Raw genomic sequence first — 144179 nt, 5'->3', positions numbered from 1 at the left:
AGTCCATGTCAACCAAGACCACATTTTTAAAGAAACACAATTTTTTTCAATCTCTTGAGTAAAATAAGTAGTTTGTTCTGTTGACAAGATAATCCAGAAAATAGCGATAAACAGTGCCACACTCAGGCAGAAAATGGAATGTTCTATTCTCAGCCTGGATAATCTTTTCAAAGAAGACACAATTTAATCTCTATTCAAGCAATCTCTATTGAGCTCCAACTATTTAGCAAAAAAAACAAAGTTTTTATATATTTTCTGTTGCCTGTTTTGCACGTCATTCTGGCATTAATATGTGTCACACATCAGTTTGAGTTAATAAAGCCACATACAAACCATGGTCTCTTTTTTGCTTGAGTAAAGCAGCTCCAAAATGCAGGTGTTTCAGCCAATCCAGTGCTTTCTGTGGTGGTGGGGCAGCCAGCGGAAAATATGGAGTGTAGGGGTTGGTAACGTTCTCTAGTTGCGCCGTGATTGAATCTGTGATCTGTCACTCATGGAGACACTACTTCACCGCAAAATCTATGGGGAGAGCTCGAAAAATTCAAGCCCCTTCGGTGCTGCCATAGAGTTACATTAGAAGTGCCCATCCAAGAAGGCTCAAGATCATTGGCCACAGAAAAAATTACGTCAAATCACGTTATATCTACTTTCAAAATCTTAGCTAACAAGCTAGCAGTCATCATTATGAATCAAGTCGACAATCTACTGGCAAATCCTTTTCAATCATTGTCATATGAAGAGAAATTATGAAGAGAAATTATAGATTAAACGTATCGGTGCTCATTGGCCATTGGACATAAACATTACACAACAAGCTGGAAATCGCAAATTCAACAATGAGCGGTTTGGAAGGAATCAGTGGCTAACTGCAAGCGTTGCAAAGCAATCACTAACCTGCTATTCAGTGGAGTGAGTGTTTGCTCCAAATCTGGGTTTAAGGGTCTCTTTTCCAAGCCTAAAATAATAAATATTCAACATTGGCCATGCTGTCAATCCAGCATGATTTCTGCCTCTTTAAAAACTACTGGAAACTCGGAACTGGGAAATCTCTGACGTCAGTGAGTTCAAGACAACTGGGAACTCGGGAAAAAACGCACTCGGACCTCTTTCTAGAGCTCCAACCTGAAGATCACTGACATCATGATTCAACCTTGTTTTTTTCAGAGTTTGCAGGTGTCTTGAAAGCTCATAACTACTTTTCTGACTTGGTGGTGCACATGTAGCCTATAGCCTGTTTTAGAGAAATGTCATCATCGAATATTGCAAGGGCTCTCATTGTCTGTTTATATGCCCCATTTATTTATCATACGGTTCTGACTTGGTGTAGAGAGAGAACGGCCAATGTTCTGAATGCTGTCGCTGTACATTTTAAAAGTGCTGAACAGATAGCTATATTGACTACGTCGATCCTAGCTCGCTCTTTATTGTCTTAATCGTTGTCCCCTTATGCCATAGTTTGTACATCTCAATTGTCAGTAGAAAACACATTTGTTTAAGTAAGTCAGCCATATCAGCTCTGGCAGTAAATGACGCTGAATTAACTGTTTCGCTGCCAGACAAGGCTCAACTGATAGCCAGGTGTAGCAGTGGTAAGGTGTTGGGACTGCTGTTGGGACTCTGCTGTCGGGAAAGCTTTATGTAGGGCCTAACAGTTTGTGGGCACCATTTGTCACTGTTATAGTGCAATTAATGTATTGTTTAGTGTTGTGTAGTGGTTTTGTGGCATGCATTTAAAAAAATGTATTGTAGTTTGCCCCACCAAGATTTACATGCTAAAATTGCCACTGCCTATTCAAGAATGAGGTCTGTTATTTAGTATTTAGACATGTTATTTAGACATTTGTTGGGGCTGAGGGTTACAGAATGGATTGTCATGGAAATTCTTCCACAGGGACACTCAAAGTCAATATTAAATATGAATCATTATTTATTATTAGCGCGCTGGAGGGGTTCCAACCAACTCAATGCACCAAGTACACATGTCAATCAGGAGCTCTGCCTGGGCTGACCCAGCAGTTGTCTTATATACGGCTATACACAGACAAGTTATATTTGCATAATTAATTAATCATGACCATTTTGTTTCATTCATGTGTCAGACCATTACTGGTTCATAACATGTGACAGACCAATATCTCGCACGGCTTCTTCTCTCTAAGCTGAGACCTTAAAACGGAGATATCTTTTGTTTGTTCTCAAAACAACATCTGGGCGTACTGCCAAATTGCAGCTACTGATAGTGAGGATTTGTACAGTCAGCCACTTACATGAACACAGAAATTTGTTTATAGAGCAGCACACAAATAGAACACAGAAATGAGTTATAAGAAAAGCACAAACAGTACCATTTCCATTACAGGATGTTAAAGAAATTGCATCAGTGCAAGAACTGGTAAACAGGCCACAAACGTGAGCTAGCTAAGGAAACTACTGGGGTTTCTAGGGTACTACAGGGGTTATGAACTACAGAACTTCTCACAACATGCAAAATGTTTATGAGCTCTGTAAATGTTGTATGGAGTTGCAGGACTGATGGTGGGTTGACTTGTCTGGTTTGGCTAGCTAGCTAGCTGGCTAGCTAATGTTTGCATTTGAAAGATGCATCTCAGCACCAGCTGCTTCTTGATTAGTGAGACCTGACTGCATTATGGAAATGGAAAAGAGCTTGTAGTGAGGATGACTACTGCTCTGGACTGATGGGTGGTGAGCTTTTTTGCACTGTAGCAGCAGCAGAGACATCACCCAAGTGGGTGCTACACGTTTGTTGTGGAGGAGTACGAAGTCCAGGCTACAGAGAGGCTAAGCTGAGGATGATATCAGGGCCAGCAAGCCAACTCCATCACCATCACCTGGCATCACAGGCTACAGAGAGGCCCAGGATAACATCAGAGCCGGCAAGCCAACTGCATCACTATCATCCGGCATCAACTGCATCATCTTTATCTGGCATTACCTGTCATCACCATCATCAAACCATAATCTAACACGGGTTAGGAGCCTGAGATCACTGATCTACTGCTCTATGGCTATGACAACGTCGTCTTGTCCTTTGTTTTTTAATGTGTTATATGTGTAACTGTCACGCCCTGACCAGGTGAACTCTGCTATTTTGGTCAGGGTGTGGCATTTCTATGGTTTATTTTCTGTTTTGTTATAGCCTTTCTTTGTGGTTTATTTCTATGTTGGGCCCTGGGTGATTTCCAATCAGACAGCTGTCGCTAGTTATGTCTGATTGGGAATCACATTTAAGTTCCTTTTCCCCCACGATGTTTGTGGGTTGTTGTCTCTTTTTGTTTGAGCAGTAGCGATACGTTTATTCTCTGTTTTGACCGTGTTATTTCAGTCTGTAATAAATAACATGTGTTCGCTCCCAGCTGCACCTTGGTCCACTTCTTCCTTCCTGCACGACGATCGTTACAGAACAACCCACCAACCAGGACCAAGCAGCGGGAGGATAAGGAGCGCGAGAGATGGGCTCGCGAGGGGAAGGAGTTCTGGACCTGGGAGGAGATCATGTCGGGGAAAGGACCCTGGCGGAAGGATTCCCAGGTCGAGGAGGTGATGCCAGCCGGTGGAAGGAGTCGCAGGCGGCGGTCGAGGAGGCCCGGAAGACACCCCCAAGAATTTTTTTTGGGGGGGCTAATGGGGTGGTCCGGAAGGGCAGAGGAAGAGCCCAGACCACTGCTCTCGTGGGGGATAACGGCGAAGGAGGAGGCAGAGATGTGGCAGGTCCTGGAGGACCTGCGTAGGGACAGCGTGGAGGAAGAGCCTTGGGTGGCAGAAGTGCACACGGTATCGCCAGTGCGCCTGCACAGCCCAGTGCGCTCTGTGCCAGCGCCCCACATTTGCCGGGCTAGGGGGAGTGTTCAGCGAGGACGTGTTGTGCCGGCTCAGCGCTCCTGGCCTCCGGTGCCCCTTCTCGGTCCGATGTATCCTGAGCCGAGGACGCGCACTGTGTCTCCGGTACGGCTGCACAGCCCAGTGCGTTCTGTGCCAGCGCTCCACACTTGCCAGGCTAAGGTGGGAGTTGAGCCAGAACGGGTGATGTCAGCTGTGCACTCCAGACCTCCAGTGCGCCTCCTCGGTCCAGGATATCCGGCGCCGCTTATGCGCACTGTGTCGCCGGTGTGCGGTCACGGTCCAGCACGTCCTGTGCCAGCACCTCGCCCTTGCCGGGCGAATGTGGTGCGTGTCCACAGTCCAGTCCGGCCCGTCCCTGCTCCCCGCACCAAGCCAGTGGTGCGTGTCCCCAGTCCTGTCCGGCCCGTCCCTGCTCCCCGCACCAAGCCAGTGGTGCGTGTCCCCAGTCCAGTCCGGCCCGTCCCTGCTCCCCGCACCAGGTTAGTGGTGCATGTCCCCAGTCCTGTCCGGCCCATTCCTGCTCCCCGCACCAGGTTAGTGGTGCGTGTCCACAGTCCAGTCCGGCCCGTCCCTGCTCCCCGCACCAAGCCAGTGGTGCGTGTCCCCAGTCCAGTCCGGCCCGTCCCTGCTCCCCGCACCAGGTTAGTGGTGCGTGTCCCCAGTCCAGTCCGGCCCGTCCCTGCTCCCCGCACCAAGCCAGTGGTGCGTGTCCCCAGTCCAGTCCGGCCCGTCCCTGCTCCCCGCACCAGGTTAGTGGTGCATGTCCCCAGTCCTGTCCGGCCCATTCCTGCTCCCCGCACCAGGTTAGTGGTGCGTGTCCACAGTCCTGTCCGGCCCATCCCGGCTCCCCGCACCAAGCCGGTGGTGCGTGTCCCCAGGCCAGTCCGGCCCGTCCCTGCTCCCCGCACCAGGTTGGTGGTGCGTGTCCCCGGTCCTGTCCGGCCCGTCCCTGTTCCCCGCACCAGGCCCACGGCGCGTGTCCACAGTCCGGCACGGCCTGTGTCCGGTCCACCGATGACCAGTCCTGTTCCGGTCGGCGGCTCCGCTCCGGAGCCTGAGCATGCCGCTCCACCGTGGTCTAGTCCGGGCCAGAGGGGTAGGGCTAGGGTGGAGGCAGGGGGAGAAACACGCCCGGGGCCAGAGCCTCCACCGAGGGTGAGGCGCCCACCCGGGTCCCCCCCCTAATAGACTTTAGGTTGGTGCGCCGGGAGTACGCACCGTTGGAGGGGGGGCACTGTCACGCCCTGACCAGGTGAACTCTGCTATTTTGGTCAGGGTGTGGCATTTCTATGGTTTATTTTCTATGTTTTGTTATAGCCTTTCTTTGTGGTTTATTTCTATGTTGGGCTCGGGGGTGATTTCCAATCAGACAGCTGTCGCTAGTTATGTCTGATTGGGAATCACATTTAAGTTCCTTTTCCCCCACGATGTTTGTGGGTTGTTGTCTCTTTTTGTTTGAGCAGTAGCAATACGTTTATTCTCTGTTTTGACCGTGTTATTTCAGTCTGTAATAAATAACATGTGTTCGCTCCCAGCTCCGCCTTGGTCCAGTTCTTCCTTCTTGCACGACGATCGTTACAGTAACCAAAGTATGCCTAGTAGGCTGGGTCTACTGTGTAAGAGGTCCACATTTCTTAACTTTTTTGTGATTTGAAATGATCAAATAAATCTAAGATTTAAGATAACTAAGATAACTATTCAGTTGGGACAGGCTCCGTCCCACCAGATGGGTGGATGCTCACCAGAGAGCATTAAAACACTTGGGGAGTGTATTGACTAAACCATTTGTGCTTGCTTACCCAGATTTCCAGGACTCTATTATCTTGCACGTTGACGCCTCCAAAGAGGGATTGGGAGGTGTGTTATACCAACGACAAAGTGGCCAACTGAGAATCATTGGATATGTCTCCTCACCCTGACACAAGTAGAGAGAAACTATCACCTTCACTCTGGGAAACTGGAATTTTTGGCCCTCAAATGGACAGTGACTGAGCGGTTCCTCTTTCATGCACCCTCTGTGACAGTGTACAGTGATAATAACCCCTTGACATACTAACTACAGCGAGACTGAATGCCACCAGTCATCGGTGTGTGGCGGAGCTGTCTAACTTCAGTCTCACACTGAAGTATCATCCTGGAAAGGTAAACACTGATGCAGACTTTCTGTCACGTTCTCACCTGAGACAGTAAAATGTATGATGTTGGAGACGACTTATGGTAGAGCAATTAACATTAATTACAATACAATTAACATTTTTTTTTTTTATCCAAGATGGCGTAGCAGTTCAGACGTCCTGTCGTGTCCCGTGTATATATATATATATTTACATATTTTTTTCTTCACTTATCTTTTTACATTTTTTTTATTCTAAATACTCAACCTCAAAGCACTCTCCTGCAACCCGCCTCATCAATTTAAAAAAAAAAAAAGAAAGTATTATTTACCTCATCTGAATTCCACGACAGAAGCTAGCCAGAGGTTAGCCATTTTCACTGGCTAACGTTGAAGTTCAGCTAGCTACGGTTAGCTGTCCTCAGCTATCCATTAGCTCGAAAAGCTATCGCCAGTTTTTGTACAGCGCGACTCAGACCAGAGCATATCGGACCTATTCTCTCTCCTTTCCTCGATTTCTACCGCAGGCTCTGGACATTTACACCTGGATCTTGCAGCTAACTAGCTGCTACCTGAGTGACTATTGGCAACGTCGGTCACGGAATTAACACACACTATTACGGAGCTAGTTAGCTAGTCAGCTGAAGAGTTCCGTCAGCCACTCGTGGGCTATTCCTGAGCTAGCCAGCTGAAGTGTCTCCTGGGCTACAACTCACCTATCCTGACCCGTTTTACTGCCGATGCGGAGCCCCATTGGGTCTTCACGACTGATCACCGACGTTATCTGCCCGAGGGAGTTGTCCAACTGGCCCCTCCGTCGCGACGTAACCTGATCGCCCATCTGCGGCCAGCTAATCGTTAGCTGTCTTTTCGGCTGCGATCTTAATAGGTCTGTCGGACACTTTTCTTGGGCCACTATAACTAACTATTTTGCCAACTTGGACAGGTCCCCCCTTCCACACGGAACCCCACTAACCCACAGACGGAAACGCACGAGGCGGCTAAAAACAGACCTCCCTCCCATCTTCCACCAGCTTGCTACCTATGGCCCGGCTAGCTGTCTGAATCTCACTGGACCCTCTGATCACTCGGCTAAGCATGCCTCTCCTTAATGTCAATATGCCTTGTCCATTGCTGTTCTGGTTAGTGTTTATTGGCTTATTTCACTGTAGAGCCTCTAGCCCTGCTCATTATACCTTATCCAACCTCTCAGTTCCTCCACCCACACATGCTATGACATCCTCTGGTTTCAATGATGTTTCTAGAGACAATATCTCTCTCATAATCACTAAATGCCTAGGTTTACCTCCTCTGTACTCACATCCCACCATACCTTTGTCTGTACATTATACCTTGAAGCTATTTTATCGCCCCCAGATACCTGCTCCTTTTTCTCTCTATTCTGGACGTCACAGACGACCAATTCTTATAGCTTTTAGCCGTACCCTCATACTTATTCTTCTCTGCTCCGCTGGGGATGTAGAGGTGAATCCAGGCCCTGCAGTGCCTGGCTCCACACCTACTCCCCAGGCGCTCTCTTTTGATGACTTCTGTAACCGTAATAGCCTTGGTTTCATGCATGTTAACATTAGAAGCCTCCTCCCTAAGTTTGTTTTATTCACTGCTTTAGCACACTCTGCCAACCCGGATGTCCTAGCTGTGTCTGAATCTTGGCTTAGGAAGTCCACCAAAAACTGTGAAATCTTCATCCCTAACTACAACGTTTTCAGACAAGATAGAACGACCAAAGGGGGCGGTGTTGCAATCTACTGCAGAGATAGCTTGCAGAGTTCTGTCCTGCTATCCAGGTCTGTACCCAAACAATTTGAACTTCTACTTTTAAAAATCCACCTCTCCAAAAACAAGTCTCTCACCGTTGCCGCCTGCTATAGACCCCCCTCGGCCCCTAGCTGTGCTCTGGACACCATATGTGAACTGATTGCCCCCCATCTATCTTCAGAGCTCGTGCTACTAGGCGACCTAAACTGGGACATGCTTAACACCCCAGCCATTCTACAATCCAAGCTTGATGCCCTCAATCTCACACAAATTATTAATGAACCCACCAGGTACAACCCCAAAGCCGCAAACACTGGCACCCTCATAGATATCATCCTAACCAATGTGCCCTCTAATTACACCTCTGCTGTTTTCAACCAAGATCTCAGCGATGACTGCCTCATTGCCTGCACCCGTAATGGGTCAGCGGTCAAATGACCTCCACTCATCACTGTCAAACGCTCCCTGAAACATTTCAACGAGCAAGCCTTTCTAATCGACCTGGCCCTGGTATCCTGGAAGGATATTGACCTCATCCCGTCAGTAGAGGATGCCTGGTTATTTTTTTAAAATGCCTTCCTCTCCATCTTAAATAAGCATGCCCCTTTCAAGAAATTTAGAACCAGGAACAGATATAGCCCTTGGTTCTCCCCAGACCTGACTGCCCTTAACCAACACAAAAATATCCTGTGGCGTTCTGCATTAGCATCGAACTGCCCCCGCGATATGCAACTTTTTAGGGAAGTTAGAAACCAATACACACAGGCAGTTAGAAACGCCAAGGCTAGCTTTTTCAAACAGAAATTTGCTTCGTGCAACTCCAACTCTAAAAAGTTCTGGGACATTGTAAAGTCCATGGAGAATAAGAACACCTCCTCCCAACTGCCCACTGCACTGAGGATAAGAAACTCTGTCACCACCGATAAGCCCACTATAATTGAGAATTTCAATAAGCATTTTTCTACGGCTGGCCATGCTTTCCACCTAACTACCCCTACTGCATTCAACAGCACTGCACCCCCCACAGCTACTCGCCCAAGCCTCCCCCATTTCTCCTTCTCCCAAATCCATTCAGCTGATGTTCTGAAAGAGCTGCAAAATCTGGACCCCTACAAATCAGCTGGGCTTGACAATCTGGACCCTTTCTTTCTAAAATTATCTGCCGAAATTATTGCAACCCCTATTACTAGCCTGTTCAACCTCTCTTTCGTGTCGTCTGAGATTCCCATAGATTGGAAAGCAGCTGCTGTCATCCCCCTCTTCAAAGGAGGTGACACTCTTGACCCAAATTGCTACAGACCTATATCCATCCTACCCTGCCTTTCTAAGGTCTTCGAAAGCCAAGTCAACAAACAGATTACCGACTATTTTGAATCCCACCGCACCCTCTCCGCTATGCAATCTGGTTTCAGAGCTGGTCATGGGTGCACCTCAGCCACGCTCAAGGTCCTAAACGACATCGTAACCGCCATCGATAAGAAACATTACTGTGCTGCCGTATTCATTGACCTGGCCAAAGCTTTTGACTCTGTTAATCACCACATCCTCATCGGCAGACTTAGTAGCCTTGGTTTCTCAAACGATTGCGTCGCCTGGTTCACCAACTACTTCTCTGACAGAGTTCAGTGTGTCAAATCGGAGGGCCTACTGTCTGGACCTCTGGCAGTCTCTATGGGGGCACCACAGGGTTAAATTCTTGGGCCAACTCTTTTCTCTGTATACATAAATGATGTCGCTCTTGCTGCTGGTGAATCTCTGATCCACCTCTACGCAGACGACACCATTCTGTATACTTCTGGCCCTTCTTTGGACACTGTGTTAACAACCCTCCAGACGAGCTTCAATGCCATTCAACTCTCCTTCCGTGGTCTCCAACTGCTCCTAAACACAAGTAAAACTAAATGCATGCTCTTCAACCGATCGCTGCCTGCACCTGCCCGCCCATCCAGCAAAACTTCTCTGGACGGTTCTAACTTAGAATTTGTGGACAACTACAAATACCTAGGTGTCTGGTTAGACTATAAACTCTCCTTCCAGACTCACATCAATCATCTCCAATCCAAAGTGAAATCTAGAATTGGCTTCCTATTTCGCAACAAAGCATCCTTCACTCATGCTGCCAAACATACCCTCGTAAAACTGACCATCCTACCAATCCTCGACTTCGGCGATGTCATTTACAAAATAGCCTCCAATACCCTACTCAACAAGCTGGATGCAGTCTATCACAGTGCCATCCGTTTTGTCACCAAAGCCCCATATACAACCCACCACTGCGACCTGTATGCTCTCGTTGGCTGGCCTTCACTTCATAATCGTCGCCAAACACATTGGCTCCAGGTCATCTACAAGACCCTGCTAGGTAAAGTCCCCCCTTATCTCCGCTCACTGGTCACCATAGCAGCACCCACCTGTAGCACGCGCTCCAGCAGGTATATCTCTCTGGTCACCCCTAAAGCCAACTCCTCCTTTGGTCGTCTCTCCTTCCAGTTCTCAGCTGCCAATGACTGGAACGAACTACAAAAATCTCTAAAACTGGAAACACTTATCTCCCTCACTAGCTTTAAGCACCAGCTGTCAGAGCAGCTCACAGATCTCTGCACCTGTACATAGCCCATCTTTAATTGAGCCCAAACTACTACCTTTTCCCCTACTGTATTTATTTATTTTATTTATTTTGCTCCTTTGCACCATATTATTTATATTTTAACTTTTAACTTTCTTCAAACTACAAATCTACCATTCCAGTGTTTTTCTTGCCATACTTTATTTACTTTGCCACCATGGCATTTTTTTGCCTTTACCTCCATTATCTCACATCATTTGCTCACATTGTATATAGTCTTATTTTTTTCTACTGCATCATTGATTGTATGTTGTTTTACTCCATGTGTAACTCTGTGTTTTTGTATGTTGTCGAACTGCTTTGCTTTATCTTGGCCAGGTCGCAATTGTAAATGAGAACTTGTTCTCAACTTGCCTACCTGGTTAAATAAAGGTGAAATAAATAAAATAAATAAATAAATTTAACTATCTGCCAACAGCTTTGGTGGACATTCCTGCAGTCAGTATGCCAATTGAACGTTCAATCAAAACTTGAGACATCTGTGGTATTTTGTTGTGTGAGAAAACTGCACATTTTAGAGTGGCCTTTTATTGTCCCTAGCACAAGGTGTACCTGTGTAATGATCATGCTGTTTAATAAGCTTCTTGATTTGCCACACCTGTCAGGTGGATGGATTATCTTGGCAAAGGAGAAATGCTCACAAACAGGGATGTAAACAAATGTGAGCACAACATAGGAGAGAAATAAGCTTTTTGTGCATATGGAACATTTCTGGGATCTTTTATTTCAGGTCATGAAACATGGGACCAACACTTTACATGTTGCGATATATATTGTTGTTCAGTATAGTAGGAACTGCACCATCTAGTGGTCAGAACCTGGTAATATATGGATGTAGGATGGGACAGAAACCTAACAACTTCAATGACAAATTTCTCTGAACAGGGAGAAGAAAAACATCACCAACCAAATACACAAATACACGCACAAATACATTACATAGGATGAAGAAACATTTCTTCGAACTGCAGCTCCATACTACATGTTAGACATAGAGAACTGATACCATACTCTCGTTCTTGGGGTGGGATTGGCGTGAGGTGTGGGGGGTCCATGGGAGTGTGGAGGGTCCATGGGAGTGTGGGGGTTCCATTGGTGGCTTTTCACAATCTCTTTGGATTCCTCATTTCTTACTCATCCAAATCGGATGTTAGGTACTATATTTATTTAATATGATATTAATCTTTTAAATTATAATGTCAAATTTGGGTGCAATCAATTAGCTTAATTTCTCAGAGATCAAATGATATTTCAACAAAATAATGTTGCAGTAAAGGTTATCTTATCTGTTTCTAACTACAGAAATGATTTCAAAACAATCTGAGATGGTGGGTGTCATGGCTTGCTGAAATAACATGGAGCGACCCCATTGGCTCATGATCAGTGTAACTGAATAATGTGCAATACTAACATACAAAATATATATTTGTATGAAATAAACTGCAAAGGCCTTGTCATGCATAATCTATTATTGCATAATTTATTACAGTACAGCGATATGAAATGAAATGCATCTCTCAGGAGTGATCTGAAATGGACTGTAACGCCCTCTTTGTACCAGTAGGGGTAAGTGTTCTATAGCATTTTCATTTACGACTCCACTGTTATTTATGACGCCACATTGTTATTTCATTGTAGATATGGTGCTGTGATAGTTGTTGTGAATACATACAACAAAAATGTTTGTCTGTTTATGTTTGATCCTTTTTGAGTGTCATCGCCATAAAGCCAATTCCTTTGGTCAACGAATGAGAGAAACTGGTGAACTACAAAAATCAACACCCTTAATGGTAGGAAACACTTTGCTTCCAGACCAATGCCAAATGTGACCAGACCATTTAAAGAGGACTTATTCTAGAACTCATCAGACACAGTCAGATAAACAATAGCTGATCAATGATTATGCATAAATCCCAGCTACAACACATGGTTAATTGTTTTCACCTTATATCCAAAGCATGCCTGTCTGTTTGTTTCATACCAATACTGACAGACCAATTGAAGTATTTCTTAACACAGTAAATGTCTCATAACCCAAACAATACACAAATACGCAATTCAGCCTTTAAAACAGACTGAAACTCAGTAACTAATGAAAAGAATACTAAAAGAGCACAAAAAAGAACAGGTTCATCTCAAACAGAATGGCCAGCTGGTCTAGATTTCCAAAGGGAATAGGTATCTTTATCGGTCAGACCTGATAAGTTTAACCCCAGAGTCAGAGAGGGGCCTCTGGTCTGCTACCAGCTGACCCCTGGGTCCAGAGCACTAGATGAGAATGAACACTATCGGGTTTCTGTGGTTTCACAACAAATACCGGGGGAATTTTAATATATTGAATTATTCTGGAGAAGCGGAGCTGGGTGGAGGTGGAGTAGGGGTGGCTGCTACTGCAGATGGGGTCATGGTACAGTTATTCAGAGATCTTGTTGCTGTCTTGCTGGCAGCAGGGGAGCTCTGGTCCTGAGTTTCATACTCCTGACTGGGATTGCTGTCTATCTCCCCATGCCTCCCTTTCTACTTCCAAACCCTTACTTTAACGCTCATCGTTTCAGGGGAGATTCCTGACTGTTACCACTGGCATTACAGTTTTTCTCAATGGCTAAAACACTAAAACCCATTGGCTGAACAAAGTTCTCAGTTCCCTGGACTCATTTAGCTAATTATGCAGTCTGTTATCAATACCTTAAACCATTTCACATGGTAAAACACAATTTGCAGATCTCACTTAGACTTTTCAGCAAAACTCTAAACACATTCTCATTCTCAAAACACATTCTGCACTCTAATGCACATGTCATCCATACTGGTAAACACAAGTGGCAACAATCAAATACAGATAGAGAACACAAGTCATTGATTGAACACAACCACTCAAAATTGATTTAACCTGTTTCAAATGATGCAACACAATAAGCCAGTTCAGAGAGCAAACAGGTTGTTGAAGGTGGGAAGGAGAAAGTCTGAGAATGGATAGAAGAAACAATGTGAGAGGACGAGTGCGTATGCGAGGTGGGCGACGAGGAGGAAGAGGAGGAGGAGGGCAAGAAAGAGGAAGAGGAGGACGAAGAGGAAGACAAAGAGTGGAAATATCTGTTGAAATTCGAGCAACAGTTATAGACCATGTTCTTGTCCATGGACTGACAATGAGGGAAGCAGGACTTAGAGTGCAACCCAATTTGAGCCGATTTTCTGTGTCCACCATAGTAAGGACATTCAGAGAAGAGAACAGGTACAGTATGCTACTGTATTTTTGTAATTGCTAATTTACTGTACTACACTATATGCAGCTGTTTCAATAGACAGTTGTAAAGTTAATCACTGTATGTATTGTACTGCATGAATATGTTTTGTAACTGCACAACTACTTTTTGTAGAATTGCAAGGCTGCCACATGCAGGTGGAAGGACAGCTATATTCACTCAGGAGCAAGAGGCCGTTATAGTTGGCATGGTCCTTCAAGATAATGCAATACGACTCAGAGAAATCCAGGAACGAGTGATACAAGACAACACACACTTCCAGGGAATCGACAGTGTGAGCATTTCCACAATTGACCGTGTTCTCCATCGTAACAGGATGCGAATGAAACAAGTATACAGAGTACCTTTTGAGCGCAACTCACCAAGGGTGAAAGAACTGCGAGCTCAGTATGTGGAAGTAAGTGTACATTCAGAAACATTTACTGTAATCCAGATTGTCTACAGTACTAACACATACTATGTGAATGACATTACTCTTCAGTACATACAATGTATGTGAATCAGAAGTGCATACAGTAGGCCTAATTGTACTCTACAGTATAGCACTGTCTCTGTACGACTTACAAAATCCTACATACAGTATATTGTATTTCTACACAGACAATATTTGACTTGGAATCCTTGGACAGACCCCATGAGTTCATCTTTGTCGATGAAGCAGGCTTCAATCTAACAAAGAGGAGAAGGAGAGGCCGAAACATGATTGGACAGTGGGCCATTGTTGAAGTCCCTGGTCAACGATGGTGGCAATGTCACAATCTGTGCTGCTATCAGCAACCATGGTGTTCTACTCGGGCCATATAACACCCAGCACCTTCTAAGATTTATTGCCAATCTAAGAGATATTTTATTTGAGCAGCAGGTTCAAGAGCAGCAGGGTCAAGAGCTAAATGAGAATTCCATTCCCACCGATGTGATAGTATGGGACAATGTCAGTTTCCACCGAGCTGCTCAAGTAAGGGAATGGTTTAACATCAATGGGCAGTTTATGAACTTGTACCTCCCTCCATACTCGCCTTTCCTGAATCCGATTGAGGAGTTTTTCTCCTCTTGGAGATGGAAAGTGTATGATAGACAACCCTACACCAGAGTAAATATGCTGCAAGCCATGGATTTAGCCTGTGGTGATATAGGTGAGGAATCATGTCAGGGCTGGATACGGCACATGAGGCTTCTTCCCCCGTTGCCTCAGGAGGGACAATATTGCTTGTGATGTCGACGAAGTGCTCTGGCCTGACCCAGCCCAAAGACAAGAAGAAGCACATTGATCACATATTTACTCCTTAGATTTTTGTCCCTTTTAGTATTGTATACTGTAGTACAGTGAGTGCATTGTAGGCTGTATACTGTACAATGGACAAATTGTATGGCCCTGAACATTGTGCTTTCCATTTATTAACAGTACTGACTGCACAATAGATTTTGACTGGTTGCAGGTTCATATCAACAAAGAACAAGAATTACAGTATCACAGAGACAAAGGACAAGTTTGTGAGATGCAGGGTACGGTACTGTAAAAATAGGGGTACAAGGAGGAGGAAGAACAAAAAACAAAAGAGCAAAGAGCAAAGCAGAGTAGTAATTTCTGATCAATTTTAAGCTACTATGATAGAACATGTTTTCGTTCATCAAAAGACAATGACGGAAAAATATGAATATTTTTTTTATGTACTTCTCCCTGAGAATTGTATGTTTCGAACAATGTGTTCTCTATTTTTCGGTGTATTGTTTACTGACTGCTTGAGAGTGTATATCATTTTGATCACTTTGCTTTTGATTTGAGAGCAGTGTTTGATTTTGAACACAGGTAAAACTGTTTTGAGGCGAATGTTTCATTTTGAGAGAGGAGTCAGAGGTTATGTAAATAGTGTTTGAAGATGAGGTTTTGTGTTTAATGTTTTCAGGAAATGGAGCAAGGTTTCAGAAATTGTGTTTTAGCAATTGAGAAAAACTGTAACAGTTATTCATTCCCTCAAAGGCGACCCCTACGGGAGGAAGGACGGAGCCATCCATGAGGTTACAACACACTGACGTTCTCTAGTCAAAAAAGTAACATTTTCTAAAAATCTAATTCAAGACATAACAGCAGGGCTGCCCACAAAAGCCCTATGTCTCCCTTTTCTACATGAGTCCCCATTTTCTCCTCCACATCATGTGTTTGAGTCTCGTTGGAACCTAATGTTCTCCCAGACAGGGGCAATATTTGAGTTTCCCCTTTTATAGTTTGGTTCCAGTTTGGCTCTGCTGCTACTGGAGAGAGAGAGAGAGAGAGAGAGAGAGGGAGAGAGAGAGAGAGAGAGAGAGAGAGAGAGAGAGAGAGAGAGAGAGAGAGAGAGAGAGAGAGAGAGAGAGAGAGAGAGAGAGAGAGAGAGAGAGAGAGAGAGGGAGAGAGAGAGAGAGAGAGAGAGAGGGAGAGAGAGAGAGAGAGAGAGAGAGAGAGAGAGAGAGAGAGAGAGAGAGAGAGAGAGAGAGAGGGAGGGAGAGAGAGAGAGAGAGAGAGAGAGAGAGGGAGAGAGAGAGAGAGAGAGAGAGAGAGAGAGAGACTAAGAGAAAGAGAGTGATTGGGACACCTTCCAAAACAGTCCTTTATAACAGGTTGATTAGCATGCTGTCTTGTTTAAATTGCCTCCTGGAGGGCTCATGTGGAATCAAACAATATCCTCCGGCTTTAGACTCCATACCCCCATAGCTTCTCATTTATTTTAATGCAGCAGGGTTAGATAGAGAGGCCTGACTGGCACCACTCTACTCGAGAGGCTGGCTGGCTGGCTGAGCCCAAGGAGGCCAGATTAGGGTGGCTTATGATGAATCAATTAATATCAGTTCAATAAAAGTGGCTGTATGAATGCCTCTTTTTGTGCAACGGTTTACGGTGATAGAGCAAACTCTGTGCCCATGGTCATTATGTGAATGAATCATTTAGAGTGGCCGAGACGCCATAATGAAATAATGGATAAGACTCCTTTCCCATTATTGTCCCGGACCTCAATTAAGGCCTGATTTGTCTCCAGATCCAGTTTTTATGGGAATACCAGGAGTTAATAAGAGGGAATTGTTCAGCGAAGTTGTTATCACTTTGTATTGGCTGTGTCTGTCTTCCAGGATGCTGTGGAGGTTTATTACTGTATTTGGACCAGGCCCAAACAATATGCTCCATTCCGCTGCTAACATTTGGTCATCTTGCAACATTTAAGAGGGCCCAAGGCACACACACTTAAGTACCCAGGGCAGTTACAAACATTGCGTTCTTCTTTCCTGTCCACGAGGAGAGGAGAGTCTCAGATAGTGTTAGTGTTATCAAACTTCTTCACTTTCCTTTTACATTTGGGCCACTTCCTTAGGATGCAATAATACCTTCCTTGAAAACCATTTTGCTTCTTTGACAAAGACTTTCTTTAAAGACTGTGCTTTTTCTGAACCTTTAACACTGCCAGACATGGAAGGAGACAAACTAAATCAAATTCTAGAATCATTCTCAACACTTTCCTTTCAGTGACAAGTTTCTACGTACCTCTAAGGTCTCTCCTTCTAGAGATGTAGGATCTTAATTTGATCACCCTGTTGTTGCACAGCAGGAAATGCAAAATCGGTCGAGGTTTAAAAAGACTTCAAAAGTTAGTAATTTCCAATTTCAGACCTGATTTGCCATAACTAAAAACGCATCAACCCCAACAAAAATGTTAATTAATCCACACAATAATTCACATTTCTTGTGGCTGCAAGATTATTTTCCTGCTGTGATAAACTGGTCAAATTAAGATTTTACACACCTGTACTTTGCTAAACAGGTCCTTGTTGGGGCCGATTTCTCCTGCTGCCATGATTCTTTCATGACTCCTCTAATAGGAAACTTAACTTGAGGATGTTAACATAAGTCTGTTCGAATTAAACAATTAAACACAACTCTGTTGTCATTTTCGTATTTGGAGACATATTTTGGAGAACACATTTACATTTACATTTAAGTCATTTAGCAGACGCTCTTATCCAGAGCGACTTACAAATTGGTGCATTCACCTTAGGATATCCAGTGGAACAACCACTTTACAATAGTGCATCTAAATCTTTTAGGGGGGGGTTAGAAGGATTACTTTATCCTATCCCAGGTAAACACAATGTAAAAAGTGTGTATCAGACCTCCAGGTTGAACAATTGTGGCGGCGATGCGGTGGCATCCTAGGCTGATAAAGCCCCTTTGCGTGAGCCTCCTCCACATGGCAGATCCCTTACCATCCAGAGACCAGGTCTAACCATTGTAGCCCGTCTCAAAACATCCCTTTGTAGCTTTGGCTGGACTTTGATGTCATGGAGACTCATTTGTGTCGGTACTACTTTCTCTGTTAGACAAACTGGAAATATTTCTGCAAGAGGAGATGTTTACTGTAAACCCAATTTGAAAAGTAAATAATGGGGGGATCGACTTTGAGACCAGCAAAAGTCTCAAAGTCTTTGCGTGTTTTCATGTTGGTTTCATACAAGCATTCATTTAAATGAATTCTTTCCATGTGTGCCCTCTCTTTTTAATTAACTGCTGTACCAATAGGGACCTTGAGTGGTTCATAATTTGTCCAGTCCATTCAAACGGACAGAGCAGACAGACTTCGGAACCATGTAAAAGCACCACAGTCCTTAATAGCTAAGATGCATAACGGCTTTTGGCAACCGGTTTGAAACTCTTTTATGAGTTTGAATTCAATTAAGGTCCATATGAATTTATGTGATTTTAGTTTATCCTTGAGGGAAATCAGTGTCATTTAGAGCAAATGAAAACCTGCTCTGTACAGACGTCCTTCTGACTGAGAGACAATGGAGTTTTACTGAAAACATGTCTCTCATTTAAATATTCCCATGCTATCACAAGCCTTCCACAAACTCATCATCTGGTTTCACACTATTCTGTTGAAGACCATGAGGACCATCTGATTCTATTAGTCATAGATAAACTCTGTTCAAGTTGTTCAATTCCCTGGTGCCCAGTTATAAAAAGAGTTAAATTGTCACAGAGAGCTCATGTTTTCCATTTGCTCGCATTTTTAGACAACGGGCTAACCATTTGTAATGAACTTTTCAGAGGAAAATATGCGCTTTCCTTTTCAACAATTGATATGTATCCTCTCAACGCCCCATAGAGACAATATACTATGAAACAACAGAGGAAATGGTTCTGTTTTTGTTTTGTGTTGTCATGCGTGTGTATTCGTGTAAATAGATTTCGAGTTCAGAGCTTTGTGGGTCCTTTATTTGAACAAGCTGCCTGTCAATGTGCCATGCTGAAATATCTCTGCTTGTGCACTCGCAGACCTGACACAATTCTCATGTGACGAAATGGAAAACACTCTCGCTGCGTGCTGCCTCCTTCATAAGCCAATCCAAACAAAGTAGACTTTCTTCATCTCTGAGTTGGTAGATGGCGAGACCACCAAGGGAAACAGCTCACTTGTCTATGACATCAGTTAACATTATCATTGATCTGTCACTCTCTCTCTCCTCTCTCTCCTCTCTCTCCTCTCCCTCCTCTCCCTCCCTCCCTCACTCCCTCACTCCCTCACTCCCTCACTCCCTCACTCACTCACTCACTCACTCACTCACTCACTCACTCACTCACTCTCTCTCTCTCTCTCTCTCTCTCTCTCTCTCTCTCTCTCTCTCTCTCTCTTTCACCCACTCTCTCCCTGAGCCCTTCATCCTTTACTTCTCTCTCGCACACACTTCCCATTACTCACTCTTCCCCATCAAATCACTCGGTTAAGGAGACTCAGACTGGGTCTTGACTGTAGTAGTGGTAGCAGAGTCTCAGAGGATAGAACAACGGTGCCTGGTCTGCTTATTCCCATACCATTAACTGCACAACAATGAGGGTCTTTGTCCAAGACTGTGAAAAACCACACATCACCTTCACTTGACTTTAATACTTAGCAGGCATCCCTGCTGATAATCGCTGGAGAAAATGTGTTGGCATCCTCTCTCTGGGTAATTTAGCCAACCTGATGTATTTACAGCAGCTGTCCACACCAATAGGATGGCATGGCTCTGACCCACCAGTCACCACAGCCTACTGTAGAGCCTCTATGGACAGCAAGGGACATTGTTCACAGCTATTACTAAATAAACATTTCCAGATTGCAAGATGTTATTATTGCACACACTTTCTGTGGGAGTATCATTTTCTGGATGGCAAAGAAATATAAAAGTGTACAACTCTGAAATAGTTTCCGAATGTAGAAATCTGTTGGTGTTTAGGCTGAAAATCTGTAATTATTTCATTTTTGAATCAATATCTACACACTGTAGATAGCAGATAACTAAAGTATCCTGTCACCTTTGACAAAACAGAGGTCATCCCAATAGGACATGGTTCCTTGGTGCATTGATGTAATTGGTTATCTGAGCCAGTGCTAATGACTTAGAGGCAAGGTCGCCATTGAACATTTAGATTCATTTGACCCAATTTTCATATCAATATCTGACCTGCTCTACTATTCAATGGGGTAGCTACATTCCATCATGACTGGATACAGGTGAAGACCTGGCTATGAGCCTGTTGTGGTATGTCCCTCACCAATTAGTCTTAAATATCAAACCCCAAAAAATGAGACACAAAACAAACGGTCTTGCTTTCTTGTGGTTTGAGATCTGGAGCCGGGACATCTCAAAATGTTCTCCGTATGTAAGGGACCTGCACTGGCTCTTCTGCTGTAAAACGGTATGTTACATGTTCTCTGTAGTAATCTAACTCATCACCTCTGGCATGTTTTTGTTAAATTAATATCTAGGAAGAGGAGGGATGGTGACTACAGCAAGAGAAATATGGCAGACAGACTTACTGCACCATATCTACATTTTGGAAGAGGAACTTTGTCACTTGTGTTAATCCTTTTATAAGCTCCCTCAGTCATTTTCTGAGTTTTAGTAATATATATATAGATTTATGGAAAAAGCGTTGTGAAATTGTCAGCATTAAAAGCGCTCAGTGGAGGCAGTGAGAGTTACATGCGGGAGACCATTACATCCATGTGTTGTTATTGTTTATTTATCTTCGTTGGGCAGTGATGGCAGCACGTCAGTCCTGTTTCCCAGATCTCTCAGCGAGAGCATGATTCATCTGGACACAAGCCAGAGATTGACTCAGTGATCACCCAGAATAGCTTAGTTCGGTGTAGTGCATGTGCATGTGTCTATATGCATGCGCACACGTGTGTGTGTGTGTGTGTGTGTGCATGTGCATGAATAGGCATATGTGCACATGCATGTGTGTGCGCATGTGCATCGTGTGTCTTTGTGTGCGTGTATTCCTGTGTGTGTGTCATGAGATCTGCACTGTTTCTCTCCACCCACCGTGGGCCTCCCCATACAGGCCAGATGGATGGTCTCACCCAGTGTCAGGGAGGTGACAGCTGCCTGGCCTGGCCCCTCCTGTCCTGGCCTTGCCTGGGTCTGGATCCCGTCCTCTGACAGCCCCTGACAGGCCCTCTGACGTGGGACATGCCACGCCAGCCTTTCCCCTCTCTCTTCCTCCATCTACCCCTCTCCACCCTCCCCACTCTCCCATCTCCCCTCTTCCCCCTCTCCCTAGCCTCTCCCTCTCTCCTTCCCCCTCTCTGCCTTCTCCCCACTCTCTACTCTCTTCCCCTCTCCCCTCTCGTCTTACCCAGGATGCCTGTCTTATGGAAACTCCAGGTTTACCGAGAAATCAATGATGTCACACAGAGTCCCTTTAATGAAATGTTAGTTATATGAGGCACACCCTTACTCCATACGTTTTTAGTGGCTGTGAGTGCCATGCAATAGGTATTCACCCCACTGATGACTGATTAGTTAGTCTGTTCAATGACAATGAGGAATGTTTTCATTAAAAGATCCTTTGCAAAGATTAGAGAGACTAATAATTATCTTATAACGTACACTATATGCTACAGTGTGTGTGTGTGTGTGTGTGTGTGTGTGTGTGTGTGTGTGTGTGTGTGTGTGTGTGTGTGTGTGTGTGTGTGTGTGTGTGTGTGTGTGTGTGAGTGTGTGTGTGTGTGAGTGTGTGTGTGTGTGTGTGTGTGTGTGTGTTTAAGAGTGTTTCAGTGTGTCTAAACTAACGTCAGCCTCCCTTTTTGTTTACGATAACCTAATAATGCCTGTTTGGTGTCAGACTAAAACACTTTATTTGGCTTTGGTCTAGCTGGTTCAGAAGGGTTAGCAAAGGAATGTGAGCTATCAATTCTTCCTCTCCTCTTTATCACCCCCCTCTCTCTCTCTATCTTTCTCTCCCCCTCTCTCCCCTTTCTCTCTCTCTTTCTCTCTCTCCCTCTCTCCCCTTCTTTCCTCCCCCCTCTTCCCCTTCTCTCTCTCTCCCCCACTCTCTCTTCTCTCTAAGTGCTGTATAGACATTACAGAGCTCTCATTAGAGTGACTGGGGGTATGTGCTGCTGGGGCTGGTGCTGTGCAGACAGCAGTAACCTGGGGGGATGTAGTATGGTGCTGTGCTGGGACTGTGTAATATGTGAGTCATTACTGCAGACTAGGTAGTCTGCAGTCCGCAAGTCTCCACTAGGGTGGTAGAGGAGGAGGAGGAGGAGGACAGAGACTGGCCTGGTATAGCGCTGTGTTAACGAGACAGAGATCTCTGTGGGGAGGGATAGATGGAGGGATGATGGGGAGAACACACACAGAGCCACTCCAGAGACGTCTGTCTCAACCTCCCATAGGTAATCCACTAAATGAAAAGCAGACCGCATGCTAGCTGCATGCTAGCCCGCGTCACTTTTTACACAGAAGATCTCCGATAAACATAGAATCACATGGTTTATCGTCTCTCTGTGACCACCAATAACTGCAGAACAAAGTTGATTACAAATACAAAGTTACCAATGTCTTTGCAATTGATACAAACAAGCAACGTATAAATAGATGCTTCAAATTAAAACTGAGATGACTGCATTAAAATATAAACAGAAGCTATAGGCCTATTATAATCATGTTGAAATACATTTCATGTTCAATCAATTGAGTTCTATTTTTCTACTTGTTGGGTACTGTCTGTAATTTGTCTCAATATTTTTCATGATGTGTATGGAGAAAGCTGTAAGATTTGAATGGAGAAAGCTGATCCGAGCGCAGCGCTCCCATTCTTTCAACCCTATCGGTATGGAAACATGCTCCAACAATGCACTTAGCCAACGTTCTTTCTGCTTGGTTGTTGGGGAAACGCAGGTTGTGTTTTCGGTCGTCATTGTTAAAACACTCGTCAGCCTAAATTCCATCACTATCAGGAAACTGGACTCAGAAGCTATATATATGATTTTTAGTAATTGTAATTATTGTCCTCAAGCTTCTTTTTCATCAAGGACACCAGCATTACTAGTGAGGTACATCTGGGATACATTATTACAATATAACCGACTCGATAAAGACTCGATAAAGACTCGATAAAGCCCATTCAGGAGCTCGTTAGCCCACCTACTGGTTTGATGTGGAACATTGAGAATAATCTGCTTTATGTGTGAATAACCTCAGTTCAGGCATTGCTGTGCAATGAGCAAGAAACCACAGTGTCCCTGGAAGTGCTCTGTCATCTCCCTTCCAGCCTCCAGGGCCAATAGGCCTCCATCAGCCATTACTATCAAACTAGGCCCAAGCTGGGAATCCAGGGCCAATAGCCTTTCCAGATGTTCTTCTCCCTTGTATTTCATTTAATCCAACACCTCTTCAGGCCACTGTCCAGCCATAAATCAGAGGCTTGCTGCTGGAAGAGGGAGGGAAAGAGGATGTGGCTGGTTGCATAAGTCACATGCTGACTTCATGAGCTCAGTGTGGATATCTTCAGGACACTAGTGAAACAATTAGCTGTTACCTTAACCACAGAGGCCATCAAGTCTCTTAACAGGGGTTTAGTATCCCCTTTACTGCCCCTCCACACAGCCATGGGGACTGTGGGGTTTTATAAAAACTAGTTTGTTTTCTGTGGTATTCTTGGATGACAGTCGGTCACGAGTCACTGAGCGGTGTTGAATGCAGTTTACAGTTCTATTTGTTTCTGCATTACTGAACTGTTTGAGTTGAAGTGTGTTGTACAGAAATTGTGGACTACACAAACTACATCAAATGTGTGATATTTTCATTTCATTTTCAGTACTTTTGAATAAAAGAAGGAATAGTGCTACAACCACTTCAATCCTCTTTCTATTAGTCACAAAGTTAGTTATTGTCATACGATGTCCTTGAGGATCCAGCCATGACTGTCACTCACATACTTCTAGATGGTTATTCCTCATCCGTCTCTGCTCTCTGAGTGCCTCCAGGTCATCTAGCCATATGGGAAATCATAGCACTCTAAATCTGTCACCTTCCTAAAGGTACGATCCATCAAAGTCCCCCTTTTTCTTGTTTAATAAATGGTCATTGTTAGGTCTGTGCTCCTTTAATGTGCAATCCATCTGCTCTTGGGCTCAGTTAAAGGAAATGACCAGATCCATAATCCATACCTGCACTGACAAAATTATTTGACTTCGCAAGGAGAATGAGTGATTCGGTGTTGGCCCGCGGTTTATCTTTTTACTATAAGTTTTTACTTCCCTTGGATATCTGAATGGCATGAGAGACTGGATGGGCTGAAAAAATCATGCAGACAGCTATTTGTTATAAACGCTCCAGCTCTGCTCTCCAAGCTGGTATGAATCATCAAGTCTACAAAAGATCTGTGATAGGCTATGGATGCAAAAGTTTATGATGCATTGCTCACACACTGTTAGACATTCTCCACATAGCTCCCCACCCTCCATATGTGGCTGGTGGAGGATTCAAGTCCATATGTGACTGGGCCAGTATTTAGCCATGTTTATACCTGATTCTAAAATGCTTCCTTTGTCCTGATCTTGTCCTCATTCTGAATGTGCCCACATTTTTAGACGGGTGTAGACAATTAAGTGTAAATTGGAAAGACCAGGAAAAGATGTAAGCGGTAGGTATAAATGGGGCTTTTAAGAGCACAGGTTCTACTACCACAGAAAGGCTGTACATATGTGTCATTCTGAGGTGTGAAGAAACTGTTTGCCATCGACTATAGATTCACAGAAGATAAGCATGTCTGTGGGTAGATCCTGTGTGCCAGAGGAGGCTGGTGGGAAGAGCTATAGGAGGACAGGCTCATTGTAATGGCTGCAAATAAACAAATGGATCGGTATTAAACACATCAAACATATGGAAACGACATTTATTCCTCCTATAGCTCCTCCCACCAGCCTCCACTGCTGTGGACCGGAAAACTGAAGGAATATAAAGCATATATAACATGGTAGGCCTAATGTCTTTGAGACTGACAGTGTTTCCCAAATACACTTGTACAAATTACACATCTTTCCATGACTAATTTCCTTTCCCCAACATGACCTGAGAAGACTTGGAAGATGAAAGTGGTGGTCATAAATGAATTGGCAAATATGTGGACAAAGCCTGTTTGTTCCAGGTCTTGTCCAATGAGTCAGTGCCATTGACCTTATGCCGGACTCTACGGTGTCTCCACCACATTGACAGTAGAGTAATGCCACTTCAGTGACGCCTCCTGAGAACTGCTGCCTCCTCCAGCCTTCACAACAAAGCCACTAGAGCAGCTGCTCTGAACTGACTGTCAGGAGATCATCCCTTTATTTATTCTAAACAAATTGCTTGCACATGTTCCACACTGCCTTGCCCTCGAGGTTAAAGCACTTCCTGCTTGTAGCCGTGCCTGAGGAGTAGGGATGGAAAGAGAGAGGGATGGATGGATGGAGAGAGGGATGAAGAGAGACAGTTGGCAGACTGATAGATCTGCTCTCTGCCGTGGCGACTACAGTGGTGGCTCTCGTTTCCTACTGACACCTCAGAACAATGGATCAGACACAGAGAAATTGGCTCCAGACACACCCATGTGTGATGTTCCATTGATCCCTGGTCTGTTTGTGATCACACCTTTAGATCCAAATTAAAATCAAATCTAAAATAACATGAGGCAACACCCTCACATGGTGAGCAATTACTATCAATGTCATTTGCACAAGTTGGGCTGTTCGGAGCAATGGGAAGTCCTGGGCGTGATGTGTTTCTTTATTTCCATATCAAAGAGAGTGCTCTTGGTTTCATAACTATCTTAGACCATACTTCATGCCATACCAGTGAGTGGTGTAATGATAAATGGAAATGTTGAACCTAAGGTGATTTGAGGCTGCAGCCTGGAGCCAAAGTCTTGGAGACTTTGTTGTATGGGCTGATGTGTTGTCCCCAGTACCAGCCACAGGGACCTGTAAGGATGTAGGGAGGTTGTTGCAGACAGCAGATGAGGCGACAGTACACCCTAACCCCAATCATGTGTGGTGGTGATGAGGCCTGCTAGAACCATCCATATGCATCACAGGTCTTGTAAATGTCTACATGGGAACTGTTCTAGACATACATTGGAAAGACCAACCTAAACAAGAATAGCCCTTATGATTCAGTCCTATTAACTGTAACCACTTGATGTGCCAACGTGATGTGTTAAAAACAAATCATCGTTCAAATCAAAATCAACACTAAAACATTGGTTGGCAGACAATTTGAAAAACAGCCATGGCAAAGTCAATGACACTGTGTATTAACACAATAGCCAAGACTCCCAAGACATAACAACAACAAACACACTTTTACTGCACTTCCGAGTTGTGTTCCAGGAAAGTTTTGGACTGCATCTCACATCGTTGGCACTGTCTGCTATAAAACTATTTTCATATTTAATAAAATGTATTGATAGCAACAGCCATTCATGAAAACTTGGCAAAGGCCATTGAGCAGATTTGTCTCTTAAACTTGGAGCTGCTCTTCTGGGAATGCTATATCCACATGTGTCTTCCATGACATTCCCCTTCGCTTCTTAACAAGCTCAGTGAGACATATAAAGCCTTCAGTGTGGACTCAGTGTGGACTCTGGGACCAACGCAACTCCAGCTCTTTCATCCTGCACTTCAGACAATCTCACTGCAATGCAAACAACGTAGAACTAAACCAATCAGAGTAAATCCCATAATTTAGGTATTAGATGGGATCCCATGCTGTAAATGTATTTTAATTGGTAGACTAAAAGCTAAGCAGACGTATTTGTGCACATTGGTGATGTTCATGCTAAAGGAATGTCAGTTGACGGGTGATTCTGAATTCGATATAAAAACTGAATCCACTCAGTCACCTCATCTATCTGATGTTCCTAAGTATATATCTTCATTGCAGCATCATACAAAAGCACCGAGGAGAATATAATGATGAAAATAAACATTGTGATCGTGGTCTTTGTTTTGAAACTTCGATCTGTTAGAAATGGGTTTCTAACAAACAAACAAACGGCAGGCTTTCCTCGAGCTCTTTAGGGGATCACAGGGCTTAAGAATAAACAATGACACAGAAATCAGAAAAGGTAAACTCAAATCCCCTCCATGGCATGTGCTCTCGACATCACCATCAGTTTGAAAGAGCTGTTTCAAATGGAAAGAAAAAAAACATCTCTGGATTTGAAGGGGAATTACTTTAACCTCGGGTAGAAAATATATATCTGTTCAATCCTAATCCATCCGTAACTTGTAAACAAACAACCCAGTGCTTTAACACCCACACCCAGTTTATGAACACCGCTGTATTTAACTTAAAATACAATAACTCATACTTTAAATTCTACTGTACAGTATGCAGACACCTCAGTGGGGGCTCTTTGAATTGTGTTTTTCCTCCCTCATTGCTCATGGTTCCTTGTGGCCTATTACTGTGTCTTTTAGGAATGCATGTGTCCTGCACTGCTTTTAAAGGTGAATGCATGTGTCCTGCACTGCTTTTAAAGGTGAATGCATGTGTCCTGCACTGCTTTTAAAGGTGAATGCATGTGTCCTGCACTGCTTTTAAAGGTGAATGCATGTGTCCTGCACTGCTTTTAAAGGTGAATGCATGTGTCCTGCACTGCTTTTAAAGGTGAATGCATGTGTCCTGCACTGCTTTTAAAGGTGAATACATGTGTCCTGCACTGCTTTTAAAGGTGAATGCATGTGTCCTGCACTGCTTTTAAAGGTGAATGCATGTGTCCTGCACTGCTTTTAAAGGTGAATGCATGTGTCCTGCACTGCTTTTAAAGGTGAATGCATGTGTCCTGCACTGCTTTTAAAGGTGAATGCATGTGTCCTGCACTGCTTTTAAAGGTGAATGCATGTGTCCTGCACTGCTTTTAAAGGTGAATACATGTGTCCTGCACTGCTTTTAAAGGTGAATGCATGTGTCCTGCACGGCTTTTAAAGGTGAATGCATGTGTCCTGCACTGCTTTTAAAGGTGAATGCATGTGTCCTGCACTGCTTTTAAAGGTGAATACATGTGTCCTGCACGGCTTTTAAAGGTGAATACATGTGTCCTGCACTGCTTTTAAAGGTGAATGCATGTGTCCTGCACTGCTTTTAAAGGTGAATGCATGTGTCCTGCACTGCTTTTAAAGGTGAATGCATGTGTCCTGCACTGCTTTTAAAGGTGAATACATGTGTCCTGCACGGCTTTTAAAGGTGAATGCATGTGTCCTGCACTGCTTTTAAAGGTGAATGCATGTGTCCTGCACTGCTTTTAAAGGTGAATACATGTGTCCTGCACTGCTTTTAAAGGTGAATGCATGTGTCCTGCACTGCTTTTAAAGGTGAATGCATGTGTCCTGCACTGCTTTTAAAGGTGAATGCATATAGTCTACTGTCCAAGACTCCTTGGCTCCAATGATCTGAATAGAAATGTGCTTTTCTCTGGATGGTGCTCTGCTCCTCTCCCTCTCTCTCACTGAGGTGTTGGAATGAACTCTCTCTCTCTCTCACTCACTCTCACTCTCACTCTCTCTCTGTCTCTCTTGCTCTCATATTAATATTTGATTTTACTGCAAAACTTATATAAGCTTGCATGTGCCAGAATAAATGATTTTCTAGCACATTTTAATGTATGCCTGTTATGATTTGATAAGGAGCATATGTGTGGTGGAACACCTCTGATATATAAAGCCATAGCTTAAAGTGGAATAAAGTATGAGTTTTTTCTCTTCAATCATCAAACGGATATAAGTAATTTGCTTGAAAAATGGCACGCTAGCCATGTGCTACCCTTAAAAAGACTGATTGTATTACTGCCGAAAGAGAGATTGGCTCTGTAGAGTACCTGAAATTAAATGTCCTCCATAGTACCAGTCAAAACTCATTCAAGGGTTATTCATTATTTTTACTATGTTCTACATTGTAGAATAAGAGTGAAGACATCAAAACTATGAAATAACACATATGGAATCAAGTAGTATCCAAAAAAGCTTTGCACACTCTTGGCATTCTCTCAACTAGCTTCACCTGTAATGCTTTTCCAACAGTCTTGAAGGAGTTCCCACATATGCTGAGAACTTGTTGGCTGCTTTTCCTTCACTCTGCGGTCCAACTCATCCCATACCATCTCAATTGGGTTGAGGTCGGGTGATTGTGGAAGCCAGGTCATCTGATTCAGCACTCCATCACTCTCCTTCTTGGTCAAATAGCCCTTACACATCCTGGAGGTGTGTTTTGGGTCATTGTCCTGTTGAAAAACAAATGATGGTCCCACTAAGCACAAACCAGATGGGATCGCGTATCGCTGTAGAATGCTGTGGTAGCCATACTGGTTAAGTGTGCCTTGAATTCTAAATAAATCACTGACAGTGTCACCAGCAAAGCACCCCCACACCATTACACCTCCTCCTTCATGGTGGGAACCACACATGCGGAGATCATCTGTTCACCTACTCTGCGTCTCACAAAGACACGGCGGTTGGAACCAAAAATCTCAAATCTGGACTCATCAGACCAAAGGACAGATTTCCACCGGTCTAATGTCCATTGCTCGTGTCCAAGCAATTCTCTTCTTATTATTGCTGTCCTCCAGTAGTTTCTTTTCAGCAATTCGACCATGAAAGCCTGATTCACGCAGTCTCCTCTGAACAGTTGATATAGAGATGTGTCTGTTACTTGAACTCTGTTAAGCATTTATTTGGGCTGCATGAACTTATGAACTTATCCTCTGCAGCAGAGGTAACTCTGACGGTCCTCACGAGAGCCAGTTTCATCATAAGGCTTGATGGTTTTTGCGACTGCACTGGAAGAAACTTTTAAAGTTCTTTACATTTTCCAGATTGACTGACCTTCATGTCTTAAAGTAATGATGGACTGTCGTTTCTCTTTGCTTATTTGAGCTGTTCTTGCCATAATATGGACTTGGTCTTTTACCAAATAGGGCTATCTTCTGTATACCACCCCTACCTTGTCACAACACAACTGATTGGCTCAAACACATTAACTTTTAACAAGGCATACCTGTTAATTGAAATGCATTCCAGGTGACTACCTCATGAAGCTGGTTGAGAGAATGCCAAGAGTGTGCAAAGCTGTCATCAAGGCAAAGGGTGGCTACTTTGAAGAATCTCAAATATAAAATTGATTTTGATTTATTTAACACTTTTTTGGCTACTACTTGATTCCATACGTGTTATTTCATAGTTTTGATGTCTTCACTATTCTACAATGTAGAAAATAGTACAAATAAAGAAAAACCTTTGAATGAGTAGGTGTGTCCAAACTTTTGACTGGTACTGTATATGGTACTGTATATATATTGTATACATAATATATATACATATATATATATATATATATATATATATATATATATATATATATATTGATTGGAAAGCATCATTTTTAGCAGGTCCCCTCTCTTAACTCACTTAAGGCCTGGTCCCTCCTATCTGAAGGGGTTCAGCTGCACTGTGTGTTTTCTTCCCAGCATATTGTACCGGCGTCATAGCCAAGGCCACACTGCCCTCATAAACACATCCAGAAGGGAGTGATTATTTCTCAAGATGTGGAGATCTGGGACTTGCCAGTTCATGAGTGTTTTGGCACAATGGCCTGTTTTGCCTCACAATGCTTTTGTTTCGTATCACCGGGGAGAGTCTTGTTCCACCTATTCAGCAGGAGTGTGTCTTTGTCACCTCAAGCATGCGGAGAGGGGCAGGGGCCCTCACTGTGGGCAGCCCTGTTTGTCTCTAAGCTAATGAAATGCACCATATCAAAGGAAAAGTATTGCGGGTCATATTAAATGTAATCTAGCCTAATCTGAAATGGCACAGTGATGCCCACATTCTGACAGTCGGCAACATCATGAATTGATTTTCATCTAAAGCATTTTTGAGGAGGACAATTTGTCCCCAGATCATGAAACTTGAAGAAGTAATAAATCAGGACATTGTACAGCAGATTATGATCGGTTAGACCATTATTTTAGGGGGGGGGGGGGGACTTCAGTAACTGTCCCAAAGTGATATTTTGCTGTGAAGTGCACTGATTATACAAACTACAGAGATGGTTCTATTCTGTCATTTCATATACAGTGCCTAGTGAACATCTACACACCCCTTGCACAGTCTTCCTTAAAATAAAATGTACATTAAAATGTAGTTTGACACCCCTGTCTTAGGGCAACATATTGTGAGAGCTCTGAATTATGTCTGAACTGTCTCAGTGTGTCCCCTCCTGATGCTGTGCTTCCCTTTTAATTTCCCATTAAATAGCCAGCATCAGCTGCACAAATAGGGAAAGTATGCATTGTAGCCTTGTTGCACGATCAACAAGGATCGGATCCACTCATTTCTATTGTTGGACCCGCCTATGCATCTCCGTTGGTCTCTGCTTTTCTCTGTGGCCTTTCTCTGCCGGAGACCTGTTGGCGGATTGGATTGACGACTGACTAACTGACTTAACAAGTTTTCCTAAGCAGTATTTCATTTTGTTTTTGTGATATACTCAGTGTTGGGTTGGTTTGTGTTAAATTGTTGAGGAAAAGCAATGTGAGTCCTGATAATCTTTATTTGTTGTGTGGAAAGGGAGATTTGAGTGATCTGAATGCATAATGAGACCGGTTTTACGCCTCCCTTCATGAACGAACAAGAACATTACGTGACTGAGGTCACTTGAACCATTTACCGGGCCGGACTGTTTTTAGGCCCGAGGTACGGGACTTTCCCTGAGTAACTTATATTATTATTTAGTGATTATTGTTTGTGTGATCATTTATTTTGTATAATAAAACAAATGCAAACATTGTTTTGAAGTGGTTTCTAATGTTTTGAAGGGTTTATGAAAAGTTTATTTTCATGAGTCATTTCTAGCCTATTGGTGTAGACTTGATGGGCCAGACGGGACTCATTCCTTCACAAATAAAAAGGAGAAAACATTTTTTACCCGCGCTACAGACTGCTCTAACACAGGACTAGTGAAGGCCCAGCGCACTACTTATACTATAATCTTCTTTTAATTTGTATGATTTTTTATTATGATTTTTCAGCACCCTCAGCACCCGTACTTCCTGCGGCAATGGGCTTAACCAGTCACTCTCTTATTGACATGGACCTGTGTGGAAGTTCTGAGCTAGCCCTCCCTCTGAGCTAGCCCTCTCTCCCCCAACCTTCCTCCATCTTCTGTCACCCAAGCCAAAGCATCAACCACAGCCAGAGCCTCCAGCCAAAACCCCTCAGGTGTTCTATTGGAGATGTAGCAAAGAGGGACAATCTCCAGCCACATGTCCAAATCAGTATCAAGCAAACTACTCCAGAAAACCACAAGCCATACAACAATCCACAACAGGTCAACACACCTAACTCCCATCACAAGAACAACCATCCTACTCTGGGGGCTTTGACCAAAGCTGAAACCCCAAGAGTCACTGCCTACTACCCATCGACATCCCCTTCCTTTCAGCCAATACCACACCAGTTGGTGTTATGCCTGTTCATAGGCCCTTGGACAGGAAGAGCCATCCTGGACACTGGGTCATCCTACACTCTGCTTAATGAGAAGCTATGGAAGGAGGTGAAAGGTCCACAAGACAACAAGAAACCTTGGACAGAAGGTCCATTGTATCTCGCTGACGGTAAGGCTAAATGATCACTTGGATGGAGTGGGGTTGAGTTCCGCCTGTGTAACCCCCTACATGATTCCTTCTGTTATTTTGCCATCCAAACCCTTGCTTTTTCTGTTGTTCTGGGACTTCATTTTGTGTACTTCAGTGGTGTCTAGATTGACATCACAGACAATTGCGACTGGTTTACATACAATCAGAGCGAAAAGCATTACTTCCCAAGCAGAAGCTACGAAGTTACATGATTGTGTTCCATGTGAGGCAGTTTTCTCTGCCATTGGTCCGGTACAGCTAACCCCTGGTAATCCTGCTGATGGTCTCCTTTTACAGGCTGTTAGAAGAGCTCAGCTGGAACAGCCAGAGGAGTTAAGACTGTTGGAACAGCTGCAGAATAACTCAAATGTCTGTACATCGAAGCTGAGACGCACCGGGCTCCTGAAGAACAAGATTTTCCATACACAGGAAAGGCATATCAAGCAGAAGCCCTATCGGTTGTCACCAGCAAAGCTCATCATCCAAAAGGGACTCATTAATGATATGTTGACACAATATATAATAGAACGTTCCTCCTCTCCCTGGGCTGCTCCTGTTGTCCTCGTCCCCAAATAGACCGGTGGTATTAGATTTGGTGTAGACTATAGGAAGACCAAAAATGTCTCCCAGACTGATGTCTATCCTCTTCCCACCATCCAAGAGATCATGGAGTCATTGTCTGGCGCTGTGCTGTTCACCACCAACAACCTCAATAGTGGCTATTGGCAGGTTGAGATGGACCAGGACAGCAAGGACAATAATTATTTGGTCTGTGCTGAGGGCCTATTTTCCTTTAAGATGACGCCTTTTGGATTAAAGAACGAGCCTGCCACCTTCCAAAGACTCATGTGTTAGGTGAGCTCAAAGAGAAGATATGTTTAGTCTATCTGAACGATATAATAATTTCTCCCAGACGAGAGTACCACACTTTCAAGATCTTCAGGTAGTGTTGGACAAGCTAAGAGTAGCTGGTCTGACAGTGAACATGAAGAAGAGCATCTTCTTCCAAACCTCCCTGATGTTTATTGGCCATATTGTATCCTATTACGGCATCCATGTGGATCCTGAGAAGACCAAAGCTGTACAAGACTTCCCTGTGCCAACCACCCTCATGGCCCTTCAACGGTTCCTTGGGATAGCAGGATGAAACCATCGGTTTGTGTCAAACTTCTCCCTGGTGGCAGAACCACTCAATGCATTGGAGCGTAAAGGAGCGAAGTTCCAATGGACGATAGAGTGCCAGACCTCCTTTGAAACCTTGAAACGACACCTTGTCACACCTTCCATTTTGGGTCATCCCAACTTTGACTGCCCTTCTATTGTTTACACTGATGCAAGTGAAGTTGGACTTGGTGCTGTCCTAGTCCAACGGACTGGGCTTGGTACTGAAGAAGTGCTGGTGTTGGCCAGTCAGACATTGAATGGGGCAGAACAGAACTACTCCACAATCGAGCAAAGGTGCCTTGCAGTTGTCTGGGCTTTGGAAAGGCTATGCCTTCAACTGCTACAACATTTCCATGAGGACCTGTAAGCTGGTCATTTGGGCAGGTTCAAACCTACAAGCACTACTGTACGGGCCAAATCTGAACCTCGATGTAAAGTCACACATCCAAAACTGCCAGGTTTGTCAAATGTAAAAACCAGAAGAATGGAAGACTGCTGGCAAGTTGCAGCAAACCGTGGTTACCCAATCTTGGTAAATGTTTGGAGTGGATTTGATGTTTCCATTTCATAGAAGCTCAAATCAGAATGTACGGGAATTCATGATCACATCCTGTCTGACCGAGGTTGCAAATTTATCTCTGATCTCTTTGAGGAGACCTGCCAAAGATGGAACCTGAGACAGAAGATGACCACGGCCTATCACCCACAGACCAACCTCACGAGAGGGTGAATCGAACCTTGAAGACGATGGTTGCTTCCTATACAGGGAACCAGCACAAAGACTGAGACAAGCACCTTCACAAGTTTTATTTTGCCCTGAATTCTGCTGTGTAAGGGTCCACTGGAGTCAGCCCTGCAGAGATTAACCTGAGTCGTCCTGATCAAGGCCCATCTCAAAAAGAAGAGGAATTATCATAAGAAGAGACAAGACATGCAGTTCCAGGTCAGTGATCGGGTCTGGCTATGCTCCCATCTGTATTCAAAAGCTGAAAGATTTCTCATCCAAGTTCGCTCCTAAATGGCAAGGACCATATAGGACTGTGGAGCAGATGGGCCCTCTGAACTACAGAGTGGTGAAAGAGGACATGGGTGAAGTTATGCACGTTGTCCATGTCTCACGCCTTAAGGCCTCTTACCCCTCGTCTAAGGAATGGGAGGAGAGTGAGCACTGCAAAGTCCTGAATGTCTTTGAAGAGTAGGGTAGGAGACTTCTCTCAGTCTCCCAGAACAAGATTTGCCTTCCATGGCAATGGTCGGTCTTTTTCAGGGGAAGTGGTGTGTGACGGCCCCGAATTATGTCTGAACTGTCTCAGTGCGTCTCCTCCAGGCGCTGCGCTTCCTCTTTAATTTCCCATTATATTGCCAGCATCAGCTGCATAAACAGGGTGAAGTGATGCTTGAGAGAGGAAGTTCAATTGTACAGTTCCAAAGCTCCTTTACTCCATTTTGTTTTTGTTGTATTTAAAAGTGTGCACTGAAGCTGTGTCGCAAGACCAACAAGGATTGGATCCACTAATTTCCATTGTTGGACTACACATCTCTGTTGGTCTCCGCTGTTCTCTGTGGTGTTTCTATGCCAGAGATCTGTTGGCAGATTGGATTGACGTCTAACCAACTGACTAACAACTTTTCCTAAGTGGTATTTCATTTATTTTCTTGTGATCTACGAGACCATTCCCCCCTGCTCCAAAATCATTACCCCCTCTGCTGTTTGTCCTCTGTTGCCCCGTACCCTCCGTATACTTCCTACTTTTCATGCGTCTAGATGTAAACCCATGTCTCACAGCCCCATGTCTCCACCCCCCTCCAGGTGTCGCCCATCTTCCCCATTATCCCCTGGGTACTTATACCTGTGTTCTCTGTTTGTCTGTGCCAGTTCGTCTTGTTTATCAAGTCAACCAGCGTTCTGTCTCAGCTCCTGCTTTTTCCCCAGCCTCTTTTTCTCGCCCTCCTGGTTTTGAACTTTGCCTGTCCTGACTCTGAGCCCGCCTGCCTGACACCTCTGCCTGCCCCTGTTCCTGAACCTGCCTGCCGTCCTGTACCTTTGCTCCTACTCTGGATTACCGACCTCTGTCTGACCTGACCCTGAGCCTGCCTGCTGTCCTGTAACTTTATTCCACTACTCTGGTTTATCGACTCCTGCCTGCCTTGACCTGTCGTTTGCCTGCCCCTGTTGCTGTAATAAACATGTTTACTTCAACACAATCTGAATTTGGGTCTTACCTGAAACGTGATAGTGTTAAATTGTTGAGGAAAAGCAATGTGAGTCCTGATAATCTTTATTTGTTGTGTGGAAAGGGAGATTTGAATGATCTGAATGCAGAATGAGACTGGTTTTACGCCTCCCTTCATGAACGAACAAGAACATTGCGTGACTGAGGCCACTTGAACCATTTACCGGGCCGGACTGTTTTTAGGCCCGAGGTACGGGACTTTCCCTGAGTAACTTATATTATTATTTAGTGATTATTGTTTGTGTGATCATTTATTTTGTATAATACAACAAATGCAAAATAACAATTGTTTTGAAGCTGTTTCTAAGTGACCTTTCTAATTTCCATTGTTGGACTACACATCTCTGTTGGTCTCCGCTGTTCTCCGTAATGTTTCTATGCCAGAGATCTGTTGGCGGATTGGATTGACGACTAACCGACTGACTAACAACTTTTCCGAAGTGGTATTTCATGTATTTTCTTGTGATCTATTCCGTGTTGTGTAGGTTTTGTATTTGTATTTATTATGGATCCCAATTAGTTGCTGCCAAAGCAGCAGATACTCTTCCTGGGGTCCAGCAAAATTAAGGCAGTTTGTGTTCAATTGTTGGGGAAGAATACTGTGAGTTCTTATCATCTTTATTTGTTGTGTGGAATGGGAGATTTAATAATGAGACCGGATTTACGCCTCACTTTATGAACGAACATTACGTGATTGAGATCACTTGGGTTCACTTTAACCATTTACCGGGCCGGACTAAATGTTAATGTTAATGGGGTTGATGTTCCATTCAGACTTTTTAATGAGATCTTTGTATTGGTATAGACTTGACGGACCAGACGGGACTCATTCCCTTACAGACAAAAAGGAGAAATCATACCATTTCTCTGGTAGCCCGACCTACCTGGCACCCCTAATAACCTCAAGTCAATACCGTTACAGTATATCCATTGTTTTTATCAATATTGCTCAAGCTCAGAAAATTTGGTTAGGAATCATTGATGGTGTCATAGTCCGTGTATGTAGGTGGCAGGGAAGTCAGGCGCAGGAGAAAACAGAGTGGTTAAAAAAGGAATATTTATTTCCAAAACCAACGTAGAAAAATAATCCGGGTAAAATAATAACCCGTCGCACACCGATACAGAAACAACACGTACATAACAAACAAACAATCACCGACAGAGAAATGAGGGGAAGCAGAGGGTTAAATACACAACATATAATTACTGGGATATGAAACAGGTGTGTAAAGAGATCAGACAAAACCAATGGAAAATGAAAAACTGATCAATGGTGGCTAGAAGGCCGGTGACGTCGATCGCCGAACACCACCCGAACAAGGATGGGCATCAACTTCAGTAGAAGTCATGACAGATGGACAGCAATATTCTAACTTTGTATCTGATTTTCAAGCACATTTAGGTCAGGAATGAGACTGGACCACTCAGGAATACTCAACACTTATTTGAAAGCCATTAGGTGAGCCTTCAGCATAGAAATGTGTGTAACTGTCCCACTGAAAAATAAAATCTATCCCAGAGTTAGGTATTCAGAAGACTGAGGCTGGGTTTCCTCTACCTTTTTACCAGAGCTTATCTTCTTCACATTTATTTTGATCCGAACAAACTCCCCAGTACCTGCTGGTGACAAGCATACCCATAACATGATGATGCCACCACAATGAATGAAAATACAGAGGATTGACAACATTGCATTCACTCCACATTACTAGCCTGTTTGACAAAGTGAAAAGAAGAAAGCCTGTGTTTAAAAAATCCACTCCAAATTATCTATTCTGTTTGCAACAAGGCGGTTAAGTAATAATGGCAAAGAAATACACTTTTTGGGCTAAATGAAAAACTACAGGTTTGGGTCAAATGCAATCCAACACAACACTGAGTGAAACCCTCTGTATTTTCAAGTATTGTAGTTGCAGCATCATGTTATGGGCATGCTTGATTGTCAAAGACTCCAGCCACCAAGTCACATACAGTTCTCTCTTCGACCGCACGGCAAGCGATACCGATGCACCTAATCTGGAACCAACTGGACCCTTAACAGCTTCTACCCACAAGCCATAAGACACCTAAATAGTTAACCAAATAGCTACCCGGAATATCTGCATTGACCCTCTTTGCACTAACTCTTTTTAGTCATCACATACGCTGCTGTTACTGTTAATTATCTATCCTGTTGCCTAGTCACTTTATTTCCACCTATATGAACATATCTATCTCAATTTCCTCGTACCCCTGCACATTGAGTCGCCACTGTGTATATGGTTACTCATTGTGTAGTTATTCCTCATATTTTATTTTATATTTTTCTGCATTGTTGGGAAGGGCCCGTAAGCATGTCACTGTTGTTTACGAAGCATGTCACAAGTACGTCACAAATAAAATATAATTACATTTGAAACCGGCAGGATCTTGGGAGTTTGTCAGAATCAAAAGAAAGATGACAGGAGTAGTTGGTAAAATCTTATTTTAAATTATTCACAGCTGTAATGGCAGCCAAAGATGCCTCCACCAAGTAGCTCAGTTGGTAGAGCATGGTGCTTGCAACGCCAGGGTTTTGGGTGCGATTCTCATGGGTGACCAGTACGAAAATACATGCACTCACTACTGTAATTTGCTCTGGATAAGAGCGTCTGCTAAAATGAAAATATATTAACATGGGGTTTAACTATTACTGAACAAAAATATAAACGCAACATGTTTCATGAGCTGAAATAAGATTCCAGAAATGTCCCAGACACACAAAAAGCGTATTTCTCTTAAATTTTGTGCACAAATTTGTTTACATCCCTGTTAGTGAGCATTTTATCCTTTGTCAAGATAATCCATCCACCTGACAGGTGTGGAATATCAAGAAGCTGATTTAACAGCATGATCATTACACAGGTACACCTTGTGCTGGGGACAATAAAAGGCCACTCTAAAATGTGCAGTTTTGTCACACAACACAGTTTTGAGAGAGTGTGGAATTGGCATGCTGACTGCAGGAATGTCCACCAGAGCTGTTACCAGAGAATTGAATGTTCATTTCGCTACCATAACCGAATCCAACGTTGTTTTACAGAATTTGGATGTACGTCCAACTGGCTTCACAACCGCAGACCACTTGTAACCACACCAGCCCAGGACCTCCACATCTGGCTTCTTCACCTGTGGGATCATCAGAGGAAAAACGAATTCTGATTGACTGGGCCTGGCTCCCCAGTGGCTGGACCTATGCCCTCCTAGGCCCAACAATGGCTGCACCCCTATCCAGTCGTGAAATCCATAGATTAGGGCCTAATGAATTAATTTAAATTGACTGATTTCCTTACATAAACTCTAACTTAGCAAACTCTTTGACATTGTTGCATGTTGTATTCATATTTTTGTTCAGTATACTTTTAAGGTATCAAAATGTGAAGACTGTACAAGGGATGTGTAGACTTTCACTTGGCACTGAAACTGAGCCAGACCATGTAACATGTCAATAATACAGTATTATGTATGTGATTTCCTCTTGGCATTCAAGCCTTCATCAAAACACAACATTCAGTGAGTGAGGAACTCTAAAAGGTTTTGGAGTCGATGCTTGAAGTGAAATGATCCATGTACATACAGTACACACTGTGCGTCTTTTTTGTACCCACCAGTATCTTTAACCTGATCCTCAGTGTACTCAGACTGGGTTACGCAATATGAATTACACCACTCCACAACAAGATCATCTCTAAATACCTATCATTTTAATTATGTTGTAGAAATACCACTGACACTGTTCCCAGACTTCTATGTTCACAATCAGTCACACAAGATCAGGCTTGGCCAACAACTGTTTATTTTCCCATAGACTAAATGGGAGCCTGAGGATATTATGATTCATCCCACTTTATCTCTGACTTCAAAGGCTCTGTTGGGAATCGATTGTGTAATATTTCCACCCATCCTATTTAGAAATAGAGCCTTGCTTATCAGAGAGAGAAGCTATTCCTCACACAGAGAGACAAAGAGACACGTTGATGCATAACAATGGAACTTATTTTCCCACTGGGCAAAAACTGGTGAAATCAATGTTTTTTTCCACAAAATATCTATGTGATGACGTTGAATCAACGTGGAAAACTGAGTGGATTGGAAAAAAGTAATCAATGCAAGGGAATGTTGTCTTTTACACTCAACTTATAACCTAAATCCACATACATGGTACATTTTTTTGTTGATTTCACATTGAATTCATGTTAGTTGACAACTCAACCAAATGTAAATCAAAACTAAACATAGAACTGACATCTGTGCCCAGTGGGTTATCAGTTTGTCAGTCACCTCGTAAAGAAAAGAACTGCAAAATAGCCGGATATGTAAGGCGATATGGTAGAGAGCAATGAGTCAAACCATTTTGTGGTTTGAGGTTTCAGGAATTATTTCTAATCACATTGTGTCAAATGATCTTAAAGAAAGTTGACGCGGGAGGGGATGGCTGCCGTCTTATCGGCTCTTAACCACCCATGCTATTTTATTAGTTTTTTCGCGTTGTTCGTAACTTGTTTTGTACATAATGTTGCTGCTACTGTCTCTTATGACCGAAAAGAGCTTCTGGACATTAGAACTGCTATTACTCATCTCAGATTAGACAAAGAGTTTTTCTTCAATGAGCTGGACGGGAGGGATATACTACAGACACCCGACCAGGCCTGGATACCCGTCATTCGCTGGAGAAGGAAACGGAGATATCGCAGAAAAAGATAAGCGTGCCTTGTGAGGATCAGGCAACGAGCGGCTAATCTGCCTTTCCCTTCCATCCTGCTAGCTAACGTTCAATCGCTGGGAAATAAATGGGACGAACTGAAAGCACGCATATCCCACCAACGGGACATTAAAGATGGTAATATCTTATTTTTCACAGAGTCGTGGCTGAACGACGACATTAAGAACATACAGCTGGCAGGATACACTCTATCGGCAGGACAGAACAGCAGCCTCTGGTAAGACATAGGGCGGGGGCCTATGCATATATGTAAACAACAGCTGGTGCACAATATCTAAGGAAGTCTCAAGGTTTTGCTTGCCTGAGGTAGAGTATCTCATGATAAGCTGTAGACCACACTACCTACCTAGAGAATTTTCATCTGTATTTTTCGTAGCTGTCTAATCCACACTCAGTGAGCTGTATACCGCCATAAGCAAACAGGAAAATGCTCATCCAAAGGTGACGCTCCTAGTGGCCATGGGACTTTAATGCAGGGAAGCTTAGATCCGTTTTTTCTCATTTCTATCAGCATGTTAACCTGTTTGGCCTAGGGGGCAGTATTGAGAATTTTGGAAAAAATATGTGCCCATTTTTAACTGCCTCCTACACCAACTCAGAAGCTAGAATATGCATATTATTGTTCAGGTATGGATAGAAAACACTCTGAATTTTCTAAAACTGTTTGAATGGTGTCTGTGAGTATAACAGAACTCCTATGGCAGGCAAAAACCTGACAAGGTTTCAAGCAGGAAGTACCCTGTCTGACAAGGAGTCGTGCGTCTTGCATCTGTTTATTGAAAAGTAAGGATCTTAGCTGTAACGTGACAATTCCCAGGGCTCCGATAGGCTCTCAGAACCCGGGAAATACCTGAAGGTTTACGAGGCAGCCTCAGGCTGAAACACATTATCGCCTTTGGCAAGTGGCTGCTCAGAGGACCTTTGAATGAGGCGTGTGCACGATTCGCTCCTGAGGATACATTTTATTCGGCTGTTTAGGCTCAATGCATATTCCCGGTCGGAATATTATCACTTTTCTACGAGATAAATGGCATAAAAATTGGTTTTAAACAGCGGTTGACATGCTTCGAAGTACGGTAATGGAATATTTAGAATTTTTTTGTCACGCCAATGCGCCATGCCCGAGACCGTGATGTAGCATTCTGATAGTGTCTAGAACTCACAAACAAAACGTCGCTGTTTGGATATAACGATGGATTATTTGGGACCAAACCAACATTTGTTATTGAAGTAGAAGTCCTGGCAGTGTATTCTGACGAAGAACAAGCAAGGTAAGAACATTTTTCTTATAGGAAATGTGATTTTGGTGGAGGCTGACCTGGGTGGGTGTCTAAATAACTAGCCCTGTGATGCCGGGCTATGTACTTAGATTATTGCAAAATGTGCTTCATCCGAAAAGCTATTTTAAAATCGGACATATCGAGTGCATAGAGGAGTAATGTATCTATAATTCTTAAAATAATTGTTATGCTTTTTGTGAACGTTTATCGTGAGTAATTTAGCAAACTGTTAGTAAATTCCCCGGAAGTTTGCGGGGGTTATGCTTTTTCTGAACGTCACATGCTAATGTAAAAAGCTGTTTTTTGATATAAATATGAACTTGATTGAACAGACATGCATGTATTGTATAACACAATGTCCTAGGTGTGTCATCTGATGAAGATCATAAAAGGTTAGTGCTGCATTTAGCTGTGGTTTGGGTTTATGTGACATGATATGCTAGCTTGAAAAATGGGTGTCTGATTATTTCTGGCTGGGCACTCTGCTGACATAATCTAATGTTTTGCTTTCGTTGTAAAGCCTTTTTGAAATCGGACAGTGTGGTTAGATTAACGAGATTCTTGTCTTTAAATAGCTGTAAAATAGTCATATGTTTGAGAAATTGAAGTAATAGTATTTCTAACGATTCAAAAATCGCGCCACTGGATATCCAGTGGCTGTTACGTAGGTGGGACGAGTTCGTCCCACATGCGCCAGAGAGGTTAAATGTGCAACCAGAGACCACCTTTACTCCACACACAGAGATGCGTACAAAGCTCTCCTTCGCCCTCCATTTGGCAAATCTGACCATAATTCTATCCTCCTGATTCCTGCTTGCAAGCAAAAAACCTCTCTGGGATAGGCGTCCCGCCAGCGGGACACCTGTCGACAACTTCCGGTGAAACTGGAGGGCGCACAATTCAAATACATAATCAAAAAAATTATGGATATCAAACATTTAGGTACATACTGTACAAGTGTCTTATATCGGTTAAAAGCTTAAAGTCTTGTTCATCTAACTGCATTGTCCGATTTACAATAGGCTTTACAGCGAAAGCATGACATGCGATTGTTTGAAGACAGCACCCCACATCAAAATATTTTTCAACCAGCACAGGCTTCGTAAAATCACAAATAGCGATTAAATATTCAATTACTTTTTGAAAATCTTCCTCTGATTTGCAATCGCAAGGGTCCCAGCTACAACATGCATGGTAGTTTTGTTAGATAAAATCCTTCTTTATATCCCAAAAAGTCAGTTTAGATTGCGCCATTGATTTGAGTAATCCACTCGTTCAACATGCAGAGAAAGAATCCAAATAGCTACTGCTAAACTTTGTTTAAACAAGTCAAAATACGTTTCTATTTAATCCTCAGGTACCCTAAAATGTAATTAAACTATAATATTTAATATGGAAAGAAGTATGTTCAATAGAAAAGCAAAATTAACAAGTGCCCGTCCTCTTTGCCGCACGCTCACAGACTGATTCCAACTCTGACTCCCAGTACCAAAACTCTAAATTCTTCCTCGTTTGGGAAGAAACAAGCCTGAAATCTTGAACAAAGACTGTTGACATCTAGTGGAAGCCATAGGAATTGCAATCTGGGAGCTAGAATTGTATATGACCCATAGATTTCCATTGAAAGAGCACTGGCTCTCAAAAAACAAAATTCCAGTTGTTTTTTCTTTGGATTTTCTCCTACCATATCAATTGTGTTTTAGTCTCATACATTATTTTAACATTTCTACAAACTTATAAGTGTTTTCTATCCAATGGTACCAATTATATGCATATCCTGGCTTCTGGACCTGAGTAACAGGCAGTTTACTTTGGGCACGTCAGTCAGACAGGAAGTGGAGAAAAATAGACCCTAGCCTGAAGAAGCCCAGTGACTTGGTCTTTAAAAAAGTGGTCAGATGAAGCAGAAGCTAAACTACAGGACTGCTTTGTTAGCACAGACTGGAATATGTTCTGGGATTCTTCCGATGGCATTGAGGAGTTCACCACATCAGTACGTACATACCCCAACCAGAAGCCATGGATTACAGGCAACATTCGCAGTGAGCTAAAGGGTAGAGCTGCCGCTTTCAAGGGGCGGGACTCTAACTCGGAAGCTTATAAGAAATCCCGCTATGCCCTCCAACGAACCATCAAACAGGCAACGCGTCAATACAGGACTAAAATCGAATCGTACTACACCGGCTCCGACGAACGTTATGGCAGGGCTTGCCAGCTATTACGGACTACAAAGGGAAGCACAGCCGAGAACTGCCCAGTGACACAAGCCTACCATATGAACTAAATAACTTCTATGCTCACTTCGAGGCAAGTAACACTGAGCGCATGAGAGCATCAGCTGTTCCGGACAACTGTGTGATCACACTCTCCGCAGCCGATGTGAGTAAGACCTTTAAACAGGTCAAGATTCACAAGGCCGCAGGGCCAGAGGGATTACCAGGATGTGTACTCCGAGCATGCGCCCTGTGCCCAAGAACACTAAGGTAACCTGCCTAAATGACTACCGACCCGTATCACTTACGTCTGTAGCCATGAAAGGCTTTGAAAGGCTGGTCATGGCTCACATTAACACCATTATCCCAGAAACCCTAGACGCACTCCAATTTGCATACCACACCAACAGATCCACAGATGATGCAATTTCTATTGCAATCTCTATTGCACTCCACACGGCCCTTTCACACCTGGACAAGAGGAACACCTATGTGAGAATGCTATTCATTGATTATAGCTCAGCGTTCAACACCATAGTGCCCTCAAAGCTCATCACTAAGCTAAGGACCCTGGGCCTAAAGATCTCCCTCTGCAACTGGATCCTGGACTTCCTGATGGGCCACCCCCAGGTGGTAAGGGTAGGTAACTACACAACCGCCACGCTGATCCTCAACACGGGGGCTCCTCAGGGGTATGTGCTCAGTCCCCTCTTGTACTCACTGTTCACTCATGACTGCATGGCCAGGGACGACTCCAACACCATCATTAAGTTTGCTGATGACACATCAATGAGACAGCCTATAGGGAGGAGGTCAGAGACCTGACCGTGTGGTGCCAGGACAACAACCTCTCCCTCAACGTGATCAAGACAAAGGAGATGATTGTGGACTACAGGAAAAGGAGGACAGAGCATGCCCCCATTCTCATCGACGGGGCTGTAGTGGAGCAGGTTGAGAGCTTCAAGTTCCTTGGCGTCCACATCACCAACAAACTAACATGGTCCAAGCACACCAAGACAGTCGTGAAGAGGGCACGACAAAACCTATTCCCCCTCAGGAGACTGAAAAGATTTGGCATGGGTCCTCAGATCCTTAAAAGGTTTTACAGCTGCACCATCGAGAGCATCCTGGCGGGTTGCATCACTGCCTGGTATGGCAACTGCTCGGCCTCCGACCGCAAGGCACTACAGAGGGTAGTGCGTATGGCCCAGTACATCACCAGGGCCAAACTTCCTGCCATCCAGGACCTCTACACCAGACGGTGTCAGAGGAAGGCCCTAAAAATTTTCAAAGACTCCAGCCACCCTAGTCATAGACTGTTCTCTCTGCTACCGCACGGCAAGTGGTACCGGAGCGCCAAGTCTAGGTCCAAGAGGCTTCTAAACAGCTTCTACCCCCAAGCCATACTGCCAGCTAATCAATTGGCTACCCAGACTATTTACATTGCCCCCCCCCTCTTCGCTGCTGCTACTCTCTGTTATTATCTATGCATAGTCACTTTAATAACTCTACCTACATGGACATATTACCTCAATTACCTTGACACCGGTACCCTCTGTATATAGCCCCGCTATTGTTATTTACTGCTGCTCTTTAATTATTTGTTACTCTTATCTCTTACTTTTTTGCAGGTATTTTCTTAAAACTGCATTGTTGGTTAAGGGCTTGTAAGTAAGCATTTCACTGTTGTATTCGGCGCATGTGACAAATACAATTTGATATTTGATGTATTTTCACAATGACCACAAAATACCACACCTAACGTCATTTCCAAGAATTTAAATATTCAAACCATGCACAAACGTTATGGTAATGTGGGCACAACTCTTGAATCTTGACAGTTTTTAAGTATAGGAAAAAGTCTTGGATGATATGGAACTGGGTTGTGTTTTTGTTTATGGTTTATATTACAGTGATTTTTCCTGCTATTGGCCAAGCCTTGTTGCTTTGCATCAACATCAGAAAGGAATGCTCTGGCCCCGTACCTACACACTTCATAAATAAAGATGTGTAGACAAATTATGCATGATGGCAAACATGACCGAAATGTGAGCTGTGTATTTAATAGCATGCTGTTTTGACTCTCTGGCAGGATAACAGAGGTATTATTATCGTGCTGCCTGCCCAGTCTCCCCAAACAAACTCACACTCGCTTAATTAAATCCTCCATTCAAAACATGTTTATGGAAAGAAAGAAGATCTCAGGTCCTTTCAGACTGCTTTCACTCCATCAGGGGATAAAAGAGGGGGGAAAAACATCAAAAAAAGAGTAATGAGTGTGTTTGCAACACTGCCTGTTGTGTCAAAAGCTGAGCGGAGTGCGTTTAGTACTATTTTACAGTTACAAGCTGACAGACAAATAATTAGTGTTTATTGTCTTAATAAAAATTGTTTGGCATTCAGGGTTGCACGTCCCAAATTTTGTGGTGGGATTTGTAGAAGCTGAGGAGAAGGAGGAAGCCTCCTTACTAACCATGACACGTCAGGGATGAGGGTTATGGTGGGTTTCCTGTTGCTTGTTCTCACCACTCAATATTATTCATGGGGTCTTTGTTTTGGGTGTCAGAATAAACATCCAATAAGCCTCTGGATTTTTCCATTGACTTTGCATTGTGTGAGTCAATGTATGAGATATATGGTATAAAGCACCTTGAAGGAATCTCTGCATTGTGTTGGATTTTGTCCTTGTATAAGAATTCAGTTCCTACCAATGACAAGATGTTGCATGTTACACCTTCCACACACTACCCTCTGGTAAACCTGTTTTGATTTTATCATACCAGTACATCGAGTGAGCCAGTTCCAAATGGTAGTTAACACTTACATTGTCAACTTACCACTTGCTGTTACTGTGGACCAAATAAGTGGAGGAAACTTCTAGTGTGCACTTGTAACACATCCATCACAGCATTATTCATATTTGGCATGAAGGGGCCTTCGTAAGTGTGAACAGCTATGGCATGCTGGCTAAATCCTGCCTAAATGCTATTCAGCTTTTTGTTTTATTCCACACCATTAATGATGTGATATATGGGCTATGTCAGAAGGGTGCCTGCACCAGAGAAGCTCTGTGCTGTAGTGAACTGACAGGCCTGCTTCAATGGACAGCTTTCAAGTGGAGCTTGATGTGGAATAAGGACTCTGATTGGATGACGAATGGAGACATGCTGCCCTAGGCGACACCTGTAATATGTTTCAAATGCCATGCCATTACTACAGCAGTCAATCTCAGTCTGTCTATAGGACTGGTTGTGGAACGAGCTGAATAAAACAAATGCATATTCTCTCGAAGAAGCATTTCCACTATCCACAGAAAGCATATTCAATACTGCAGCATCCGATTGTCAGTAGTTTCCCATGACAATAGGAAAACCAGCTATTACATCCACTTAGGTTTGGCTCCAGACACCACATATCTTCCCATTTAGTGGCGTCCATCTTGAAGGGGGAGAGGGGTAATGGAATGCAGGGAAGGATGGTAGCCCTGAGAATGTTTGTAATGAGAAGCAGACTATGGGGGGGGGTCTGCTGATATTGTTGTCCACAGGTTTGCTTTAACTTATCTCTTCTCGCGTTCCCCCCTGCAGGCCCAGAAGTCCATGAATATTTAAATAGGAAAGTAACTTCCTTAAAACATCAATCAGAATCCATCTATTAAATTACTGGATCTAGATGTGAGATGTGAGGTCCACCCATACGTCGTCAGCAGCTCCTGATGAGAAGAAAAACTAGCAGCGCCCATGGCAAAATCTTGTGAATATTCCAACCATGTGGACAATGAGTCAATACAAAACAGGCTTTCTAAATGTTTGGCAGACCTTCAAGAGAACGATATTGGACATAATTGTGCGTAGGTCTATATTGAAAGAGAATCAGAATACCATTAAGGTATAACCTAAGACTCAAAAGAAAAACATTGGCAGAAAGTCAGAGTAATCCCTTTGATTGAGGAGAACCTCAGTATTCATGCATGAAAATGAGACTAAATTCAATCTTCTCCCATAACTCTGACTTGGCTGAATACAGAGGCCATCTTAAACTATTACCTTTTATTGAACGGATTCAATCTTTGGCAGAATAATCCCCAAAGCAAGAATTTGTGTCCAGAAAAAGTGGAGCACATAAATCGTAAGAGAACAGAATCTAGTGAAGATATGGTGTATCTCTGCTCAGAGTTTCCAGTAATATGAGGTCGCCAGAATCTTTTCTCTGGTGATGTAATCAGGTGGAAGATAGACAGTGAGAGTGTGAGAAAGATGAAGATAGATATATAGAGAAAAAAGAGAGGTGTGTGTGAGAGAGAGACAGGAGTTAGGCAACAAAGACTACTTTATGACACCTGTTCAAAAGCATTCTACGGGGCCCTCCAAATGAAATAAACGAAATAAATATGACTCACATTAACTCCCATTGGCAAGGCATCAGTTGATAGGAGGTGTGTTATTTAGTGGTTCTGACATCTGTCAGTGAGTGATCGCACACAATAGGACACGATCCACACAACCACAACAACACACAGCCTGAGGAAAGTCTTCTTTTGAATAGTTGTTTCTGAGAGGAACCTATCTGCTGTTAACAAGAGCCAGACACATCAGCTAGAGTGCTATTCTTGGCAGCCAGCACTGGTTCCTCTATGAAAGACAGATCCTGCAGCAAGACTAGACGTCTACCATGACCACTGGAGTGGTTAGTTAATAAAATGTTTGGCTTTCCTATTATATATACGTATTATGGCACCTTGGTTCTGATTTGGCCTTGCTAATTAAGTTTATCAGTCTCTAGACAGATGGAGTGTATGGTGTATGTAGCGTGATGGGCTTGGGTAATGAAGTCCTATGAAATACCATAACCACAGTGGGGATTGGAATAGGGACCCAGAGGAGGGAGTGCAGGGCTGAGGGAATGGCAACATTCAGCTTTAATTATCTACATGGAATGATTTGTTTGTGTCGGATCTTAGGTCCTGCATGCTACCAAAAACTTCACCCATGAGCCCCTCAAACCAAACTGCTGTGTTCAGGAACTACTACTACTACTCCACTTCAAGAGCAGTGAGAGAAAGTTTAGACAGATTTAAGTAGTTTTAGGACTAATATCACTCCTCTCCTTTTATTTTGTGGAAAATACACTGCTCAAAAAAATAAAGGGAACACTTAAACAACACAATGTAACTCCAAGTCAATCACAATTCTGTGAAATCAAACTGTCCACTTAGGAAGCAACACTGATTGACAATAAATTTCACATGCTGTTGTACAAATGGAATAGACAACAGGTGGAAATTATAGGCAATTAGCAAGACACCCCCAATAAAGGAGTGGTTCTGCAGGTGGTGACCACAGACCACTTCTCAGTTCCTATGCTTCCTGGCTGATGTTTTGGTCACTTTTGAATGCTGGCGGTGCTTTCACTCTAGTGGTAGCATGAGACGGAGTCTACAACCCACACAAGTGGCTCAGGTAGTGCAGCTCATCCAGGATGGCACATCAATGCGAGCTGTGGCAAGAAGGTTTGCTGTGTCTGTCAGTGTAGTGTCCAGAGCATGGAGGCGCTACCAGGAGACAGGCCAGTACATCAGGAGACGTGGAGGAGGCCGTAGGAGGGCAACAACCCAGCAACAGGACCGCTACCTCCACCTTTGTGCAAGGAGGAGCAGGAGAAACACTGCCAGAGCCCTGCAAAATGACCTCCTGCAGGCCACAAATGTGCATGTGTCTGCTCAAACGGTCAGAAACAGACTCCATGAGGGTGGTATGAGGGCCCGACGTTTGGCATTTGCCAGAGAACACCAAGATTGGCAAATTCGCCACTGGCGCCCTGTGCTCTTCACAGATGAAAGCAGGTTCACACTGAGCACGTGACAGACGTGACAGAGTCTGGAGACGCCGTGGAGAACGTTCTGCTGCCTGCAACATCCTCCAGCATGACCGGTTTGGCGGTGGGTCAGTCATGGTGTGGGGTGGCATTTCTTTGGGGGGCCGCACAGCCCTCCATGTGCTCGCCAAAGGTAGCCTGACTGCCATTAGGTACCGAGATGAGATCCTCAGACCCCTTGTGAGACCATATGCTGGTGCGGTTGGCCCTGGGTTCCTCCTAATGCAAGACAATGCTAGACCTCATGTGGCTGGAGTGTGTCAGCAGTTCCTGCAAGAGGAAGGCATTGATGCTATGGACTGGCCCGCCCGTTCCCCAGACCTGAATCCAATTGAGCACATCTGGGACATCATGTCTCGCTCCATCCACCAACGCCACGTTGCACCACAGACTGTCCAGGAGTTGGCGGATGCTTTAGTCCAGGTCTGGGAGGAGATCCCTCAGGAGACCATCCGCCACCTCATCAGGAGCATGCCCAGGCATTGTAGGGAGGTCATACAGGCACGTGGAGGCCACACACACTACTGAGCCTCATTTTGACTTGTTTTAAGGACATTACATCAAAGTTGGATCAGCCTGTAGTGTGCTTTTCCACTTTAATTTTGAGTGTGACTCCAAATCCATACCTCCATGGGTTGATAAATTGGATTTCCATTGATTATTTTTGTGTGATTTTGTTGTCAGCACATTCAACTACGTAAAGAAAAAAGTATTTAATAAGATTATTTCTTTCATTCAGATCTAGGATGTGTTGTTTAAGTGTTCCCTTTATATTTTGGAGCAGTATATATAGCAATTAATGTCACTGAAGATGTTCAGAAATGTAATGTGATGTAAGCTACATGACAGTAAAAACACCAAATTAAGATTAACCTGATCGACCACACCAGTTAGTTGTGGGTGCTCAACAGCTGTGGGAATGTCTCATGTATGACTACAGAGTCATATGTAAGCACTAAAGTACAGTGAACTTTACTTCTGATACTCTATGGCTAACTTGGATTTCAAAGGGTGTAGGAGGTTTTAACAAAGTAGTGTACTGTATGTCTGACATTCTCTGCCAAAAGCTAGACTGACTTTCATAGAAGTACAGAGAGTAGTGACTTTGCTTTAAAGTATCATTAAGATTAATAATATACAGCTCATTCCAAACAACCACAAAGTGATGATGGTGAAATATTGTGAGAGTTGAAAAGGATCTGTGATGTATTAAGACTTGTGTTTCAAGTTAAAACAACTAGCTATCGGGAGGTGAAGGATTCCCCCTCAGGAGTAATCAAAAACATTATATTTCCACTGCCAGCCATGCTGACATCAACTCAGTGTGTTGTCAATCTATTTTAATCAAATTACGGAGCTATTTCAAACAGTCTGTTTTGAAACATGAAATGACATGTCTGAAAGACCTCAAGGTTCGCATAAGGGGAGCTGGTTTCAATCAGCTCCTCAAACCGTACAATATTTTAAGTTGTCTTTGGAGCTTTGCTGCTTTAAAAGCCTTTCCAGCCAACGAGGTGGAGATGAGCTGAGGGGGGGACATGGCAACATCATAACAACATGATACACGTTAACGCGAGGGCAGCCAACACTGACAATACACGGTGCATATAAAATATGAAATAGTTAATCAAATGAGGAAAATATTCATTTGCTCATCTCATGTGAATCTGAAGTCATAATGTGGATCAAAGGCCTTGTATTGGGTGATATCTGATCCAACTCTATCCTCCCTGATGAACACACTAAGCTATGGGGACTCTACCTCCTTCCCTGATGTCTCAGTGATTCATGAGCCATCCCTTGAAGCCTGGAGTTGGCATGCTGTTTTAAAGTCAAGATATGAGAAATCTGACATGAAGCTCACCCTAATATCAGCACATGGTATGAATTAGTCCTCCATGTACTGTTACTTGTTTGATTGCGCCTGTATGAAGATGGATTCTCTTGATAAGATAACTCAGACAGTAACCCAATGTAAAATGTGCTTACACATTGAAGTGATCAGTGTCCAGTGAACCTTACATAAGACCTGACAGATGATGTCATGACAATACAGAGATTAACAACCACTAAATGTTGACCTAGCATTATATCAATGTCATTGAGAGCAAGTTGGTCCTGAAAAGTATTTGCTAGGTTAGTAGTTAGTAATGACATCCATCCCAGGTGCATACGTGGCTAATGGTCACCTATCATCAAAGTGTGGAAACAGAGGGATCATTTCCCCTCCTAGCTGTGCAGTGTAAAGCTCCTTAACACATATCCCATATGTTCCGGTCCTGTGTGTGTCATAAACGTGTTACAAGCAGCTCAGCCACAGTCGCCCATCCTGACACACAATCACAGCGCTCCCACGACTCACCTAAATTTGGGGCGCTCTCAGCACCTCTACACAATCGGAACGGTTTATGTTGTTGTGAGCAGCCTCCAGGAAATGAAGCATTAAAACAGTGATATATGTTCAAAATGTCCATAGCTGTTATGCTTCTGATTTATTTCGAACCAAGGTTGAGAGTCATTGTCCAGGTATATTCACAATTGAAATGTCAGAAACAGTGTTCCTATGTTGCTAATGCTGCTTTGGCATGTTGGCCTAGTGCCAATGTTTTCTTATTTCTTACAGTAATATAGGTGAAATGAAATATTAAATGGTTGTGTGGTTTGGAACTTTGACTTTGCAATATCAGCTGGGATGCAGATGATGATGGGAGATGAGGAGAGCAGAACACATGGGCTCCCCTTCTGAAGACTGTACTCTACTCACTGTGAGTTAAAGCAATGTGCTACTCTCTCCAAGCCTTCTGGGACAAACAAAAGCCCTGTCTGCCTCATAGCACACCAAGAGCCACATGATACACTGCTTGATTTTATCACAGTGGACCCAAATTGACTGATATCATGAGGCAAAATCAAGTTGGAGAAATATCAGATTGGAAAACTCACACTGGGCGGTATTCCTTCGGTTTATTTTCTAACAACACTGGATTAGCAAAAGACCGAATTAGTGCTCATCATCAGCGCTACTGACTTGTACTTAATCAATTTAATGTTTCTCTAAAAATGTATGTTAAATTGTGTATCTCAGGGGCCAGTGGAGGCTCCTCAGAGGAGGAAGGGGAGGACCATCCTCCATGGTGAATTTCATAAAAAATTAAAATATTGAAACATAAAATGTGTTATTTTTAGCTAAAACTGTACTAAATATATTCACGTAACCAAATAATTTATTAAAACACACTGTTTTGTAATGAAGGTCTAACAGTAGATTCAACAGCACACTGTAGGGTAGCATCATGGTGTAGCTGGAGGACAGCTAGCTTCCGTCCTCCTCTGGGTACATTGACTTCAATACAAAACCTAGGAGGCGTATTGTTTTAACCCCCTTTCATAGACTTACACAGGTATTATGACAACTTCTGGAGGACGTCCTCCAACCTATCAGAGCTCTTGCAGCATGAACTGACATGTTGTCCACCAAATCAAAGGATCAGAGAATGTATCTAGTACTGAAAGCACATGCTACAGCTAGCTAGCACTGCAGTGCATAAAATGTGGTGAGTGGTGGACTCAAAGAGAGAGAAAGACAATAGTTGAACAGTTTTGAATGAATACATTTCTTCAAAAATGAAAAAGAAGCAAGAGTGAGAGAGAAAGCTAGCTATATTTCTTTCTTTTTTTTCACTTTCACTTGCTTAGCTAGCTAATGCTGCTAGCTAGTTTAGCCTACTCAAACACCCGGCTCAAACAGAGAGGGATGTTACGCCAAGTCTAGGTCCAAAAGGCTCCTTAACAGCTTCTACCCCAAAGCCAAAAGACTGCAGAACAATTAATCAAATGGTCACCTGGACTATTTGCGTTGACACCCTCCCCCCTGTTTTTACGCTGCTGTTGCTCGCTGTTTATTATCTATGCATAGTCACTTTAGCCCTACCTACATGTACAAATAACCTCGACTAACCTGTACCCCCTGTATATAGCCTCATTATTGTTATTTTATTGTGCTACTTAATGTTTTATTTTTAACTTTAGTTGATTTAGTAAATATTTTCTTAACTCTATTTTCTTAAAACTGCATTTTTGGTTAAGTCTTGTAAGTAAGCGTTTCACAGTAAGGTCAACACCTGTTGTATTCGGGGCAAGTGACAAATATGGGTGTAGGGATGGGTGAAGGGAAAATTGGAGTATCATGTAGTAGTCGTAACCTATCGATGTTACATTGAGCTGGGTCAATGGAATACGAATGACAGTCATCCTCTGTTTTGTAATAGAAAATGAGGCCATCCTCATTAAAAAAAAGGATCGCCCTCCCTCATCTAGAATGGCACCGACCGCCACTGTCAGGGACCCAATAAGGTTTTATTAAGCACATTGTGATGCATTAATGTGACAGTCTGAAAGTATGGCAGTTGGCAGGATAATGTCAGAGGCAATGCCAGATTCCAATAACTCACTTCAATTGGCTTCAGATCCTGCAGGGTCTGGATCAGTATCACTTACATGCTGTGATAGATTGTTATTAGTCATTTGAATAATTTCCTTACCATTGTAGTCTAGGCAGAGTACCAGTAAAGACAGAAATCATTTGCATTAAACCCAGGAAAAACATGATAATTGGCAGTAATGGGAACAGATTCATTTACTATTACCAACATCAGCTGTAAACAAATGACAAGCAAAAAGACAAAATTCACTAAATGAAAATGAGAGTAATGCAACAGAGGGACAACCAAACCCTAGGGATTAATAGTACCCAAAGGTGTCCTGCAGTTTCAACCTTTTGATGTTCTCACCATTCAGCACAGAGAGGCTTATCATAGGCGTATGAAAGGCTTATCATACATGTATACAGTACAGAGAGTGGGGGTCTTCACTACTGGGCCATAAAGAGAGAGCAGCTCTCATCCACCCTCCAGCCCGTCTCCTTGTTTGACATCATGTATTGTTAATGAGAGCCAGATGCCGACAACATTATAACTTAACTTCATATAAGTATAAAAAAAACATAAAAGTTAGTGCTTTAAACACGTCCAGATTCCTTTGTGTGCCACGGGGCAGAACAGCCTGCTCGTTGTGATTACAATCAATGGTGCCTGTGATCATCAGGGTGGAAATTAGCTCTCAGCCCAGGAGCACAAACACACATGTACACACACACACACACACACATGCTTGGATGTGCACCCTCTGCCCTAGGAACACACACATGATCATTCGCTATAGCATACATATACACACACACACAAATGGGGCAGGACTCATGCCTCAGACTGGGGATTCATTTTATAAACACTGTGGTTTGCCAGAGCCATGTGTTGGCTGCAGCCTGTATTATATTTAGAAGCAGCAGTGTATGGGTACAATATAAAACACGTCAAATTACCCTGATGATGTTTTATTAGTGAAGTCAATCATTTCAGAGTGCCCCCTCCCTGTTTCCATTGACTTAATAGTTTAAGTGCCGAATAGTTTTGACATCCACGCTATTCTTTTAGTGTAATCAATTTCATGCACCTTCTCTGTTCCTGCCTCCTGTTGGGTTCTCAGAAGGGAAAATGGCTTTAGCAGAGGTATGAAGCACAACAAAGGCTATAATTACAATATTATGAGTAATATCAACTTCTGTAGACCTCTTATTACACATTAACAAGTGACATTAATTTGTCTGGTTTGGAACCAGATGTGACCTGATCCTTAGCAGACCTTACATAAGGAACACCCAATTCCAAGCAGTGCAGACATGTGGATTGTATATTCTGATTGTTCCTGACTGGAACAGTCTGCCTATCAGAACTAAATAGAACAGCTTTTCTTTCTCTCTGTTACTTAACAGAAACACAATGTTCTTTGAACCAACTAGATGTTATCACGGTGTATTACCTGTTTCCAGTTGGATGAGACAGATGCCAGATAAACTAATGAATTGGGCCACCTGGCATCTGTTTATCAAAAGAAAAACAGGGAAGAAAGAGATGAACAGATGTTGTTGAATTGTCAATCATCTTTCTAAGCATTTGAAAGTTATTTTCCATACAATCTTAGCACCAAATCCCTCCTCTTACAAGACAACATCTCACGTAACAACAATCTGCTTGATATGATCACTTTGTGAATCAGGTGGAACTAAGGAGGAGGTTGATCTTCTATCCATTCTAACATCCTGTGAGTGGATTCCCAACTTCTGAAGTCGACCACTGACCCGGCTCCTTGTCCCCCAGCCCCCACCCCAGGTCCTGCCCTGCCCCTTGCCCTCCCACGGGCCCCGGCTGCAGTGTCTGTCCTCTGGGGGGACGGTGACCTCTGACCTGCCTTTGAGGCTCCTCTACCGTCCAGCACTGTGACCCGGGGTCCTGCCACTGACTTCAGAGGACAGAGAGGAAACACTAGATCTAAAGTTGACTCCCTGGCCACCGGTCACTCCTAAAGCTTTAGGCAACTGTGACATGATGACAAGGGGAAATTATTCCATGACTAGTGGCTGTAACCTGAGTTCAAATCAAATCACAGTTCCCTTTATCTAAACTTTCACTTAGCTTTACGGTACACATAATCCTACATTTCACCTAGTACTACAGTACACAGAATTGTGTATTGCCATTGACAGTATGTATTTTACTATTAATATCTGAACGTAACTGTGCTGAATGTTTGAGGAAGTGAGCATGCTAAGATAGATGGAATAGGTCAATAGGGCCTATTCCTAACATCCTAACCTCTTAACATCCTAACCTCCTAACATCCTAACCTCCTAACATCCTAACCTCCTAACCTCCTAACATCCTAACCTCCTAACATCCTAACCTCCTAACATCCTAACCTCCTAACATCCTAACGTCCTAACATCCTAACGTCCTAACATCCTAACCTCTTAACATCCTAACGTCCTAACGTCATTCATTATGAGCAGGTCACGTTGGTCAATATTTTTTCTTTCCCAGGAAGGACCATTAATAGTCCAAGTGCAAATCCGAGAAGATTATAAACCGCTATTATTCGTCTGGATGATAGTTTCAAACTGATCTCTCTCCACTATGTATGCCTGTTTGTTGAGAAGGATGTTTGGTTAGGAGAGAGGGATCTGGATAATGATTTCTCAGGGGAGGCCTTCTTAGTAAACACTTAGTGGGATCTCAATGGACCTCTTGTTTACCTTTGACCCGAAGCTCGAGGACCTCAACGGCAGGTCCTCCTAACATTGCGTGTTTGTAATTCAAGACATTAGGCTAGTGGTTGAAAAGTGAGAAGTGTTGCTCCCACAAAGAGGAGGATCACCTGTGTGATTAGAGAACAATGTATCATTTATAAATGTAGAATTGATACAGTATATAAGACCATAAACAGAGGGGTAAACAATGCCTACTTTTTGTCATTTGAAATTTGTGTCAAATATGGGCTCAATAAAAACCTCTACCTTCTCCACAAGTGTGCTGAGTTCTGAATATAGAGCTATCCAAATAAAGGGAACGCAGAAAGACATATATTCATATTATTTTTGTCTCTTTATGGGTCCTTGAGGATCCATACACTATTCTGTGTATAACAGAGTTATGTTCTGTGTGTCTGCAGTGAAAGTGTGCCTTACAGAAATGAAAACTCTTGAAATTGGAAGGTCATCAAATCCGGCATGACCACAATACATTTGTAAAGTTACTTCCTAAACCCAAGTAGAACTCTTAGTATATGTGCTAATCCTCCCCTCAGAAATATTATTTTGTGTCGTATAGTTGTATAATGTGTGCCATGCAGGTCTACATACGTCCATACATGTTCTGGTCTTCATTAGATTGTGGCTGAACATCCTCCCGGCCTGACAGAGAAGGTCTTTCATCTGCACCTCCCCAGCCTGGTCCCGCTCAACCAGAGTATAACTAGTAACACCCCACAGCCCTGGGCAAGGTCAGAGTTTGCACCAGCACACAACATTACAGCAACATTGCCTGCTCTAATGGAAAAATAACATTCAAGTTACTTTGCATCAATCTCATAGACAATGTATTCCAGTCCAACCATTCATATAAGTCCCAATGGAAACGGAATAGTTCCAGGCGGTTGTGATCTGAAAAGAATAACATACTCTGTCAATGGCAATGGAACTGACCTGGAACTCACATGGGAATAAACGTGTGAGCATTCAAATCATTAAGGTTACCAATCATAACTGGTAACGTCACGAGTGACAATGAATGGGAAATGACTGTTTAGCGAGATGTCCTTTTAAGTTTGTCTAATGAAATGTAAATACTATATTAGGAGAGCCCCAACCCCAATACTGCAGGGCATGAAAACCATCTGAAATCCATTGATTCCTTATGAGGTACGGCTAATATTGTTTGGGCAGTAGGGTGTGTGCATGCGTTAGGACGTGGCGAGTCTATTGTAAGTGAAAAGGGGAGACAGAACTAGCATGCAAGGTTTGATTAAATGGCGAAGCATGGCTCAGTGCAATGCTAATCTGCAGAACGGGTGCTGAGGGGTCAGAGGAAATGTGTGGGAAACAGACTATCGTTGTTGCTGTCCACTGAAAGGAGTTAGTGTTTTACATACCCCATTTTAATCAAAAAGACAAATGTCATCGAACCGAAGGGTAAATATTTGACTGATCGTGATTATTCGAGGGCCTAACGGACAATAATTGTTTACCAAAATATGTTTGAATTGGAAAACAATATCCCCTAGCCTGGAACAATGGGCTTGTAATGTCATGCAAAATGAATAAACACTATCTGGGCTTGTAGAGTCTGAGACAAGCTTTGTGCCCAACAACGAGCCTTTTATTTAGTTGCAGTTTTTCTTTCCTTTTATGTTCTCAGAGACTTGGACTTAGTGCAGCGTGGCTCAAAGGAGGATGGAGGCCTTTGTTTTTACATTTTCACACTTGAGGGCTGTGGTATTTGGTGTGTGTGTAGAGAGGACTGTGACAGGCTGAAAGGGAGAGGGGCTGGCTCACAGAGAAAGGAGGCCTTGGCTAAACACTGGCCATGGTCCTGGAGCACAGAGCAGCACAGGGGAGGATTAGTGTGCATGGACTGAGATGAACTAATCTCTTGTGACATAATAGAACTGTACATAAACAACATCCTGAGAGGAGAGTGGCCTGCCACTTCCATAGTCTCAGCCACATCCAAATACATCCTCTGACTGACTGGAGAGGAGAGGGCCTGAGTTGGGGAAAAGCAGGATTCTGAATAATTAGCTAGCTGCCGAATGTGGAAAGACCGGGCTGGTTCTTGACCACTTGGAAATTTGGACGTCCTTAGAGGCCCAGCAGCCAATCGTCTACAGTCTAGACTTTTAGGGTCTCGGTTGTCACAGAGAAAGTTGTTCAAGCACAGTGCGTACACACACACACACACATACACACGCGCACATGGCAACTGGGATTGAAGACTTGGCAATATACAGTACACTAATCCAATAATCTTGAACATGAATCTTGATATACCACAAAACAGTGCAATTATCATACTTTTCACAGATTCATGATATTGCATTAATAAACAGTAATAGATTCCATAATAGCTTGAGACCATACCATTGTATAAAACCCATATGCAGAGAACACTTAGCGGTCTGTGGGAGAGCTACAGTAAATCGGCTGTCTGTCAGTTGTGTATATGAAAAGCAAACCAGAATTTGAGGTCTAAAACAGCACTGTAGACATTACAAGGGACATAAGGGCTAACCAAGTGTAACATGCTGGGTCGTTCAAAACAAATGTCAGGATGTCCAGACTATGCAAAACTACATCAGGCAACACACTTGGCCAGCGCTGATGGGTGTTGTATGGGTGTTACTGGCCCAACAAGCGTAGAAGGTATGAGTCAGCCGCAGACAGCTGACTGACTCGTCACAGCCAACAAATAACCATTAAGTAGCAAAAGCATCTGTGAGGTATGATTAATATCAAAACTCAAGGAAAACACCTGAAACCTCTGGCCTATCCTCATTTCAGTTGATTTCCCACAGTTTACTGTATTCTCTCATACCAGAAGAATTTAAGTACTCACAAAAATGTCAACATTCCACAGCGTATTGAAAGAGTGAAGGGATTGAGACAAAAAGGATTTAAAGCTGTTCGAATACAAACAGCACACTTTACGCCACTGGCAGGGCACAATACTGTAGTCTAAAGGAGAGTATTATGTCCAGGGCACCCAACTCCAGCCATGGCTTGCTGGTAAGCTCTGAATGACCTGTTTATTTGGACTGTATGTCTCAAGCTTCTGTGGAGATCAGTGAATATGCTGTGTTGGAGTCTAGCGTTATGGACTACACAGCCAACATAAGCACCAGTATCTGCCAAATAGTCCAATGTTTAGACAATATACACTATTTCATATTGACTCCTCACAGTAATTTCAATTAAGTGGATAAAGCATAAGGAATAGGTTAAGGATTATTTTATTACTTACCAGTTTGTACAGTTTCTACCATGGAAAAATAACATGTAACATGAGACTATATTTACAATTCCATTTTTACAAAATGTCTTTACAAGATGTTTTGCCGGTTCAAAAACACTAGACTAAAACACAACACACACACACAAATCAAACTTTGTAATACACACATAAATAAATAGACATTCACTGACTGTTCCACAACAAATATTTCTACAGTCAAGAACATAAAATTCCATAATTTCCACATAAAAGTTATAATTTCATTAATAAACATGACATATTATTCCCCATATAATTATCTGTTAATGAAACATTGCTAACATATCCAAAAGAGGTAACAGACATGTTCATGCCTACAGAACACTAACGTTTGACATGCAAAACCATCACAAGCATTCAATTTGAAGCTTGTCATTTATTTACAGTTTAAATTCAAATGTACTTCTACATGCAACATACTATGAGAAACATTCTGGGTTAAACTACACTGGTTTTAGTTACATTATTCATCAGTACATAGGGTATGCCTAAGCGACATCTTTTTACTTGGTAAAACAAAATAAATAGGTGAACACGCGTCTTTCTTAATGAATACATGATTGTGTTTTACAATTGTATGCCGTTCTCTCCACTGTTATTAACCTGTTTTCAGTTTAGTTACCATGACATTCAAACAAAATGTGATTTACTTTTTTCTTGTCCTTTTATAATCTAACAATCTTTGAGTTCTAGATATACAAAGATATACAATTGGAATTGATAATATACTGTTGCTTTGTTATTGTTTCTATTGGAACAAACAGTTTGAGAATTCCTAAACTCCTTAACCAACTTAGTCTTAGTGTCCCATAAATAACAGGAGAATGAACCAACCAGTCCTAAAGAAAAGAGTCCTACATATCAGTATGCATCTAACCGTATGGTGCAGAGAGTCCAGTCAGGGGACGGAATCAGGAAGGAATGAGGGAAAGCATATGCTGTGCAGCCTGAAGGTGAACCCATTTCACATAGGTTGGGGTCAGATTTCATGGTCTGCTGTGTTGCTGTTTGGTTCCACACTGTATTCCCTCCCTGGGTGAAGGTGCTGAGAGACATTGGTTCCTGTCCCACTGGGTCTGATGGGTCAGGGGTCTCAATGTCTCTCCACTGAGGACTTCTGGTGATGTGGATGGTGCTGCCTGAGTCTGGGTCCTACAACACACAAAATGCATGTCAATTTCAGTTCCTAATGGTACTACAGAATAATGATCAAAATAGAGTAATCTGCAGTCATGCAAGAAATATACTGGTCACTGGAGAGTCACAGATTTGCTCAAATGAGCTATGGTATCTCTGTTTAAATCTATCTGGACACAGTCATGTGGCTGACTAGAGGAGAGCAACAGTTGTAGTCAGTGAGTTAGTACTTACGGTGTTGAAGGACTGGTAACACACTGGGGGTCTGGAAGGTCTTAATGGTGGCAGGACCCTCACCTCCTGACGTTATCACCTGGACCTCCAGTCTGTAGTACGTGGCTGGCCGCAGGTTAGACACCACCAGCAGACTATGGTCCTGAAGGGGTTAACAGCACAAGAGAAGACCATTAACCATCTTTGGTGCCACTGGAGAAAACATTATTTGACATACAAAATGTGGTGTGTAAGAAGCATTCAGACACCAAGGATAAATCAAAGTTTATCTACTTTTTGGAGTCAAGAACTCACACTAACGACATTTTCTATCAGCTTCCATTTTCTTTTGTGAAACATTTTCTACAATTGTAAAGGATTTGAGCAGCAATGTTGTATCAACTTTTAATTGTCCTCCAAGACTGACTGAATACCTTTCTCCCAGACAGACTGACTGAATACCTTTCTCCCAGACAGACTTGCTGTTTAAAGCATTCATCTTGGTTGGACTTCAGGGCTAGTATCACTTTCTGGTACCCGTGTAACCTTTTTCACCTAGAAGTCTAGAATTTTTGTCCGTTCTGATGTTAAGATGTTGAATTATCTGTTAGGTAAACCTGGGCTATATCCCATCCACCACCTGCTCTCTATTCAGCCACAGAGGTAAATAAAGACTTCTCCTGTTTTCCCTCTTTCCCTGCCTGATAAACTGAGTATAGTGATGAGTGTTGTTATTTTTAGAGCTGCGAGCGGCTCACTGGGTGGCGCAGACAGGCAGAACGTGTTGTTGATCCAGGAGATTATGTAAAACAGTGGGTTTTTCAGCGCGCTCATACAGGATGAAAGAGGAAGCAGGGAAGGTAGATGAAACACAGGAGGAGAACTTCTAACGGGACGCCTCCCTCAGATCTCTGTGTATGATTGCACACCACTGCTTATCTAGTTCTTCATGTAAAGAGGGCAATGCAGTGTTTCCTTAAAACACCTCCTCTCCTGGCAGGCATTGTATAATGAAATGCTGAAGATCACACTTATTTTGTCAGCACACAGAGGGCAGTGTCCCTGGGAAAAGTACAATATATTCTTGATAACATTTTCCTTCAAATCCTTGCTAAGCTTTTGTGTCCTACAGCAAAAGCAAATACATTACAATAGCCACTTCCTGGTATAACCAATTCTAAAGTGAGTGACTGCGTGTACCTTTCCAAACAAGAATTTTCACTACAGGAATAATAGTTATTTGAATACAACGGAGTGGAATAGACTTACTGGAGGCAGGATCTGGGACTGGGAGATGATGCTGTTGGGCAGGCTGTTTTGTCGGCTCTCAGTGGTGACCTCGGCCCAGGTGACCTGGAAGCCTGTGATTCGTTGATGGGCCAGGACCTGTGACACCCGCCACAGAAAGTTGCCTGTGACGTTTCCCTCGTGGATGGAGAAGGACGCCGTCAGATTCTCAGACTTAGCCAACACTTTGGGAAGTGGGGCTGCAGAGAGAGATCAGAATAACTATGTTGAAAAACACTCATCTGATGGACATGTATTCTTGGCATAATGTAAACTGTATGTGCTAGGCTGGGAAGAAATGAGTCATAGTAAATAAATCTACTATAACATGAGAAGAAGAAGCCTCTTTCAACAACCGTGTGGAGAGTCTTGGAGTCGGGCACATAATGCAACATGACAATAAGAGTATGAACATAACATGACCTGGTTGTACTGGGCAGCTGACTCACCTTCCTCCCCAGGACAGGGGATGTGTTTGTGGCTCTTGCTCCTGATGGTGGCGCAGGACGGGGTGAGGAAGGTGGTGCTCTCGTCCTTGGCGCGCCTCTTGGACTTGAGCATGTGAACAGTGACTTTGTACTTGCAGGAGAAGAGCAGGCCCGGGAGGTTGATGTAGTTCTCCTGAGCCAAGAGACACATTAAACGTTCAGTACCCTGACATGATATCGCCCAGGTCACGTCCCAGGGAACCACCACAGATAATTAAATACACGGAGCCAAGAGAGGATCAGGTTCCCTCCCTATGCCCTGGAACATGGCCCACATTACTGAACCACTTTGAACATTCACATGTTAAGGGTTAACCCACTAGTCCTCCAAACTACAATGAAAAAAATATTTGATTATTTTGATGGGTTCCAAGTGTAACACAAATATAAAAAGGGCTATCTGATAAAGACGAGGGGACAAGAATGCATTTCGGGGTCATTTGAAATGAAAATGACATGTTAATTGAATTATTTCAGACATTTGTTCCAGGAAACATGAAGATTTCCTGCTGAGTGGCTTATCTTTTTTATTATGATTTTTTCAAATTAAAACAACAATACAATATAATATGAATGGCCGTCCCATCAGTCTGTTCATTGGGTGAGCACGTCCCCAGACGCCAGCAGGGCAAAGCCCTTGACCCGAAGGGATTTGCCAATGGCGGGAAGGACCAAGCCCCGCCCAACACCCGGGAGGGCATGGAAGCGAGCATACCCAACCACCAGGACCAGCACACACACTGCTCACAGCATGAAACCAAAACAGAAAACAGAAATAACAAAAAATGCAAAACATACAATAATCACATCCCCACCCTCACACCTGATTGGAGGACCTCAAACATGATACTGTGCATGTGTGTATGTATTTATTCCCACACTCATTAATTCCAACCTTCAGATGGCCACAGATCAACCCAGCTTTCTCATTAAATCTTCATTCTACCATTTCCTCTTGCAATACATAACTTCATTCTACCTCGGTGTCTCACTAGGGACTTCAAACTCTCCATCTGCAACATTTCAGTCCAAATTTTCCCAAAAATAAACATTTTACCCAAGAGCACAATGATATTTCCAATTGACTGACTGTGGTCCAACCGCGCTATGATATTATGACATAACAATCATTCCTGGACCGGACTCCAAAAACAAGCCACCAATGGACAGTACCAAAAGATAAGTTCTATTGCTTCGGTTTCCTCGTGGCAGTCTGCACAAGGCTGACTGACTTTGTAGCAAGAATTTTATATAGTAGCTTAAATTGAAAAGAAAGGTTTGATGTGCCAATTGTTGTTTTGTATATCAGTTCATAAACCCGATGCCATGTTATTGGGACATCGTAAATCTGTTCCCAACCATCTTGAATTTTATGCGGCATAGTTGTTAACCCTCCTGACCGTAAGTGAAACTGACACATTCTACATTGGTCCTTTTAAGCCATTTATGATTATACATTTTTGGCAGACAAACTAATTATCTCTTTTCTATTTAAGTAATTGCCTCTTCCATTTTTGTGACAGAACTGCGATGAGTTGGTTATCATTTTGTATTGAGCATACAACTCCATACACCTTGATTAACTGCTTGTATGACAATTTTAACATAGTTGTTTCCAATGTACATCATAAACATGATACCTTATACTATACATTATCTTGAAAAACATTGGTTTGCCCTCTATCAATACATTGAAGTTTAGCCATATTATTTGCTGTAATAAATGTTCTGAATTGTATGGCTTCATTTAAAAAGGAGGATAGTTTAAACAGGGTTCCATTGTCAATCCACCGAAAATTGATGGTTTTAATCTGTATAACAGCAAAGAGACCACTTTTAAGGATTGGATGTGCCTCTGTTAGTGGCTCACTGGAATTAAATCTTCCATTTGTAATAATGACATTCTACACTAATAGTCGTGAACTCAGAGGGCAAGTGTTTTCTCTCTGATATGCAACAGCCCTGATTAAAAATGAACCAAGGCGCCATGTTCACACACAAGAGACAAGGACAGCGCTGTGCTGGAATCCTTCCCAGAGATCTATAGAAAAAGGATGTGTATTTCCTAGCAACCAGAGAAGGGCTCCCTGAAGAATGTGTTGCTTGCCAGGCCTATGCCATCCTGGAACAGCGCTGGGTTCAATCAGCCCCCCCCCCCCACACACACACACAGCCCCTGCACCCAATGTGCTCATGCTGGGGGTGCATGGTCCATCATTCCCGAAAACATTGTTTTAGTACAGCGCACCATGTTTGGGCAGTGCACCATGTTTGACCACACCGACTGAGTCATAATCAAAACAACAGTCGCTGATTTACCCGCTGCAAAGCTGCACAGCAGGACTGAGGCGCTGAGTGGGGCCCTTTTCTTTACACGAGATGTCTTTTCTTAGTGCCAGACAAAAGGCTGGCGGGCACTTTGCATACCACTGAGTTGTAGGGCTGTGACGATACCAGCATCGCTATATTTTTTTCTTGACAAAAATGAAAACACAAAGCAGACCAAACTCTTTGGTTCTTTAAAAACCTACTGTACGTCAAATATATTGGAAAATAAATACATGTGACTCTGTATGACAACATGATGTTTGGTTGACACTAGAGCTGCTTTCCTAAAGAAATGAAATCTGCTTCGTGTTTGAACAAGACACAGCCACACACACTTGGAGCAATGACTGTACTTTGATAGAAGGATAATTTGGGGTATGAGACAGACCTGTGTGACTGACTTCTCTGGTCCTCTGGTCTCGTTGTGACTGCAGTACTCAGGTATCCACTGGACATGGTAACGACTCACCAAAGGATCTGGGAGGAGAGGAGGAAGAGGAAGAGAGATGAGAGTAGTCAATGACCTGGTGCAAAAACAACAAAGGACCCGATGACAAAGACATTATCAGACATGATACTTGCTTGTTGGATAAAATGATCTTATCGTATAATACATTATCTTACAGTAACACCCAGTCAGACTGTCTGAGTACTCTCTTTTAGTGTCCCACCATCAGTCTGATCTTATCAGGCATTAACAGATGCTGCTGATACACTAGCTGGTGAAACGCATTAAAACACGATTCTTACATTTCCTAATGTGACTCATCTCTACGTGACATTAATGTCAACATAATAAAATAAGAAATAAAAAAGAGTGAACGACTAAATACATACATTCAAATATTTATCCTAAATGTTGTGTTGAATCATCTCATCAACGGAACGTGGCCATGTTTAAAGGCCTACCCTCAGTAATGGTGAACCAGCGCCAGTCTCAAACCCCGGGTCCCAGCCTCAGTTCGCTTCATTACTAAACCGTAGACCCTCATTGGCTAATCAGCGCTGTTTATGCTCCCATTGCCCCCTGTTATTTTACAGGAATTATTATTCATCTGGCTGTGTGCGTTCAGATGTGAAATTATACTTCTCCGATTAATAATTGAGTTACGCTGTGTTAGCCCTTGGCAGGGGCCTGGATTGCGGTTGGGAGATAAAAGGAGGCCTTTGAAGGTTTCGACACAGATCTGGCGTGCTCAGCCTCCTAGCAGTTTGGAAGCAGAAAAGAGGAATTAAGGGGAAGCGGGAAATTAGAGGAAAATAAACAAGATATGCGTAGCCGAGCTGACAGAGAGGAAGAGGTACGTAAAAAAAAGGGAAGGAACATTAAATCAGGTATAGACCAGCGCGGCAGTTACATAAATCAAGGCTGAGAGCTCGCCTCAGAAGTCTACTGATCACCGTCGCTACTGTGTGTCTGTCTGTGTCTGTGTCTGTCTGTCTGTGTCTGTCTGTCTGTCTCTGTCTGTCTGTCTCTGTCTGTCTGTGTGTCTGTCTGTCTGTGTTTCTGTCTGTCTGTGTTTCTGTCTGTCTGTGTTTCTGTCTGTCTGTGTTTCTGTCTGTCTGTGTGTCTGTCTGTGTGTCTGTCTGTGTGTCTGTCTGTGTGTCTGTCTGTGTGTCTGTCTGTGTGTCTGTCTGTCATCCACTATCTCACCCTCTGAGACAGTCCTTTATAAACCCATGTATCATGAAAGAGTACAGATAGACCATCCTACTTGACCAGACAATCCTACTTGACCAGATGTGTCCCAATGTTGAGCTGCCTCAGAATGAGCGAGTGCAGTAATCAGCAGTGTTGAGTTAATCTGTCCCTCAGTCTGAAGTTCTGAACACAGAGTCTGATGAAGAGAAACCTGATCCTAGGCTATCAGGGACCAGGTTTCTCTCTCTCTCGCTCTCCTTCTTCCAGTATAACCCGGGTGGTCAGACGCAGAGGCAGACCCAGAGCCATCCATCATCAGCCCAGTTAGAGGCTGAGTCTGTGCCCACCACACCATCACCCTGCCAGACTAGGACTGCTGCAGCGTAGTGTAGTGTATTCATCCCCCCAAGCTAGGCCATGGAGCGAGCCCAGAACTAACTCCACAACACTCTGGGACTGAAAGCTTAGCCAACCCAGTCACAATCACTCAGCCTCCGGAGCCCGGGCCAGCCCTGCTAATCACTCTGGACCAGGAAGACTTCCGTCTCTTCTCGGTCTCTTTCTCTCTCTGCGACTCAGCAGATGGCTTCTCCATCAGAAGCACCACTGGGCCTCTCCTCTCCTCAGCCAGGCCAGCCTGGGCATTCCTGGCTCCACTCTGTGGAGTTTGGCTTGGCGATGACATGCACTACCGTTCAAAAGTTTGGAGTCACTTAGAAATGTCTTTGTTTTTTAAAGAAAAGCAAATTTTTTGTCATTAAAATAACATTAAATTGATCAGAAATACAGTGTAGACATTGTTAATGTTGTAAATGACTATTGTAGCTGGAAACGGCAGATTTTATGGAATATCTACATCGGTGTAGAGGCCCATTATCAGCAACCATCACTCCTGTGTTCCAACGGCACGTTATGTTAGCTAATCCAAGTTTAGCATTTTAAAAGGCTAATTGATCATTAGAAAACCCTTTTGCAACTATGTTAGCACAGCTGAAAACTGTTGTTCTGATTAAAGAAGCAATAAACCTGGCCTTCTTTAGACTAGTTGGGTATCTGGAGCATCGGCATTTGTGGGTTCGATTACAGGCTGAAAATGGCCAGAGACAAAGAACTTTCTTCTGAAACTCGTCAGTCTATTCTTCATTTGAGAAATTAATGCTATTCCATGCGAGAAATTGCTAAGACACTGAAGATCTTGTACAACACTGTGCACTACTCCCTTCACAGAATAGCGCAAACTGGCTCTACCAGAATAGAAAGAGGAGTGGGAGGCCCCAGTGCACAACTGAGCAAGAGGACAAGTACATTAGAGTGTCTAGTTTGAAAAAAAGACACCTCGCAAGTCCTCAACTGGCAGCTTCATTAAATAGTACCCTCAAAACACCAGTCTCAACGTCAACAGTGGAGAGGTGACTCCAGGATGCTGGCCTTGTAGCCTTTTAAAATGAATAACTAACACAATGTGCCATTGGAACACAGGAGTGATGGTTGCTGATAATGAGCCTCTGTACGCCTATGTAGATATTACATTAAAAAAATCTACCGTTTCCAGGTACAATAGTCATTTACAACATTAGCAATAGTATCAAATGTCTGTATTTCTGATCAATTTGATGTTATTTTAATGGACCATTTTTTTTTGCTTTTCTTTCAAAAACAAGGACATTTCTAATTGACCCCAAACTTTTGAACGGTAGTGTATATTAGCAACATAACATAGTCCAGTGAATGGGACTTGACTGGCTACCTTTGGAGCACGCCTTTCAAGGTTTCCATATTTTTGTAGGGGCTGGGGAATTGGGTCTAAGGAGTTTGTGGACACTGCTGTGCGGTGAATGTTTTAACTCTTTCATGTCGTCCGTGTGTTTCTGGAGGGTGACGTCAGGTCTTGTAAAACAAAATTGACGGTTTCAACACTAATATATGAGAGAGGGCTCATATTAACTACAGCTGTCAATAAACCCCAGCATACAGAGCCCCTCTCGTTGCCTGTGTTTACTGTTCTTCAGCTAACAGAACATCCTAGACCGCCGTTCCTACTGGTCCACAGTAGATTTAAACTCACCCTGAGCTCAAAGACAACCCGTTTCATTTAGTTGATCTACAATAGCTTTTCCTACAGATTTAACTCAATTGAGAACCAATAATTTCCCGACATTGATTAGCCAATAAAAGGATGCAGGATGCCTGATGAAGGTCAGAATGATGTGGTAATTACAGTAGGGTCGGCGCCAAGGCCCACACACGCTACAATAATATGGTACGTACCCCCTCGGTTCTTCCAGTAAATGCGGACCTGTAGCTGGCCGTCCTGGTAGAAGGGTGTGCCCACCTCCAGAGGGCCGGCCGGGCGCTTGCCAAGGGAGGAGCCAACAGGCATCATAACCTCCTCCTTCTTGGACACTGGTTTCACTGCGTTGGAGAAGGAAAAGAAAAGTTAACATCGGATTTCTAGTCCAGCTAATCTCATAAAATCTCCAAATGCAGCTCAAAGCTCTAATATGGGAAGGTTACAGTATGCTTAAACATCTACGATCATACCAATAGTTATGCTAATAAATACTGTAAAATGTATTCAGAAAAACGATTAAACAGTGTCATTATTTATCACTAAGTCAGATGGGTGCAGCCTTGTTTAGACTCGATGTCCCATGATGCCTTACCAGAGTCATTGTTCTGGGCAGCGGTGCTGAAGTGGAGTGATGCCTTGGAGCTCTTCAGACGCACCTGACCCCAGTAGGTGACTGCCTGCAGCTCCACTGTGTAGCTATTGTTAGTCAGCAGGCCCTCCAGATCCACCCAGCTCTGGGCCTGAAATCCCAGAGACAACACCACGTCAACCACAGCCAGAACACAATGTGGCCAGAGCACAACCATATCACTCAAAACAGATGACTCAGATCCCTGTCCCAGTCTAGTCCCAGCCCAGGCTAGCCCAGTCCCAGCCAGGTCTGTGGGAATAAGAACCATCCTTATTGGGAACACGTGTGCTGGTCTAAACCAACATGGAGAGAGAGGAGATAGTGATAGAGTCTAGGCCTGAGGCTTTACGGTCCGTGTGAGGGAGCCGTTTTATTCCCATCCCCTGGGGCTTCGTTACGGTGTGTTTAGGTCTCAGCATTCCTCCAGCAGCATGAGCCTGATAGGCTCCAGTTATTGACCAGTGCTTGTTTTGATATTCCACCATCAGCAGGTTGCTTTCAAAGCCCTGAGGTGCCAAAGTATCAAAAGATATCTGGTGTCTCCCAGCTTTCTCACCTCCATGCCACATCTGCATCTGGTTACCAACACTAATTCCAGATTCTAAGTCAGCACAAGTGGAATAGCTGTCTAGACAATAGCGTTTTTGCTTTATTCTCATAGCGATGCTAAGCTAAACAGACATTTGATACTATTGCACTTGCTAAACCACTTCATTTGACAGCTTGTTAATTGTTATTCAATTAATAAGAAACCACTGGGCTAAAGGACCTTGACTTATCCTCGGTTACCAGTAGTCAATCTAAATAACAGTAACCTTGAGAAATATGGGTTAAGTTATCCAAGGAACACATCCCTGTGACACTATCTAGCCGTAAATGAGGAAAACATATGTTATGTTTTCTTTCAAAGCTTAACCAAGCGTTTAAGGAGAATTTAATTTGTTTGAGGAAATAAAACAATGAAAAAGGCCTGCAGTGCGCCGTGCTGCATGAGCGATTGCTTTAAGAGTTTATGTATTTAAATGCCTTACGTTGCTGATCTTTTCCCATTGTGGGGCCTGTGGTTCTTATTTACAGTGTAGAGACTAGGGGAGCGAGGCTGAGCTTGAAATGGGTCTGATCCAACCAGCCCATCCAGGCCCTCGGGTGTCTAGCCTCCCAACCCCAAGACACATCACCCAGACGGGAAGAGAAGAGCCGATGCTTACCCCGTTGGTGTCTAGCCTCCCAACCCCAAGACACATCACCCAGACGGGAAGAGAAGAGCCGATGCTTACCCCGTTGGTGTCTAGCCTCCCAACCCCAAGACACATCACCCAGACGGGAAGAGAAGAGCCGATGCTTACCCCGTTGGTGTCTAGCCTCCCAACCCCAAGACACATCACCCAGACGGGAAGAGAAGAGCCGATGCTTACCCCGTTGGTGTCTAGCCTCCCAACCCCAAGACACATCACCCAGACGGGAAGAGAAGAGCCGATGCTTACCCCGTTGGTGTCTAGCCTCCCAACCCCAAGACACATCACCCAGACGGGAAGAGAAGAGCCGATGCTTACCCCGTTGGTGTCTAGCCTCCCAACCCGCAGACACATCACCCAGACGGGAAGAGAAGAGCCGATGCTTACCCCGTTGGTGTCTAGCCTCCCAACCCCAAGACACATCACCCAGACGGGAAGAGAAGAGCCGATGCTTACCCCGTTGGTGTCTAGCCTCCCAACCCCAAGACACATCACCCAGACGGGAAGAGAAGAGCCGATGCTTACCCCGTTGGTGGTCTTCCTCCTCTTCTTCTTGGATGGCACCAGCGACTTGCCGGGAACAGTCCAGCTCCAGAAGACTTTGTAGTGATGGATGGGGATGTCGGGCTCCGAGGGCAGGGTCCAGTTGAGACGGGCTGACACCGTCCCCTCAGCACCCAGCGTCATGTTGGTGACACGCAGGCTGGCTGGTCTGGGAGGGGCGGCGGGATCTGGAAAGAGACCAGGAACACAGTACTCTAATGTCATGTAATCCACAGCAGTTCTCCTTCTCTCTCCCTCCAGCTGTTAAGCTTTAATTCAGGGATTGACTGAGGAGGATAACGTTAGACACAGAAAGACTATTGTTTCTTAATGGAAGACAGAAAGAGATCATGATGGAGCTGTTTTTGTTTGTACAATTTGGGAGCGACCACAAATAACGGCACCAGCAGAAAAGTGACAGCTGCGATGTTTTTTTGGTGCTAATAAGTGGCTGGAGATTCACAGACCAATGAAAAAACACAAATCAACAAAAAATTGAGATGAATTAAAATGGACGATCACTTAAACCACAATGTGTTTATCCTTGCTTAAAATCATATCAGACATTTGGTTTAATGTGTCTAACCAGGATACATTTGCACCAGTTAAGACAGCTTTGCAGTGCAGCTGAGAGACCAGAATAAGAGGGGCCCATATGAGAGGCCCAGCCAGTATGATGGTGTAAAGTCATTAGTCCACCACTGACAATCTGTCATGAAATGTTATGACAGGTGTCACGTCATGTCAGCGTTACACAGGACGGAGAGCTCGGCTCAGTGGTCACCAAACACATGCTGCTCACTTTCACATTCCATCTTAACTTGAGTCTACCTAGCGTGCATGTGTAAGATGATGTTTCGGGGCTTGTTTAGAGCCTGGCCAGATGGGGTCTGCCCCAGGATTGCTGCCGGCTGCCACATATAGTCAGTACTGATGTCAGGCCAGGGTCCCAGGCAAGGCCAGGCAGAGGCAGAGCCAGATGCCAGACCAGAGGGAAAGGCCTATTAATGAGAAAATGATGGAGACTACAGCCCTGTTACTGTTAGCTCATCTCCCCTTCCTTCCTTCTCCCACCTGAAACATATTTGAGGTTTCAAAGTGCAATTGGACACATCGTTTCTGAGTGAACCAGCTAGTGTTATCCATGCTATATAAATATGCTGTGAGTTTTTTGCAAATTGCCCAAACAAAGTATGGTGGTGCGAAATTGCAATCAGATGATCAGGCTGAGCTATGTAAATAACAATGGAATGACAGAATCAATCGCTCATCAAGTGGTAGCTCTCATCCATCCATCAGTGTTGTGGGACTGATGGGACTGATTGGAGGTCAGTTTCCAGGCCTGCAGCACAATCCTGTTTCCACCTGGTGTCTGGAGATGTCACACAGCCTGTCAGAACACCCAGGGGACTTCATGTTAGAATATAAATGACAAGAAAGGTCATTCAGGCAGCATACAGTTACCACTACCACAAAACATATGAGGATGAAGCAAGGTGCTTTGTTTTGGTTCCCTGGTGAATAATGCACCACAATATTGTCATAGACTATGTAAAACAAAAAATGCCTTCATTACTTCCTCAGCTATTCATATTGAAGATGAAGACAAAGGTGGTCCCTGCTAGACAAAATCTCTACCCAAAGCCATGTTGGTAAAGCAAACACACCACAAGAACTCAGACGAAGGGCAAAATCCGGAGCCAAATCAACTTGATCCCAGTGAACTGCAGTATGTTGCTCACAGCTCTGCCTCTACACTTCAAACCACACTATCTGCTCTACCTCAGATGAAATCTAGACACAATATTACATTCATAAACCTGTAATCCAGACTAATGGCTTGTTTAGAGTCATTCAACATAGGAACACTCAGAGTAGTACAGGCATCAGCACAGTCTCAGCCCACTATCAAACACAGTGCTAATCTGTAACACAGATCTGAAGCACTGAGCAGCCTACCTTACCTCATTCTCCCTGGAAGCCAGACAATAACTTACATGCAGTTGAAACCTGCAATATCCTGACTAATTCGGACATATTATATTTTATACGGCTGTAAAGAGGGAAAGCCCCACCTTTGAAGAGTTAAACGTACAAAGGTGTGGTTGCATCGCTATATAGAACAGCACATGTTCTGCACGCACAGGGGTTTCTGATGACTTTCTGTGCTCTGTTCGGCATCAGTGTGCATCAATTTCCATTTAGCTCAGCGGACAACTTTAGGGACGGAGGGGCGAGGAATGCTTAATAAAAGGACTTACGGTTCAGGTTTGTTAGGTAGGGGAAAGAAAAAGAAACAGATTACGTATGGTTGTGATGGATATTTAAAGACACTGCGCCAAAACCATTTTGTTATTTGCTTTTAATAAATGTGAGCATTACGGGTGTAATCTTGCAGAATATTCCAGCACGGGAACAAATGTTACGTCACTGCAGTGTGGGTGTTTCCCTCACTGCAGGGTTGATTGAATTTCAGGCAAAAGTCACACACACACAAACATGCAAAAAAACTATTTGTCCATGAACAAAATGGGGAAATTGGCCATTACTGAGACAAATCAGGCTGTAATAGATTGTCCCAAAGTCTCCACCTGTTCATAGCCCATGACTGTAGCAAATGGAAGGATAGAGTGTCACACAGGAACTGACACTGAGTAGGGGCCACACACACACACACACCCAACCCCCACACTCTGCCAGACACAGACATAGCCTACCTCTGGAGGAGCGGAAGTGCTTGCTAGGGGCAGTAAACCCGCGGGTCCCGTGTACGTTGACGGCAGCCACTCTGAACTGGTACCATCTGCTGGCTCTGATGTCGGCCAGTTGGACGCGCTCCTCTGTAGTCTGAGCGACAGATGGGAGAGAGCAGGCACACAGGGGTTAAAGGTCACACAGGGTCGCAGCTCGTGTGAGTGTTGCTGCCACATCAGTCATCTGTCTGTTTCTCTTTGCCAAACTTTCAAAGACACTGCGACTAAGGAATGTGCAACAGTGTGCGACAGCATGATTGAGTGCAGTGCTTCCACAGCTGTGGAGTACCACCCCGACATTGCTATGTCTATCTCTTTTGTGGAGAACATATTATGGTTTAGTTTTAGGGTTGGTTTTTCCACCAAATAATGCATCACTGAATCTTCATCTCCTAAAAAGCACTGACCATGTAATTAATTTAGGATAACTAAACTAAAATAAATTATTTGATTACAATATACTGTATGTGAATGAAAGCGCAATCCTCCAGCAGCATCGAGGTAGTCAGAGAAGGAGCCTGGTGTGGTGCCCTACCTGTGCCACGGTCTCCCACTCTGTGGCGTCGTCCTCACTGGGGTGGATGCCATAGTTCCAGCGGCGCTGCACCACGTACAGGACAGGCTCCACAGAGATGTTGAACTTAGAGGACCAGCGGATCACCAGGCCTCCGGACGGCTGCTCCACAAACACCAGCTCCTTTCTGGGCTTCAGGGGAGCTCCTGAAAACATTCATTGACATCACTGTGAGACGGAGTTAGGGAGAGAATGGGGCATGACATCATCACTCTGAGTGACTTTAGGCAGAGAGGAAGAGGCGAAGCCAGGTGATTTAGATAAGTCCTTTTTTGTATGGAGGTCTATGAGAGTCGAATTACGTGAGGCTTATTTGAATGAATAGAAGTCTCGTAATATTTAGGCTGTTATAAATGTACTAATATCACATGGCATTATGGCAACTTTGAGAAAAAACACTTAGTTATGCCTGTTGTTCACACGCGTATCTGCCCTCTCAATGTCTAGAATGGTCTCACCTGATCTCGCCTGCCTTCAATCATTGAGGACATGTATTTCCATTGTTAGAGTGGTCACTTGGCCATCTTGTCAATATAATAGATAATCTTTGATTGACGACAGACATATAACATCATCACTGTGAGAAAGACTTTGGGAGAAGCATCAGAGATTTGAGATTGACAGACACTGTTCGAGACACAGTCCACTGGGTCAATATCATGGTCATGGTGCTGTGACGGACCGTGATATACTCTTGGATAGAGAGAATGTGTTTTACCAGCTGTCTCTTTGGGGAGGACACAGACAGTTAGGCTCTGGGTATGTGAGGTAGTGGAAAGCCAAGGAGCTTACATTATCTTCTCTCCATGTCAAAACACATGCAGACGCACACACACACACACACACACACACACGTACAAGCCGTTTGCCTCATTGTCCCTCACATTCAACCCATTTAAACTCTGTCAATGTGCCCATGTGCGATAAATCCGATTTATTAAGTGTGCGGTATAGGGAAAAGTGAGTGTCCATGACAGACTAACTCTCTCCTGGAGGATTTATTTCAGCTGAGATGTAGTGAGTTGTTGATTGAGCATTGGGCTGAGTGTTAATGAGATGGAGATTGGAAACGCAGCGTTCAGGAGTACAGAAGAACACTGAATAAATCCCACACCTCTCAATAAATCACCTGCCGTTCTCACACACTTACTTACCCAAGGACCTCTCCCCTCGAACCGAGGAGAGCGAGCGCCTAGCGCTGCTCTGCATTCATGAAATGCACGCAGTATAAAACACACACTCAAGTCAAAGTAACTGCAAACAAGGTGCTCAAAATAGTGTTGAATTGCCGGTGCTGCATAAAGCAGGCTGCTTCAACTTGTTACATCTCTATTGAGTATTTTTAACGTGATTGATTGATACTCATTAAATTGCGGGTGGGAGATGAAGGTGGGTCCATTTGACAGACACATATAGAGTCAGTCTTGAGTCTCAGTGATAGAGGCTCTACACAGAGGAACAGCTGTGTGCCATTGTGCTGAGGTTTCACAGCTCCAGTGTGTGTGTGTGTGTGTGTGTGTGTGTGTGTGTGTGATGAACACAATACCACAACATTCCTACTCCCTCCGCCATGATTCATCTTCCCTCAGCCACACACACACACACACATCCCGTCTCTTCATCCAACATCCATCCACATGCAGCAAAGTGACAAACCCTAAACCCTCTCTTAGCTTGCACCCCTACAAAGACTACCCCTATGGGGCCAGATCCCATCCAAGAACCGTACTAACAGGATTCATCTTCCAATGGCCACATACTTGCTCTACCCCATCCAAAAAACATAACCATGAAGTTCACCTTGATGAACAGTCATCAAGAGCTGAGCATTCATTCAGCTGAGCGTTCCAACAATAACGCTCCTGGATTATAATGCTGATTGCTCCCACACACACACACACACACACACACACACACACACACACACACACACACACACACACACACACACACACACACACACACAGTCATAATGACCTGGCTAATTACAGGGGCCGTGGCAAACAAGCACCAATCAAGGTGGGAGGAACACATCCAACAATACATTCTTCAACAGGTGATTGTAGTACAATGGCCTCCCATAGACTTCAAACACCGATGAGTGCTCAGTGTCATGCCATGGTTCCCAGAGTCATCAATATACATGGTTACATAGGTCCCTGATGGTTAACAACGAAGATTTGCTTCACATTTTACGTGCATCAAATGACTGTCTTTGTTTTGGAGCACAGAGGCAGCAATACATCCATACCCCAGGATGGTCATGCACTGTTCAATCTTTTAAATCCATTAGTGGTGTGGAGCTGTGAATGGCTGGGGAGGACGACGGCTGGCTGGCTGGCGAGTGTGAGGATCAAGCATCACAGTGTCTCCAGAGGGAGAGAGACCATAAGTAAAGACTGACAGATTTACATAAGGACACGGGCTGAGAACAAGACTGCCTTTCCACACTGGTCTCTCAGTGATCTCCAGTATGGTGACAGAATAACCATCTATCACAAACGACTGCCAACCCATCATGGCTGAGGGGAAAGGGGGAGAGACATATCTTATTCAAAACTCCACTTTGCTAGTACAGCTTTGAACAAAAAAGAAGACGTTACAGTCTAGTGAATAGTATGGAATATCACTGAGTTCTGTTGATGTCAAGAGAAAAGCTCTACATATGGGACCAAGGCCCTGTAGTGGTCTTCTGTGTATTTGTGTTCAAAAGACATAAAACGCACAAAGAGCTCTGCTTTCTACAGCGCACTCTTCCGCTGTCACACACTCGCTGGGGACCTTCACCTGCACACACACACAGGGCACACACACACACACACACACACACACACACACACACACACACACACACACACACACACATCTGAGAGCGATCTCCGCGGGGGAAACGCTCCATTTCACCCAGCTCGCGTCAGAATAATGGCTTCCAGCATTATGGATCATCCTGAACACACACTTGTGCACATACAGAAACAATTACTCTCTCCACACCGTGAGCACATAATTACACCTTCAACAATGGAGATCAGGATTGGAATTCAATCATGACTTAAAGCAGACTGCTAATTAAAACATGTGCAAATCTGATACCAATACAGATCAATCATAGGCTGTGTTTGGATTAGGATTTACAGGACAGTCAACTGTTTGGCTCTATATACGTTTGTCTGTTCTCTATGGTGAATGTATCTAATTGTACAGTATATTCCTGTATTCAACTCCTCAATGATACCTCTCCTTTTATCTTTCTCCATCCACACAGGCTGTGAATCTCCTGTCCATGACACTGCCTTTACTGTACATCCATTCTTTCAGAATATATATTAATGCATGCTTCAACACACACACACACACACACACACACACACACGTCTGTGTCTGCACTTCAAAAATAGCCACAGCTCTGTCACTGCATTGCTTCAAAGACTGAAAAAGGCAGGTTCCAGTCTTTCCACTGAGCCCAGTTCCACTTCTCCTGCCTTGTGCCTTGTTATGGTCCAAGGCTGTCAGCAGCCAGAGAGAGTCAGTGTGCTGCTGACAAACACAACTGAAGAAGATCCAGCTTCCATCTCCCGGCCCAGAGGCACTGAGAGAGTCTTCTCTCGCTCTTCCACAATGGGCTGTGCGCTCTCCTCTTCTCTCTAAACATCCTGCATATCACCTCAGGCAGTCCCATTAAAACAGATCTCTCCCCCTCTCTCTCCCTCCTTTTGTGAGCCTAAAGCTGATTTAGAACAATTTCACACACTGGATGTATCAGAAAATACAGCATGTACAGAATGTGAGGATTGCGTGGAGACAAAGAAACTCAAGTGAAATATTGGTCTATTTTGAATAAAATCAAATGTATGGTTCACTGCATAGCTAAATGGATTTTGCAGCACTACTCATGAAACGTGTAACATCGTGCATGCACAAACACATACCGCTAAAAAGGCATAGCCTAGCTAAATAATAAACAGAAGATGATTTACAAAAGTTAAGGCGCAGAAAGCTACTGCTGTATTTGAATAACCAAATATGACAAAGGTCTGTGTACAGTAACTAGCTTTAGTGTTGTACCCGATGATGTCACATACGGCGCCTGTACAGTACATGTCCTATTATGACGTGTCATTGTACCTTTGTAGAGGTTCTTGGGGGTCTGACAGGTGTGTCCGCAGCCATTGGAGCAGCACTTCTTGACAGCGGAGCACTCTCCATCCTCCTCACAGCTCTCCACGCAGGCTGCAGCGAAGCCACTGGCCTTCTCAGGGGCCGAGCAGTCCCCCTGTTTCACCCCTTCTACAGACTTCAGGAACTCACAGCTAGTCAAACACTCATAGTGCTTCTTGGGAAAGAGGGGCTGGAGGGTAGAGGGGCACGAGGAGGTGGTAGGTGGAGGAGAAGGGGAGGAAGAGGGTGAGGTAGGAGGGGGAGGAGGAAAGGGAAGAGGAGGAGGTGTACAGAAGAAAAGGCAAATGAAAAATGTGTGTCAGGTGACTTGTAGCGTTGAGTGTGCCAGTGCTTGAACAGGCAGGTCAGCGAGCTAACAGGGATTGTCCTGTTTACATTGAACCTGATGACTAATTTGAGTGGTGAGTAAGTTAAAACAGCTTTGATTCAATCTTACACAGAGTGCCATTACATTACAGTAGAGAAAAAAGAGCCTCCACTTTACTTGACGCTCTTCGTTCCCTCAGACTTTCCCCTTATTGAATTTTCCCACTCCAGAGGGAGCACTCAAACTCAGAGGTGGTGGCAATAGTGACATACATACCTCGCATAAGTCCTGGCACTGATTTTCCTTCAGGTCCCAGGATTCCTTGCAGGGCTCCAGGCACTGTGAAAGGGAGAAGGAAGGGTGTCAGTGCTCCAAAGAACCAGCCACATTAAAGAGCTAAGTGTGAGCTAAGCCTGAGAGGGTGCTCTTTCTCGCTCTCCCCTCTGACTGCCAAGCACCTCACACAGCCACTTCCACGGTACACACCACAATCAGCATTCACACCACTTTGTTACAGAATCCCCACATACTTTCAAAGAAAATCAACAATTTTCTACAAAAGAAGGTAACAGGCCAAGGGCCAAAGCGGATTCGTTTCAGAATAGAGCAAAGAGCACAGTCGCTGTGACTCCCAAAATCCATTCAATAGCTATCATTTTTTGTCTGGCTCTTCTGCCCTTGACAAATTCCTTACGAAAATGCATCAGCATAACCCCCCCCCAGCTCACTCCTCCACCTCATGTCTGGACCCGATACAGCCTCCCTCTCGCTCTCTCTCCCTCCCAACCTCTTCCAGTTGTACACAGAGAGGATGGTTAATAGATAATACCCCTAGTTAAAATGTTCTTGGGATTCCCTTTTCAAACATGTGGAACTTATTTACTGGATGTTGGGATCAAAGCGGATCCTAGAAGAGACTGCAGCGCAAGTCGTCTAGCCCAACATATCAGATGAAGAATTTAAAATGAAAATACACCAATAATGGTCAAATTCCTCTCGCTGTAAATACAACAGCTCGCCCTCAACTAATCAAACTCAATAAGGCTACATGTAATAAAACATGAACGTTCATGCATGTCCAAGGGGATCAGACATCAGATGCCACCGCAGAAAAAGGGGCATGTGTTCAGAACCTTCATAGGATAGAGTGGCTGGAGGCTGATGTGTTCCTGGTGCTGCTAGCTGGCTGCTACAGAACCAGTGCTACTGCTACAGAATCAGTGCTACTGCTACAGAACCAGTGCTACTGCTACAGAACCAGTGCTACTGCTACAGAACCAGTGGTACTGCTATAGCCAGTAGGAGAGTCTCCCAGAGAGGAACTACTGCTGGGCTGCTGCTCCTGGCCAGCCACTGGGACAGGCCCAAACCACAGTGACCATTCAGCCCCATTCAATTTAGACTCTCTGCCCCAGCTCCAACACAGAGACCCAGCAGCTAACTGTCAGACTCCACCACCGCATTCCTCGTATGGGAAAGTCCAATATGTTGGTCAGCGGGGGAATCATCTTTGATGAGCCAGAGATGGAGACCTTCCGTGAGAGGAGAAATGAGAGCTAGGTAGTGAACTTTTGGCCAGAGCACTCTGGATGTCTCACTTCAATCTCAGAGAACATTACCTATTAGATATATATCTAGAGACAGAGTCATTCGATGAGCGTAAAACACAGTATGGGCCCATGTTTTACTGGTATGGTACAGAGACACTTGCATGAGAATAAGAATGTCTTAAAAGGCAACAACGTAACAAATTACACCCGAGTCAGGGAGCTGTGTTTATGAGTCTTTAATCAGCTCATTAGCAGCTTTTATTATGCCATTGCCAGTGAAAAGTTTACTTGTTTTTTATGGAGTGCATAGGGCGGGCACATGTTGAAGCGTAAACCTGGCTTCTGGGACGAACATGGAGCAATCAGGGCCCTACACTTGGGTTGCCTGACAGTTCTCAATTACACACTGTGGTCTCTCAGTTAGCACTCGCTTTGCTCGGTCTCACTTTCTCTCCACTCCACTCCCACGGAGCGGGTTTGGAAGACCATCTGGACACTGAAGTGTTAAGGAGGAGACACAGGACTGAGAAAAGGGAGACAGGAGGAGGTGGGGAAGCAGGAGTTCATATTTCCCCTAAAAACAAGTATAGGCTATGGTATGTGATGAGCAGGGGTTCATATTTCCCCTAAAAACAAGTATAGGCTATGGTATGTGATGAGCAGGGGTTCAGAATGAACCCCTGGAGATTCAAAAGAAACCATTGTGGGTTCCACAGAATTACACAGTGGGAAAAACTGAAATAAGTGTCTAACGATGTCACTATCCCCACATACTGCATGGGAATATGATTTGATGAACACCGAGTGCATGAACGCTGAGTCAATTTCCACTGACAGTACAGTAGGCTTTACCTGGCGGTAGTAGCACTAAATGGGCAGCCAGTCTTCCTTCCAGAGACACCACGCTGACACATTGAGGTGTTGAGGCAATGGCTTTTTACTCCAGCAGTCTCACTAGCCTAAAGGAACCTCTGCCAACAGACACAGCACATGCCAAAAGGCCTAAAATCCCCTCTACAAATCACTGAGCATACACATGTAAGCTGCGGAATCAAGCCAATTTTCCCAATGAAAGATCTTGTGAGCATGGCAATGAATGCATTCCAGAGGTTGAAAAAAGGCTTTTCTTTGGGATCAGGCCCCTTTATGCTTCATCACAATTAGATCTACAGGGAAAGTGAAAATGGATTGAAACTTGCATTTGAAATGCTCGAGCTCGCGTGTGAAGGCAACAGGAATTAAGATGGCATACCACGTTAAAAGATAACATAGATCCTTGTATGGTTAGTGCATGAAGCCTACCCCTTCAATATGTGTCTCACACACACACACACACACACACACACACACACACACACACACACACACACACACACACACACGTCGGGCAAATTATTTATTCCCAAAGAGATGTTTTCAATACAATAGAAAAAATGAAGGCGAATTACAAATAAAGGAAGTGCATTCCTATGGATTTTGCAAGTCTTTGCACTCTTTGAGGGAGTGGATATGAGGATCACAAAAGAAGATAAACATTTGAGTTCTTCGCTGTGAGAGCTCTCCACAGGTGTGCTGATAACTGACAATCTGTCAGCGTTTTTCTCAGCCACACCCACATAACTGACATTTTAGTAGGAGGGGGCGTGAGCGACGACAGATGTCTTGCCAAAGCAAATAGGAGACGCTCTGTATAATTACAAAAAGGTGACTCAATCAAAAACCACAGTTGTATTGACACCGTTTTGCTGCTGAATCCAACAATATCTGCTTCTGTAAGTCTTTAACATGGGGTTTAACCATTACTGAACAAAAATATAAAACGCAACATGTAAGGTGTTGGTCCCATGTTTCATGAGCTGAAATAAGATTCCAGAAATGTCCCATATGCACAAAAAGCTTATTTCTCTTCAATTTTGTGCACAAATTTGTTTACATCCCTGTTAGTGAGCATTTTATCCTTTGTCAAGATAATCCATCCACCTGACAGGTGTGGAATATCAAGAAGCTGATAAAACAGCATGATCATTACACAGGTACACCTTGTGCTGGGGACAATAAAAGGCCCCTCTAAAATGTGCAGTTTTGTCACACAACACAGTTGAGAGAGCGTGCAATTGGCATGCTGACTGCAGGAATGTCCACCAGAGCTGTTGCCAGGGAATTTAACGTCAATTTCTCTACCATAATCCACCTCCAATGTTGTTTTAGAGAATTTGGCAGTACGTCCAACCGGCCTCACAACCACAGACTGTGTAACCACACCAGCCCAGGACCTCCATTTCTGGCTTCTTCACCTGCAGGATGGTCCGAGACCAGCTGACCCAGGGGTGGGCAACTCCAGTCCTCGAGGGCCTGATTGGGGGTCACACTTTTTCTCCATCCCTAGCAAACACCGCTGATTAATCAAATTGCATTCTAAACTGAAGATCACGATTAGGAGATTATTGGAGTCAGGTGTGTTAGTTGGGGCTGGGGCAAAACTGTGACACCAAATCAAGCCCTCAAGGACTGGAATTGCCAACCCCTGAGCTAACTGGACAGCTGATGAAACTGTGGGTTTGCACAACCAAAGAATGTCTGCACAAACTGTCAGAAAATGTCTCAGGGTAGCTCATTTGCATGCTCGTCGTCCTCACCTGGGTCTTGATCTGACTGTAGTTCGGTGTTGTAACCAACTACAGTGGGCAAATGCTCACCTTCGATGGCCACTGGCATGCCGGAGAAGTGTGCTCTTCACAGATGAATCCCGGTTTCAACTGTACCGGACAGATGGCAGACAGCGTCTATGGCTTCGTGTGGGCGAGCGGTTTGCTGTCAACGTTGTGAACAGAGGGCCCCATGATGAAAGTGGGGTTACGGTATGGGCAGCTACGGACAACGAACACAATTGCATTTTATCGATGGCAATTTGAATGCACAGAGATACCGTGATGCAATCCTGAGCCCCATTGTTGTGCCATTCATCCGCCGCCATCACCTCATGTTTAAGCATGATAATGCACGGCCCGATGTCGCAAGGATCTGTACACAATTCCTGGAGGCTGAAAATGTCCCAGTTCTTCCATGACCTGCATACTCAGACGTCACCCACTGAGCTCTCGATCAACATGTACAACAGCGTGTTTGAGTTCCTGCTAATATCCAGCAACATCACACAGACATTGAAGAGGAGTGGGACAATATTCCACAGGCCACAATCAACAGCCTGATCAACTCTTTGCGAATGAGCTGTGTCGCACTGCATGAGGAAAATGGTGGTCACACCAGATGCTGACTGGTTGTTTTCTGACCACACCACAACATTTTTTTTAAGGCACTGTATCTGTGACCAACAGATGCATATCTGTATTCCCAGTCAAGTGAAATCCATAAATTAGGGTCTAATTCATTCATTTCAATTGACTGATCTCCTTATATGAACTTTAACGCTGTAAAATCTTTGAAATTGTTGCATGTTGCATTTATATTTTTGTTCAGTGTAGGAGATCTCAGCTTGGCAGAGACAACATGGAAGGGAAGGCGGGTAATTGGGATAGACATGCTGCATCTGTCTAGTTAACCTGGGTGCCAGCCTGAGATGGTGTTGAAGCTAAAGTCTAAGACTGGCATCCAGGCTAACATATGTTGGAATAACAACACCACATGAAAATGTTCTATGATGCGTAAACATGCACGTTAGTACACTAAATGATGTTGAATTGAACCGTTCTCACTCCCAGATGTATACAAGGACTTTGGCTATTGGTTGAAGCCAGAGCTCCACTAAAGCAGTTGGCTGTAGCAGTTTCCCAACAAAAGCATTTGTGCTCCCGACTCTCCCTTTGTGTCCTTATCGTCCTTCCAAAAAAGTGACACATTCTGCATGGGTAAGTAGGGCCAGCCTTGGAGCCCTTTCACTCCCCATTTCACGCTGTAATAAAACACAGCAGTTGTTGCACTGTGAAGCCCTGAAAGGCTTTCTGTGGGGCCGATGTGAGAGTCAGGGACTGAATGGCTGCCAATGCGACAGCACCGTCCTCACCGCGAAGGGGGAGAGGGACAACTCGGCTATGTGCACATCCGTGCGTGCATCTTAGAACTTCCACTTCCCCAGGCGGCTGGGGTAGGTGTGCGCTGGTTCTCGGTCCATCGTAAAAAAGACTCACTTCCCAACGGGGACAGCTGAAAAAACAAACTCTGACAAAATGTATTGTATAAAATGTCACAGAAAGTGTTTTGCTTCAGTTAATGAAGCGTGAACCGCTCCCAGTCGAGATCGCCTCGGGCTTCACAATATGCACTGCAGACATAACAAAAGGCATGAACATCATTCATACTAATGTATTACGTATAGGAGACATTTTCCCATACCGCCTGAGCATATTTGTACAATCATAGGGCGGGTTTAGGAGAGATGAGTGGTTTGCCGACGACAAGCTATGATTGATTCCTTCATTTCGTTACCATTCTGCGATCCATCAAATAATTTGCTATTTTATTAGGATCCCCATTAGTTGTTGTGAAAGCCGGAGCTACTTTTCCTGGGGTCCACACAGAACATGAATCATCACAGAACATTAATAGACAAGAACAGCTCAAGGACAGATCTACAGTGCATTCTGAAAGTATTCAGACACCTTGACTTTTTCCATATTGTCATGTTACAGCCTCATTCTAAAATTGATTACATTTTTTCCCCCATCAATCTACACACAATACCCCAATAATGGACAAAGAAAAAACTGGTTTGTAGAATTGTACAAAATGCATTCAACTGTAAAAAATATTTCAATATTTAAAAAAGTAGTGTGTTGAAACACCTTTGGCAGTGTTCACAGACTTGAGTCTTTCTGGGTATGATGCTACAAGCTTGGCATACACGTATTCTCCCATTCTTCTGTGCAGATCCCCTCAAGCTCTGTCAGGTTGGATGGGGAATGTCGCTGCACAGCTATTTTCAGGTCTCTCCAGAGATGTTCGATCGGGTTCAAGTCCGGGCTCTGCCTGGGCCACTCAAGGACATTCAGATACTTGTCCCAAAGCCCCTCCTGTGTTGTCTTGGCTGTGTGCTTAGGGTTGTTGTCCTGTTGGAAGGTCTTCGCCCCAGTCTGAGGTCCTGAGCACTCTGGAGCAGGTTTTCATCAAGGATCTCTCTGCACTCTGCTCTGTTCATCTTTCCCTCAATCCTGACTAGTCTCCCAGTCTCTGCAGCTGAAAAACATCCCCACAGCATGATGCTGCTACCACCATGCTTCACAGTAGGGATGGTGCCAGGGTTCCTCCAGAAGTGACGCTTGGCATTCAGGCCAAATAGTTCAATCTTGGTTTCATCAGACCAGAGCATCTTGTTTCTCATGGTCAGAGTCCTTTAGTTGCCTTTTGGCAAACTTCAAGCGGGCTGTCATATGCCTTTTACTGAGGAGTGGCTTCAGTTTGGGCCTCCTTTTATAAAGGCCTGATTGGTGGAGTGCTGCAGAGATGGTTGTCCTTCTGGAAGGTTCTCCCATCTCCACAGAGTAACTCTGGAGCTCTGTCAGAGTGACCATCGGGTTCTTGGTCACCTCCCTGATCAAGGCCCTTCTCCCATGCTCTAGGAAGAGTCTTGGTGGTTCCAAACTTCTTCCATTTAAGAATGAAGGCCACTGTGTTCTTGGGGACTTTCAATGCTGCAGAAATGTTTTGGTACGCTTCCCAAGATCTGTGCCTCAACACAATCCTGTCTCGGAGCTCTACGGAGAATTCCTTCAACCTCATGGCTTGGTTTTTGCTCTGACATGCACTGTCAACTGTGGGACCTTATATAGACGGGTTTGTGCCTTCCAAAAAAATTTCCATTTCAATAGAATTTACCACAGGTGGACTCCAATCAAGTTGTAGAAACATCTCAAGGATGATCAATGGAAACAGGATTCGCCTGAGCTCAACTTCAAGTCTCATAGCAAAGGGTCTGAAAAGTTGTAAATAAGGTATTTCTTTTTTTGTTTTGCAAAAATGTGTAAAAATCTGTTTTTGCTTTGTCATTATGGGCTATTGTGTATAGATTGATGAGGGGAAAAAGTATTTTATCCATTTCAGAATAAGGCTGTAACACACCAAAATGTGGAAAAAGTCAAGGGTCTGACTACTTTCTGAATACACTGTATATACACACACACAAACACACACACACACACACACACACACACACTTAAAAGCAGCACACATAGCCTACATATCACACAAAATATCTAGGTCAGATACGGGAGTGGCGCTGTGCCGTGAGGTGTTGCTTTATCTGGGGTTTTTTTACCAGGTTTGCTGTTCATTTGAGCAAGATGAGATGGGAGTTCCATGCAATAATGGCTCTATATAATACTGTACACTTTCTTGAATTTGATCTGGATTTGGGAACTATGAAAATACTCCTGGTGGCATGTCTGGTGGGGTAAGTGTGTGTGTCAGAGCTGTGCGTAAGTTGACTATGCAAACAATTTGGAATTTTCAACACATAGTTTCTGATAAAAAGTAGTGATGCAGTCAGTCTCTCATCAACTCTTAGGCAAGAGAGATAGGCATGCCTAGTATATAAATTAGCCTTCTGATTACAATGAAGAGCAAGATGTGTCACTCTGTTCTAGGCCAGCTGCAGCTTAACTAGGGCTTTCTTAGCAGCACTTGACCACATGGCTGGACAATAATCAAGACAAGACAAAACTAGAGCTTGCAAAACTTGCTTTGTGGAGTGTGGTGTCAAAAAGCTCTATTATGGACAGACCTCTCACCATCTTTAAACCATTGAATCTACATGTTTTGACCATGACAGTTTACAATCTAAGGTAACGCCAAGTAATTTAGTCTCCTCAACTTGTTCAACAGCCACACCATTCATTACCAGAGATTCAGCTGAGGTCTAGAGCTTGGGGAATGATTTGTACCAAATACAATGCTCTTAGTTTTAGAGATGTTCAGGACCACTATATTACTGGCCACCTATTCCAAAACTGACTGCAACTCCTTGTTAATGATTTCAAATGACTTCATTAGCTATGGTTGCTGACGTGTATATGGTTGGATCATCAGCATACATGGACACACAGGCTTCGTTTAATGCCAGTGGCATGCCATTGGTAAAAATAGAAAAAAGTAGAGGGCCTAGAGAACTTCTCTGCGGTACACCACACCCTACATGTTTGACAGAGATTCTTCCATTAAAGAAAACCCTTTGAGTTATATTAGATAGCTCTGAATCCACAATATTGCAGAAGTTGAAAAGCCATAACACAAGTTCTCAACAACAGGTTATGGTCAATAATATCAAAGGCTGCACTGAAAACTCCCACAATCTTCTTATCACTTTCAACCAATCATCAGTCGTTTGTGTAGTACATGTTGAGTGTCCTTCTCTATAAGCATGCTGAAAGTCTGTTGTCAACTTGTTTACAGAGAAATAGCATTGTATTTGGTCAAACACCATTTTTTCCCAACAGTTTGCTAAGAGCTGGCAGCAAGCTGATTGGTCTGCGGTTAGAACCAGTGAAGTCCGCTTTACCACTCTTGGGTAGCGGAAAGACTTTGGCTTCCCTCCAGGCCTGAGGACAAAAACCTTCCTCTAGACTCAGATTAAAAGATATGACAGATAGATGGAAGTCTATTGTGGATGGCCACTCCTAAGTTGTCAATGCCAGGAGGTTTGTCATTTGTGATTGATAACAATAATCTTTCCACCTGTCCCACACTAACTTCGCAAAATTCTAACTTACAATGCTTTTCTTTCATTATTATTTTTTTTATGCATGAATATGATGGCTCACTGTTCATTGTTGGCATTTCCCGCTTCAGTTTGCTCACTTTGCCAATGAAGTAATCATTAAAATAATTGGCAACATCAAATGGTTTTGTGATGAGTAAGCTATCGGATTCATCAAAAGATGAAGTTGAATGTCTTTCTGCCCATAATTTCATTTAAAGTATGCTGAAGTTTTTTGCTCATTGTTCTTGGCTTCATAATACAGTTTCTTCTTATTGCTGAGTTTAGTCTCATCATTTCTCAATTTGCAGTAAGTCAGATGTGCATTCAGACTTATTAGCCACTCCTTTTGCCCCATCTCTTTCAACCATACAGTTTTTCAATTCCTCATCAATCCATGGAGCCCTAAGTCAGTTTCTTAACATATGCATATCTATCAATAATTGAAAGCAGCAATTTCATAAATTCATCAAGTGCAGCATCTGGATGCTCCTTATTAATCACATCAGACCAACAGATATGTTTTACACCATTCACATAAGAGTCGCAGAAAAAGCTTTTGATGATCTCTTATACACTATTTTAGGCCCAGCTTTTGGAACCTTGGTTCTCCTAGATATAGCCACTATATTGTGATCACTGCATCCAATGGGTACGGATACAACATAATATTTCTACACATGAATAACCAAATGTGAGAGCTTTCCATACATCCCTTCAAATATGAAGTTGACTATGAAGTCGCCTTGCCACTATGCATACATAACAGGCCTCCCAATCCATTGTATAAGTTCCCCCCCATCTATCCCATAAAGTAAAAGATGGCTGGGGCCAGTAGAAACTGTCGATCATGGTCCTGAAGTTTAGTGTCAGCTTGGCGAGGCGGTGGGGATATTTACAAGGCATGTCTGGAGTCCCTGGGAGTGTGCAGAGCTGCAGCAGGAGTGACCAGACTCCTCTGGGAGAGAGTAATAGGGAGGGGCTCTCTGTTGATCACACGCTGTAAATATCACCTCCTATCTATTCTGCTGCCCTGGCGCTTTTCACGCACACCACCAGACTCAATTACTCCAGCGGCGCTTGCTAGACGCCCCGCTCATATTAATCGACCCACACAGAAGCTACCACTGGCAACCAGGACCTACTCTGGTGTTGTGGTTAAAGTGCTCTCTTTTTAATCTTTCTCCCCCTCGGTCTCTCTCTCTCTCCCTCCATCATTCCCTTACTATGAGCACCATTACTCTTAATGGTTCCCTACATCCCTCCTCATTCTTATTCATGGCAGAAGGCCCACTTCAAACTGCATTAGATAATTCAAAGTCAGCTTGATTTACACTGAACCAAAAAAATATAAAAGCAACATGTAAAGTATCGGTCCCATGTTTCATGAGCTGAAATAAAAGATCCCAGAAATGTTCCATACACACAAAAAGCTATTTTCTCTAAAGGTTTGTGCACAAATTTGTTTACATCCCTGTTAGTGAGCATTTCTCCTTTGCCAAGATAATCTATCCACCATCCACAATGCCACAGATGTCTTACATTTTGAGGGAGCATGCAATTGGCATGCTGACTGCAGGATAGTCCAACTGAGCTGTTCCAGAGAATTGAATGTTCATTTCTCTACTATAAGTTGCCTCCAATATCTTTTTAGACAATTTGGCAGTACATCTAACCGGCCTCACAACCGCAGACCACGTGTAACCACGCCAGCCCATGACCTCCACACCCGGCTTCTTCACCTGCAGGATCTTCTGAGGGGGGCTGGGGGGAGTGCTGAGGAGTATCCCTTCTGTAATAAAACCCCTTTGTGGGGAAAAACAAATTTAGCTTCACTGGGCCTGGCTCCCCAGTGGGTGGGCCCTATGCCCTCCCAGGCCAATCCCCTAATCCATAGATTAGGGCCCACATCCATATTCAAGTCAAGTGTTTGTTTTCCACCATGTCCAAGAAAACATTAAAAAAATGAATTCTGTGACATATTTGAAATTAAAGAATTAAAAGTTGTACATCTGGTGAAGAGTTGCCTGATGCACACTGGCCGTATCAAAACAAGCCAAGGTCAACAAATCAGAACAGTTTAAACATATTTCAGCGAGTGTTGGGTTGTGAAGTGAATAAGTAGAAAATTGTATGTGCTAAAGGCTTTCCAATATCTCATTCACTTTCATAGGATTGTAAAAATGTGGAGAATAAATCGTGTGGAGTGATTAATAAACAATCTCTCTCTCTGGTCAAATATGGTCAAATACGGAAACTATCATCTCGAAAACAAAACGTTTTTTCTTTCAGTGAAATACGGAACCGTTCCGTATTTTATCTAACGGGTGGCATCCCTAAGTCTAAATATTCCTGTTACATTGCGCAACCTTCAATGTTATGTCATAATTACGTAAAATTCTGGCAAATTAGTTCGCCAGGAGCCAGGCGGCCCAAACTGTTGCATATACCCTGACTCTGCGTGCAATGAACGCAAGAGAAGTGACACAATTTCACCTGGTTAATGTTGCCTGCTACCCTGGATTTCTTTTAGCTAAATATGCAGGTTTAAAAATATATACTTGTGTATTGATTTTAAGAAAGACATTGATGTTTATGGTTAGGTACACGTTGGCGCAATGATAGTCCTTTTTGGCGAATGCGCACCGCATCGATTATATGCAACGCAGGATAGGCTAGATAAACTAGTAATATCATCAACCATGTGTAGTTAACTAGTGATTATGATTGATGGATTGTTTTTTATAAGGTAAGTTTAATGCTAGCTAGCAACTTCCCTTGGCTTCTTACTGCATTCGCGTAACAGGCAGGCTCCTCGTGGAGTGCAATGTAAAGCAGGTGGTTAGAGAGTTGGACTAGTTAACCGTAAGGTTGCAAGATTGAATCCCCGAGCTGACAAGGTAAAAATCTGTCATTCTGCCCCTGAACAAGGCAGAATGACCCACCGTTCCTAGGCCGTCATTGAAAATAAGAATGTGTTCTTAACTAACTTGCCTAGTTAAATAAAGGTGTAAAAAACAATTATATATATTTTGGCAAATCGGTGTACCAAAATACCGATTGTTATGAAAACTTGAAATCGGCCCTAATTAATCGGCCATTCCGATTAATCGGTCGACCTCTAATGCTGCCACACTAGAGTCTGTAAGTGGATTAGATATTTCAAGGTTGGAGAAGGAGACAGATGAACTGAAGTGCTCAAACTTGAAACATGGTTCATCACAATTCATGTCCTGGTTGGCCAAAAAAAAAACTCAGACTTCGAAGGCCATCCCATGGGTTTGTGTTGGTTATGATGTTTACCATGGATGACATGACTCATGTCACCATACGCCCTCTCATTAGTTCACAGCACAGAGTAAGGATAACACAGACATGCCTCTTCTCAATGTCTGTCATATAACAGACTAGGGGAGGAAAAACCGTCTGGTTTCCATCTCTCTCTTGCTATGGAGATCGTCAACTCCTTTCATAAGGCCCTTGGTCTTTATCTCAAATCTTTTACAAACTCATTTATCAATCACTTTCTATCGGGGGAATTACATTTTAATTCAAATCACTTTTACACTTAAACATTATTTTTTAAACAAAACATTCCAAACATTGTTTGCCCTTGGAAGAAGTGGTCAGAAAATGACATTTTGGACCTGAATGCCAAAACATTCAGGAGATAGGAGGAGCTCAAAGTTGAGCCATTTAGCATACCCCAACATACCATGAGACAGCCATGTCTTCTTCACTGGAAAATATAAAAATGGTTGGGATTGATTTCATTTAAAAACTTAGACAGGGTTGTCCAACTATTTTATTATTTCTTGAAAAAAATAATAATGTCAATTATTTAAAAACACAAACTCGGATTTCATATTAGCACATGGCGTATCTTAAATTCTACTTCACATCATCTGAGGTTGTGTTGCGCCCTCCAACGATTGAGACACCATGCTTTTGAAGAGTGTGGGTGTCATTTCAATCATATTAATATAATTCTTGGAACGGACCAATCCCTTCAGACCACTGCAATTTAGCTGGTACACCGTTGAAATGTAAATTTAAACTTCTAGTTACTACCACAAATATGTAACAGATATTTCCATTCAAGTAAACATTCTCTGATGTGTGGACTTCCAACCATCTTTGTTGTTCCATTTGAAAGTTGACATTTAAAAATTGTATTCACATTTTAGTACATTTATCAGCCAAAACATGACACCCACCTTGTATTCAAGAGCATGTTGTGTCTCAACCAATAGTGTACACAACACAAAAACCTGAGATGATACAAAATAGGATCTAAGCTACAACATATGTTCATATCTAGGTCAGATAGGAGATTTACATTCAAAAGGGTAAAATAATTGTTCCCACCAGAAATGATAAAATAGTTTGACAACCCTGTCTGTAAGCTTTTAAATGATATCAATCCCAAACATTTATATTTTCCAGTGATGAAGACATGGCTGTCTAATGCTATGGTGGGGTATGCAAAATGGATCAACTTTGACCACCTTCATCTCTTGAAGGTTTTGGCATTCAGGTTTAAAAAGTCACTTCCTGGTCATTTCTACAATAAGCAAATATGTATGGAAGGTTTCAGTCAAATCAAAAGGTGAGCTGTCAAAAAGTGATTGAATTAAAAATAGATTTACTCATCTACCATTTGCTGGGAGTCATAAGCTGTCAAGGCATAAAGCAATTAAATATTACCTGGAATACTTTTATAGCTCATGCACCAATCACAATTAACAAGGTAATAACAATGAAGACCTGCAGCTATGCATGCCAAGTAAGTCAACATACCTTTAAATGTTCTTTGACACAATTAGCGATTCATTACATTACGTGTCAACTCTAAACAGCATACGGCCTTGAAAGAGTAGTTTCAAACGTGAATATCATTATTTATCCAATGTTTTCAAACCAACAAAAACAGCGCTGTGCTGCTGCTAATGGGCTGAAATCTAAATCGTTGAAGACTTGCTATTATGTTCTTCAATAGAGAGCGAGAAACGATGAACAACCTAGCAAGTGGTATCACAGACATTCTTTGAGTTTCACTTTAATTATTCATTGAAATGCAGTTGAAGGGAACAGAGCCTTGGAGGAATATGTTGCCAGAAAGGGAGAAAAAAAAGGAGGGAGGAGTTCATGCATTATAAATGTACTCCACAATCGAAGTTGCCTGCGTTATTTATGAGCTAAAATAAACACCCAGCCCAGCTAGGATCGGGGGTTTGTCTGTCTGCTGTGGAATGCAATAGCAGTTCACACTTAATACTTCATGAATGAAGTTTCACCCATAACAGCCATTCAACCAGCCCCTGAGATCCCACTCACTAGTATATGTCTGAAACACCCATACCAACACAACAACCGATGGGGCAACGAAGCTGATGTGGCTCATTAAGGTCTGGTCCTTTGGAAAGGTTGTTACATTACGCCACCAGCCAGACAAGCGATGGATATTACAGTGGCCGGTAACGTGAGCCTCACTTATCACCTTTCTCAGGGCTCGGTTGACACGTCATGACAAATAGACTCAACAGGATGTCCCAATCAGATGGGGTCAGATGGGTTAAAAACATGTCTAGTTGTCCTTTTAATGTGCTGCGGTGGCCTGGGAAAGAGCTGGGCCCTCTGTGACTCTGTGGGCCCTGTGGCTGTCCCACGCCACTCTGCTTAACGGCCCATCTGATTTACTGTACTCTAGTCTCTCCCCCATACCAGTGATGATGGGAACCACCACATCATCCTGCCTGATGATGGACGGATGAAAGCGTAGCGTCGAAGGGAGTTCGAGCTAATGCACTTTCCCAGCGTCATTTGTTTAGGTCTTGTTCGCAATGCAAGATTTCAAGTTGTGATTATCAGATCATATTTCCCACAGAGTAAAGTGAGAGAAAAATACAATTTCTGTTATGGGCAGTGTAGTCAGTGGTGAATTGGGGAGATAGAGAGCGATTACAAGGATTTAGGCTTCGTTAAAACATGCTCTTGCTGGGCCCATACACGCTATGCGGTGGAATTGTGTCTGGACTGGGACTCGAGGAATTAGAAATGAAATGTGAAGGATTTGGAGTCAGGAGACTTCAGACTACTCTCATTATCTAGGTCAGAAATATCTGCAACATGAAAAGTCTTCAGAGGGAGTGAGACTGACCTGATAACATTCCACTGCCATCTCCTGTTTGAGGTTAAAGAAACACTTCAAATCCACTAATCCCACTCAACCAGCCCCCACTAACATTCACAAATGGTAGTAGTCTTCCTCAAAAATAAAATGTGATCTGTATCATCTCTACCAATGAGAACCCAAACGCCAGAATATCAATATTCAGAGCATGCGGGCTTTACCCAGAGGGCCACAGGGCCAGGTCGAAGGTCACTGGATTTACACTGCTGTGTGTTTGTAGGGATCAAGCGAGAGCTTAGGACAGAATGGTCGATTTCTCGATTAGAGAGACATTTGGAGCCTTTGGAAATCCTAGCTGTGTAAATTACTCCTCTGCTGACATACTGACCACACTAACGCCCACATTATCAGAGCATTACTATGCACTTCATCATAACAGTGAAGCCCAAATGAATGTCACAGAAGATCTGTGCAGTTTCATTTCAGGATTTGGCCATCTCGAACACGACGTGATTGATTCAATAAAAAAAATATCCATAGAAAAAAACACCCTCCTGTTGATGACTACAACAAACTAACAATCCAACCTTTCCTTCAGAGATCATTATAATCTAAGAGCTCTCAAAGTAGAGATGGCAACATCAGGAGAGGAGAGTACTAAGCTATGGGCTGAGCTTGTGGGTGCTGATAGAAAACTGCACAGAGCTCCTCGCCCGCAGAATGGGAATAAACAACTTGGATTAGAGCAGATTGTCTCGGCTTGACAGGTCATTATTGCTTGAAAAGGATTTGACAAGCAGTTGTGATTACAATGATCCTTCTAGAAAAGCAAGAACATGAAGAAAAAAAAGCCTGACATTTGACAAGTAGATGTGTCAAATCGTTGTAGCTGTATAAGCTTATTTCTGTTTAATAGTTTATTTGGGGCATTTGAAGATGCTTTCTGCACATTAAAAACATCAATTGATGCATGGTTGAACAGGAAGTGATCCAAATAGCTTCTTGAAATGACAAACAAATACCTGTTTATATTAGTGACTCACATTTCCAAGCGATGCCTTAGAGGAGACACCCATGGTAATGCAACGTTTTCCTTCAGCTATTCACCATTGAGTCCTCACCTCCTCAGAATCATTGGAATGTTCAGAAGGGAACGATCACCAGTAGAGAAAGTCTAGGGGCTGTAACCTCAGTGAGGAGAGAATGCGTCTCCAGCGTCGATGGTCTGGTGTTTCTGTGGGGGGGTTCTCTCCCTGCCACCCACATTGTGAATAATGAGTGCCACAGATAGCAGGCAATGTAGCAACCCCCCTCAGTCAATGAAACTTAACAGCCATGTCCAGATCCTTCCTGCTAGGACTGACCAGCCTTGCTTCACACTCCTCCTCCGCCACACACACAGGCCTCAGACTCAAACACCATTCAAATATAAAAGTGCAGGGGGAGAGTGGAAGGAATAAAAACAGTAAGAGATGTGCACACAGATGAACCTAAATAAAAAGTGTTCTCAAAGAACTACCACCACTGTCCAATGAGAAAAATAAGCGGTGTGAAGGAATACCAGGGATAATAATTGTGCATTCGGAAAGTACTCAGACACCTAGACTTTTTCCACATTTTGTTACAGCCTTATTCTAAAATGAATTAAATATCACACAATACCCCATAATGACAAAGCAAAAACAGGTTTAGTCATTTTTGCACATTTATAAAAATGTAAAAAGTGGAATATCACATTTACATAAGTATTCAGACCCTTTTCTCAATACTTTGTTGAATCAACTTTGACAGAGATTACAGCTTCGAGTCTTCTTGGGTATGACGCTACAAACTTGGCACACCTGTATTTGTGGAGTTTCTTTCATTCTTCTCTGCCAGGTTGGATGGGGAGCATTGCTGCACAGCTATTTTCAGGTCTGTCCAGAGATGTTCGATCGGGTTCAAGTCCGGGCTCTGGCTGGGCCACTCAAGGACATTCAGAGACTTGTCCCAAGATTGTGTGCTTAGGGTTGTTGTCCTGTTGGAAGGTGAACCTTCGCCCCAGTCTGAGGTCCTGAGCATTCTGGGGCAGGTTTTCATCAAGGATCTCTTTGTACTTTGCTCCGTTCATCTTTCCCCTCGATCCTGACTAGTCTCCCAGTCCCTGCCGCTGAAAAACATCCCCACAACATAATGCTGCCACAACCACGCATCACTGTAGGGATGGTTCCAGGTTTTCTCCAGACGTGAAGCTTGGCATTCAGGCCAAAGAGTTCAATCTTGGTTTCATCAGACCAGAGAATCTTTTTTCTCATGGTCAGAGTCCTTTAGGTGCCTTTTGGCAAACTCCAAGCGGGCTGTCATGGGCCTTTTACTGAGGAGTGGCTTCCGTCTGGCCACTTTACCATAAAGGCCTGATTGGTGGAGTGCTGCAGAGATGGTTGTCCTTCTGGTAGGTTTTCCTATCTGCACAGAGGAACTCTGGAGCTCTGAGTGACCATCGGGTTCTTGGTCATCTCCCTGACCAAGGCCCTTCTCCCCCGATTTCAGAGTTTGGCCGGGCAGCCAGCTCTAGGGAGAGTCTTGGTGGTACCAAACTCCTTCCATTTAAGAATGATGGAGGCCACTGTTTTCTTGGGGACCTTGAAGGCTGTCGAAATGTTTTGGTACCCTTGCCAAAATCTGTGCCCTGATAAAATCCTGTCTCGGAGCTCTATGGACAATTCCGTCGGCCTCACGGCTTGATTTTTTGCTCTGACGTGCACTGTCAACTGAGGGACCTTATATAGACAGAGGTATGCGCCTTTCCAAATCATGTCCATTCAATTGAATTTACCACAGATGGACTCCAATCAAGTTGTAGAAACATCTCAAGGATGATCAATGGAAACAGGATGCAACATAACTTACTTTCGAGTCTCATAGCAAAGGGTCTGAATACTTATGTAAATAAGGCATCTTTTCATTTGTAATAAATTAGCCAAAATGTTTTTTTAAGTTTGCTTTGTCATTATGGGGTAATGTGTGTAGATTGATGAGGTTAAAAAAAACATTTTATAATAAGGCTGTAATGTAACAAAATGTGGAAAAAGTCAAGGGGTCTGAATTCTTTCCAAATGCACTGTTCATCTCAATATTTGGTCTGTTTTAGTCTTCAGTCAGACTCTAGATATGACAGCACACCTGGAGGCTCCTCAGAGGAGGAAGGGGAGAACAATCCTCCTTATTGAATTTCAGAAAAAAATGTAATAGTGAAACAAAGACAAAACTGCCCTTTATATATTTATGTCACTAATAATTGATTAAAACACTTAGTTTTTTGCAATGAAGGTCTAGAGTAGCCTCAACAGCACTGTATAGGGTAACACCATGGTGTAGCCGGAGGACAGCTAGTTGTTTTCATCCTCTTCTGGGTACTTTGACTTCAATACTAAACCTAGGAGGCTCATGGTTCTCACCCCCTTCCATAGACTTATACAGTAATTATGTCAACTTCCGGAGGACGTCCTCCAACCTATCAGAGCTTTTACAGCATGAACTGACAGTTTATCAACTCAACTGAAAGGATCAGAGAATGAATCAAGTACTGAAAGCATAAGCTATAGCGAGCTAGCAGTGTAGTGCATAAAATGTGGTGAGTAGTTGATTCAAAGAGAGAGAAAGACAATAGTTGAACAGTTTTACATTTAAGTCATTTAGCAGACGCTCTTATCCAGAGCGACTTACAGTTTTGATCAAATTAATTTTTTATTTTTTTTAAATGGAGAAGAGCGACCTAGTTATATTTTCACTCTAACATTCACTTAATTAGTTAGTGAATGCAGCTAGCTAGTTTAGCCTACTCAAACACCCGGCTCAAACCGAGAGGGATGCTATGTTAGCTATGGCTATCCAACACTGGAACTCGTCCATGTCAAGGTAAGCTTGTGGATTTATTAATTGATTTCCACCGAGGCCCGCCTGTGTAACTACTAAACTGCTTGCTGACTGTAGTGCATGATTGTAGCGGGGTTACAAACGTGTTAGTTCCAGTAGCTATGTCAACTACGACGTTAGCTAATATGGTGACAACGATGTAGGCTGTGTGTAGCAGTTATGATAGGGGGTGATCAGGGGTGTATTCAATCCACCAATTCTGCTGAAAAACCATTTCTTAAACAGAAGCAAACGGAATGAAAAATGGGGATAAACATATCCACATTGTTCCAATAGAAACTCTCGTTTGCAACTTTTGGACTAATGATTACACCCTAGATCAGCTAGATGCGGGCAAGAGTGTGCAAGGCTGTATAGAATGTGACACTGTCTGTCACCTTGATAACTCACGTTTGTCTCTCGACCTGTGCACCTACGTTATAAACTTTCCATAGGCTAGGTTGTAGCAACCTCATGATGGCTATAGGGAACATTTTAGTATCATGTAGTAGCCTAAACCTATCGATGTTACATTGAGCTGTGTGAATGAAATAGGAATGACAATATACTGTAATAGAAATATGTCCATGCTCATAAAAAAAAGAATCGTCCTCTCTCATCTTAAAACGACACTGACCGCCACTGCAGCACACACACTTGACAGTAATTGTCACCAAAAGGTGCTTTGAAGTACGTCCAAGCAGACAAAGTCCCAGCCATGCCACGACCATAAACCATCCACACAGCATCTACTTAAAACAGATCTTTTCACTGCGCCTCCAAAATATACTGCCTGCCGCCAAATGACCTTAGTAAATTGCCATGACACACTTCAAGTTTGTAGCCAATGAGGAATGCTATATTTTCCCAGAACGCATGCCATTATTTTCTTTTTTAATGACGATTAATGCAGATTGAGGACCGAGCCAACACTACCAATAGACTGATTGACCTAGAAAAACACTACTGTTGGGGAAGTCGGATAAAAAAAAAATTGCCGTGAGAAAACTAGTGGGTAAGAAAGGGGGGTGACGGGCTTTGAAAGACACTTTTGAATGAGAGACATACATAGCTCTCTAGTTCTTGCTATTCAGGCAAACTGCACTGAAGCATTCTTCACAAAATGTAAAGGTTCGGTTGAGACATGTGTTATCCAATAGAATAAACAGATGTTTGTTCTTAATGCAGGGATGTCTAGCTCATTGGGTATGATGGGTAATCCGAGTCAAAAGAGACACCTGGAGCATTTCAGTTCCATGAAGGACATGCACGACTCATTGACATTAAAAAGCTGTCCTTTATACAATGTTGCTTTACGAAGCTTCTCTCTTGGCAAGCTCTGAAAACCTTGGTGGGTTGTTGATGTGGCGGGCCAGGAAAACAGAGAAGTCATCAGTTCACTGCTAAGGGATGTTAGACTAAAAGATTAATGGATTACTTTTGTTCATCTCAGTGATGGGCTGAGCATTCTAGTTCACAGAGAAATCCATCTCCCTGGTCAACAAGTGTACATGGCATTACATCATTTCAAAGCATGATTTTCTTCTTAAATGAAAAATACACTTTGGTCATACACCAAATAAAAAAAACTGGATATTGGAGAAATGGGTTAAAAAACATGTTATATTCCAACATCTCTCCAGACAAGTGTAACCGAGCGTAGCATACGTTTGGGTAATGAAGTGCATTGCTTATTTGCAAACTGGCATTTAGCGGTCTCAAGTCAATCCTAGCATTTGATTTGGAGCATGGATCACAGCCTTTGGGAAATCAGCCCCGTTAATGTCAGTCATACTCTGCATGTGGAAAGCTGTTTGGCTGACACACACACATTCTTAGCACAAGGAGCAGGAAAAGAGAGAACGCCCTGTAGTTTGAAAACTTTCGATGAGTACCTTATCCAAATCTCTCAAGTGGGAAGCTATCAAAGCAGAGTAGACCAAATGACAATAGCTCATACAAATGCTGCCTGCGCTCCGCTCCATCCTCCTGGTGTCCCCTAGCTGAATAGGGGCTGGCCTGGTGTTACGGCATGCTAATGACTCCATGCCCTGGCAAGCGGGCAGGCGGGTTAATCACCATGACAAAGGGGGCTGCTGGGAGTTGGGAGGCAATGGGAGTGACTCCGGACGTTCCCCCGTCTAAGATGTAAACTGGGAGGCTTTGATTTCCTAAACCGCTGACAGACGGAGAGTCATAGCATCTTTGTCTAAATAATTAACCAGTCTTTACCACACATTGTCCACAAAGGAACCCCCACTATGGACTTGGATGGACAGAACACCGGTCCAGGGTGGGGGAGGAGGACTTTTTAGTCACTGCTTTTGTCCGTCTGTTTGACTCTGAGCTGTTCATGAAGTGAGGAGAAGCTAATCAGAGTCCGTAGAGCCATCCAAACAGAGGCACTGTACAACATGGGCCATTTGTAGTGATTGTTTGAGCTGACACAATGGCCCCTGTGCTTTGAGAGGCTCAGAGAGAGAGACTGTAAACACTCCACTCAATTATGTCGATATGAAGTGTGTGTGTGCATGTATGCTCATCAAACAAGACAGAACTTTAGGGTTCTAGTCATTGTTTGAATATCTGAACTCTTATTTGCTCAGTTCTAAAATAAACCAGTGGGATACAGGTCTCTCATCAACAAATTGGAGTTCAGTATTATGATGGTGAACTTTGAATATTACTTTGTAAGATGCTACATCATGTTCACACTCTAATAAATCATGTCTGAAAGTACAGGCTAAACAAGCGCAAACTGATATGTAACACATCACGCGCACACACACACAAAGAGAGGGTAAATGAGTGCAAAGTCACATGCTTGTCAAGAGAACAAGACGTCCATTAAAGAATCTCTGGCATTTTCAGAGATTCAGCCATGTAGCCGGTTGATTATGAAAACAGTATGCTGTGCATGGACTTGCAGCCAGCAAAAGCCTTTTCAAACATAAAACTCATGATGAATGACAAGGGAATGGCTGGTGCCAAGAACCGATGTTGGCCATCACTATGGAAAGGAAAGAAACAAGTTGAGCTGCATTATAGTGAAAACAATGGAGGCTCTACTTTAAAAAAGACATCCTTTAAAACACCACGACGAGGTCATTACAAATTACCTCAAAACGTAATCTTCTGGAGCACAGAAATATTAACTTTGAATTTACATTTTAGTCATTTAGCAGATCCTACTTATAAGCACGTATAAATGTCATACTGTACAGTACAATGTACTGATACTATGCATATGATCACATAGATAGATAGGTATCCACACGTACGAGTCAAAAGTTTGGACATACCTACACATTCAAGGGGTTTTCTTTATTTGTACCATTTTCTGCATTGTAGAATAATAGTGAAGACATCAAAACTATGAAATAACACATATGGAATCATGTAGTAACCAAAAAAGTGCTAAAATATATTGTATATTTGAGATTCTTCAATGTAGTCACCCTTTGCCTTGACAGCTTTGCACGCTCTTGGCATTCTCTCAACCAGCGTCATGAGGAAGTCAACTGGAATGAATTTCAATGTGTGCCTTGTAAGTTAATTTGTGGAATTTCTTTCCTTCTTAATGTGTTTGAGCCAATCAGTTGTGTTGTGACAAGGTAGGGGTGGTATACAGAAGATAGCCATATTTGGTAAAAGACCAAGTCCATATCTAGGCAAGAACAGCTCAAACAAGCAAAGAGAAATGACAGTCCATCATTACTTTAAGACATGAAGGTCAGTCAATAAGGAAAATGTCAAGAACTTAGAAAGTTTCTTCAAGTGCAGTCACAAAAACCATCAAGCGCTATGATGAAACTGGCTCTCATGAGGACCGCCACAGGAAAGGAAGACCCAGATTTACCTCTGCTGCAGAGGATAAGTTCATTAGAGTTACCAGCCTCAGAAATTGCAGCCCAAATAAATGCTTCACATTGTTCCAGTGACAGACACATTTCAACATCAACTGTTCAAAAGAGACTGCGTGAATCAGGCCTTCATGGTCGAATTGCTGCAAAGAAACCACTACTAAAGGACACCAATAATAAGAAGAAATTTGCTTGGGCCAAGAAACACGAGCAATGGACATTAGACCGGTGGAAATCTGTCCTTTGGTCTGAGTCCAAATTTGCGATTTTTGGTTCTAACCGCCAAGTCTTTGCGAGACGCAGAGTAGGTGAATGGATGGTCTTCACATGTGTGGTTCCCACTGTGAAGCATGGAGGTGGTGGTGTGATGGTGCTTTGCTGGTGACACTCAGTGATTTATTTAGAATTCAAGGCACACTTAACCAGCATGGCTACCACAGCATTCTGCAACGATACGCCATCCCATCTGGTTTGTGCTTAGTGGGACTATCATTTGTTTTTCAACAGGACAATGACCCAACACACCTCCAGGCTGTGTAAGGGCTATTTGACCAAGGAGAGTGATGGAGTGCTGCATCAGATGACCTGACCTCCACAATCATCCCATCTCAACCCAAATGAGATGGTTTAGGATGAGTTGGACCGCAGAGTGAAGGAAAAGCTTCCAACAAGTGCTCAGCATGTGGGAACTCCATCAAGACTGTTGGAAAAGCATTCCTCATGAAGCTGATTGAGAGAACAAGAGTGTTCATAGCTGTCATCAAGTCAAAGGGTGGCTACTAAAAAAATATATATTTTGATTTGTTTAACCTGTTGGGGATAGGGGGCAGTATTTGCACGGCCGGATAAAAAAACATACCCGATTTAATCTGGTTACTACTCCTGCCCAGTAACTAGAATATGAATATAATTGTTTGATTTGGATAGAAAACACCCTAGAGTTTCTAAAACTGTTTGAATGGTGTCTATGAGTATAACAGAACTCATTTGGCAGGCCAAAACCTGAGAAGATTCCAAACAGGAAGCGCCCTCTAACCATTTCTTGGCCTTCTTTGTTATCTCTATCCAAAACAAAGGATCTCTGCTGTAACGTGACATTTTTTACGGCTCCCATAGGCTCTCAGAAGGCGCCAGAACGTTGAATGATTACAGCCACCCTCGATTATCGCTATTTTAAGAGAAAAATCACATAAAATTTGATTTTAAACAGCGTTTGACATGCTTTTTTTGTCACGAAACGCGCCGGGCGCATCACCCTTCTTTACCCTTCGGACAGTGTCTTGAACACACGAACAAAACGCCGCTATTTGGATATAACTATGGATTATTTGGAACCAAACCAACATTTGTTATTGAAGTAGAAGTCCTGGGAGTGCATTCTGACGAAGAACAGCAAAGGTAATCCAATTTTTCTTATAGTAAATCTGAGTTTGGTGAGTACCAAACTTGGTGGGTGTCAAATTAGCTAGCCTGTGATGGCCGGGCTATCTACTCAGAATATTGCAAAAATGTGCTTTCACCGAAAAGCTATTTTAAAATCGGACACCGCGATTGCATAAAGGAGTTCTGTATCTATAATTCTTAAAATAATTGTTGTTTTTGTGAACGTTTATCGTGAGTAATTTAGTAAATTCACCGGAAGTGTTCGGTGGGAATGCTAGTCACATGCTAGTCACATGCTAATGTAAAAAGCTGTTTTTTTATATAAATATGAACTTGATTGAACAAAACATGCATGTATTGTATAACATAATGTCCTAGGAGTGTCATCTGATGAAGATCAAAGGTTAGTGCTGCATTTAGCTGTGGTTTTGGTGACATTATATGCTAGCTTGAAAAATGGGTGTCTGATTATTTCTGGCTGGGTACTCTGCTGACATAATCTAATGTTTTTCTTTCGTTGTAAAGCCTTTTTGAAATCGGACAGTGTGGTTAGATTAACGAGAGTCTTGTCTTTAAAATGGTGTAAAATAGTCATATGTTTGAGAAATTGAAGTAATAGCATTTCTAAGGTATTTGAATATCGCGCCACGGGATTCCACTGGCTGTTGACTAGGGTGGGACGTTTGCCCAGAGAGGTTAACACTTTTTTGGTCTCTACATGATTCCATATGTGTTATTTCATAGTTTTGATGTCTTCACTATTATTCTACAATGTAGAAAATAGTAAAAATAAAGAAAAACCCGGTAATAAGTAGGTGTGTCCAAACGTTTAACTGGTACTGTACACATACTACATGCATATATTACAAACATATACACACACACACTAGCCTGTATGAGGACCTGAATAACTGACGTTCCCCAAACCTTCTTCAATTAATCACAATCCGCATGGATTTGATTTAAATATCAAAGGAATATAGAAATATTTAAATCTCAAATAAAAGGGGATTGTTTGCATGTGGGTGTGAATCCAAGATGTTGATTGTAATTAATCTTCATAACAAATGCAATACTGCGAAGTCAGTAAAGAGTGCTCAGTAGTTCCACATTTCACTGTTTCACATTATCCATGTTGTCATTTATATTAAAAAAGGGAGCCCAAATTAGTGTTGGGCAATATTACGATAATCATCCTCGATAGACGATACTGACAGCCATCGTTGATGGCGATGACGTCATGATGTGACAGATGATACCTAACCTATTTCAACTTGACTGCTGGCACACAGTAATGAGCCGAGTCAGGAAGCGCACAGCACCGCATGGATGACAATCTGAATAAAGTGCCCATATTCCTATTTGCTATAGACTATTACAATAAATGTGTTATATTTACAGAATTCAAGAGAACAATGTAGACAGAGCTTAGAGTTTTACCAAAGCAGCACAAAATGTCCAGTCAGAAAATGTGTTTTCGTTTTTTCTCTCTCTCGAATGATCTGGGTCAAAAGCCGAAGTTCATTTTTACAGTAGACGCTCTGGTGTCTTCTTGTTATAGAAGCCAAATGTTCTATTTTCTCTCAATTTGATATCAATATGACTATTAAGACACTGTCAGTTTAACGCATACTGGATTTCTCCCGCCACACTATTCATGATCAAACAACGAATGAATCTAATGGAGTTCTAGGCTATTTAAGGAAGTTTAAAAGTATTTCCCAAACATTCCAATAGCATGTTTAATGTCCTAAAGTTGCAGCTTTTAAATGGGAACAATTATGAAAGTCAGAGTCTATGCTATTCTCAATCACAGCTTTATTTTGAATGACAAATATTTCAGGCCACAAGAAGTCAAATTGAGCAAACAATGTCAAGATGAAAAAATCTAATGAGAAGTCAAGAGAGCTGTGACCTAAGTTCTGAAAGAAACGATACGTAGCCTATAGGCATATTGTTCTAGCAATATACTACCTACAACACATAGTACCCTAGGCCTAATAAGATATGAAACTGGTATTATCATTATCCAGTTCTGGGGACAGCAGAGTTGCATGCTCTGCACCCTATGATGATTGTCAGCGTGTCACTCACTCCGCTCTTTGGCACACACAGTGGCCTAGGCTACACATTATTTTGTATCTAAAGTTGATATAGCCCAACCCTAGACAAATCATCATTAATAAATCATTGAACACTGATTGGGCCCAAATGTTCAGTATACAGGTTCTAACAAATAAACTGGGTGTCCTTGGACATTTCCAAATATATGATTTATAATAAAACCTCAAAACAGTGTAAGAAACGCAAACAATGACTCAGGAGAGTAATTGTTTTCTCTACCTGTGCTGCATGAACAAGCCATACGAGTAAGTAGCCAGTACAGACAAGGATGAGATCCAATTTGTCATCGCCTCCGCAATAGCACGCTTCCCATAAGTTATTAAGACAATGTTTTTACAATGCAAAGGAAAACACAGGAGAGATGAAAAACAAACAGAGACACGCTCTTGTGAAATAGAAAACTGTAAGCATCCGTAGAAGTGTGAATGACAACACTCGGCTAGACTATTTACATCCTGGGTGGAATTTAGTCCTCAGACTATGACATCATCAGGACCAACGTGTAGGCTGGTTGCTGCTGTCCTGGTTGAGGTGAACAGAAGAGTCTTTGACAGAGATAGGGTATCAGTTACTGTCCCAAATGAGACCCTATTTGCAGTACCCTAATCTTGGCCAGCGTCACATAGGGACAAGCTGAAAGGTAGTCCACTATTTAGTGAATAGGGTTCAAAGTTGCCCCATGTCTTTGATCCCCACTGTTGTGTCATCATCATCCTCCCTCCTGGTTGTCCTCCCAGAATGCCCTGGGCTGAGCCTGTCCTCAGACTACTGTCTGCTCAGTGGGCTCAGCACCACAGTGAGGGGCTTGTCAACAGCTCCCAGAGAAGCTGAGAGGACGTGTCAGCACCATCCTTTCAGAGGACCTGTCAACACCATCTCTGTACCAACTGTCTTTGGGACAGGGCACGAAAACCAAACAAGACCTTCAGGAAAAGCTGGATTAAATGGACTACTGTAATTGTAATGAACAGGGGTTTAGTGGTGACAGAGATGGGTGGTGGAATCTCAATAACCCTAGAACAACTTGACTGATGAAAAGGTGAAGTGTGTTCACCTAACGGCTATCCTGGTTTCAAATTGTTCATCTCAAACTTGCTTTGTAAGTTTGTTATTTAATTGAAAGCACATGCAGACAATACTTGTTACATACCTTTGAGCACTGTTTGTGATTCTGACACCAAACCAAGGATCCATTATTCTGTAATGAAAATAGAGAGCAGATTATGAGTTACAATTTTCAATTCAAGAATGATCAATGAAATGCTAAACACATCAGAATTCAGTCCAGTACAGTAGCTATTTACACAATAATTCATAAGAACATCTGAAAAACAGAAAGAATGCTCTGAATCAGTTTCACCACAAAACTTTCTAATTTCTTTATTAGAAGCCAATTACCATGGGAAATGTATCAAAACTCAGTTGAGAGTCTTTGGAGTAATACACCCCTACGTGTAACCTAAGGAAGCAAGGTCAGAGAGGGGTGGAGGCAGATCTCTGGTCAGTTTCAGTGTCGTTCAGCAGAGCACTGTGACCTCAACTCTTATCAGCCTGCGTTTGATCTCACAACAGACATCCCAGAGGTCACTCACACAGGAACTGATGTCAGCACTCTTGTGTAGACTGCAGACACCTCCAATTCCCCCTAATTGCTGTGGAAGTGCCACCTTCTGGGTTCCATGAAGCCAAACATTTGGTCCTAATTGTGCCGGCTAAAGACAGAGTGTCTCCCTGTCATCTTGAGAAGTTCCAATGGGCTAAATGCCTGGCTCAAGTGTCCATTTCCTGAGCTCCAAAAAACCACAAGGCTATTATCTTCAATTATGGTTTCACTTGAACATTAAATGTAAGATAAATGATCGCCCAGACAAATTGACCATTTGATTAATTTGCTGGTGGGGGTAATTCCATGGTAACAGAATGATGCTGATTCTCAGATTTTTCACTTTAAAATGTATGCTAAACAAAAATCAATGATTTTGTTTGACATACATTTTAAAGTGAAAAATCTGAGTCTCAGCATCATTCTGTTACTATGGAATTTCCCTGAACTAAAATTGTGCTATTGTTCTAGGTATGAAGGCTTGGGTGCAAGTGTTTCATTGATTCGCTCAAATCCCCATTGAAGTTTGTCTGCGATTATGAATAGTTGGGAAATTCCAAAAGTAGAGAAAGGAAACCTTCTCAATAAAGTCAATGAGTCTGAATTTCCATTACCAGACATATGTTAAAAATGAAAGGTCACCGTTATACATGAATCAGTGCTTTGTTCCTTACAATAAGACACTGCACCAGGAATGACTGACTAGCCAAACTTTAAGGGTCTGTGAACCAGAAAGTCTGCATAAGTTCAATGTCAAGTTCAAAGTATTCTCAAACAATTTAATCCAGTGGAAATTCCCAGTGAGACCTCGGGAAAGAACTTCTCATTTAAGGATTTAATTTGTCATCCAGTACCAGTGAGTGTTGTGTGTTAGGTGTCAAGGATAATGGTCAGCCAGTTTCAAAAACATTCATGGTGCATTGGGAAGTCTAGAGCAGAGACTTAACAGCAATTCCACGGTAACAGTGTGACAGTGAGATGCTGATTTTGCACTTTAAAATGTATATGTCAAATAAAAACCAATGATTGCAAAGTTAAGCAAAACAATTTCCACTGATTTCCATTTGACGGAAATACATTTACTTGAAGAACAATGCAGATAGAAAGTTTGGTAACAAAGTAAAAAAACTGAAGGAGATTTGCCCTACCGTGGAATTGCCCTACTGCTAATTGTAATAACATCATAAAGAAATGTTACTAATGCATAGGATGCAAGCGCGACAAATCTCATAATTGTACCAAACAAAGACAAAATGAATACAGAAATGTAGGTAACATAGACATGTTTTACCTACAGCTTACATTTCATAGTCAGCCCTAGTTTGGAACAGGAAAACTCGAAGAATTCACCTTAAAAGGCAGGCTGCAGCAGGGAATGGATTTTCCTTCTGTAGTACTATACATACTGTATTTTGATTGAAATGTTGTGCTCTATAACGTGATGAATATACATGTGTAATAACTAAAACGATGTACATTTTTTACATGTGTAATACAAATCTAATGGCACTAAATATACCCCAAAAGATCAATCAAACATGTCAAAATAATATATCAGTGCCAGTGACTGTAAATAAAACCCTGAAGATCATTTATACAGATTGGCATGACTCCAGCCTGCTCCTAAATCACAGGCCCGTTTTTTTTTTTACACCTTTTCTTGCCCATCCGTCAGTGGCAACAGAAAGAGATCTGTGGAGGGGCTAATTTTGCTCAGTGACAGCATCTCTGCAGCACCAGCGGGGCTCTGTGGGATGTTGCACCAGCTGTCCAGGCCTGACCTCAGCATGTCATGGACCAATGGGGAATAATTCTAGGTCAGGACTTCATCCCAACGACTCAGTGGCATTCCTCAGCAGTTTCAATATTATGCAGTGCTGCCGAGGAACTGTTAAAGACTCCGGTCGATGAATGCTTTCCAGATCCGGATATTCACTAAAACGGCTTGGAGAAAAAATAAGCCAAAGAGTTGCTCTGTGTGTCTGAACGCAGAGGTGACCTCACAGCTTTCTCTGTGTCACTGGTAAAGTCATGTAAACACAGATTTGCCCCAGAGATGTATTCTGGCTTGTGCCAGCTGAGAAGGCAGAGCAGGTGACCAGGGCCATGTTGTATTTCTAGACATCTGAGGAACATAGACAAAAAGCCTGCTCTGCTTTTGAGTACAGCATTCCTTCTTTTGAAAACAGCTATACATTTTGTTTCCCATTCGTCTCTGATTTGTGGTGCCATCTCTGTTCAGTGTTCACTTTCTGAATCAACTATCGTGTCGCTGTAGGCCTACATTACATCATGCAGTGCTGATGAGCGATGAATGTCCTGCTTATTTAAGTTTTCAGCACTTCTGCAAAGAAATTACAATAGGTCTCCATATACATCACTGACATTGGTAAAAGCCCTGACAAAAATATATTTGGATCAAAACACTGTCAACCAATAAAACATGTGTAGCGCATATGGCTGTGCAGACCATCTTTTTTTATATTATGGATTTAAAAAAATGGCCAAGCACCCCATGCAAAGTAAAGTGTTTGATTTCATAGGCAATTGGAACCCCAGGTAGAGAATAGAGGTCGACCAATTAATCGGAATGGGTGATTAATTAGGGCCGATTTCAAGTTTTCATAACAATCGGAAATTGGTATTTTTGGACGCCGATTTGGCAGATTTTTTTAGTTTTGTTTTACTTTTATTTAACTAGGCAAGTCAGTTAAGAACACATTCTTATTTTCAATGACGGCCTAGGAACGGTGGCTTAACTGCCTTGTTCAGGGGCAGAACGACAGATTTTTACCTTGTCAGCTCGGGGATTCAATCTTGCAACCTTACGGTTAACTAGTCCAACGCTCTAACCACCTGCTTTACATTGCACTCCACGAGGAGCCTGCCTGTTACGCGAATGCAGTAAGAAGCCAAGGAAAGTTGCTAGTTAGCATTAATCTTATAAAAAACAATCAATCAATCATAATCACTAGTTAACTACACATGGTTGATGATATTACTAGTTTATCTAGCCTGTCCTGCATTGCATATAATCGCTTAGGTACACATTGCTCCAACCATAAACATCAATGCCTTTCTTAAAATCAATACACAAGTATATATTTTTAAACCTGCATATTTAGTTAATATTGCCTGCTAAAAGGCAATATTTTAACTAGGGAAAATGTGTCACTTCTCTTGCAAACAGAGTCAGGGTATATGCAGCAGTTTGGGCCGCCTGGCTCGTTGCGAACTGTGAAGACTATTTCTTCCTAACAAAGACAGCCGACTTCGCCAAACGGGGGATGATTTAACAAAAGCGCATTTGTGAAAAAAGCACAATCGTTGCACGACTGTACCTAACCATAAACATCAATGCCTTTCTTAAAATCAATACACAGAAGTATATATTTTTAAACCTGCATATTTAGCTAAAAGAAATCCAGGTTAGCAGGCAATATTAACCTGGTGAAATTGTGTCATTTTGCGTTCATTGCACGCATGGTCAGGGTATATGCATCAGTTTGGGCCGCCTGGCTCGTTGCGAACTAATTTGGCAGAATTTTACGTAATTATGACATAACATTGAAGGTTGTGCAATGTAACAGGAATATTTAGACTTATGGATGCCACCCGTTAGATAAAATAGGGAACGGTTCCGTATTTCATTGACAGGAAAAACGTTTTGTTTTCGAGATGATAGTTTCCGGATTCGACCATATCAATGACCTAAGGCTCGTATTTCTGTGTGTTACTATGTTATAATTAAGTCTATGATTTGATAGAGCAGTCTGACTGAGCGATGGTGGGCAGCAGCAGGCTTGTAAGCATTCATTCAAAACAGCACTTTCGTGCGTTTTGCCAGCAGCCCTTCGCAATGCATTGCGCTGTTTATGACTTCAAGCCTGTCAACTCCCAAGATTAGGCTGGTGTAACCGGTGTGAAATGGCTAGCTAGTTAGCGGGGTGCGTGCTAATAGCGTCTCAAACGTCACTCGCTTTGAGACTTGGAGTAGTTTTTCCCCTTGCTCTACATGGGTAACGCTGCTTCGAGGGTGGCTGTTGTCGATGTGTTCCTGGTTCGAGCCCAGGTAGGAGCGAGGAGAGGGACGGAAGCTATACTGTTACACTGGCAGTACTAAAGTGCCTATAAGAACATCCAATAGTCAAAGGTATATGAAATACAAATCGTATAGAGAGAAATAGTCCTATAATAAGTACAACCTAAAACTTCTTACCTGGGAATATTGAAGACTCATGTTAAAAGGAACCACCAGCTTTCATATGTTCCCATGTTCTGAGCAAGGCACTTAAACGTTAGCTTTTTTACATGGCACATATTGCACTTTTACTTTCTTCTCCAACACTTTGTTTTTGCATTACTTAAACCAAATTGAACATGTTTCATTATTTATTTGAGGCTAAATTGATTTTATTGATGTATTATATTAAGTTAAAATAAGTGTTCATTCAGTATTGTTGTAATTGTCATTATTACAAATAAATAAATAAAAACGTCCGATTAAATCGGTATTGGCTTTTTTTGGTCATCCAATAATCGGTATCGGCATTGAAAAATCATAATCGGTTGACCTCTAGTAGAGCCCGTTCAAAGAGCTGGCATCTTCCCTATGTGTCCATCAACAACCCAGAAGCCTCTCCGGACCAAAATAACTAAGCAACCCTTCAGGTTCCCCTATTGACTGTTCAAATAGCTGTGGGCTCTAAGCAAATAAATCAGGGAATGGACATCCAGGGATTGTGACAGTGCGGTACCTCAGTCATATTCTTCAGCATCAAGGTTAATATGAATGTTGTATCAAATTGAAATGGTGAAGATGTTGAGCCTGTATCCCGTTAGGAATGTGTAATGTTTGTCTGAGGAGGCACTAGAGGGTGCAGCAGGCAGTAGGCTTCACTGGGAGCTGAGATTTACAGACACGACTGTCGTGGTTTAAAAGCTTTTACAGAGAGGTGAGGCCAAGCTACACAGAGCCCTATTCATCCCGTCTTTACTAATGAAAAAGTCCACACATGAGACGAGCAGTGGCTGTGGTTTGATTCCACCCCAACTTATTTAATATCAAAAGACAAAAACACGGGGATACGGAAAAACTACTTTCCCATGTTTTTCTTTCCTTCGTTATGAACACAGGTCTCACAAGTGCAATACTTTAACTTTCAGCACCCCCGCTCACTGGGTATGAACGACCGAATTTAAAATGTTATATTTTTATGACTTAAAATGTAATAACAAGACCACATGGACACACCTTGTTTTTTGGCTTCATGGGTAGTCATAAATAATCCACTACAAGACTGATGCTTTCAGAATGCATTAGTGAACAGAGGCCCCAGTTCACTCCTAATATTTTAAAATGTCCAGTGACCATATTTATAACTGGGTGTTCCCCTTTCTCTGTCTATTGTACCAGGGTGACAAGTCCCCCATATAAGAAGTAAAATGTCAATAAATACATCTGTATTTTGGAAGTACTTCTACATTTATAAATCCTAAATTGCCATAAATCCAAAGAGCAAAAGGTCATGCCTTTTTCCAACTCTGTATCTGTTCCTGCTGAACGCAGTAACTCATCATCACTGACAACTATTCCTTGGATCCTGATTCGGCCAAGTCCAAAGGAGGACCTGTGTGGGAGTTTACAGCTTCAACTGCTAAAATGTTTTATTTCAATATGCAAAAAATGTATGTATAACTTCTACAAAAGACAATATCAAAAGAACATACACCCCCTTGAACTTTTTTCACATTATGCTTCCTTAATTTTTTCTAAAAAGGGATTCAATTAGATTTGTTCACACAGATCTACATAACCTAACCCTGAGATAAGGTTTTATTTTTTCTGGGGGAGGATTAAACAAATTTCTATGCAAAATACACCAGAGTTGCTTTCCAAGAGGTGTTGAGTGTTCCTGACCGGTCAAGTCTCAGTCAGACTTAAATCTGCTTTAAAAAAAGAAATGAAAAGAATCAAACACACAGTTTAAATATCACTGTCCATCGATGATCCCCATACAAATTTACTGTGCCTGAGCAATTTTGACAAAAACCATGGATATATGATGCCCTAAGAGTTGTGCAAAGTTGGTAAAATATTTATAAAAATGATTCACAGCTGTAATGGCTACCAAAGGTGCTTCCACCAAGTATTAACTCAGGGGGGTGGAGACTTATCCAATTATGCTATTTCAGGGGAGGGATTTCTTAATTTGTAACATTTTCAAAAACAACTTTTTCACTTTGAAAATTTTTTTGGTGTAGATTTAAAAAAATAATTAAGTCAGTAAACTTAAAAAAAATAAAAATAAACTTTTCTATAGGCGTATTGCTGAAAGGGTCTATTTCCATGAAACTGAAAACGTTGTGTGTCTTGGAGTCCTTATAAAGTATTAAATTAATCCTAAGCATGAATGCTTTCTGAGTTGAATTAAGAGGTCTGCAGTCTCAATCATGTTAGAGGTTGGAGGCAAGCCCCCGCCCAGCTGGACCTGCTCTGTAATAAGATCTGTCAGTGGAAGCAGATCCACCTGTAGGTCGCAGCACGTTGAGCGCTGACTGGGCAGGCTCCAGTGTTGTGGCAACAGTACATTAGAGCTTATCACATTTAGCCAAAGTGGGCCTCTGCGTTTAGCAGGAAGGTGACCTCACTGGGGATAGCATCAGTGGGCCAGTGTCCCCACTATGAGGTGTGATGCTGGCATTTGGTGGCAAGGGTTAGGGCCATGGGCTAGAGCAGTGGGAGGCATGTTTTTCCAGCTGACCAGACCTCCCATTTCCACATGAAAGAGCCTGCTGAGAACACAATGCATTTAACAGCACTCAGAGTATCAACAACAATTGGCTTCTATTCTTGGAGCTCCAAGCATGCTCAACCAGTCCCTCATCACAGAGCACAAATGCACCTCTTTTACAAACACATCTTCCTAATTTCCTGCCCTCTGAACACAACAGAAGTTGAATACAACTTCTGGGGCTCAGCAGTCAATTATCAGACAATTAACATATTAGAATTGGAGGGGAATTAATACATTTCATCTCAATCTAAGACTTTTCAGTCGAAACGTGACTGATTATAGGCCTTCGTATTAAGAACATGGGCAGTGCTGAGAAGTTGTTGAAATTATCTTCAAATTCATTTCTGTGAACTTTAGTAGACTAAATGGTCTAATAAAGAATCTGAAATAAAATATATCAATGCTTCCTAAAACCAACTAATATAAAAAGAGAAGACAGGAGAGGGAGACAAAGCACTCAATGATAGTTAATAACAGTTGATGAGCTCTCACAACATTGATTCCAAAACACACAGCAATCAGTAATTAAATAGAATAGAGAGTATAAGCCCAGACTTCATCCTGCAAATGTTCTTAAGTAAAAACTGAGTGCAGATAGGAGGTGAAAGACAGTTGGGGGAAGAGAAGGATCTTTTCACTGTGTCCTGGGAGAGAACAATGTGTCTAGTGGAGGGTGAAAAACAACTTCTGACGCCACATACCAAATCACCCAGAGGACAAGGCTAATTCCACAGCAAATCACTTCTTCCAACTCAAATTGTAGAAGAGCATCCAAACATGCTTGGTGGTCATCGTCGGTACGCATAATCATAATTGTGATCTATTTTCTGGGTTATTGTGGGTGCTAATTGTGAGGTAATTGAATATATGGGCTGAAAAATAAAACTGGCCCATTTTGATAGAGGGCTATAAACAAATCAGATCAAACATCTAACCACAACATTTTTAAAAAGACAAAATCAAGAGCAGCCCTCATATTTCTTACTATGGAGAATTAATGAACCAGTTTGACAAAAAAGGGCTTCACGTTCACAAAATAGCAAGGCTATAATGTCCTTCCACTATAATAATAAGTTCCCACAATATAGTATGCACACAATATGCATCAAATTTGCAGCGGTGGAAAGCAAAACCAAGAGACTCCTAGTCTTATAGGTCATCAGCTGCCACTGTTTTAGTCACTCTGTGTGACACTTTTCAGTGAGACAAGTGAAGTCCAACAAAACTATCAGTACGCTATTCTATGTCAGAGAAGAGTCCACATTGTTTACATTTCAGAACCACTTCATTTATGCCTTGTTTCATTTGTAATGTGACAGACTCATTCATGTCCAATAGCCTATTCATCAACTCACCCATATGGGGTGTGAGAGACAGACACACACACACACACACACACACACACACACACACACACACACACACACACACACACACACACACACACACACACACACACACACACACACACACACACACACACACACACCTCTTTTTATTTTGACGTGGACACATGAAGCTAAAAGTTGGACAGACTGTGAGCAACACGCTCCTACCTGGGAGTGCTTGAAAAAAGCAGAGATGCGAGTGATATGCAGGCTGAGACATCTCGAGGCGCATCTTGCTCGGTAAATGCTAGCAGTGAAGAACGAGTCATCCTGCCTGGTCCTCGCAGCGAAGGTTCCATGGGTCGACAACACTGTAATCCATAGACACAGGGTCACACATACAGTTATGCTCCTGGGCAACATTGTCCGACGACGGGTGCTGCTTTTTATCCGTTCACTGATCGGGCTACACTGCGTGTTGACTCCGCTGTAGAAACTAAAGAAACTTCAATTATACACTGGGGAGGAGTCAGAACCGCGTGCGCTTTGTGATTGGCGGATACCGTAGTGATTGGCAAATACTGCGAGTGCCCTGTAGCAGGTAGAGGTTATGGACTCACTATCAAGGATTTTGAAATTATGAATTCTATTTGAGTAGATGGTTTGAATGATTTTGTGATGAAAATCAATTAGGACAATTGCTATGAATAACATTTTTATTCACTGTTACCTCAAATGTATTGAAATATATTGGTTCTATTTTGCAGCATGTACCAGTGGGTAACCTGTCAGGTGTGAAATGGGAAATGTGTTTTTTGCGTATCCCAACTCCCCCTGAAACACTCTCAGAGAGTGGCCTCACAGCCAGGTACTCTATAAGAATGATTGACAGTGACCCTAGAGCAATTAGGGTTAAGTGCCTTGTTCAAGGGCAGATCGACAGATTTTTCATCTTGTCAGCTCAGGGATTCAAGCTAGCAACCTTTTGGTGACTGGCCCAACACTCTAACAACTAGGCTACCTGCCACCTCATGACATTGTAATACTGCATGATAAACAGGGTAGCCTAGTTTATCAGGTCCACTTGGAAAACCTCTATCCTAGTGTGTGCGATGAGACATTCAGCAGATCTTAATTATAGACAATCTCTCCAAAACAGAAATGGCTCATACATAAGCAACACCATTTATAGGAAGCTCCACATTTCATGTGTGCAGCGGATTGCAGGAAGTACTCGACCTACTGCCACCTACTGATGACACAATACATCAGAAATGCAGAATTGACAGGTTGTCTAAACCAAGCCCCCCACATATGGCCCCTGGAAATCCTGCCAACATATCAGGGAAACCCTTTCCACCAGTCTGTGCCTCACTGTTAAACAGTAGCTTGGAAAAACTCTTCTACCTGGAAAAATTTTTAACCGCCCTAAAACAAATTCCTCAACATGGTCTCCCAAAATTTGGCATTGTTTCTTAGCCCAGGGAATGGAGCAAATATGACATGTAGGAAAAGGTTGAAATCTTTGAAGAAGAAGAAAAACAATGTCCGTCTTTAATAAGAAAGTTCCCTAGGGGGTCTACTAGACATTCTTTCTCTGCTGTTCTCAGCTTATGGACTACTTTCCTGTACACCATTACAGAAGTACTGTAATGAGCTTTTATAAGTGTTGCTCTTAAACAGTCTGCAGAATGGGATCCAAACGGAGACTTACACAATCATTAGATTTTGGCTCAGGTAGCCATGCAGCTTGCCCTAGGCCAGCGATGCCCTGTGCCAAGTACTTCAGCCCTTACCACTCTCTCTCTCTAATGAAATGGGTCTGTTAATACGGCCATACAAATACATCCTGGAAAGCATGAGGCTGCCAGTGCCAAGGATGGGGATCACCCCCAAAATACTAGTTTCTGTTTCCAATAACAATGCAGTTTTTTATCATTTACATATTCTATAGCCTCCTGTAGGTTATTAACCCTCTAGACATGTCTGCTAGGGTATGATTTGTGATTATAGAAGATATAAGGCTACCACTTTTCTGATACTGCTGCATGGTGTGTAAACACATCCCCGTGGCTGCAGAACCCCTATCTGAATGGGTGTTCATTTCCCTGGTGGTCCCAGAGCACAATGTAACTTGTGGTGAGAGATCCCTTGCCACTCTTAAAATATTTAAACACGGATGTCTGTGTACCTTAAAAATGGTGTAATGGCTTAATTTTCTGGCTTATTACAGCCATGTGTGGTAGGGGTTTTATGGTGTGTGGTGAAGGAAACACAGTGCCTGTGTGCGGTCCTAATGTCTCCTACAGCCTGTAGGACACGCATGCATCCCTCCTCCGACCGACTCCAGTGTTTCATTGACTGGGAAAAATCTGCCAATACTGAACTCAGGTCATAAAGCCAGAGTAAGAGCGGAGGTGTTTGTCTAGGCAGAGGTGGAACCTGATTTTTCAGCTACCCACGTCACTGTGTTAATTCGCTCCATTAATTACTGTGGGGGTCTCTACTGGCAACTGATGTTTACACACAGAAATAAACCAGTGTGTACTTGGCTCAGAAGTCTGAATTCTCTATAATGAGCCATCTATAGGGTAACTACCTAGAAAGTATAAAGACACTGTTTTGTATTGTTGGATATAGAATTTGTATGATTTCCCTGTTGGCATTCTTCTCTAAAAGGAGATGGGTGAGAGCATAATGCTATCATTGCAGTCATTGGTCAGAATCTTTGTGTGTTGATATATTCCAGGACAATGTTAACTGAAGCCCATTAACCAGAACTTCCTTTCTAAAATCCCCTAATCCCTGCATCACCTCTGAATGGCCTGACCCTAACCACCACACCCCGTGACCTCTGTTCTGACCTCAACCTTTGACCTCAAGCTGTAGACCCATACACAAAATGGTGCCTTAACACAAACAAAATATCAATGGTAAACCAAGCACTGAGAATTGATGTGAAGTACCCTAATGTTCTAGTATCTTGGAGATGATTGAGTGTGACATGCCAGGTTGTTATGGGTACACTTCCTTGCCTGCAAAATATGTGGAAATAGTGGTGTTTCATCCAGTTGAGGGCTTCTATATAGGAAACCCTCTGTCAAACTGTCAATCTCACTGAGCATGACTTCCAAGCTGCCGTAGTCTGGTATATTCCACTGGTTGCATGGTCTGCTTTTTTCCCCAGGTTACACAAATATGGGCTTTGACACATGATATGGAAAAAAAGGTTTTTGAATTGATAACAAACCAGCATCCGTTTTCACCCAGTATTGATGTTGTTGAGCGAAGAAGTGCTCAGCACCCATCTTTGATCCCAAAGGCTGCAGGTGTAGTCATTGTTACACACACCTGTGACTGCAGTGGTATGAAGATCAGAAGGGACAAGTATGTACAGGATCCTGAATGATGATCAAGAACAGGATAACTTGTGTTATTTTAGTGAGGTATGGGTAGACTAAGTACATACACTGTAAAATACTCTAGTGTTCAAGCAGTAGCCTATACAATGCATGAAACAAACGCACACAGATTGAAAGTTGCCTGCCTCTATGTGTGTACCAATGACATTATCTATCAAATTAAATGAGGTCATTTCGTTTGTATAGGTTCTGATAGTGATTGTGATCATGATGATCGTTGCTCTTGTTACTCATCCTGTAAAGTTCACATTTGATTATAATATAACTAGCGTCTTTGGGGGAACAGATTACGATTAACTGGAATATATCAAGGTATTAACAGTCCTATGGACCTCCTCACTTTGCCATCTGCCAGTATTCTTCATTGAAGCCCATGTTCAGGTCATACAGACTCTGTCAGTCAGTAGCCAAGTCAACACCAACAGTGGTATTATAGATGAGTATCTCTGAACCATAATGGCCTCTGCTACAACCATCACAAACACAATATATAGAGGTCGAAGTGGAATGTGTAAGTCACACATATCTTATAAACCCAGTGCAGTCAAAATTCAAAATGTATGTCCTATTGTACAACAGCTTATAAAACGAACACTAAAAGTGTTAAAAAATGTGATCAGTGTTATTTCCTTATAGTTGCTGGGTGATAATACAATCTACACAGGATCTTCTAATCAGTAGGTTTGCATGGGCGGGAGTTTCGGCTTTCCATGGTGACATCACCTTGCGGTAAATTGGTTAATAGACTCCCCACTCAGACCAATTCCAGACATTCTTAGCAAAATACTTGCTTGAGAAATAGTTTTTTGCTAGAAAGCTATTCTTGCCCATTTTAATGGAAATCTATTACAGTAAGGTACTTAATTGTTACCCAGAAACTGTTGATATTGATATAAAAACAGCTGTATTGGGCCTTTAACCTTAACCCCTCCAATAAATCCAACACTTTCTGTTGTGGAATGAATACAGAACACCTTTACATGGCTGGCTCAGCTTTTCATTTTCACTTCTCCCCCCCAACACTTTCTATATGGTCTCAGGGCAGACAATACTATCTATAGCCATTGCATGATATTCTTCAGCCTACTGCACAGAAAACAGACCATTGGCAAAATAATGGGACAGTTCCCATACCTCCCATACAAGCCCTAAGTCTTTCATCGCTACAGATTATCCCTTATTCATCTAAAAGCACGACATGATTGCACATTGCTGAGGTCTCTGGGATGATATTGAGATACTGTATAAAGCTGCTCAAAAGCCAAAAATAACAACAGACAGGATGATGTCTCACGCCATCATGAGTGCTAACGCCTGGGATGACATCTTCACAACAGTTACACGTACATCTTCCAAGTGGAGGCAAGTAGGGCTGAAATGGTGCCATTGAAAACACAAACACTACAGTATCTTAAATGATATAATGGTTAGATCTAGACTCTAGATTCTAGTCTAGTCACAAAATGTATTTCATTCTTGACATGGTGGTTTTATTTCCTACAACCAGGGGGAATCATTTGAGAGAATGTATTTTGGCTTCTTTTGGACCATTTCAATATGCATTGATGACTCTGTTATCAAGTCCTTGCCAATACTACAGACTTTAATCTTGGTTTATTTTACAGATTTAATAGCCATTACTTAAATGTGTGTATTTTTTTACATTGGCCAGATATTCAACCATGAGAGCTGGGCTTCATTTCATGGGGTTCTAATAAATAAACTGAGTATGTCACAATTCCAGTCTTAGGAAATGATTACACTCTCCTCAGACTTACAATGGCCCCTCTCAATTTTGTACAGTAGTCTTTGTTTGTAACTGTAGAGTCTAAACTGGACTTAATAGACAGTATCTATTCACATGACTTTCCCATATTCCCTGTGACAATATTTATCCTCTATATGAGGTCGGAAAAACTGTTCAGTGTGAAAGAGTTCTAAACATAGACGCCCTTGGAACATTGTCAGAACAATCACCAGCAGCTCCCTAAACAATACTACATTGTGCAGCACTGTAGGCACTCAGCATGCTGCTATTCTCATCTCTACCATCTCTACAAGCTTCCCAAAGTGGACAGCTTCATTTAGTTATTTCCAATAACTGTAGAATTGAATTATATTCTTTAATGTGCTCAGTGTATTTTGATTGATGTGTGAGTGTCCCTCAGCGGCAGTCAGCCGGGTAGACAGAAACCCAATGTTTATTATTTTGCTGGGTGGGCTAACCTTGACTTGTCCACTCTAACGTTAGCACATTTAGTGTCCACTAGATGGCAATGCTGCCACACACAACTTTTGGATGCTGAGACCTCTACTTTGTTTCGTACTTTTTATTTGGAAATAATTATTTCCAGGAGAAGATCCAGCATTAATACTAAACAATGGATAATTCATTTTGTTTTTCTTGTCTGAGGACCATAATGGCCAAAATAAGATATATAATGGAAAATAGAACAGGTCTTTGATTCTAAAGGTGTTTTGTTTTCTCTCTCACCTCTCTTGCTGTTTCTCTCTCTCTCACACACACACACACACACACACACACACACACACACACACACACACACACACACACACACACACACACACACACACACACACACACACAACATATTGTATAATGATTTTATGACCTATTTTGCTAGATGATATAATGATAGAACAATGCCAATCACTCTCGTCTCACCTGGTAAAAGATCATCAGGAAGGGCTTGTCAACCTCATATGAATGACCTTTATCATGACGAGATAAATACTGCTTGTCTTTTCCTCCAGTCCACCACATGCAAAATCCCTGGCCCATACCGCATACACCCAGTGTCATTGATATGTGTGTTTGTAGGGACTAGGGCATGCAGCTCAGTAATTAAGTAGACCCAATGCATACAAACAATCCTGTAAGTAAAGCCAGGTGGTAGTGTGGGGTGACAGCTCACTTAGCTGCATTACAACTATCATTGGCTGCCTGGACTGAGTGGATGGCCCCATTACACAGCAATATGCTGACATGACAAAACTCTGGGCTGAATCCACTGACTACACGGCAGTAACTAGCTATAGCATACATCCCCATCCCCCACCACCCAGCAAACAATACATTGTCAGTATCAGATCTCCAGTGAGATTTACATTTACTCATTTCTCTCTGTATGAATCATAAATTGTTTAAGATGTATCCAGGATGTTAGGTGAAAATCATTAACCTTATCCGAAGCATTTAGTTGCCCATAGGGGGCATTGTGGAAGGTAGAAGCCAGACACTATTGGCTGAAATATGTCATGTTAGTACTGTATGTGGCTTGCTTTTCTCATTTATGAAATTGAGTCCTGTTTTATGATGTATAAATATCATCAAGGTCTAATAGCATCCTAAAACAGGTTTTGTCCTTCGCAATGTTGTTATTGGATAGTATTGTGGTGGTGGTACACATTGGTTTGAATTAAAGTTAGGGCAACCTAGGGTTTTGAGTGAGCTTTGTCACGTCCGTGGACAGTGAATAAGAACAGAACATTTTAATTTCTATTTAGCTACTGAGTGTGAAGGGTGTATCTCCATGGAAACCTGGAATTGCTGACATTTCAACTAGCAGTACCATTAAAGTAATCTGCATTGCACATGCTGGGGCACACTTCATGCAATAGCAAACACATACCCTATGACGCCAGTGCTCTTTTCAGACATATTCTATTTTGGCTATTGATATCAGAGACAACGTCACCAAATATCATGTCTGGCTGTGGAAAAGGACCTTTAATATTAATTTAGCCTATATTACAATCTAAAAGCTTTCGTATGTTTACTTTCCAACGAGACTATGTATAGATGAAATGAATGTCGATATCATTGCAAATATTGGGCTTCATTTAGCCTTTCTGACATTTTCTTGACCCAAGACATCTTGAGCAGTATTAGATTAGTATTATGCCCAGATTATGAGTAAACAGACTGCAGTTTGGATACTGATTGTTGTTGTAATAGAGCCAAATAAAGATAGATTTTCTATAAGAGACAACTTTTCAATCATGAAGGGAATCAAGTTGCTTCTCATTCACAGCTATTACCTGTTTTCCCACATTCTTTTCTACATTCACAGTACATTAGAATACATAACCTCCTAGAGACATAAACTGTAATGCCATTCTGTAGCACTTACTGCTTGAGTGCCTGGTGAGGGAGGGGAAGGAGGGAGGAGAGGAGGGGAAGCAGCAGGATCCACAGGTCATAAACCCTTGACCCCTGACCTCAGCCCTTCAATCTCTGACATCTGTCTGCTTTTCCCGCCTTTTCTCTCCCTCTCTCCCTCCCTTTGGTCTGTAAGGAATTTGACTATAGCCGAGAAAGAATGCACTGGAGTAACCCTTTGCATTCCTCAGTGTGTGAACATATGTACAGTACCAGTCAAAAGTTTGGATAATTATTCAAGGGTTTTTCTTTATTTTTACTATTTTCTACAATGTAGAATAATAGTGAAGACATCAAAACTATGAAATAACATATATGGAATCATATTGTAAACAAAACATTTTGATTATATTTGATATTATTCAAAGTAGCCACACTTTGCCTTAATGACAGCTTTGCACACTCTTGGCATTCTCTCAACCAGCTTAATAAGGAATGCTTTTCCAACAGTCTTGAAGGAGTTCCCACATATGCTGAGCACTTGGTGGCTGCTTTTACTTCACTCTGTGGTCCATCTAATCCCAAACCATCTCAATTGGGTTGAGGTTGGGGGATTATGTTGGCCAGGTCATCAGATGCAGCACTCCATCACTCTCCTTCTTGGTCAAATAGCCCTTACACAGCCTGGAGGTGTGTTGGGTAATTGTCCTGTTGAAAAGCAAATGATAGTCCCACTAAGCCCAAACCAGATGGCATGGTGTATCGCTGCAGAATGCTGTTGTACCCATGCAAGGCACCATCACACCTCCTCCTCGATGTTTCAAAGTGGGAACCACACATGCGGAGATCATCCATTCACCTAATCTGCGTATCACAAAGACACGGCGGTTGGAACCAAAAATCGCAAATTTGGACTCATCAGAGCAAAGGACGTTGATGTTGAGATGTGAAATATATTTTGATTTGTTTAACCTGTTAGGGATAGGGGGCAGTATTTACACGGCCGGATAAAAAACGTACCCGATTTAATCTGGTTATTACTACTGCCCAGAAACTAGAATATGCATATAATTATTGGCTTTGGATAGAAAACACCCTAAAGTTTCTAAAACTGTTTGAATGGTGTCTGTGAGTATAACAGAACTCATATGGCAGGCAAAAACCTGAGAAGATTCTGTACAGGAAGTGGCCTGTCTGACCATTCCTTGAGCTTCTTGGCTCTGTTTAAAGAAAATTTAGGATCTTTGCTGTAACGTGACACTTCCTACGGCTCCCATAGGCTCTCAGAACCCGGGAAAAAGCTGAATAATGTAATTCCAGGCGCTGGCTGAAAAACTTTAGCGCGTTTGGATGGTGGTCGATCAGAGGGCCATCAGACTGAGGCTCGTGCACGAGGGGATCCCATGCTTTTACTTTCGCTCTCTTTGTACTAAAAAAACGATTTCCTGGTCGGAATATTATCGCTTTTTTACGAGAAAAATGGCATAAAAATTGATTTTAAACAGCGGTTGACATGCTTCGAAGTACGGTAATGGAATATTTAGAAATATTTTGTCACGAAATGCTTCGTGCTCGTCACCCTTCTTATAGTAAATCTGACTTTGGTGAGTGCTAAACTTGCTGGGTGTCTAAATAGCTAGCCCTGTGATGCCGGGCTATCTACTTAGAATATTGCAAAATGTGCTTTCACCGAAAAGCTATTTTAAAATCGGACATATCGAGTGCATAGAGGAGTTCTGTATCTATAATTCTTAAAATAAATGTTATGCTTTTTGTGAACGTTTATCGTGAGTAATTTAGTAAATGTTTAGTAAATTCACCGGAAGTTTGCGGGGGGTATGCTAGTTCTGAACGTCACATGCTAATGTAAAAAGCTGGTTTTTGATATAAATATGAACTTGATTGAACAAAACATGCATGTATTGTATAACATAATGTCCTAGGTGTGTCATCTGATGAAGATCATCAAAGGTTAGTGCTGCATTTAGCTGTGGTTTTGTTTTTTGTGACATTATATGCTAGCTTGAAAAATGGGTGTCTGATTATTTCTGTCTGGGTACTCTGCTGACATAATCTAATGTTTTGCTTTCGTTGTAAAGCCTTTTTGAAATCGGACAGTGTGGTTAGATTAACGAGAGTCTTGTCTTTAAAATTGTGTAAAATAGTCATATGTTTGAGAAATTGAAGTAATAGCATTTCTAAGGTATTTGAATAACGCGCCACAGGATTCCACTGGCTGTTGACTAGGGTGGGACGATTTCGTCCCGCCGACCCTAGAGAGGTTAACACTTTTTTGGTTACTACATGATTCCATATGTGTTATTTCATAGTTTTGATGTATTTACTATTATTCTACAATGTAGAAAATAGTCAAAATAAAGAAAAATCCTTGAATGAGTAGGTGTGTCCAAACTTTTGACTGGTACTGTATATATTTTCTCCAGATAAACATCTTAGCAGAGAATTATTGTAGAGCGGCAGGTAGCCTAGTGGTTGAGCCAGTAACCCAAAGGTCGCTGGTTTGAATCCCTGAGCCACCCCCATTCTCATCGACAGGGCTGTAGTGGAGCAGGTTGAGAGCTTCAAGTTTCTTGGTGTCCACATCACCAACAAACTATCATGGTCCAAACACACCAAGACAGTCGTGAAGAGGGCACGCCTATTCCCCCTCAGGAGACTGGAAAGATTTGGCATCAAAAAGTTCTACAGCTGCACCATCGAGAGCATCTTGACTGGTTGCATCACCGTCTGGTATGGCAACTGCTCTGCCTCCGACCGCAATGAGAGTGGGGGAGGGGTGGTACAGTGTTACTGAATACACAAAGCCTTCCCTCAGTGCAGTAATATCTAACAAATTCCAGAACTTATACCCAATACACACAAATCTAAGTAGGAATGACTTAAGACTATATACATATGGACGAGCGATGTCAGAGTGGAACGGACTAAGATACAGTAGAATAGTACAGAAAAACAGTATATACATATGAGATGAGTAATACAAGCTATGTATGCATTATTAAGTGAATGAGATACCATAGAATAGTTTAGAAAACAGTATATACACATGAGGAGTAATGCCAGATATGTAAACATTAAGTGACTAAGATACCGTAGAATAGTATAGATGTCACGACGGCTCCTGCTCCACCCCTCCGGCATACGACGTCGCCAGAGAACTAACCACCGGTCCTGGCACTCATCATTACGCGCACCTGTGATGAATCCCAGGACCGGTGGTTAGTACTCTGGCGACGTCGTACGCCGGAGGGGAGGAGCAGGAGCAGACGTGACAATAGAATACAGTATATACATATGAGATGAGTAATGCCAGATATGTAAATATTATTAAAGTGACTAGTTTTCCATTCCTTAAAGTGGCCAGTGATTCCTAGTCTATGCCTATAGGCAGCAGCAAACTCTAATGTGCTAGTGATGGCTGTTTAAGAGTCTGATGGCCTTGAGATAGAAGCTGTTTTTCAGTCTCTCGGTCCCAGCTTTGACGCACCTGTACTGACCTCGCCTTCTGGATGATAGTGGGGTGAACAGGCAGTGGCTCCAGGCAGTGGCTCGGGTGGTTGATATCCTTGATGATCTTTTTGGACTTCCTGTGACATCGGGTGCTGTAGGTGTCCTGTAAGGTCTGCACCTGTTGTATTCAGCACATGTGACAAATAAAATGTGATTTTGAGTAGGTGAGACATATCCTGTAAGTCGCTCCGGATAAGAGCATTTGCTAAATGTCTAAAATAAATGTAATATGTAAGTATAGATCTATGTAAGAAGAAGGTTGCAGGAAATTGTGTAGTCATATAAAAAGTATATTCCCTCTGTGAAGTCAAATTTCACATGAAGGTAAACATACTCAAATTCTGTGGCTGAAAATAGCTTTGTTTTTCTTGTACGATGTGTTGCTGTGTCTGGAAAATGGGTCTGTATGACATAACAGCACCAAAGAAACCCTAATGCGTCTCCCGCCTGTGCGGCTGCTTGCAGTGGGGGATGGGAGGGATGGGAGTGGGGGAGGGGGGTTCAGTGTTACTGAGTACACAAAGCCTTCCCTCACACACACACACACACACAGACGCACGTGCATGCACTCACAGAGGCATACACAGGCGCTGACTCGCGCACACACACTCTAACACACACACAGTAGGCTTCTGTGTTGGTGGGTGGATGGTCTTAGCCCTGCCAGACTGACTCACACCCTGCCTGTGCTCGTAATCTCTTTATGGTATGAATAAAGCAGGAGGGCTTGGGAGCTAAATCCAATATGTTGATGGTACTGCAGCACTGTGAGAAAAAGAGACACAGCTGGATAATCCCAGCTAGAGGCTGTGCTTTGCCCGCACTTCCCAGGCCTAATAACAGGCAAACAAGAGTGGTGTGACTAGCAGCACCCTTCCCCCACATCAACATATTACCATCCCCTGCTCTGTGCCGTCTAGAAAGGTCATGTGACCCTCATCAGTCTCCCGGGTTGGGGGAGGGGAAGCAGATTGAACCTGTTCTTTGTTAGGAGGTCAGCCCCAGCTCCATGGCAGGAAGAGCTCTTACCACACATACACTAATAGCTGTGCACACAGGCTACAAATAAAGCCCAGCTCTAAGAATTGGTGTACTTCAGGGCAGAAAACTATAGCCCACTGGACATGTATCTCAGAACACAACATCACCAGAGGCCTGGATAGTGTGGCTACACGTGCAGATATGAAAAGTCCATGTTTTTGCCAGTTTGACCCATAAATAAGGTAGGCAGGTAGCCTAGTGGTTAGAGCTTTGGGCCAGTAACCGAAAGGTCACTGGTTTGAATACCGAGCTGACAGGTTGAAAAATCTGTTGATGTGCCCTTGAGTAAGGAACTTAACACTAATTTGCTCCAAGGGCGCTGTACTACTATAGCTGACCCTGTAAAACAACACATTTCATTGCACCTATCCGGTGTATGTAAAAATAAATAAGGGGGTTATAATGTAATAAGACAATGTGAAGTTGAATATGATCAAACACTTGAATCTGTATTTACAGTCAATATATCTCATTAATCAGAATAGTAAAGAGATAGTTGTTACAAACAATTATAGAGTGAAAGAGAAATCATATGTCCCCAGATATATCTGTGATGCAAAAAAAAAGCAACTTCACTCTAAAGAATTATGTGAATTGTTAGATGTAAAACACTATATAATGTATTTGGGGATTTAATAACATAGAAATTCCAATTCATTCCATTGATATTCAATATGACCTATGAATGATGCTTTTGATATACGAGCACATATGGCAGTTCTGCTGAAACCAAATTTTTACTAAATCAAATCAAATCAAATTTGATTGGTCCCATACACATGGTCAGCGGATGTTATTGTGAGTGTAGCGAAATGCTTGTGCTTCCAGTACCAACAGTGTAGCAATATCTAACATGTAATCTAACCATTCCACAACAACTACCTAATAAACACAAATCTAAGTAAAGGAATGGAATAAGAATATATACATATACATATATGGATGAGCAATGACAAAGCGGCATTGGCAAGATGCAATAGATAGTATAAAATACAATATATACATATGAGATGAGTAATGCAAGATATGTAAACATTATTAAAGTGGCATTATTAAAGTGACTAGTGATCCATTTATTTAATTGGCCAACGATTTTAAGTCTGTATGCAGGCAGCAGCCTCTCTGTGTTAGTGATGGCTGTTTAACAGTCTGATGGCTTTGAGATAGAAGCTGTATTTCAGTCTTGAGTGTACGCTGAGGAACTTAAAACTTTCCACCTTCTCCACTGCTGTCCCGTCGATATGGACAGGGGGGTGCTCCCTCTGCTGTTTCCTGAAGTCCACGATCATCTCCTTTGTTTTGTTGACGTTGAGTGAGAGGTTGTTTTCCTGACATCACACTCCGAGTGCCCTCACCTCCTTCCTGTAGGCTGTCTCGTCGTTGTTGGTAATCAAGCCTACTACTGTTGTGTTGTCTGCAAACTTGATGATTGAGTTGGAGGCGTGCCTGGCCACGCAGTCATGGGTGAACAGGGAGTACAGGAGGGGGCTGAGCACATAGCCTTGTGGGCCCCAGTGTTGAGGATCAGTGAAGTGGAGATGTTATTTCCTACCTTCACCACCTGGGGGCGGCCCGTCAGGAAGTCCAGGACCCAATTGCACAGGGCGGGGTTGAGACCCAGGGCCTCAAGCTTAATTCTGAGGTTGGAGGGTACTATGGTGTTGAATGCTGAGCTGTAGTCAATGAACAGCATTCTTACATAGGTATTCCTCTTGTCCAGATGGGATAGGGCAGTGTGCAGTGTGATGGCGATTGCATCGTCTGTGGACCTATTGGGTGGTAAACAAATTGAAGTGGGTCTAGGTTGATAGGTAAGGTAAAGGTGATATGATCCTTGACTAGTCTCTCAAAGTACTTCATGATGACAGAAGTAACACTATGGGGCGATAGTCATTTAGTTCAGTTACCTTTGCCTTCTTTGGTACAGGAACAATGGTGGCCATCTTGAAGCATGTGGGGACAGCAGACTGGGATAGGGAGAGATTGAATATGTCCGTAAACACTCCAGCCAGCGGCTAGGCTACAGTATACAGTTTGTATCATATCACTATCACTGTTGAAATAAAATGTGGAAACGGGTAACAGTTTACACAAATATTAAGCTACACTGTAAAAACTCTAGTAGCAACATAAAATGTTGTTACATATTACATTAATACCTGCATTGTATTTGTTTGGTCATTACATGGTGGACTGCTTCTCCAATTATTAGGCTATTACATTATTGTTATTACAACAAAAACACTTAAATTCATAACAATGCAATCACAAAAAGATGAATAAAGTACTATGTAATTACAGTGTTATTTCATAGGTATGACTCTATTGCTATCTTTTATAAAGCGTGTGCATGGTAGGTAGCCTACTCTGACCTCAGCCACGGCCTGTTCACCCCGATACCATCTAGAAGACGGAGACAGTGCAGGTGCATCAAAGCTGGAATAGAGACAAAAAAAAAGCTTCTATCTCCAGGCCATCAGACTGTTAAACATTCACCACTAGCCAGCCTCTGCCCAGTACCCTGCCCTGAACTTTAGTCACTGTTACTAGCCGGCTACCACCTGGTACTTTAACCCTGCACCTTTTATGGGTTCGATTACAGGCTCAAAATGGCCAGAAACAAATACTTTTTTTCTGAAACTCATCAGTCTATTCTTGTTCTGAGAAATGAAGGCTATTCCATGCGAGAAATTGACAAGAAACTGAAGATCTCGTACAACGCTGTGTACTACTCCCTTCACAGAACAGTGCAAACTGGCTCTAACCAGAATAGAAAGAGGAGTGGGAGGCCCCGGTGCACAACTGAGCAAGAGGACAAGTAAATTAGAGTGTCTAGTTTGAGAAACAGACACCTCACATGTCCTCTTGCAGCTTCATTAAATAGTACCCGCAAGACACCAGTCTCAACGTCAACAGTAAAGAAGCGACTCGGGGATGCTGGCCTTCTAGGCAGAGTTGCAAAGAAAAAGCCATATCTCAGACTGGCCAATAAAAAAAAAGATTAAAATGGGCAAAAGAACACAGACACTGGACAGAGGAACTCTGCCTAGAATGCCAGCATCCCAGAGTTGCTTCTTCACTGTTGACGTTGAGACTGGTGTTTTGAGGGTACTATTTAATGAAGCTGCCAGTTGAGGACTTGTGAGGTGTCTGTTTCTCAAACTAGACACTCTAATGTACTTGTCCTCTTGCTCAGTTGTGCACTGGGGCCATTTTGAGCCTGTAATCTAAGCCACAAATGCTGATGCTCTAGATACTCAACTAGTCTAAAGAAGTACAGTTTTATTGCTTCTTTAATCAGAACAGCAGTTTTCAGCTGTGCTAACATAATTGCAAAAGGGTTTTGTAATGATCAATTAGCCTTTTAAAATGATAAACTTGGATTAGCTAACACAACGTGCCATTGGAACACAGGAGTGTTGGTTGCTGATAATGGGCCTCTGTACGCCTATGTAGATATTCCTTAAAAAAATCGGCCATTTCCAGCTACAATAGTCATTTACAACATTAACAATGTCTACACTGTATTTCTGAGCAATTTTATGTTATTTAAAAATTGACAAAAAATGTACTTTTCTTTCAAAAACAAGGACATTTCTAAGTGGCCCCAAACTTTGGAACGGTAGTGTATACTGAACAAAAATGTAAACCTATGTTCCATGAGCTGAAATAAATGATTCCAGAAATGTTCCATACACACAAAAAGCTTTTTTCTCTCCAATTTTGTGCACAAATTTGTTTACATCCCTGTTAGTGAGCATTTCTCCTTCGCCAAGATAATCCATCCACCTGACAGGTGTGCCATATCAAGAAGCTGATTAAACAACAACTCGTGCTGGGGACAGTAAAAGGCCAATCTAAAATGTTCAGTTGTGTCCCACAACACAATGCCACAGATGTCTCAAGTTTTGAGGGAGTGTGCAATTGGCATGCTGACTGCAGGAATGTCCACCTGAGCTGTTACCAGAGAATGTAATGTTGTTTTAGGGAATTTGGCAGTACGTCCAACCAGCCTCGCAACCGCAGACCACGTATAACCACGCCAGCCCAGGACATTCCCTCCCGGCTTCTTCACCTGCAGGATCATCTGAGACTAGCCACCCAGACAGCTGATGATACTGAGGAGTATTTATGTTTGTAATAAAGCCCTTTTGTGGTGAAAAACTCATTCTGATTGGCTGTGCCTGGCTCCCCAGTGGGTGGGCCTATGCCTTCCCAGGCCCACCCATGGCTGTGCCCCTTCCCAGTCATGTGAAATCCATAAATGAGGGCCTAAGGAATTCATTTGAATTAATTGTTGCATGTAGCGTTTATATTTTTGTTCAGTATACATAGTTATTGAACACTGGTCATAGTAATAATGTTTGCATACTGTTTTTCCCACTTCATATGTATATACTGTATTCTAGTCAAGGCCTATCCTATACTACAATGTTATATTCATATACTACCAATAATGTCTATACACACAATAAGATACATATATATTTATATCCCGGACTCTGACATTGCCTGTTCTAATATTTCAATATTTCTTAATTCCCTTCTTTTTATTTTTGGGATTTGCGCGTAATGTTTTGTATTGTCAGGTATTACTGCACGGTTGGAGCTAGGAACTTAAGCATTTCACTACACCTGCGATAACATCTGCTAAATATGTGTACCCGACCAATAACATTTTATTTTATGATTAAATTACATAATTCTGTAGTCTTTGTGCGCAAATATTCAAGCTCATACGGTAACCAAAGGAATGTGTCACACCAATGTAGAGCTGTAATGATGTCAACTTGTTATTTACTTTCCAAATCTGAATGACTGAGCAAGGCGAAAAGAGAATTAATCAACCACTATGTGACTCGGCAGGCGAAAAATACGGAACTGTGGGGGAGGGGTAATGACCGCTAAGGCCACATACAATGTAGGGTTGCATCATGAAAAGACTTCAGCTGCTGTAGCCCTTTTGTTTTACTAGGACCAACCAACCCAGGGTTTCTGGCCTTTGTGCATTATATGGTGCATATTAGTAATTTTTAACAAAACTAAGATTATAATGACTGCAATTCTTCAATCTTGGAATTCTGATTAATTAAAAATATATATTTTGGGATTAGCGTTTAGCATATTCTTGATTGATGTAGGATGTCTAATCAAACAATATAATTTGAGCATCTAAAGTAATACATAGGCCTAGTTTGAAATTATATCACAAAATACGTTTTATATTGGGTTGCAATGAAATTAATCAATAATTTATATTAGCCTTTTAAAATGTTCAAATGCAATGTAAAAAAGACAAGTAGGCTACCAAAGACAATACATTAATCTAGCCACAATGCTCTTTGATTGTAGTTTTGCAGTGACTATGTTCTGAGACCACATGAAGGCCTACATTATGTACATGGCAATATAATACAAATTACTTTTTTAAAACCATAACAAATTGCACAATAAAGGTCAAACAAAGCCATTCACTAGCACTAGTTGCTCAAGCTGTAAAGGAAATGACTTGTGGTCAACATGATAATCACATGGTCATTTAGTTACATTTTACTGGAAGGAATTTCATGTTTTGAATAAGCAGGTTTAAGGTCGGGTGCTAGATAGATAGACTGTCATGATAGACTGTCATAAATTGTAGGTCATGACAGTCTCCCCCCCCCCCCCCCCCCCCCTCCATTCAAGTAAATTCAAAGGGCATTATTGGCATGGGAAACACGTGTTTACATTGTCAAAGCAAGTGGAATAGACAATAAACAAAAAGGGAAATAAACAAGGGAAATAATACCCCCCACTCTCGCTCGCTCTCTCTCTCTCTCTCTCTCTCTCTCTCTATGCCGATGAGTGTTTGCTGCCGTCTCTTCGTTTCATTCTCAGAATCGCTGGAAACTCTATTCCACACATCCCCAGCTTTATTTAGACCTCAAGCTTCTTTAAACTTTACATCCCACACAAACATTCGCGAGGAAATATATTTTAGACCGTTTATGTTACCTTCGGTACGCAGAGATTGCACTGGTGGTCAGAACTTGAATTATGATAAGCAAAATGGGAGGAAAGTCGTTTCTTGCTCACTGAAGTTGGAGGCTATCCTAGTGGAAGTGGAAGAGGTGGCGGCAGGTCGGCAACACCACGAGCTCACTCTCTGAGAAAGGTACGTTAAAACTTTCGCTCAAGTTTCATGAATTGTAACATTGTAATTTCATGAATGATACATTGTTGCATGTAATTACTTGCTGAACTTAGTAACACTGTTTATTATGAATCATTTACTGGGTCACAATCACTTTACATGTGTATAAATGTTTCCCGAAGGAACATTGTTCTTTATTTTTTATTGTATTATTATTAGTAGTAGTAACGAGCTAGGCTTATCAAAACGTTGCCCTTTTTATTTTGACATAATAGTCGAATTATTGTATGTTTGGGCATAAATGAAAGCTTTTGTTTTTAACTACAAGACATCAAATGCATCAACTTTTGGTGGCAATTGTTTCCCAGATTTTTTTATTATAATTAAGTTTGAGTATTTAAAGTTACTTCATCGGTTTTCTTTCTCATATACTCTGCGAACTGTAATGATATTGGCTACATTTAAAGGGTATTGCACATGCTGATAGTTCGCAATGAGTGGGGGAGGGGAAGTAGATTCAATACACCACCAGTCGTTGGTTTCACGAGTAAGTAGCCTGCTGCCACGGTTACTTCTTGTTACAGTATCAGTCAAAATGGTGACATTTAGACCATGGACAAAAACAACCTTCACCCTCATGCCTATTCAAGAAATTATTTAGAATGCTAATTGGGCATTAGATTTCACAGTTGGTTTATTTCGTTATGTTTACACGTGACATTAGATGAACCTTTAAAGAATGATTATACTGATTGTTGGCACTTGATTTCTGAAGGGTATTGGGGAAGCTTTAGGAACAAAGACGGGGAGGTTTGAAAGAGGCATCATCACGTCATGGGATGTAGCCTAGGCCTATATGGCACCACCTCTAACACCTGTTGATCTGGTGATTATATGGTCGAACTGTGATTTTTCTAGATCTAGGTCCTTACTTTAGACACAAAATATGGTGATGTAAAGACGACTTAGGCTCTATATTAACTTAAAGTCATTCCCATCCTCCCACTTAAGTTCTTAGGATAATGTGCAGACATGTAAGACTTGACAACACCCACCAACATTCTTCAATGTATTGGCAACAGTTCACCAGTACAGTGACACTGGAATTATCTTACTCCAACTCCAAATATGATCGTCCATTAATAAGGAATTTGAACTAATAAAAGTGTAGAATCCCACAACAAAAACTGGAGCTCGTTGTGCCTGTGTCCACTGGTTTGGTTGTAGATTAAACCAAATGAGTCATAAAAAAACAACTGGTTTAGTGCCATCTATTAAAAGAACAATGGGGGTGTATTATAGCGTAATTGCTTGTCCTCGACGACTCGAGGCTTTTCCATTTGTTGAATTCTACAAGCTATTAGAGAGTGGTAATGTTGGAATCCATTAGTAAGCTATGGCTGTGTGAACCTTGGTAGAATGGCACCGTGTTGGAAATGGAGTGGTAACAGCAATGCTAAATCTCCATGATATTTGAATTGATTTATGCCTCAGTGAACATTCTGTTCTGGAAGATTGTATTGTGGTTTTTCTTCTGATAGGCTGTTTCAGAAGACTCAGTTTACACTTGAGTGTCTCAGCGTTCTAGGGGTATATGTCTACTGAAGGCTCAGTGAGCTTGTTTGAAACGACACTACACCTTTTGGTTTTAGTGTTGACTGTGTGTGTTCATGTAATAAATGAGCTCCAGGGCAATGATCCAGTTTTATGTTTCAGATGTAATCTTTGTCCTCAGTCAGGATGTAGTTTTTTTTACAATTACATTTTTCATTTGTTCAAATAGACAAGTTTTACATGCAAAATAAACATTAATTGACGAACAAGAGAAAGCAGCGGAACACACAAAAGGTAGCCTATTTCCCTCCATGGCATGGACCAATAACACAACCCCTCCAGTCTAAAATGTCCCACTATAGGTTAATGGTCATTTAGACATTCTCCTTCAGACAGTAGTTTGTTGTTTCATTTGGGTACACACTTTTTTTATTTCGTTATAAATGTGTTGGTTACCCCTTTCTGCAGGAGATGGAGGTTATTTTGTGTGGAACTCCCATTTGTTCACAGCAGTGCTTCGTTCCCCATACACCAGCAGTACCTGAAATTAGCCCACATACAGAAATCCCATGTGACAACCACTCTCAATCTCAGCATTTGTCCAAATGTTTATGCAGCAATATTTATTCCTAATAGAACATGGGAGGAGGCATGGCAAGCCCTCCCTTCTAGAGGGGTTTAAGGTTCACGTGGGCCACCAGTGTTGGCAGGCCAATACATTACATAGAAGTAACACTCATTACAGTACAGCCTTGTTCAAGACTTCAGCTATTTATTTGGGACCAGGGGTGTCTGTGCCTTTATGACCTCACAATTGTGTTCAGGCTAGGCTATAAAGACAAGTTGGAGGTCTGTCCAGAGTGGACTGGAGGCCTCAACAGAAACCTCAATGTACATGTTGATACGGCAACTGCTCTCTTGCTCGCTGCAGCTGCAAATCAATGTCTATTCTTGGACCTAAACTGTAATGATTGTTAGTGCCCTTGTTTGAAAGCTGTAGAATCCAGATACCCCTTCCCCCATTCTGCTCCTGATAAAGCACTAAAGTAATTGATGCATATCCAATCAGTTATGCTGTGAGTTGTGTAAGAGAGCATATAGGATATGTATGTATATACAGTACCAGTCCAAAGTTTGGACAAACCTACTCATTCATGGGTTTTTCTTTATTTTTAGTATTTTCTACATTGTAGAATAGTGAAGACATCAAACTATGAAACAACAGAAATGGAATCCTGTACTAACCAAAAAAGTGTTAAACAAATCAAAATATATTTGAGATTCTTCAAAGTAGCCACCCTTTGCCTTGATGACAACTTTGCACGCTCTTGGCATTCTCTCAACCAGCTTCATGAGGTAGTCAACTGGAATGCATTTTAATGAACAGGCATGCTTTGTAAAAGTTAATTTGTGGAATTTCTTTCTTAATGCATTTGAGCCAATCAGTTGTGTTGTGACAAGGTAGGGGTGATATACAGAAGATAGCCCTATTTGGTAAAAGACCAAGTCCATATTATGTCAAGAACAGCTCAAACAAGCAAAGAGAAACAACAGTCCATCATTAATTTAAGACATGAAGGTCAGTCAATCTGGAAAATGTCAAGAACTTTGAAAGTTTCTTCAAGTGCAGTCGCATAACGAAGAAGTATTACAAGTGCTATGATGAAACTGGGTCTCATGAGGACTGCCACAGGAAAGGAAGACCCAGAGTTACCTCTGCTGCAGAGGATAAGTTCATTAGAGTTACCAGCCTCAGAAATTGCAGCCCAAATAAATGCTTCACGGAGTTCAAGTAACACACATCTCAACATCAACTGTTCAGAGGAGACTGCGTGAATCAGGCCTTCATGGCGAAATTGCTGCAAAGAAACCACTACTGAAGGACACCAATAAGAAGAAGAGACTTGCTTGGGCCAAGAAACACAAGCAATGGACATTAGACTGGTGGAAATCTGTCCTTTGGTCTGATGAGTCCAAATTTGAGATTTTTGTTTCCATCCGCCATGTCTTTGTGAGACGCAGAGTAGCTGAATGGATGATCTCCACATTTGTGGTTCCCACTATGAAGCATGGAGGTGATGGAGTGGGGGTGCTTTGCTGGTGACACTGTCTGTGATGTATTTAGAATTCAAGGCACACTTAACCAGCATGGCTACCACAGCATTCTGCAGCGATACGCCATCCCATCTGGTTTGGGCTTAGTGGGACTATCATTTGTTTCTCAACAGGACAATGACCCAACACACCTCCAGGCTGGGTATGGGCTATTTGACCAAGAAGGAGAGTGATGGAGTGCTGCATCAGATGACCTGGCCTCCACAATCACCCAACCTCAACCCAATTGAGATGGTTTGGGATGAGTTGGACCGCAGAGTGAAGGAAAAGCAGCCAACAAGTGCTCTGCATATGTGGGAACTCCTTCAAGACTGTTGGAAAAGCATTCCAGGTGAAGCTGGTTGAGAAAATGCCAAGAATGTGCAAAGCTGTCATCAAGGCAAAGGGTGGCTACTTTGAAGAATCTGAAATATAAAATATTTAGATTTTTTTAACACTTTTTTGGTTACTACATGATTCCGTGTGTTATTTCATAGTTTTGATGTCATCACTATTATTCTACAATGTAGAAAATAGTAAAAATAAAGAAAAACCTTTCAATGAGTAGGTGTGTCCAAACCTTTGACTGGTACTGTGTGCCGTGTGTGTGAGGTGTCATAAAAAAAGGAAAGCAAGAGATTTGTGTGAGGGAAATACAGGGGGATTCATATTCACATTTAAACACACTCTGCAAAGTATGGTTTAGATTTGTTTGTTGACCAATATCACACTGCAATTGGAGTAATCGGGTGGCATTTACTGTGAACTCATGATACAATTGCAGCATCCGAAAGGAATTCCCAATATGTGTGACATTGTATAGTCCCCAATGAGTTGTGAAGTTGTTTTTAGTGTGAAAAAAAAGGTTTGCAGTGTGTCCCTTCTCTAGTATTCTATTGCTGTATTTTTTTCCTGAGAATCTTTTGTTTGTTGTGAATAGTCACCCTTGAATCATTACTGTATGTCAATTTCTATTTTTTAGGAATTAGTGTCTTAGACATTTGATTGGAGAGTATATGTCGGAGCTCAGAGAATAAAAATATCACTGTACCCTGCAATTACATCTGCGACCCTGTGCATGTGACTCATTTTTTAAATGTTACATTTATTTAACTTTACAAGTCAGTGACGGCCTACCCCAGCCAAACCCTAACCCGGACGATGCTGGGCCAGTTGTGCGCCGCCTTATGGGACTCCCAATCACGGGCAATTGTGATACAGCAACCAGGGTCTGTAGTGACGCCTCTAGCACTGAGATGCAGTGCCTTAGACCACTGCGCCACTCGGGAGCCCAAAAAACTCATCTACTGTAAATCTATCATTAACCAAAGTCGAAACAGTGTCTTTCTTTTAGCAATGGGACATAGTCACTGCAGTTAAAATAAGATAACATTGAAGTTAATAATTCATGGTGTTAGTTGTAATGATTTTTGATGCTCGAAGTATGTTTGTGTTGATCATCCATCTGCTCTGCTCTTGGCCATGGCCAGCCTCTGTCTGTTAAGGTTATCAGGTTTCCAGGATAACCCTGTCCTTGAATAGTGGCTCTGGAATGGATCCCAAACATTTATGTGTAGGATGCCAGAGATAATAACTAACTGAGGTAGACTATCTCTGCCATTTCCTGCCGTTTGTAGTTTGAAACAGCCATACGCTCTCATAATGATACCACTGGAGGTTCTGAGAGGTTGACTAACACCTAGACACTGTGACAAGTAATACAGACTTTGGCTTGTCTTGTATCTGAATTCACGGCCCTACCATTTTAACTTCTCAGAAAAAGCTGTTTGGTTGAGATTTGAGATCATTTTTTATTCCTTAGATGTCTTAAACCCACACCTTGTGATAAGCTAATTTGTAAAGTAATAACCAAATGCAAGCGGTTCCTCTACCATGGTGGAGTAGGCTAGGGCACCCAGCCAAACCAGATATTGGCAGCGTGGAGGTCCTATATAAATAGCTCTGCATTTGCATAGATAGTAGAGGTCGACCGATTAATCGGAATGGCCGATTAATTAGGGCCGGTTTTCAAGTTTTCATAACAATCGGAAATCGGTATTTATGGACACCGATTTAATTTTTTTAAATATTTTTTTTCACCTTTATTTAAGTAGGCAAGTCAGTTAAGAACACATTCTTATTTTCAATGACGGCCTAGGAACGGTGGGATAACTGCCTTGTTCAGGGGCAGAATGACAGATTTTTACCTTAGTCCAACGCTCTAACCACCTGCCTTACATTGCACTCCACGAGGAGCCTGCGTGGCAGGCTGACTACCTGTTATGCGAGGGCAGCAAGAAGCCAAGGTAAGTTGCTAGCTAGCATTAAACTTATAAAAAACAATCAATCTTCACATAACTAGTGATTAACTACACATGGTTGATGATATTACTAGTTTATCTAGCGTGTCCTGCGTTGCATATAATCTGCGGTGCCTGTTAATTTCTCATCGAATCACAGCCTACTTTGCCAAACGGGTGATGATTTGGCACTGTCATTGCACCTAACCATAAACATCAATGCCTTTCTTTAAAATCAATACGCAAGTATATATTTTTAAACCTGCATATTTAGTTAATATTGCCTGCTAACATGAATTTCTTATAATTAGGGAAATTGTGTCACTTCTCTTGCGTTCCGTGCAAGCAGTCAGGGTATATGCAGCAGTTTGGGCCGCCTGGCTCGTTGCGAACTGTGTGAAGTCCATTTATTCCTAACAACGACTGTAATTAATTTGCCAGAATTTTACATAATTATGACATAACATTGAAGGTTGTGCAATGTAACAGCAATATTTAGAATTAGGGATGCCACCCGTTAGATAAAATACGGAACGGTTCCGTATTTCACTGACAGAATAAACGTTTTGTTTTCGAAATTATAATTTCCGGATTCGACCATATTAATGACCAAAGGCTCGTATTTCTGTGTGTTATTAAGTTATAATTAAGTCTATGATTTGATAGAACAGTCTGACTGAGCGATGGTAGGCAGCAGCAGGCTCGTAAGCATTCATTCAAACAGCACTTTTGTGCGTTTGCCAGCAGCTCTTCGCAATTCTTCAAGCATTGAGCTGTTTATGACTTCAAGCCTATCAACTCCCGAGATTAGGCTGGTGTAACCGATGTCAAATAGCTAGCTAGTTAGCAGGGTGTGCGCTGTGGTGGCTAATTTCTGCAGGACCAAATGAGGAGAGTTACAAACACAACAGTCTGAGTTAAACTACATCTTTAATAATTAAGATACTTTTGCAAAAGCACTTCGACCTTCTTCAATGATGCACTATCTCAAATGAACCATTGAAAAAGTGATTACACAAAAGTACAAAGATCTTTTATACCCCAGTTAGGGTTTCTTCTCTGGGTCTTATGTTTGTGCTATGTTGGCATATTGGCAATTTACATAAAGGTTGTATGTTGAATAGCTTGTGATTGATTATGAGCCTGTGATGTTGTCACCATCCCAAGTGTTTTTACCCACTGTGGTGATGAGTTGGGCAAAGTTGTAAGGGACAGAGAGGAAGATGTTCAAGAGAAAGTAGGAGGATAGGGAGAATTGATTGATTTTGACACTGATCTATAAAGGGGGGGGGTACATGTCTCCAATAAACTGTGAAAACTGCATAGAACAGTGTTCTAGCCATAAGAGCCAATATCACTCATCAGCCTGTCTAGGGAGATATTTCTCAACGCTACCATGCATATATCTGTTTGCCTTAGTCTTGGATAAATGGGTTTGGATATATGCACCAATGTCACTCAGGCTTTGTTACTGTGTTCATGCTTTACAACATGTGAGTCAGAGAATGGGTTGGAATGATGGTCATGCCCAGTATTTCCATGGACTGTTACTGCTTGCCTGTCTGACCCTGGTGCAATAAAGGCTCTGTGGGGGTCTAAAGGTGTCAGCATGCTTCAGTTTGGCTGGCGCCTTGCCAAACTTGGCTAACCAAACGAGTGTGCTCGCATATTCCCTTAAAATATCTTCACTTGAAAAATTAGAAAAGCAGCAATAGTACTGTTTGTCCGTTTTGAGACGCCGTAGCCAGTATACACTTCCTCAAAAAAGTCAGAATTAATCTAAGATAACTCAAGAAATCTGTCATTCATTTTGACATTTTTGCTGAGGAGATCTTAGTCGGGCAATTTTACATCTAAGATGTTTGGTGCAATATTTCTCAATTAAAAATTTGCATGGAAATTAGTTGTCTCTCATTGAATGACAACAAAGACTTTATTGAAGAATCCCTACTGTTGACCAGTTACCAACGAAGGGGTGTAGACTTCGGCTCCGAACTTTGGCTTGCCTCCAGAATTTTGTGTGTGCCCGAACAGCCCAAAAAAAACCTTGCCGATGACCAAAACAAACAAAATGCAATCATAATATATGCATGCATGGCTTAAATAATGCATGTTTTACCAAAATTACATTGCATTTCCTATTCTCTAAATCAGTCTTTCGTATTTGTGTATAGAGTTATTATCCTACCCATGTTAGATTACGGAGACATAATCTATAGATCGGCAGGTAAGGGTGCTCTCGAGCTAGATGTTCTTTACCATTCGGCTGTCAGATTTGCCACCAATTCTCCTTATAGTACACATACTCTTCTGTAAACTGGTCATCTCTGTACACCCATTGCAAGACCCACTGGTTGATGCTTATTCATAAAAGCCTCTTAGGTCTCACTCCCCCCTATCTGAAATATAATCTACTGCAGCCCTCATCGTCCATATACAACACCCGTTTTGCCAGTCGCATTCTGTTAAAGGTCCCAAAAGCGCACACATCCCTGGGTCGCTCGTCTTTCCAGTACGCTGCAGCTAGCCACTGGAACAAGCTGCAACAAACACTCAAACTGGACAGTTTTATCTCAATCTCTATATTCAAAGACTCAATGATGGACATTCTTACTGACAGTTGTGGCTGCTTTGTGTGATGTATTGTCTCTACCTTCTTGCCCTTTGTGCTGTTGTCTGTGCCCAATAATGTTTGTACCCTGTTTTGTGCTGCTACCATGTTGTGTTCCTACCATGTTGTGTTGCTAAATAAATATTTTATTTTTAATCCCATCCCCGACCTGCAGGAGGCCTTTGCCTTTTGGTAGGCCGTCATTGTAAATCAGAATTTGTTCTTAACTGACTTGCCTAGTTAAATGAATAATAAATAAAATTTAAAGCAAGCTATTGGCTCCATACAATCAATAGTCTAGTCTACTCATGGACGAAGGTTTCTGTCGCCAATCACGTATTGTTATGAGAATCATGGAGATGTGTACCAATAGGCCATCACTGGTTCTGTCAGACATCCATCTCCTTCAGGGACATGATGGAGTGAATGGCTTTTGGCTAATCTAATCATAAACACTGCAGTCAGGAATTTCTGTCCTGTTGTCATATCTGCATGCATGGATTTACAGGCTATGAAATATTTAAAGCTTGTGATATAGCCTGAATGGTACGGTTCAGGCTGGCTGTCATGATAGCCATCATAACTTGAACTTGTAAGGCCTATAAACAAATATTGGCTTAGGTATATCCTTTGTCTTGAGTTAAAACAACAAAAAAGCAGTCTTCAAAGTCGCCTCCTGGCTTGCTTTGTTCTCCAATATAGTGAATTAACTAAGAGAGAGGAGGCTGAATGAGTTTGCTAATGCCTTTTGCAGTGAGCATTACTGAGGAATACCGTTTCTGTTCAACCAGATGCCACGGTCCCCTCCACAGAGCCTGGGTGTTTAGATCCACACAGCCTGTATAGAGGATAATAGTGATGGGATAAAAACTGATACACTAGAGTATCGCAATATTTATTTTTGACGATATTATATAGATTACATGACTCCAAGTATTGATTCTCAAAAAAATAGAATCGCAATAAAATACCAGTATCGAATCGCAATACATAAAGAATCGTGAGAATCGCAATACATAAAGAATCGTGAGAATCGCAATACATATCA

At 42.5% G+C, this 144179-nt stretch overlaps 1 protein-coding gene and 1 long non-coding RNA gene across 3 annotated transcripts; both read right to left on the bottom strand.

Annotated features, from left to right (window-relative positions):
• Positions 1-60497: 60497 nt before the first annotated feature.
• Positions 60498-116802, bottom strand: anos1 (anosmin 1). Of its 2 annotated transcripts, none has more exons than XM_029702743.1 (14): positions 116551-116802; positions 107745-107792; positions 80219-80281; positions 79582-79804; positions 75418-75602; positions 74847-74976; positions 72112-72317; positions 70313-70460; positions 69918-70061; positions 66396-66484; positions 63641-63812; positions 63153-63391; positions 61926-62067; positions 60498-61706 (listed from the first exon to the last, which is right to left on the bottom strand). In XM_029702743.1, the coding sequence occupies exons 1-14, from the start codon at positions 116743-116745 to the stop codon at positions 61648-61650; spliced, it is 2043 nt and encodes a 680-aa protein (XP_029558603.1). In that variant the 5' UTR covers positions 116746-116802; the 3' UTR covers positions 60498-61647. The 2 variants fall into 2 exon arrangements, with proteins under 2 accessions (XP_029558603.1, XP_029558604.1); XM_029702744.1 differs by having other exon boundaries at positions 63174-63391; positions 116551-116745.
• Positions 116803-130370: 13568 nt separating this feature from the next.
• Positions 130371-134518, bottom strand: LOC115155789 (uncharacterized). The gene is made up of 3 exons (XR_003868132.1): positions 134434-134518; positions 130812-130875; positions 130371-130406 (listed from the first exon to the last, which is right to left on the bottom strand). It is a non-coding gene; the product is annotated as an uncharacterized LOC115155789 (long non-coding RNA).
• Between the last annotated feature and the right edge of the window lie 9661 nt (positions 134519-144179).

Source organism: Salmo trutta, chromosome 20 (genome assembly GCF_901001165.1).
Source record: "Salmo trutta chromosome 20, fSalTru1.1, whole genome shotgun sequence".
NCBI classification, from domain to species: Eukaryota; Metazoa; Chordata; class Actinopteri; order Salmoniformes; family Salmonidae; genus Salmo; species Salmo trutta.
This window is presented reverse-complemented; position numbering and strand designations above follow the sequence as displayed.

What these genes read in the sequence shown, in the direction of transcription:
- anos1 (XM_029702743.1), bottom strand. Translation starts at nt 116,745, where the DNA reads ATGTTGCCCAGGAGCATAACTGTATGTGTGACCCTGTGTCTATGGATT. An exon ending in TTACTGGAAGAACCGAGGGG is followed by an intron (nt 66,485 to 69,917) that starts GTACGTACCATA and finishes CTCTCCTCCCAG; the next exon opens with ATCCTTTGGTGAGTCGTTAC. An exon ending in CCCCTGTCCTGGGGAGGAAG is followed by an intron (nt 63,392 to 63,640) that starts GTGAGTCAGCTG and finishes CTCTCTCTGCAG; the next exon opens with CCCCACTTCCCAAAGTGTTG.